The sequence below is a fragment of the Sorex fumeus genome, unplaced genomic scaffold (genome assembly GCF_029834395.1).
Source record: "Sorex fumeus unplaced genomic scaffold, SorFum_2.1 ptg000021l, whole genome shotgun sequence".
Classification (NCBI taxonomy): domain Eukaryota; kingdom Metazoa; phylum Chordata; class Mammalia; order Eulipotyphla; family Soricidae; genus Sorex; species Sorex fumeus.
In genome coordinates this window covers 457,453-580,486 of record NW_026606078.1, presented here as the reverse complement: position 1 = coordinate 580,486, position 123,034 = coordinate 457,453, and the positions used below count along the sequence as shown (strand labels likewise).

At 42.2% G+C, this 123,034-nt stretch overlaps 1 protein-coding gene across 2 annotated transcripts; it reads right to left on the bottom strand.

The window, feature by feature from the left end:
• Window positions 1-4,247: 4,247 nt before the first annotated feature.
• TRIM67 (tripartite motif containing 67) lies at window positions 4,248-70,475 on the bottom strand. 2 transcript variants are annotated; one of them, XM_056113606.1, is made up of 10 exons: window positions 69,264-70,475; window positions 19,188-19,283; window positions 17,361-17,483; window positions 16,278-16,388; window positions 14,999-15,158; window positions 12,369-12,514; window positions 11,352-11,490; window positions 9,238-9,541; window positions 5,720-5,882; window positions 4,248-4,387 (listed from the first exon to the last, which is right to left on the bottom strand). In XM_056113606.1, the coding sequence occupies exons 1-10, from the start codon at window positions 70,353-70,355 to the stop codon at window positions 4,322-4,324; spliced, it is 2,400 nt and encodes a 799-aa protein (XP_055969581.1). In that variant the 5' UTR covers window positions 70,356-70,475; the 3' UTR covers window positions 4,248-4,321. The 2 variants fall into 2 exon arrangements, with proteins under 2 accessions (XP_055969581.1, XP_055969582.1); XM_056113607.1 differs by having other exon boundaries at window positions 15,005-15,158.
• Between the last annotated feature and the right edge of the window lie 52,559 nt (window positions 70,476-123,034).

The following is a 123,034-nucleotide window of genomic DNA, read 5'->3' as shown; positions in this document are numbered from 1 at the left end:
CTGTAGCTCACTGGGAAAAGAGAAGTCCTGAGATGACCCAGGATCAGCATAGAGCCTGACTGTCTTCTAATGAATTCTGGTTCTCATTTCTGGCAACCTGTGGCTTGCAGTCAAAAGTAGCCAAGGAAAAAGGAAGTAAGAAATTTTGCTTCCTCGGAAAGGAGTAGATTGGGGCAGCAGGGACTCTGGTGCGCTTGCAAATGGACCCTGACAACTTGGCTTCTACTCCAGGCTCACCCCTTTCCTCTCCCTCCCACAGCTGCAGAATATAAAAGACTTGGAAAATTCTTATCTTGGCTATTGAGACAAAGGCCTATGTGAAGTGGATGCCTCACATGTCACTCTGCCTAATAACATCTAACAAATCACTTGTATAACCTAGTAGTCTCCATCAGGAGTGGCCCTTGGGGGACCTTTGGCAATATTTTTGCCACTTTTCCTTGTTATCACAAATTTAGGGGTTTCTGCTGGCATCTAGTGGGTGGAGGCAAGTTACTGCTGAATCTCCCTACAGGGCCCTGTACAATCCTTCCCTTTCTGCCTCCCAAATTAGAGCATTATCTCCAAATGTCAAAAGCTGAGAAACCCTGACACTATCCACAGGTGTTCAGCATTCCCATGTCTAATGACCCCAAGGATCTTATCCCCCTGTACCACCTCAACAACAACAAGTGTTTCTGGTTCCACTAGTACTTTCACCTATGAGCCATGTGCCCACTTGTGCTGCAAAATGCCTCCTCAGGGGACCAAGCCTTTCATGAACAATTAGAATTAAGGCTTAAATGCAAATAGCCCTGGGAGAAAATCACATTGATCCTGCATTCTGATCCTTTCCTGAGAGGACTGTGATAGATAGATAGTATGGGCACCACAAGGAGCAAACCTGGGCAACAAGAACAAGAAGAATTGGCCTGTCCTATTGCTCTGGGTGAGCCTCAATTTTTCCCAGGTTTTTTCTAGGCAAAATCTTTCCCTATGACCTTTTGATGGATCATAGGATACCTTAGGGCACTGTCTAAATGGCAGGTACACAGGACTGACAATGGAATCGAGAACTATGTACAGTTGTATAATGTCCAGGTTAGTTACTTTGTGGGCCAATATGACTGATGACCCAGTGATTCAAATTCCGCTTGGAATCATTTTCCAAACAGGATAGAGAGGAGGGAAAATAGGGCTCTGTGCAATGTTTTACCTTGCTTTGAATTAGGGGTTAAAATGTTACACAGTGGGATTTTATTGGATGACTTTTAAAGATATTAATTCTCAAAGGAAAGGCATAAATTTTGACAAAACTCACTAGCAAAGAAGAAATAGCAGAATTACATTTAGAGGCGTTATTTACAATGCAATGGAACTTGTCATTTCAAATTACTTTGAATTCCTCTTACCAAAACTGCTCAATCTACAAATTACACCTCAGCCACCCCAACATGTAACAGCACCGTGATACAATTTTTATGTACAAAAAGTGTTACCAAGTTTTGAAGTAAAGGGAATTTTTTGAGGTCACACCCAGCTATGCACAGGGGTTACTCCTGGCTCTGCACTCAGAATTACCCCTGGTGGTGCTCAGGGAACCATATGGGATGCTGGGACTCAAACCCAGGTTGGCTGTGTGCAAGGCAAACGCCCTACTCGCTGTGCTTTTGCTCCAGAGTCTAAAGTAAAAGTAATTTGATGGCCAGTGATACTCCCATGTTAACCCAAGGGCTTCTGGGATGGTGATAAAAGACCAAGAGAAGTTGAGTTCTTCGTTGTTGCTGATCCCTCAAAAATCTGTTTTGCTCAGACTTCCCTTCTCCCTTAGGTTGTCTTGTCCCTGAAGGCATTCTGTGCTAAAGATGGGAAGAAGTGGCAGTAGGGCATCCTGACAAGGTCCCTGGGATCAGTGGTATTACTTCTGGACTCCTCAGGAAGTTGAAAAACAAAACCTCACTTGCTCTCCATCCACAGTGATTCCCACAGATGGATAAGGCAGAGGACATGGTCTTGGTCATTTCTCTGAACTTCAGGTAATTCTCGTCTTAAGAGAATGGTCATTTCTCTAAACTTCAGGAAATTATCTTCTTAAAGAAACTGCCTAAAATTATGGGTTTTTCCCTTCTATTCTCACATCTCTCCTTACCAACGGTACTGGCTCTCCAGAGGGTGATTTCCAGCCCAGGATGACCTTGCCTGGTCCTCTTCAAACATGCAGAGCTGGGGCAGTGTGGGGTCTAGGTTTTGAGAATTTGGTAGCTGTCCAACCTTTCAAGACCCTGCTTGATCACCAGTAAACTTTAGGTGTCTGCCCTGCCGTCCCAGCTGAGCATACCCAGAGCTAAGGCAAAGGAGCCAGGCTTAACTCATGTGAAAGCAGAAAAGAGAGGAGACAGCTACCCACATACGACTGCGTGGGGGTGTGCACATCTAGGACAGGACAGGCCACCCCTCTGTAAGAAAGGTTCCCCTGGATACCATTTGGTGTGATTAAAAACAGAGGCCAAACCCTGACATGCTCTAAGCAGTTGCTGCCAAGATCTCAGCAACTTAAATAGAAACACCTAGCAGCTCCAGGAGCTGCCAGCAGCTGGTCTAGCTGGTCACATCTGTGCACACAGCTGGACAAGACCGCCTTGTGGGCCAAGAGCATGAGTTTGAGGTAGGATTGTCAGATCTGCTGAATGAGGGAAGGGCTGCACAGCCTTTACTGGTGACACAGCAAGTGCAGTATCTGCACTAACAGGTAAATCCGTGTAAACACAGTTGGTGTCAGTTTACAGACTAGGATTTTATTTAAAAAAAAAATCCAATCCAGCAAATAGACAAATTACTCCTCAACCTGAAAAATAGAAATGCTTGATAAAATATATTCTTAGAAAAAGGAGCAAGAAAGACTTACTACCAGGTGGAGATGGACGTGGCAGGCACTAAGGAAGAAGAGAGTGGAGGAAGAGTGGCAAACAACTCTGGGGACCAGGGCGGGTTCCAGGCTCAGAACTACCAGTGAAGAAATGGAAATGACTCAACACAGCTCTCAAGGGATAAGGTTAATGTTTCCAGCCAGGAGAGGAGAACCCTCTCCTCATCGCCATGCCCTGTCACTCAGGCACCCAGACACACACTGGAAAGCTGGAGAACAGAGAATGCCATATTGCTATCCATTTTGTGCCTTTCTCTAAGTTTGTGCCCTCCATACCTTGGCAGAACCACCTCTTCTTTGTGGGCATTTCTTGCTTTTATGCCACTAGGAAAGTATACCTACTCCAGGAAGTTTCCCTAGGGCTTCCAGTCTTCTGTGTATATGAGTCTGCAAGTAGACAGCTGCAGAATGATTTAAGTTTGCAGTTAACCTCTTGGGGACCAGTTGCAGAAAACTGTTTCCACCAAGTGAAAACTAGTCACATGGTCATTAAATTTCTAGTGCTTTTTGGGGCCTGAGAGAGCTCCAGGGGTTAAGTATGAATTTTGTATGTAAGAGCCCCCTGGCATCTCTGGCATCTCATGATATCTCAAGCATAGCTGGGAGTGGCCACCAAGCATAGAACTAACTAGGAATAATCCCAGAGTAGCCCCAAACAAATAAAAAGCCAAATTTCAGCATGTTGTGTTTAAGAACTGAATGAATTTTTATGTATGTATATAAGTGTGGAGAGAGAGAGAGAGAGAGAGAGAGAGAGAGAAGAGGTGAGAGAAATAATTCTAACCATGATTAAAGAAGGACCCCTGGAAAAAATTCTAAAAGGGGCAGCAGAGGCAAAGATCAAGAATCATGATTAATATCGTTTTCTATACTTCATGTCTTAGATCTGCATAAGACATAATACACTGAAGGCTCCAGGACCTCAAAACTAAATGTTGTCTTCCTGATAAAGATAGGAACACACAACCTGAGAAGGAGTGGCATCCCCAGCCACGGGGTGACACAGGGGACATGGGATTCCAAAGACTCTCTCTGCCTCCTATTCTCAGGATGCAAGTCTCTGGGTCTGTCTTCCTCTCCTCTCCTCCCAGAAACCAGACTTTGTAGATAGATGACAGGAAATGTAATTATAAATACTGATTGCTTTTTCACTCCAAGAAAAGTCCCTTTTTGTATTTGTAGCTTCCAGGTGGATCAAAGGGGAGACACGCACCCATGTTCACTCTTAAGAGTCATCTCCACAAACCCAAGCTGCAGACCCTGTCTCCACACCCTCCCCACCCCACCCTCCTCCACACACACAGACAAGAAACATGTCTCAGATACTCCGTGGATGCTGGGTTGCACCCTTGATTGGGTTCAGCCCTCTTGAGTTGTTTGACTGCAGCAAGGGATGGCAGGGCTGAAGCTGGGAGGCTAGTTACCAGAGAGTTTTGGCCTCCCCAGACTTGTTGGCACATCCAATCCTGTGTGCAGGGTTACCTAGAAAAGAAGCCAGGATCAGTGAGGGTAGGACAGTAGCCACACAGACCCCAAACACTGAGTCCTGGGGTTACAAGTGATGCACTGCTTGTTGGGGTGAAGGTGCTCTTGCATTGTGGAGTCTGCTTTTATCTTATTATGCAGGATCACTAATGAGTAGTCCATAAGTTTGTCCCTGATGTTTGCTCCTACTTCCTCCTAGTAAGTGCAACATAGTTGCCAGCCTTATCTACCTGGCCTGAACACCAGAATAAAAGCGGGCAAGGCTGACACAGTTGCAGTAACTAAACTTCTCAGGGCTATATAGTAGACCCTGGACCAAGACAGGTTTGAACTGCATGGACCCTCTCACATATACAGATATTTTTTCAATGACTATGTTGGAAAAATTTAGAACTTATGTCAACTTGAAAGAAACTTATTAAGGAAGCATGTAGTCTACAAATATTGAACAATTTAAGTAAAAGTTTTGTCACAAATGCAAAGAATATATGGAGATAAAAGTCTGTTGTATAATTCACTATCATAAAACATACAAATATTCTATTATAAAAAGTATCTATTATGTTGCATCAAAATGTAGTGGACAGATACAGATGGTACCATTTACAGTCAAGAATATGTAAACAAACATTATCTCTGAGGCTTCAAGCAACACTTGACTTAATTAGTAGTTATATTTGGGAGTTACATATTAGGAATTTTGCCTGCCCAAGGAGATCAATACACACCCTGAATTGCTCAAATCATGTATTTGTTTCTGCTTCCTTTTTTTTTATTAGTGAAACACCATGAGGTACAGTTATAGACTTATAAATTTTTGTGCTTGGGTTTCAGTTACACAATGATCAAGTACCCATCCCTCCACCAGTGCCCATCCTCCACCACCACGGGTCCCAGCATTCCCCCCACCCCCGATCCCCTCCCCGTCCCACCCTGCCTCTGTGGCAGGGCAATCCCCCTTGTTCTCTCTCTCTTCTTTTGGGTACTGTGTTTTGCAAGAGAGGCATTGAGTGGCAATCATGTTTGGTCTATAGACTACTTTTAGCATGCTTCTCCCACCAAAAAGATTAGAAGGGACAGTCTGCTTCCTTTTTGGAGCCCACTTTCCTTTCCTACCTCTGTTCTGTTTACTCTGGACTAACAAACAGCCCTTGCACCCACAGCCCTTTTGTGAGTAACTAGAAGCAGGAATCAGCGAGAGATTCAGTTACAGTAAGAATTCTCTTATTATTCTGTTACAGTGGGCTTGCAGTTGACCTCTTTAAGCTCAGTTTGACCAAGTGCCCTTTGGGGTTCCTGAGATCAGACTGCTAGAGGGGTGAGAGGTACCTGCACATTTCGGTTGAGGCTGAGAGCTGGCATGAAGACCCCGTCCACGTGGCTGAAGGCTGTTGGGCCCTGCTGCTGCCCATTGATGAAGAAGGTCAGTGTGTGCTTATTCAGGTCCAGTAGCACACCCACAGTTGCCCCCTTGCACACTCCACCTTCTGTCCTAGAAGAAAAGCACCAAGAAGCCCTCTCAGCACCTTGGCATGGGATGGCTCAGGAGACTCACTTCAAGGTGCAGAAACAAAGCCTTCTCCTAAAAACAAAGCCCCCTCCCCATCCCCTTACCTCTGGGGCAGTTCTGGGAGCTGCTTTTTGAGGTCATTTAGTCTTCTTGATATGTTAAGGAGTCACCCAGGGAGACCTCACACTTTGTATAAGATTCGCTATACTAGAGGAATTGGTTATTCAATACCTCCTTTCCTGATGGCACCTGAAATTTGGACACTCCTGAGAAAAGCATGGGAGCAAATGTCTGGGGGCCCTTCCTAGTCAATCGAAGCAGGTGGTTCAAAGCCCACATCCTACAATACAGAGCTGCTTGAACCTGGGATTTCTGCTGGCCACCAGGGCAACCCTGGTGATACTTGGGAGTCATGTAATGCCAGGGCAAATAGGTAAGTGTCCCTGACCACTGAGTGGTCTCCCCAGGACAGGGAACTCAGTGTTTGATGAGCAGATTACTCATTTGATGAGAAGTGTATGTAAGGGAAGATTCCTTGAGCTGCCAAGGACAGGAACCAACTTAGTATCTTTAATTTTAGCCTAGTGATGATCTTTCTACTGTCAAAGAGGCTAGTCTTTGCCCTTCAGGGAGTTTAAAAGGCCTAATCTCTACTCAGATTACACTATCTCAAGGTCTATTGAAAAGGAGTGCAGGCTGTGGGATGGAGACTGAATCTGAACTCTGAAATCAAGTCCCCTGTCTGAGTTCCTGAGTTCATGACTTCTAGCATTGAAGCTTTGAGCAAGTAAATTGGGAATACCTCAGTAAATACTGGGCAGAGACCCCAGCCATCAGTCATCAGTCCATCATACTCTTCCTCCCCTTAGCTGATAACTGGGGGTCATAGCTTGTCATCATCTCTGCTGGGCAGTGCTGGTTAAGACAACATTTTTTTTATTTTTATGAACTATTCCGCTGGCAGTTGGTTGTGAGACTGGGAGCACAGGTAAGTGATGAGGAAGATTTGATGCACCAATCAGAAGAGTGTTTCTTAGGAGGTGAGGATTTGGGGGCCTCAAGGCAGGATTCCACAAGTGGAAGATGGGAAGTAAACTGGGGTATTGGTCCATATTTTGACAGTGACCACTAGGTGACAGTAGTGTGATGAGTGAGCAGGAATGTGAGCTTTGAGTGAGGCTTCAAGTCTGACCTCTGTCAAGGTCAGAGCTGGGGGTCACACACAGAGCAGGAGAGATCCTTGCAGTGCAACTAATTAGTACTATGACTTTGACCACAGTACAACTCCTTCATCCTAATCTTTAGAGTGGCAATAACAGCAATACCAACTAAATGGCATCAAACAAATGAGGTGCTTCCTGCAGTCACTGAATACAGTCACAAAATAAACACTCAAGCCTTCTGTTTCACTCCTTCAGCAGACAGTGTATCTGGGTGCTGGTTTTCTGCAGGAGAAATGACGCTGGGGAGTGTAGACTCAGTTTACTTTTCTTTATGGTTTCGGGGTTATATCTGGTTGTGTTCAAAGCTTACTTCGTGTTCAAAGATCACTCGTGGCAGGGCTCAGGAGACCATATGGGGTGCTAAGGTTCCAACCCACCCATGTCAGCTTTATGCAAGGCAAGTGCCTTACCTGCTGTGTTATCTTTCTACCCATAGACTCCACTTCTTTGTTGTCTCTGAGCACAGGTTGGAGTATCCAGCACATAGAACCAGATTTGTCTAGCACCTGGTAACCCTGAGGCATCTGTCCAGCCTACTGGGCCAGGTAAATCTGCAGGACTTGGTGAGCACGTTGGGTCTGCCAACACCTAAAACATGGTGGGTCAGCCGATCTGGTCAGAGTGCAAGGCTTAGCTAGAATATAGGGCTAGGCGGAGAGTTCAAAGGGACAGAGATACCTTCCCCTCTCTCCTGCCCCTCTAACCTGTCTTTGGATATAGGGGACAATACCAGTAGGAAGGCAGTGGAGAGGGCACTGAGATTTACTTTATGCTCTCCTGGGAACTGTGGGCAAGTCCCTGCCCCAACCAAGACTTTGGTGCTATCTGGGGATGAACTTTGAGCACTGAGAGCCACCAGGGCCAACTTTGCTTGGAGCTGGGGCCCTGCATGGCCAGCACCTTAGGACTCCTGGCCTATTCTCCTGATAGACCTGGAAGGAGACCCCACCGAGAGACTTTGCCTCCTAGTGACAACAACTGCATTTCTGGGTTTCTTTAAAGGCCAGTACTGCCTCAAGGATTTTCCACACTCCCTTGGTCCTCTTCCTTCTGCCCAGGATGAACATAGAACCCTCATGAGGAGGAAGAAGAGGAGGGAAAAGAGGAGGTTGAGGAGGAGGAGGAAGAAGAACATGAAGAAAAAGACTCCTTCTCACAGTGATTCAATAAAATTTTTTTTAAAAAGCAGAAGTGTTGAAATCTCAAAAAAAAGAAGAAAAAGACCCTTAACTTATTTTAAGCGTCCCATCTTTATTGTGGCTAAGGAGAGATAACAAGGAACACCAAGTCCTTGGAGAAACCTAAATATGACGCACACCTTTCTCAGTGCAGCCTCAGAAGACCAGCCTCCCCAGGACCTGAATCCATCCTGGTCAGGGACCACCTTGGGACAAAACAGCTCTGGTGGCCTTTGACAGAGCCATCAGAAGTGACCGTTCCAACATTTCCTGTTCCCAGACTTGCTTGAAGTCAGAGAAGGTAGAGCAGTGGAAAGGGCCATGCCAGGTAAGTGACCAACTAAGGCAATTTCACCTGCTTCTTCTGTAGGTACCAACTATAGTGGAAAGGAAAAGCTGTTCCTTAAATGCCCCACATGATCCAATACAAAGCGTACAGAGAGCAGAGAAAAGCCAGAAGGAGGAGTGCAGCAGAGGATTCCACTGTGGCTTGTTAAGTAATCTGAAACCTATTTTCTCTAGTAAGTGGAAAATATCATTTGTTACTCTAGCCTCTATTGTATACTCTCATTTTTGCTGCAGTCAAAGGACAGACTTCTACCAGGTCACTTCTCTCTGAGGACTGGGGCTGTGGGATGTGACTCAACTGGTAGAGCACGTGGCTTTCACATGCAGAGTCTTGATCTATCCCCAGAACTTTCTTGCTTCTGAGAAATATTGGGTGGCACCCTGGTGGCCCCTGAGTACTCCTTGGAGTGATTCCCAAGTCTTTTTACATCCCACCCTCCAACCTCGCTCCTGTAAAATAAATGCCGGTATCTGAAAAATACCTTCCTCCACTTTCCTGAATTTTGGAATAGCAAAAGGAACTCTATTACCACATCTCCAGCTCCCCTCCCAGTGTTTGAAGTGACCAGGAAGGGGCCCACGGCGCACCTGTTGGTGTGGGAGTTGCAGTGCATGAACCAGCTGCGGTTGTTGTCCACATACATGGCCCAGGCCTTGTCATCCTTGCCCAGCATCATGTCCTTGACTACGCTGGCTCTGGCCACCCCAAAGGCAGGGTCTGGGTGGTTGTCATACCGGTCCACGTGCAACTCCCAGTAATGCACGCCCTTTGAGAACGCAGCTGTGCCAAGCACAACCCGGTCATCATAGCTGCTGCATGTGGCTGTCTGGTTGTCATTGGATAAAATGATGTCCCGGTGCCCAGAGTTGGGGTCAAATGTGAACCAGGCCACTATAAAGGAGTGATGAGGAGAAAGATCAGAGGATGGAACTTACCAACTGCCTCTAATCAGCATAGTGACACAGATTCACATATATCAGAAAGTGGGGCATGTTTTTACAAGCATACAGATGCACACACAACTCCCTATTGTCTTCATTCCGTTCTTTATCCAATTCCAACTTTGAAAAGGAAGACATACATGCAGGCCTCTAAGCCCCAAGCTGAAATGCCTTTTGTGTAGTCCTGGTTTGTCAAACCCTGCCAGAATTTGTTCACTAACGTGAGTAACGGATAAAGTTTGTATACACACCCAACACTGTGGGTGGAAAACTTGATACCCAGGGACGGGAGGCAGTATAACCAAACCACAAAGTTCAATTCTCCCTTTTCACATTCCATTGTTGGGGCACCCTTTTTTTCTGCTGAAGTCCTTTAAGAACTTTCCTCAGAGAAAATAATGGTGTGTAAGGCCCTGACTCTAAAATGATGGCCACCGTATGCAGAGAAAGAATTCTTGGCCAGAATTCTTTAGGGCAGAAAGCAAGGAAATGAAATGTAAAAGCCTATAAAACTAGGTTTATAAAATGACTCTGATAGACATTTCTTTCTTAGGGCAATGATAAACTGGGATAAATGTTGACAAAGAAGCACAGGATAGAGCTGGACATGAGCTAAACACATGGTTTGTATGCAGGAGCCTCAGGTTTGATCCCTAGTTTTACATGTTTTCTAAACATGCTAGGAATCATCCTTGAGCATTGAACAAGGAATAGAACTAATGAGTGTGGAGAGAACAAGAGTGAAAGAGAGAGGCCAAGAAAGAGAGGTGAGAGGATTGGGAAGTTGAATTTTTGGGCTACACCTAGTGGTTCTTGAGGTCTACTCCTAGCCCTTGTTCAGGAGAATTATGTGGTGCTAGGAATCAAAGCCCAGCCTCCAGCATGTAAAACATGCAGTCCATCTCATTGAGCAATCTCTCCAGTCTCATGCAATGAAAAAATTGTTCTTGGTCTATAGGGACAAAATAGAAGTTTGCCAATGAGTATATGGATAAGTGTGTTTCATCACTTATCTCCAGAGAAGTACAATTTAAAATGGCAGTGAGATATCATCTCACATCATAAAATTGGTAAAAATAAAGTAGAAATAACCAGTATTGGTGGGAGATATGGTGAAAAAGAAACTCTCATCCACTATTTGTGGGAAGAGAGCCTGGTTTAGCCTCTATGGAAAACAGTATCAAGACTACTTAAAAATGTTTTAAAAATTGAGTTTCCATATGACTCAGAAATTTCACTTCTTGACATCTACCACAAGTGCCTAAAAACTTTTTGAAAGATATTTTTCACTGTCATGTTGATTGAAATGCTGCTCATAATAGTAAAGATCTGCAAGTAATCCAAGTACCCAAGAACAAATGAGTGGATGGAATCCTGATCAGATATAAGAAAAGATGAAATTCTGTATATCCTTGCTATGTGAACTAAATTGGAGAATGTCTTGCTGAATGTAGTGATTGAAGAAGAGAAGAACCAATACTGAATGATCTTTCACATATATGAAGTAGAAAGAAACACAGGAAGGAAATAAACAATGATGTTAGAGTCAGCCTATAGAACTGTTTGCGAAAGGGTAGGGGACTCAGAGACAGTAGTGGAAGGCACTGATACTGGTGGTGGTTGTGGTGTAGCAACACAATATACCTGAAAATTACTATTAACCTATAGGGTGTTGAGCCCGGAGCCCCATTTTCCTCCCCCACAAAGCTCAATCACCATGTGGGAATGTGTTTTTTCCTCTGAGACACCCCAAGGCTCACCGTCAGATGTCTGCAGGACAACAGTTTTACTATAGGGTCCAACCCCAGATGAGTTGAAAGCCTTGACCCTGGCATTGTAGGTGCTATTGAAATGCAGCCCATCGATGGTGCAGAGAGTCTCCTTGCCGACATACACTTCCTACAAGAAAACCAAGACTGCTCATTGGGCGTCTCTGTTCTGTGAAAACACTCTTCCCAGCTGGTTTCACCCATGCAAGACTAATACTTTGTCACAGAGCTATATGCCCACAAAAATATGTTTTTAACAGAAGGTCTTTGAACATAATGAAAATGAACAGATAGAGGAAGACCATGACATTTGTGAAATGAGATAATTTATATACATGTATTTACCTAACTGGAAGGTGCTATATTCATTTTAGATATTATTTGGCTGGAGTGATAGCACAGCGGGTAGGCCATTTGCCTTGCACACTGCCAACTGGGTTTGATCCCCAGCATCCCATATGGTCCCCCTAGCACTGCCAGGAGTAATTCCTGAGTGCAGAGACAGGAATATCCCCTGTACATCGCCGGGTGTGACCAGAAAAGCAAAAATAAATAAATAAAATCAAACTCAATTATAAATAATTTTGTAAATCATCACAAAGCCTTAATAAAAATATATAAAAGAAATATAGGGCTTATTATTATTGTGATTTATGATGTAATTTATCAAGTGTCTTCTACATGCAGCTGTCCTGGCCAGGTAAAATAATGAACCAGGAAGGCAAGTTTCTGATAGAATGTTGAGGGTTGGGGAGCTGTGACACTCCTGAAGCCTACCTCAGCTTCAGATCTGTAAGTCTGTCCAAGACAATCGCCCTGAATTCCACTGGTGTCGCCACCTCTGCTTTTCCAGACTGCCTAGCCCCAGTCCTCTGCAGAAAAATCCCATCTCCCCTGAGCACAGACCCACCAGCAGTCTGTCCTTAAGCTCTATGACCTCTCTAGGAATGAAAGTCACCTCCATAAACTGCACTAGGATCATCCCCAAAATAAGCTGCAGGGTCTTACCCGGAACTGCCCCCCATCGCCGTCATCAAGCTCCAGGATGTAGCCGTCCACAGGGCTGTGAGTGAAAGGTGGCATCCTCCAGGCCAGCGTGACACTGTTATTCCGTGTACAGCACTTCTCCAGCTGCAGCAAGGGGCCTGGCGGCACTGTGACAGGGACCCAATGGTTTAGTCCACCCTGTGTAGGATGCCAGGATGTCTGCATAGTCCTCTGCCCCATCCCAGAAGCCTCTAGCCCCCTTAAGTAAAGGGGCTCTTTATCCCCATAATGGCCATCCATAGGTGACGCACAGCCTCAGTTTGGGAGTCTCATAGTCAAGGTGGCTGTGGGGAGGGCAAACATAGAGAACTAAGAATTACTCCGCCTGACAGGATGTGTGGAATCTGGAGGATGACCTGGCACATACTTTCTCCTCCTAGCCTATAGCCCTAATAAAGGGCTGTCTTCTTCCCACTGAAAACCACTGGTGTGAACTCTCAGATCTGGGCAGAGTTCCAGTGAAATTCTAAGAACAATGTTCCACCCTTTGACCTCCTAGCCACATGTTGTTTGGGCCCAGCATGCAACCTACGCCTGAGGTCGGAAAGGTGTGGATGGTGGGGTGGGCAAAATGCAGAGACACACACTTAAACCTATGATTGGAAACACTTAAAGGTCCAAGGAACCACGCCCAGGAAAGAAAGGTAATCTTACAGTACCAGACAGTCAGCCCATGTAATCAGGGATATAAGTAAAACGTATCATAAATTCTTCAAAGTGAGATGAGGTGAATATTTTCATTTTCTAGAAGTGTTCAGACTCAAGTGGTTTTAGAAGTACACACTGACAGTTTTTGAGGGGGAAGAGTTCTCAAGCATTCTCTGGGAAACTGGGGGTCATTCTTGGTGATATTCCACCAACCAGGTTTGGGAGGCTTTCAGGGCTACACCTGGCAATGATGGGTGGCAAGTGGAGTTAAGCATCCCTGACCCCTCTGTTACTTCTCTGGATCTACTGACATTGGCAGGGGGCTGGACTATACCAGGTAGTACTCAGAAGATACTATTGGCTCTGCCCTTTGAGCTTACTCCTGGTGGTGCTTAAGGATCATATTGCTCAGGGCACTGATGTCAGCCATACTGAAGACTTAATCTCGTGAACTATCTCTTTGGCCCCACATCCTAACATTTTTTAAAGGGAAAATTAAGACTCTGGTCTGATAGCACTGTTCACTGTCCTTAGCACTGTCCTCCAGTTGTTCACCTATTTGTTCACGCGGGCACCAGTAACGTCTCCATTATGAGACTTGTTGTTACTGTTTTTGGTATATCGAATACACCACAGGGAGCTTGCCAGGCTCTGCCGTGTGGGCAGGATACTCTTGGTAGCTTGCTGGGCTCTCCAAGAGGGACGGAGGAATTGAACCCGGGTCTGCCGCGTGCAAGACAAACACCCTACCCGCTGTGCTATTGCTCCAGTCTGGTAAAAACAATAAATACTATTTGGTTGACAGATGAGCTGGATGCAGCTCCTGCCTTGATCAGGATGGACTGCATCTTTAAAGAGGCTATAGATATCCCCTCTGCTGACTCTGCTGTTTGCTCTCCAACTTCCACTATAAATTTCACTGAGCATCCAGTTTAGAGCACCTGGAGCAGCACCTGGAGTGCTCCTGCCTCTCCCTCAGTAGTCTCACTTTCCTGAGCTGCCCCTGCCTTTCACAGTAGCAGCTTCCCCACCTTCACCTAATTTCCTGCTCGCCTACATCTCAAGTCACTCACACTTAGGACAGGTGGCACTGGCAAACCTCACAGGTGCAAGGTGAGTGTGAGAGTGAATCTGGAGATGTGCAAAAAACTTGTATTTTCTTGAGTCTAAAATTAGTCACAGTTTTTGCAGCTAAGTATTTTATTGAATTTTCTAGGTATGGTACTCAATCCTTTGATACTTAAAAAAAAAAGCAACCCAGATTTTTTGTCTCTACTGAATATGCCCTTTTGAGAGGCAGCCTTTGGAACCAAGCTCAGGGTCTGACCATCACTTGGCTCTTTTTGTAACCTGGGACAAGTCACGCAACCTTGTTCACCCAAGGTTCCATGAATTTAGCTCTTCCCACCCTTCAACTTTCACTGTTTTTACCTCTGACCCTCTATTGCCAACACTTTGCTCCCTGGAAGGTTGTTTTCTGTGATTGTACCTCTCTCCTCCCACCTCAAAATACCCACTGGAAAACTATGGTTCCCTCTTTCCTGAAAACCATAGCACCTTATCACTCTCAAACACAGCATTGCAGAGTTCTTAGTGTATTGTCTAGAATATCAGCTTGATCTGGTGAAGGAGTTTGTAACTTGCTCAACACTGTATCTTGAGCACTTATGAGGCAGACACTCAGTAAGGCTCTGAATGGAGAAAGGATCCTCTTTTACAAATGGGACAGTTCAAGCTCAGACTGGAGTTTTACCCACCCAGCTTATACAGCTAAAGGGTAGCTTTGTGAGCTGGGACTTGAATCCACAACTGTGGTGGCAGCATCTCCCCTCCATCCTCTGTCCACCAAGTCTGCCAAGACTTCCAAAGATCCTAAGCTGCCATCTCAGAATAATGACTCTTCAGAAAGAAGCATAGACTGAATTGGGCCAACCACGGCTCACCCCTACATTTCATCTGAATGAAGTCCAGCTGGTGGATTGCCTGAAGCAATGGCTCACTGTCCAAGGTCAGGTCAAACTCTGCAGATACTTTGGGCTCCAGGGCACCTTTGACCCACTGCTCCTGAGACACCTGGACACGCTTGATCAGAGCATCGGAGATCTTAAAGGGAAACACAGAGTTTAGGGATTCAACTTACCAAGAAAAAAATTCTGCAAGGAATGGTGAGGATGAGTAAAGGAGGTTGTGAATGGAAAAGGACCAGATGGGGAAGGACAATGCTAAGTGCCAGCTCTCAAGTCCTGTGAAATGATCACTGCTAGTATGACTACACACACAAAAAAAGTACAGTCTATTGTTTACATCGTATTTTTAAAAGTGTAATTATAGTGAAAGTAAAGAAGCACTTGATGTCTAAAGAAACAAGGTCAAGACTTTTTGTGAAGCTTTAAAAGTATACAACAGCATTCTTCGTTATACCTCTTTGGCACTTTGTAAATTGAAGCACATTAACAGTTTGTCCCAGGATTTGAATAAAGCATTTTCTATATCCCTGAAATGAATATATATTTTCTATAGAAAATATTCACATCCACACTCGTTTCCTTTGATTTGTTTTTCAGTTTCTGCTCCAAACCTTTATTGCATAACCCACAGCTCTGTTTCCTGTTGGGAAGTCCTGCTCGTTCAGACATTTGCACTTATATAAGAATGATGATTCTAGGTGCCCTTCTTGGGGACCAAGAGAATTCAGAGTTTCCCTACAGATGGAGAACTGAGCACCCATCTGTTCCTGAAGTATGCTTGTGACATTCAATCAGCCTGGCCTCATGGCAGGACTCTCACTGATCCTGCAGGCATAAGTCACCTTCCCAGGCCTACAGGACTCTGCGTACTGGGTAATGGGTCACATGGACTTGGCTAACTCCCTTTTCCCCTTTCCAACTTGTTGACAAACACTGTCCTTTCCTTTTGGTTGGGGAATGGTAGAATTTAGGTCCCTGGAAGTCAAAACATAAAGACACAGGATTTGTGTCTTAGAGATTATGCTACTTGACTTTCTTTGATTATGCTATTTGACACAGACCAAGGTCTCAACTCCTGAAAGGCAGAGGTGAGATGAAAACCTCTGTCTTCTGCAATAACTAAGCAAAGGAGAATATACTCAACTTTAAGTGACTGAAAAAGATGTTCCTAAAGACATTGACTGATTTGGGAGAGTGACTGTAGAACTGGAGTAAGGAAGACAAGCCTGCCTCATGTCCTTGAGGAGCCTCTCACCTGTAGAAATCCAGAGGGATCGTTTTCCTTGATCACCTCCAGACAATACTCCATCAGTCCTGTTGACTGGCGCAGCTTCAATGTGCAGTGATTGATCTGGTCCCAAACCATCTGTGGTTAAAAAAGAAAATCCTCAGTAATCATCTCATTAGAAAAAAAAAACAGCCAAACTGCATGGTCAGAAAAATAACATGGAGAAATTTCTGGAAGAGACAGCACTGGTGTTGACTGTCTTGTACTCTCTCCCCTGGATGCCCTGCTCCTGTGCTCCATGTGTGATCAACATTGTAAATCAAAAGGGTCATTATCCAACAGGGAGGGTCTCTGTACCCAACAGAGCAAACTTCCCTCACTCTGGAGAGAAAAATGGAGGAAGTGCATAACCAGGAATTCCTTTTGACTGGTACACAAGTTTCTTGTCTCCCTCCCACTTGGCAGATCATGGATAAACTGCTTTGCTTTTGTGAATTAGAGATTATTCCCAGCATTCATTCCTTCTTTTCTTGAGAGTAGTATTTTCTGATTCAGTAGGGAATATTTATGAAATAGATTTTGTCACCTGAACAATGAATCAGTCTTTGTCAGTGTGGTGTGTTCATAGAGGCCTTGGATGCACCTAATGTCAAATGAGGGAAAATGCCTCTTATCTGTGATGAGTGCTGATAATTTTATTATCCCTTAGAAATAAAATTGGGTGGATGAAATATCAGAGAGAGCCTGAAAAAGGCAGAACTGGGGACCTGAACAGAGCCAAGTTTATCACATTGGTGATAACATTGGTGACTCCAGGTCTGTAAAGTGAGAACAAACATCTTTTAGATGAAAAAATGGTAGTGTGTGCAGACTTTAAAACAGCAAGAATCAGGATGTCTTCTGCTTTGGAGAGAGAACATGGATTTTTATGGACTTCAGAGGTGGTCACCTGAGTGTAAGTAGGTCTAGAACAGCTTGGTCATTTCTTCCTTTGTCTCATTCATTCACTTCTTTGTCTAATATTGACCCCATGCCTACTGTGTGCTCCACCTCACTCTAAGAACAGAGACAGAGATGGCGGTTAAACCCATCAATCACCAGAGTAACTACCTTCAGCTTGTGTTCCCTCTCTTTAGTAACCTTGGTAAGCAGCTTGGCTTTCTGTCGAGTTAAAGCATCCACCAGTGCGTCACACTGAGCCACCAAGCAGGCTTCATAGTCTAGTCCATTTTCCTGGGGGAAGCAAAAAGCATTATGGAGAAGACATGCTAAAAGCTGATGAGTGTTTAAGACAAAGACAGTTCACAGAAGCTCAGCATAGATTTAGATATAAGTTTATTAAGCTGGAAACTGGTAAACATGAGCTAGGGGAGGGGCACCATGAACCTCAAGGCAACTATAGTCATTGAAACCTTGTTCAATTAAATATTTAAAGATCTTGGAAGTGCTCATGAGAAGCGGTTAGGAACATAGGCCCATTTCAAGTTGTGAACAGCAAAATTCCATCCATATTGTATGAATGTTTGTGTCTAAAGTAATGGAAAATATGTTAAGATGGTGATTTGATTCCTTAAGAAAGTAGCAGAGAAATATGAGTGAACTTTTTCTTAGTTTTTTCTGTTATTCTTTACTTACTAATATTTCTGTAACACAAACTTTTGCTTTTATCAGAAAATAGTCTTTTAAAAGACAACAGTACTCAGGGCTGTAGCAATAGCTCAACAGGTAGGGCATTTGCCTTGCACATGGCTGACCCGGGTTCAAATTCCAGCATCCCATATGGTCCCCTGAGCATTGCCAGGTGTGACCCGAAAAGAAAAAAAACAATAAAAGAACAGTGCTCTTGTGGCTCTTGTGGTAGTGTTTGTCTTTCTCAGCATTAAGAGAGATTGCTTCTAAGTTAAGGACTCAGAATAAGGATCAGCATGGATTCAAACTTCAACCAGAGGCTGAACTGTGTCTCCTCCAAATTTTTGCTTTCAAATCCTGATCCCCAGTACCTCAGCATGTGGTTGTATTTGGAGAAAAGACTGTTCAAGAGGTAATTCAGATTAAATAGAATGATTGAGATAGGTCCCAGTCCAATATCACTTGCAACTTTAAAGATAAGAACACAAACATACAATATGAAGACCATGTAAGCACGTAGATTGAAGACAGCATGAATGAGAGAGCAAGCTACGGAGAAGGGTCTCAAAAGAAAATAACACAGCTGGCCCCTTGATCGTGGACTTCCAACCTCCAGAACTGCAAGAAAATTAATTTCTGTAATTTAACCACCTCACCTGTGGTAATTGGTTATATCTGCTCCAGTGTCTGAGACATAAGAAATGTAAATTTAAAATGCTTCGTGGCTGAGTTATACACTTAAACTTTCTGGAAAGGACGTTTTTACTAGACAGATCAAGAATTCAGAGCCCTCTGAAACTTTCTTCATGCATAATTTGGAATCCTTTAAGTCATCAACTGTTTATTTGTTCAACAGTTCCTCTGCAGGTGCACATTCATAGAGAGCAATGCTCTTCCCTATACACAGAGCTCCTTAAGATTAGTGTGTACCTTACTGATCTGGGTCGAGCTCCATATGTGGCAGAATTGGGGCATGGTGAAAACTTTTTTAGTAAACGATGCACTTCTACACTGATGCATTGATGATGTGGGTACAAAAGCACCATATGCCAATACCACATAGGATGATAGGGCCATGCAGGTGCTACATTATTTGTCCCCAGATTTCTTTCCATAATTCTCTCTGAGTTTATCCTTTCCCCTATCAGGTTTCACTTATGTCCATGGGTTGAGTGTGGTCCTTCCCCAACATACGAAACTGGACATTCTATTATTGCTCAACCCTGACCACATGTTTTCCATTTCTTCAAGATTTCTCTAGTATACTTCCTACCCTAGCTACCTCTCCAATTCTGGAGCTATACTTACCTGGATCTGCTGCAGAATGTTCTTAAGCTGAACAAGAAACTCCTTTGCTTCTTTTGCCTTATCAGATACTCCATTCAAGGCCTGAGATAATTGGGCCTAAAAAGATATCAAAGGTTGGAAAGGAGAATTAGGTGTTAAAGGAATAATTGCATTTTTTGTCATAAGGGTTTGTGTTTCTAAGAAGGATCTCAACTATAAGTTATCTTTATTTATAAAAAGACCTCTATTGAGTCATACATAGCCCTACAGTTGTCAATAATGAATCAATGATTTATTGTTACTTAACCTACATGTTTTCATCTGGATTTCAACATTTTCATGGAAGTAAGGAGTGTTCGTGAATTGGTTAAGACAGGATACCCTTGATACTTGCAGAATCCAGGACAAGAAGATAAACAGAGTTCTTGTTGTCTGGGTCTGAAACCTCTTTTCTTTCATGGCAGTTTTATCTCTCATCAATAGTACTCTTGGATGTTTCTATGCATGCCCCAAGAGATCAGAAGCCAGGCTTATATCACCTACTTCTTCACAGTTACCTGTGGCCTTGGGCCATGAAAATGGACTAATTGAATTATATTGCAAATCAAAAATGCCTAAAATGAGAGAGAAAGAGAGAGAAGTAGAACGAGAGAGAAAAGAGATGTGTCTCTCATAGAGACAAGTGGGGGTAGGGGTGATTTGGAGGGGTTGGAGGGAAACTGGGGACACTGGTGCTATAAAGTACACTGATGGAGGGATGGGTATTAGAACATTGTATGACTGAAACCCAATCATGAACAGCTTTGTAATGCTCTATCTCATGGTAATTCAATAATAATAATAATTTTTTAAAAAGTGTCTCTCTTAGAACACAGGGAATTGCCCTGCCACAGAGACGGGGGGATGGGGGGATGGGGGTGGGAGGGATATTATCCATGGTGGTGGAAAATGGGCACTGGTGGAGGGATGGGTATCTGATCATTGTATAATTGAAACCAAAGCACAAAAAATTGTAAATCTACAACTTTAAAAAAAATTAAATAAAATAAAGGTGAAAAAAAAAAGAAAAAAAAAAGTGTCTCTCTTAGAGGCCAACTGGGAGGAAGGATGCAAATGGATTTGAGTTGGGGGGAACATTGGTGAAGGGAATTGGACACTAAGGGAGGCATTGGCATTGAACCACTGTATGCCTGAAGCCAAATTCTGAATAACTTTCCAATTTCACAGACTAAAATTTATAAAAATAAAAAAATAAAATGGAGCCATGTCTTCGGGTCTAATATAAAATAAAAAAAGAAAGTGGGTTAATGGGCTATAGTTCTGGGAATCTATCACATCTTCCAGAACAGCAATGGAGATTATCCATGACTTCTACTCAAATTTCTTCAATAGCCATGTCCACTTGCCAACATACAAAATTCCACAGGATGGATATGTCGTTCCCAATGTTCTCCCTTCCAAAATCCTACACGCCATTTCGTCAGTAAAGAAACGAACAGCACCCGGCCCAGATAAGGTCAGACATGAACACCTGAAGAACGTGCCGTCAGTACTCATCAATACGCTGGCTCGGCTCTTCACATGCTACCTGTCTGAATGCAAGGTTCCGTCCCAATGGAAAACCAGCAGGACTATACTTCTGTACAAGAAGAGAGATATCCATGACATTGGCAACTATCGCCCGATCTGCCTATTGTCTGTCATCTACAAGTTGTTCACTCGAGTCATCCTAAATAGAATTGGCAGAACACTAGATGAAGGACAACCATGCGAGCAAGCCGGGTTCCGCAAAGGATTCAGCACCATCGACCATATCCACACAATAACCAAGCTCATTGAGGTTTCTCGGGAGTTCAAGATGCCACTCTGTCTAACGTTCATTGATTTAAAGAAGGCCTTTGATTCTGTTGAGACAGAAGCGGTCATTGAAGCCCTAGCCAATCAGGGCATTCAAGCCCCCAATACATCAAGATCCTCCGTGAGCTGTATTACAGATTCACTACCAGGATCTCACCATTCTACAAAGAAGTAATCATTGATGTCAAGAGAGGGGTTCGGCAGGGTGATACCATTTCACCGAAACTCTTCAGTGCCACCCTCAAGAACATCATGCGACGACTGGAATGGGAAGGAATGGGAGTGAAAAAAGATGGTTGGCAACTACACCATCTCCGCTTTGCTGATGACATTGTTTTAATAACACCAAACATTAGCCAAGCGGCACAAATGCTGGCCGACTTTGACCGTGAGTGTAGAAAGGTTGGACTACAGCTGAATCTTACGAAGACAATGTTTATGAGAAACAGCCTCGTTCCTGACGCCCCATTCGCTCTTAATGGAACGACCATCTCCAAATGCAACAGCTATGTGTACCTAGGTTGAGAAGTCAACATGACAAATGACCTGGCACCCGAGCTGCGCAGGAGGAAGAGAGCGGCTTGGAACGCTTTCAAGAGCGTCAAAGAAATAGATAAGAGGACGAAGAACCTCCGGCTCCGGGCACATCTCTTTGATTCCACTGTTCTTTCTGCATTAACATACACCTCAGAGACCTGGACCCTACGCAAACAGGATGAGAACGCTCTTTGGGTCTCCCAAAGAGGAATTGAAAGAGCTATACTTGGAGTCACTTTTCACTCAAATGAGAGAAAGAATCCAGAATTCTGACCTCCGTCAACGATCAAGAATCAGGGATGCTGTCTTGTTTGCCAAGGTGTCAAAAATCAGATGGGCTGGTCACGTAATGAGGTTTAAAGACCACCACTGGACTAGAGCTGTTACTGACTGGATTCCATGGGATGTCAAAAGACCACATAGCCACCCACCTGCCAGATGGTCTGAATTCTTCATCAAGATCATGAACAATTGGTTTGAGGCTCTTTGTGTTCCTAGAGCGAACAGACGCCATTGGGCTACACTAGCACGCAACAGGGACAAATGGAGATGTTACTGGCGCCCGCTCGAGCAAATCTCCGATTAACGGGAAGTCAAGTGATCAAGTAATCAAGTTCTAGGAATTATGACATTAACCTTAAGGGCATAGACTTCTGATGATAGCCCCATTAGCCCAGCAGATTTCTTACCCTACAAAGAGGGCTTTAGATAAGATGCAAAGGGACCTCAGTAGGTAAGACCCAAGAGTGAAACAAGTTAAAACTAAGTCCATGGCTTTAGTGCCAAAATGTATATATATACATGACTTTTGAACTTAAGAATCTGTACTTTCTAGGAAGAGCTGCGGAACTAGAGCCTGAAACTAAAGTGAAATAAAGTTCAGAGAATGCAAGGCTTTATCTTACAAGTAGACTATAGACCAAACATGATTGCCACTCAATGCCTCTTTTGCAAACCACAACACCCAAAAGGAGAGAGAGAACAAAAAGGTATGCCCTGCCACAGAGGCAGGGTGGGATGGGGCAGGGTGGGGGGAGGGATACTGGGATACGTGGTGGTGGAAAATGGGCACTGGTGGAGGGATGGGTATTTGATCATTGTATAATTGAAACCCAAGCACAAAAATTTGTAAGTCTACAACTGTACCTCATGGTGTCTCACTAATAAGGTAAAGGTAAAGGCGCTCCCGTTGATCGTTGATTTGCTCGAGCGGGCCCAGTAACGTCTCCATTGGAGACTTTGTTGTTACTGTGTCTGGCATATCGAATACTCTCGGTAGCTTGCCGGGCTCTCCGAGAGGGGCGGAGGAATGAACTCGGGTCGGCCATGTTGGCCACGTGTAAGGCGAACGCCCTACCGATACCACGTATATCGCCTTGATCTCATTGAGAGGGACTCTCAACTGAGCAAGGTGTCTCACTAATAAAAATTAAAAAAATAAATAAATACAAAAGGCTTTTTCTTACAAGCCTCAGCCAACTATAATGAGTATTTGACCTAGAAAATCTTGTGAGTTGAAATAATGTGGTACATAAAAACAGGTTCAAAGAGTATGGTTTATTTTAAAACATGAGTTTCTAGAGTTATAAAGTCGGTGGCAAAACTTATCCTACCAGTGTTTTATTTGATCTCTGAGACTTTTGGTAGCTAAAATTTCTAGAGATACTTAGCAAAGAATTATAACTGATCTCAGATGTCAGCCTGATAGTCTGAAGCCATAGCATTGTGCCTTGGTAAAAGTTTGACATAAAAATGGAGAATTTCATGGAAAATGTGGGAACTTTTACTGACTATCAATCAGCCTGTCCGGTATGTGAAATGCATGCTATTATTATGATAACTTTATTTCATGCAAAGCCTTGTCACCAGGTATCACCCTAGCCCTGATCTTCAGAGAGCTTTGTATACAAGTGTGAAATCCTTAATGTTTCATGATAACCTATTAGTGTTTTAATCTTTATATCTGTGTTTTCCTAGAAATCAGAATTCTGTGATGTCTCTTGGTTAATTTCTAATGTGAAGTGAACTTTTGCCCAGTGAATATATGTTGTAAGAACTTTAGTTGGGAGCATCTCTAAAGCCTTTTAAAATATCTATAGAACTGATATAATACTTTTGAAATGGTACTGTATACTAGTTTTGTCATGTTAAACGAGATGATTGGTAACTAGTTAGATGATTGGTAACTGGGAGATCATGTTGTACTAGGTTCAGTAAAATAAGAGTTTAAACTTGTGGGATGACGGTAAGGAATATAGATGTATGTCCTAAAGTCAGAAAGATAATGGGTGGAGATATCAGTGAGAAAAAAGAAAGAAATCCTGTTAAAGTGAAGTTGGTTTGTAAGTGAATGAAAGTTACAGAATGAATGTAAAGGAATGTGTAGAAGGTTTGAGGTTGTGCTTTAAGAAAAGATCAAATTGTTTTGTTAAAGTAAGATCGAAATAGATTTATGACCTCAACATCAGACCGGAATCCATAATGTTTATTGAAGACAAAGTCGGCAAAACTCTCCATGATATTGAAGCTAATGGTATCTTCAAAGATGTCACGCCACTGGCCGAGCAAGTGAAAACAGAGATAGACATGTCTTAATTTAAGACATCTTAAACTAAGAAGCTTCTGCACCTCAAAAGAAACAGTGACCAAAATACAAAAACAGCCTACAGAATGGGAAAGGATATTCACCAAATACACATCCGACAAGGAGTTGATATCAAGGATATACAAGGTACTGGTTGAACTCCACAAGAAGAAATCACCCAACCCCATCAAAAAATGGGGCGAGGAAATGAACAGAAACTTTCGCAAAGAAGAAATCCGAATGGCTAAAAGGCACATGAGAAAATGCTCTACATCACTAATCATCAGGGAGATGCAGATCAAAACAACAATGAGATATCATTTCACACCACAGAGACTGGCCCACATCCACAAGAACAAAAGCAACCAATGCTGGCGCAGATGTGGCGAGAAAGGGACCCTCCTTCACTGCTGGTGGGAATGCTGGCTGGTTCAACCCTTTTGGAAAACATTATGGACAATTCTCAAAAAATTAGAATTTGATCTCCCATTTGACCCAGCTATAGCACTCCTGGGAATATAACCCAGAGAGGCAAAAAGGTATAGTCGAAGTGACATCTGCAATTGTTTGTTCATTGCAGCACTCTTTACAATAGCCAGAATCTCAAAAAAACCTGAGTGCCCAAGAACAGATGACTGGTTAAAGAAACTCTGGTACATATTCACAATGGAGTACTATGTAGTTTTTAGAAAAGATGAAGTTATGAAATTTACATACAAGTGGTACTACATGGAAAGTATCATGTTAAGCGAAATGAGTCCGAAAGAGCAGGATAGACACAGAAAGATTGCATTCATCTGGGGAACATAAAGCAACAAAAAGGGAGACTAACACCCAGGAATGGCTGAGATTAGTACCAGGAATTTTGCTCCATGACTTGAAGGCCAGCCACACGTGCTAGGTGAAAAGGAAGCTCAGATAGAGAAGAGAGCACCAAATAAAGGGTGTTGTGAGGACCCTCCCAGGGTGGGAGAAGCATGCTAAAAGTAGTCTATAGACCAAACATGATTGCCACTCAATGCCTCTCTTGCAAAACACAGTACCCAAAAGAAGAGAGAGAGAACAAGGGGGAATGCCCTGCCACAGAGGCAGGGTGGGACGGGGGGTTGGGGGGTGGGGGGGATGCTGGGACCCGTGGTGGTGGAGGATGGGCACTGGTGGAGGGATGGGTACTTGATCATTGTATAACTGAAACCCAAGCACAAAAATTTGTAAGTCTATAACTGTACCTCATGGTGTATCACTAATAAAAAAAATAAAAATAAAATAAATAAATAAATTTAAAAAAAAGATACTCCAAGTATTTTCTGCCACACAGGCAGGGGAGGTGTGTGTGTGTGGGGGGGGGGGACAGGGAGGATACTGGGATTTTGGTGGTGGAAAACATGCACTGGTGAAGGGATGGGTGTTTGCTACTGTACCTCACAGTGATTTAATAAAAAATAAATTTAAAAAAAGTTTGAAATGTTAAAAACAAAACAAATTGTTTTGTTATAACTCTTTAAATCACATGCAGAATTGTTCTAGTACCTTTTTGGTAAGATCTATGGAAAAGATACTGGACGGATTATCTGGATTCCTGTTACAGTGCTCTTAATAATGGAATTCTTAAAAAAGTTTTAGGAAATCAAGGGTTTTTCAACATGGGATTAAATGAATTAGACATGTTAAGCTGTACATTGGACTCCTGGTACAGTGTTCTTATTAATAGGAAATTAAGGTTTTCAACATGGGATTGAATGAGTTAAACGTGATGTTAAACTGTATGCTTTATCTCTACAGATTTTAGCTTCTTTTGACTAGGATGCAAATGGGTATATTGCATCCCATTGTGAGTAAAGTGAAAGGTTTGCTTTTCTCTTCTTTTGTACCTTCAGTATGTTTTTTTCTTCTTCTTATATTTATTTTTTTATTGAATCACTGTGGGAAAAGTTACTAAGCTTTCAGATTTAAGTCTTGGTCATACAATGATCAAACACCTCTCCCTTCACCAGTACTCATTTTTCACCACCAAGAACCCCAATAAACCCCCCCTCCCACTCCTCCCAATGCCTGTGAGGCAGATGATTTCCACTTAACTATTCTTGCGGCCATGTGAGATTGTATGATTCTCATAACCAGCTATAGAAAACAAAGTATTTCACAATGCCTTTTCAGCAATTCTGATTGTTGGGGGGTGGGAAATTCTAAACAATAATGGTGCATCTTTTGTCGAAATAATGAATGTAATCAATATTTTTGATGCTTCATGGCACCATGTTGGTTTACATAAATCCACATAAGTCTTTTCTCTCTGTAATAGGGTCTACCCCTCATGCATACAGGAAAAACCAGCTATGGGACCCCAAAGCCCTCTTCCAGGGAAACAATCAGGGGATCTGTCTAAATGACAGGAGCAGGGATTTAACAGGTACTGTTTCAAGTACCCTACAAACCTCAGGGAAACCCTAGAGGCAAGCCAGCTCAAGGAAAGACTGGAAATCATCACTGCTATGGAGAATGAGGAATCTGGGAATCTGAAATAACTAACTCAGCCTGTCCCTACTCTCAAAGTCAAAAAAAAAAAAAAACCCGGAAAACAGGATTTCTCCCAGCCCTGAAGAAGGGATGGGATGGACTCCTTTCTTTTAGGACATCTCTGTGGAAAATGAGGCCCAAAGCCACATCCAGTTCAACCTGAAGTCTTGAGGCCATCCAGTTCATCGTGGAACATCTTATGGCCAGGCCTGGGTAACTCTGACGTGCCAGAAAAGAGTAATGCCGTTATTGGTGTGTTTTCTGTCTTTAGCCAACCCTGAGGACTTCGCAGCAAATAATAAGGTATCCCAAATGGGTAGTTCTCTGATCTTGCTGTGTTTATGCAAAAGAACAAGCCAGGTTTGTTAAGCTATCTGGCAAAGTTTTAAAATGAAGGTGGAGAGAAAACCATGTTTCTGTAACTTGCTTTTTGTAAGAATCAGATTCTAATTCTACAGAGGTGATCGAATAAATGTATTCTAATCTTGATCTAAAAAGTATCCCTTTTGGGAAATTTAGAAACCCTATAAAGGCCACCTTGAACAAAGTAAGGGAGTCTAAGTGCTGCTTGCGCCCATGCGGCCAAGCAAATATGGTGGCTGAGCACCTGTGTCGCCCGTATCTCCCCTCTTGAGATGCATACTTTCATGCTTTTGTGTCTAATGCTGGTATGTGTGTAGAGGCTCTCTCCGCCCTTGGAGAAAGCCATGTTCTCTCTTGAGTACATTACTCTCTCTCACTCTCTCCCACTCCACACCTTAAAAATCCTCCAAATAAAATCTGCTTATTTCAAAATAAATAAATAAACACAAATTTTCAATTGAAGCGTATATATTACCAGAATAAAAGTAGCACTCCCTCCTGCCACATTTACCCACATCACCCAAAGCACAGGGCCAGTTGAGGATGAACCATGTTCCTCTGTAAGAAGGGGAAATTGACCACATCATATTCAATCGAAAGTTTTGTCTGAGCGATGTCGCCATTGTCCCAAAATTCCAAATGGGATCGGACCACCATCTCCTTCGTGCAAAATTCTACTTCACAGAGCAGGAAGAAAGGGCTGCAAAGTTTAAGAAGAGAACTCCCAGAACAACCACCAACTGGGAGCTCTTTGGCACTATTGCTGCAACATGGAAAGATGCCGTTATTGACAACATTGACAAGGAATACGATAGACTGGTTCAGCACTTCCATGATTGTGCAAGTAACGCCAAGAGAGAGAGATAGCCACAAAAAAATGCCTGTCTTCGAAAACTCTTGAGCTTATTCGTCAACGTGGTTTGGCACATGCCTCAGGCAACTGCAAGCAAACATCCAAGCTCGAAAAGCAGTGCAGAGATGCGATAAAGGAAGACTTCAAAGAGAGAAGAACAGAAGTGCTGGTAGATGCAGCAGAAGCCGGGAAAAGCATTCGTAACACCCTCCTGTCCTTCGCCAACCACAAGACCAAGATGACTGCCCTCTGACATCCTGATGGATCTATCATATCTTACAGAAGTGCAATGGAGAAGATTATCCATGACTTCTACTCAGATCTCTTCAATAGGCACATCCACCTGCCAACATACCAAATTCCGCAGGATGCATATGTTGTTCCCAAAGTTCTCCTTTCCGAAATCTGACACGCCATTTTGTTGGTAAAGAAACATACAGCACCCAGCCCAGACAAGGTCAGACCTGGACACCTGAAGAACCTGCCATCAGTACTCATCAATACGCTGACTCGGCTCTTCACACCTACCTGTCTGAATGCAAGGTTCCGTCCCAATGGAAAACCAGCAGGACTGTACTACTGTACAAGAAGAGAGACATCCATGACATTGGCAACTATCGCCCAAACTGCCTATTGTCTGTCATCTACAAGTTGTTCACTCAAGTCATCCTGAATAGAATTGGCAGAACACTAGATGAAGGACAACCACGCGAGCAAGCTGGTTTCTGAAAGGATTCAGCACCATCGACCATATCCACACGATAACCAAGCTCATTGAGGTTTCTCGGGAGTTCAAGATGCCACTCTGTTTAACGTTCATTGATTTAAAGAAGGCCTTTGATTCTGTTGAGATGGAAGTGGTTATTGAAGCCCTAGCCAATCAGGGCATTCAAACTCAATACACCAGGATCCTCCACGAGCTGTATTACGGATTCACTACCAGGATCTCACCATTCTACAAAGAAGTGATCATCGATGTCAAGAGAGGGGTTCGGCAGGGTGATACCATTTCACCAAAACTCTTCAGTGCCACCCTCAAGAACATCATGCGACGACTGGAATGGGAAGGAATGGGAGTGAAAAAAGATGGTTGGCAACTACACCACCTCCGCTTTGCTGATGGCATTGTTTTAATAACACCAAACATTAGCCAAGCGGCACAAATGCTGGCCGACTTTGACCGTGAGTGTGGAAAGGTAGGACTACAGCTGAATCTCACGAAGACAATGTTTATGAGAAACAGCCTCGTTCCTGACGCTCCATTCGCTCTCAACAGAAACGACCATCTCTGAATGCAACAGTTATGTCTACCTAGATCGAGAAGTCAACATGACAAATGACCTGGCACCTGAGTTGCGCAGGAGGAAGAGAGCGGCTTGGAACACCTTCAAGAGCGTCAAAGAAATAGATAAGAGGACTAAGAACCTCCAGCTCCGGGCACATCTCTTTGATTCCACTGTTCTTCCTGCATTAACATACACCTCAGAGACCTGGGCCCTATGCAAACAGGATGAGAACGCTATTCGGGTCTCCCAAAGAGGAATCAGAAGAGCTATGCTTGGAGTATCACTTTTCTCTCAAATGAGAGAAAGAATCCGTGAGTTCTGACCTCCATCGACGATCAAGAATCAGGGACACTGTCTCGTTTGCCAAGGAATCAAAAATTAGATGGGCTGGACATGTAATGAGATTTGGAGACGACTGCTGGTCTAGAGCCATTACCGACTGGATTCCACGGGACGTCAAAAGACCGCGTGGCCGCCCACCTACCAAATGGTCAGACTTTTTTGTCAAGACCCTGAACGACCAGTTTGAGGCTCTTTGTGTTCCTAGAACGAACAGACGCCATTGGGCTACACTAGCACGTGACAGGGACAAATGGAGACGTTACTGGCCCTCGCTCGAGCAAATCGATGATTAACGGGAAGTCAAGTGATCAAGTGATCAAGAAGGGGAGACCTCCCACTGATCTAAAAGTTTTAGATGGCAGAACTTTGTTTTTGCATTTTTGGACAATACCTCTGCAGCAAAGCAGGGACAGCAAAAATGTTCCCTAACTCACTAAAAAGCAAGATGATTGTGTGACCAGAAAAGTATGGGAAGACAGGACAAATCCTTGCATATTCTTGACACTCTCACCCTGTGCCTGCTCAAAGTCCTGAGAGACCCTTTAGTGAGGGTCTTTCAACTCTAGTCATATTAAAGCTACCATGGTTCAGTCCCAACCAGTTCTGGCACTCAGTCTCTGCTCCAGGACTGCTTCCTGGTTGGCAAGTAGACTAGCAGCATGGCAGGGAGCTCAAGAACAGAGAATTTGAGGATATAGTAACCTTAGGGAAATTTTCTGAAAGGACAATGATTTCATAATTCAGTAAGTACAGCCTCCAGGTCTACAATATTTGGCAGTTGATTTTTTCCTCTGTTTCCTCTCACATGAAGAGACCACCCAAGTACACACCATCCCAGTGCCTTGCTCAACAGTAAGGTTCCTGAGCCCTGTCTGCTGGCTTCTGAAATAGCTGGGACAATGTGGGTACTGGCTATCATTAAGAGATATACCCATAAGCACACACTAATACTTTTATTGACCTTTGTTCTTTCATGTGTGAAATGGTCATAAGTCACTTCTTGCCTAGGGACAGCTTTGGAGACAGCTTTCAGTTAGCTATTTTATTGAAAAAGAAACAGGGGTAAAGGTAGAAATCATTTCTCAAGGTAAAATTGCTTTACTTATCAGCAAATTTGTTACTAGAAATTTCCAGTATATTGCACTTAGCTTTAGTTTTTTGACAGACATTTACTTTCTGGAGTGCTGAATGAGAACACTTAAATTGTTTTTCTCTGATCTGCATCTGATCTGCAGTCTGAGAAGTGAGAATGGATTATTTTATTTCTGTGATTGTTGTTAGTATTGGACTCTTGGAAAGATTTTAAAAATATGGTTGAATGGATTTTTACATAAATCAAAAATTGTGTTTTATATTTGCCCACCACTCTGGCAAATGGTTAGTGTACAAGATATATAAAACACTAGTAGAACTTAACAACAACAACAAAAAATCAACCCCGTCAAAAAATGGGGGGAAAATGAATAGAAATTTCCTCAAAGAAGACATACAAATGTTCAACAGGAATATGAAAAATGGTTCACTTATCAGGGAAATGCAAATTAAAACAAAAAATCGCATTAGTAAAACTGGCACATATCATGAAGAATAAAAGCAACAAGTGTGGGCATGGTTGTGGGTAAAAATGAACCTTTATCTACTGCTGATAGGAATGTCAACAGGTCTATTCTTGGGAAACAATTTGGACCTGTTATAAAAAATAGAAATAAATTTCCATATGAACTACAAATTTACCTTCTTGGCATTTATACCAATGGTCAAAAAACCCTTGTATTTTTAGAAAAGATATTTACACTCCTATGTTCATTGCAGCACTATCCACAATAATCAAAACCTGGAAACAACCTGGGTGTCTGAAACAGAAAACTGGATAAAGAAATTATGGTATATACACACAATGGTCCCGATGTGAAGTTCTTCAGCTGATCTTCTCGGTCCTATCTTGGCATTAAAATCACCCACAATGATCTTGTAGAAGGTGTGGTCTTCTTTATAGAACTTCTCTAGCTCCATGTAGAACTCCTCGATTTCTCTTTCATCATAATGGAAAGGTAGGACTACAGCTGAATCTTACGAAGACAATGTTTATGAGAAACAGCCTTGTTCCTGACGCCCCATTCGCTCTCAATGGAACGACCATCTCCGAATGCAACAGCTATGTGTACCTAGGTCGAGAGGTCAACATGACAAATGACCTGGCACCCGAGCTGCGCAGGAGGAAGAGAGCGGCTTGGAACGCCTTCAAGAACGTCGAAGAAATAGCTAAGAGGACGAAGAACCTCCGGCTCCGGGCACATCTCTTTGATTCCACTGTTCTTCCTGCATTAACATATGCCTCAGAGACCTGGGCCCTACGCAAACAAGATGAGAACGCCATTCAGGTCTCCCAAAGAAGAATAGAAAGAGCTATGCTTGGAATATCACGTTTCACTCAAATGAGAGAACGAATCCGGAGTTCTGACATCCGTCGACGATCAAGGATCAGGGACGCTGTCTCATTTGCCAAGGTGTCGAAAATCAGATGGGCTGGTCACGTAATGAGATTTAAAGACGACCGTTGGACTAGAACTGTTACTGATTGGATTCCACGGGATGTCAAGAGACCGCGTGGCCGCCCACCTACCAGATGGTCAGACTTCTTTGTCAAGGTCATGAACGATCGGTTTGAGGCCCTCCATGTTCCCGGAGCGAAGAGATGCCATTGGGCTACACTAGCACGCGACAGGGACAAATGGAGACGTTACTGGCGCCCGCTCGAGCAAATCGACGACTAACGGGAAGTTAAGTGATTAAGTGACACACAATGGAATACTACTTAGTTATAAGAAAATACAAAATCAGGGGCTGGAGTGAGAGTAGAGTGGGTAGGACATTTGCCTTGCACATGAACAATCAAGGTTCACTCCTCAGCATCCCATATGGTCCAGGAGACTTCCTGAGAACCACCAGAAATAATTCCTGAGCACAAAGTCAGGAGTAAACTCTGAGCATTGCTGGGTGTGGCCCAAAATTTTTTTTAGAAAAAGCAAAGACAAAATCATGCAATTTGCTGCTACATGGATGGATCTGGAGAGTATCATGTTGAATGAAGTAATCATAAGAATAGGAACTAATACAGAATAGCACTGTAGCACTGTCCTCCCATTGTTCATCGATTTGCTCAAGCAGGTACCAGTAGTGTCTCACAACAAATTGTGAGACTTGTTACTGTTTTTGGCATATTGAATGCATCACGGGTAGCTTGCCAGGCTTTGCCGTGCGGGCAGGATACTCTCGGTAACTTGCTGGGCTCTGTGAGATAATCTCTCTTATGATATAAAGGATGTAAAGATGTAAAGAAATACACTAAGGAAATAACTAATGCCAGAAGGCAACAGAAAGTTATAACTAGTCTTTAGTTTACCATGGTGGGGGGAAGTGGAGAGATAGCAGTGGTGGGGCACTGGGACAATGATGGAGGTACATGGACACTTTGGTGGCGAGTGTGGTGCTGGTATGTTTCATGTATGAAACCTCACTATTAGCAGTATTATAAATAATGGTACCTAAAATAAATTTTATTTTTTTAAATTTGCATTTTATATCTTCCTACACCTTTAAGATTAAAGTAATGTTCCTGTGAGTCTCCGGGTTAGATGTTTTTTATTTTAGGTTAAAACATCTTTCTACTTGGTCTAATATCAGCCCTAAGGCTAGTCTCTTGGTGACATAGGGTGGTTTTCTGCCACATTCTGGGTAATCTTACATACGTTATTATACAGATTATAATATAAAATATTATAATAATTTTATACAAGAATGTCAAAGAAAAGTCAAGGCTCCAAGAAAAGTAATTATAATGATAATCATTAGGGTTCCAGATTAGTTGAGTTTATATTCTGGTTCTGTTGCTCATTATCTTGTGTTGTAGAATAATACTTCATCTCTATCTCCACAGTAAAATATGGTATGTGATATCTGTACTGTGACATGGAAATGGTAACCAAAACCCTTCTTTCAGAGTTCCCATATAACAAAAGCAGTACCTAAATCCTTTTTAATAATTCAATTGGTGACTATCTTAAGAATAGTTATAGGTCTGTCATGTACAAGTTGTTATAGATGGCATGTTTGTGCCTCCCCAAATATTTTGTTGAAGCCATAACCCCCACGTGACAGTTTGGAAATGAGGTCTTTGCGAGGTAATTAGGACATGAGGGTGAAAATCCCAAGAAAGCATCGATTCTCTCCTACGAAATATATGAGAGATATTACAAATATTTCCCCTTACACATACACTGATAAAAGGCCATGAGATGACAGAGCAAGACATCTCTTTCAGTTCTGCAAAGCAGGGATGAGCTTTCACTAAGAACTGAGTAGTTTTTTTAATCTTTTTAAAAAATTATTTATTTATTTATTTATTTTTAAATTTGTATTAGTGAAACACCATGAGGTACAGATGTAGACTTACAAATTTTTGTATTTGGGTTTCAGTTATACAATGATCAACCATCCCTCCACCAGTGCCCATTTTCAACCACAACTGATCCCAGTATCCCTCCCACCCTCCAACCCCGCCCCACCCCATCCCACCCTGCCTCTGTGGCAGGCCATTCCCTTTTGTTCTCTCTATCCTTTTGGGTGCTTTGGTTTGCAAAAGAGGCATTGAGTGGCAATCATGGTACTGAGTAGTTTTTACCTTTATTTGTATTTTCACTCTTCAGAACTATGGAAAATAAATCTCTGTTGTGCATTGCACTTAGTCTATGGTTTTTGGTTTTTTTTAGGTTGCAGGGGTCACAATAGCCTGAAGGGACTAAGACATGAACTAATCAAAATCATCTATTTTGGATCTATTTGTAGCTTCACTTCATTAACCTCTGAGATAAATCTCATATTTTTGTCACCCTCTTTGTGAAGAGTCACTAAATTGCCTTCTTGCTCCTTGTTCTCTACCATTGGGATTACTAGATATAAATGCATAAGATTAGATACCAAGGAATGTACATCCTCTCACTTTATACACAAAGAAACTGTAATGTAGCAGACAAGTGCATATTTGTATATTAATATAAATGGTATGGTGTGAAAAGTATGGGCATTAGACCTGTAAAACTTATTAAAAGTTTCTTTCTGTGAAATTATCTCAGGTGATGTAACTAAATGAAAGGCCATTCTTACTTAAATATAAAGGCCTAAAACCTAGATGCTCCTTTCAAAGAAACTATTATTCAAACCAGGTTTGAAGTGGGCGCCTAAAGACCCCATTATAAGAAGACCCTTGTAATGTCTACTTATGTGTTGTTAACACCATCTGCTAATGTTTGGAGAACATATCTCAGTTGAGTTAGTTAATCCTTCCCTTTGGCACTACAGATACTTCTGAGAAAGGAGAAAAGTCAAGATTCCTTGTAGAACTAGCAGTTTTAGTCAATTGGAATACAGGGTGGGTTTGGATTCAATGTAGCCAAGGAGCAATGTCTGATTGCTTTGAAGATCACTAATTCATTCCAGAAAACTGAATCAGCACTGTACACATGGTTTCTGGCCTTCTATCAACCTATATTTGGCCACACCTGATTTTTTCTCCTCTCCAGCTTGGCTCATGTGGTCCCCTCTGCCTAGTGTTTTCTCCTCCTCCTTCCTGATGTGGCCTGTTGACATCCATCATCTTTGAAAATATTTCCCAAATGCCACCACCTTCTAAATCTTTTGTTATGCTTCCCCAATGGGGCATGCCCTTGAACTCCTAAGATGTATTTACTGTTTTCAGATGGAACTACTAGCTTTCCATCTTATTCGCTGACCCCAGACTCCACCTGCATGTCCTGTATACTTATCTTGTGCATCTCTGTGTGGGCAGCATAGTTCCTCAGGTACAGAATTTGCCTCATAAATATCTATGTCAGTGAAAAGACTTTGTTCTAGATTTTGTCTTTTCTCCCCTGAGCTACTCAAGTATCAATTCTCCTGCATACCAATCTTAACTTGAATGTCATGTGACCACTGAAACATCCTTTTCCAGGTCACAGAGCACCATAAGGTCCTGGCACTGACAGTCTGAATCAACCCACAGACCAAGATACTTTGCATGCTTTCTGGGGGTTAACTATTTCTGGGCAACTGCGCCTCCAAATTTGGGCCATATAAAACTGCTGCACTCTTCCCATACCCTGCCTCTGCTTGAAGACCAGAGGTTTCTCCCACCCAACTCTGATTTTATATGAGCAGACCCCAACACTGAAAAAGCTCTGCCATGTACCATGTACCTTTGTTTTATAGTCTTCTCTCAGCTGCCAAACACAGGCTACAAAAGAACAGAAAACTAATGAATGGAATCATCCAAATGGTCAGTCTAAATTGAAGCTTGGAACAAAGAGGAGAGATTTCCCTTCCCCTCTGGTTTATTCCCAGTTATAGTCTTATCATTGCCTGTCTTTGTATTGTTATGTATCCACTTGCCTGTGTCCCTCACAGAACTGGAATTTTAAGAATCATAAATTGACTTATCTTTGCATCCTCAACACTATCCTTGTACAGAATAGGAATTGGGCAATGGTGTTTTTATAACTGACAATATTTAGTGCTGTGTTTTTCTGTGGTTTGCCATCCGGTAATTTTTTTATAAAAGCACCGCAATACTGCTTTGAAAAATTGCCCTTCTCCACATACTAAAATCAGGTGGTAGAAATCAAGATCCCAGAACCACTATTTCCTCCTCATAATGGGTAGATATTTCCTCTTGTAGACCATTCCTGCAGATTTTGCTGTAGTGCCTAAAACATAGGATATCTAGGTTTGAATTTTGACTCACATCCTCAGTGCCCTTAGGCAAATCAATTGTTTTTTCCTTGCCACCACTATATGATGGAGAATGATGGCAGTAGGCATAATCTTGTGTTGTGGGATTAAATAATAATAAATGGTAACGTTGAGCAGAAACTGGCACATACACAATGCTGGAGTATGTACATGATTTAGCTGTGCCACGACTCCTAGATCTGTATGTAGAAAACAGTGTAATTTTTCCAATAAATTCTCTCTGATAACAGAGTTAGTGTCTGAGGATAACATTGCTTTGTCCTTTCTCCTCCACCCTTTCTCCCTTGCCCTCTTGCTGCAAGGAGTTTAGGTTTATTGGGTTACAATCACCACAGTGCTCCCAAGGCACTCCCATTCCTTTGTTTTTATCTTTAACTTCTCCTCTGTGCTCTGCTTCCCCTATCTGTTAATCACCTGTATCTCCAAATCAGATCCTAGGACTTGTAAGATCGAATTCTTCTAAAGACTCTGATCTTGTATTTGTAAGTGACATATTGTTTTTCTCTTTCCCTTATGTCCTTTGTGTTGTTTACTTTACAGCAATGCCCTTTTTTGTATAGACACAGGAAGACAGCTAATGTTATGCTTTTGTAACTTGGCAGTTAATTGACTCTGAACGATATTTACTTCTGGACATCTGTCATATTTACTTGACTTAAGCCTCAGTTGCCTTAGTTCCTAGCACACCAAATGGAGGGTCCCAATGAAGGAACTGGGATGGGCCCAGGGCAAGCTGTAAACTACCCTGGCACTGAAACAGGACAGGCCAATCTCCATAAAACTTAACAACAAGTTAAGAGCAGATTCATGAACAAATTCTGTCATTATCCAAAGAGAAACGACTGGATAAGGACCCTGCTGGGGTTAGGTAGAACTAATCTTGCCTGAGGACTGTAGTCTGGGATCTATAGTGAGGTGTCCCCAGGAGAGCCACCCTTTAAACTTAATATATCTCTCACTGTGTCCATACAAAATGACTAATATTATAAAGAAATAAATTTAAGATGATCGTTTAAATGTATATGGACTAAGGAAAGGAAAACTATGCCCTTAGATGGTATTTCACCCTTAAGTGGATCTTCTAGCAGGATGAGATCTTTGTCTTCCCTGGAAGGAAGAGTTTTACATATGTTTTACATTGTGCTACCTGACCTATGTGAAGTTGCTACCCCCAAACTTGGGAGGTTGAGCTCTTGAGACTGTGAGACTGGCCAGAGTGAGACTAGCATGGGGAAAGTAGGAGACAGGAATGAGGGGCAGTGTGAGACTGGATTGGGGAATTCAATGAGATTTGAATCAGGCAGGCGAGGAGAATGGAATAAATGGTGGGACAGAGATTGGAATAAATGGCGACTGATCACCAACCAGACTGTCCCCTGTTTTCTCCTTCTTTTCTCCATCCCTGTTGGCCATCCAGGGTGGGAAAGCGGCCTAACCACTCAACTCACACAGTGAGCATTCCCACACATTTTGTGAACACACAGTCTCTTTTGCTCAAAACATAGATCTCTGATTTAGTGGTTAGGAAGCAAAACCAACCCAAAGCATCTGTGATATGATCAGTGATTCTTGCTTCACTTGATAAATTCAGTTCCTATGGGGATAAAGATGGCAAAATGGCTTTCTTTCAGTCATTACTTGACTTCAGATATGATTCCCCAAAGGCTGACAGCTTAGATTTCTCAGTGAGCATCTGCTTACAAGGCATGCATGGAAAAGTCCAGTTTATTAACACTAAACTTCTCCAGCTAGGTGTTAATTACAAACTAAAGCCTAAGCAATATGTCCAGGATACTGGCAAGTAAAGAAATATATCCTAGGGGATAATGGTAAAAATTTAAAAATTAAAAATGAATCTAAAAAAGAACTATAAATATGGATCTATAAGAGAACACTGCTCAATTTTAAATATTTTTTATTTTTATGCAACTAAAGTAAACGATAAACATTTTGACAAATATTATGGGCAAGCTCAGAAGAGGGAGGCACGACAGGAAATAGAAATTCCATATAATTGTATGGGACAGCTGAAGCAGTAGTTACAACAACCCCTCAAGAGAAGTTTTTAACAACAAAGCTCCTTGTTCACACAGAATATCCAAAGCAGGGCATAGGTAATTCTGTCAATTTGTTCCAGAGGACAATGAGATATCCCATATTCTAGACACCCTAGCCTTAGAGCAGAAGTAAAAGAGTTACAGTAGAAACATACAGTTGTTCTCTTTTTCGAGTTATAAATATGTTTATTTTAAAACTACCTCACATGCAGTTATGTGACCCCTTTTGGGGTTAAGACCCACAGACAAATAATCCAAAGGTCTCTTAAAGCATCCATTGGGAGATGGCGCTTTTATTTTCTATTCCCAATTCACTGGCCGAAGCAAGCAGAAGGTTGAGTCTCATATCCATGGATCAAGAAGTGAAACTTATCCCACAAGGATAGCGGAAAAGATATTTAACACATAAAAAAATCCTATAAAAGCAAAATGAATGTCTGGAGTTAGTCTAACTTTGTTTTTCCCAACCATGTGTAACCATGTATTCCTAACTATGTATAACTAGAATGATATGGATTTCATTCTTTGGGGGATGGGAAGCCCACACCCAGTGGTAGTCAGGACTCATTCCTGCCTCTGAACTCTGGAATTAGTCCTGGCAGGATTAGAAGACCATATGTGTTGCTGAAATTGAAACTAGATTGGTCATGTGCAAAGCAAGTGCCCTATGCACAGTACTATTGCTCTGCCTCCCTATCCCCCAGACTTCTTAGTGGTGAAAATTAAAGTTAACAAACATGTAAAATATATGCCTTAAATATATATGTCCTTTTGGATCATGTTTTGATCATATCTGGCAGTGCTTAGTGGTTATTTCCACATCTGTGCTCAAAGATCACTCCCTGTGGTGCTCAGGAGTCCATGTGGTGCCAGGGATGGAACTGGGCTCAGTAGCATGCAAGGAAAGTGACTTAATCCTTGTGCTATCTCTCCAGGTCCAAAATATGCTTCCCCCCCAGCACCCCCCCGCCCATCTCCCACAGGAGCATCCAACACCACATCCTACCATTGCCTTCTTTCTCCACCCACTATGTGATGACTTCCGTGTAATAGATTTGACAGGAGCCCCCTGTAGAAGAATAAGGAGGTAAGAAAGGAAGATGAATACACTAGGAGAAATGTAGAGGTGAGAATTTCTTATTAAAGATGAGATACAGGAGAGAGAAGACGGCGGTGGTGCAGCAGCAGGCATGAGAGCTGGGAGATCCCAGTGCTCGGAACACTGGGGCTGATGGGGTGTTGGATATTAACCCTAAGTGTTTTAGGCTTAAAACATAAGTGAATTGCCCCTTTTCCTCCTGCCAGAGAAGCTTACAGTGCTCTTGCGAGCATCCATAATCCCCCGAATTTATCTTTAACCTTTCCTTTGTGTTTTACACCTCATTGTCACTGTTCTCCAAGTCAATCTTGGTTATCTATAAACCAAAACTTTCTGGTAGTTCTGAATTTTGTATTTGTAGTGAATTACTTGCTTTTCTATTTCCCCCTATAGGCTTTTTATGTTTTACTATAGAGCAATGTTCTTCGCTGAAACCCAGAAAGACCTTAATGCCATGCTCCTAATATTTGAGAGTTGATTGACTCTGAAATGTGTCTACTCCTGGGCATCTGTCATAATTACTTGATTCAGGCTCCAATTGCTGTAGTTCCTAACACCCCAAAAAGGGAGGTCCCACCATGGGACTGGGATGGACCTGGGGTGAGTGGCAAAGCTGCCTGGCATCGAAATGGGACAGTCTAGAAAGCATAAATGCATGGTCTTGATGCAAGCTGTTATGACTTAAGAGACAGGATCCCCATGGGGAAGAACTGACCTGAGGACTTAGTCTGGGATTTACAGTAAAAGTTTCACTTGCTCTCAGAGCCTCAGAGCCCAGAGAACTAAGTTTTGAGATCTTTATCTCTTACTGTGTTTATCCAAACAACTCCAAGTATTGGTAAGAAGTAGAATTGTTTGACTAATTGTTTGACTTAATTGTTTTATATCTATATCTATATTTATGACTAGAGGGAAAGAGAAAAGGAATATAGATATCCTTTGGAGACAGAGCATCTCTGTGAGTTTATCTTTCCCTAGATAATTGCCTCTGCTGAAATGTTTTACCTCTGTAAATCACACGGACATGCAGTCCTATACCTCTGATCCCTTCAGATGTTCTATTAAGTATGCTAGCAGCTCTGCATTAAACAGGCCATTTTCATCATCAGGTTGTGGTCCCCGGTCTCTCTGCTGAGGAGGCCAGGGAATGATGGGAGGCGGCCCTCAACCTCTGAATGCACATGACATCGTGACTGACACATTATTTTGTGAATACACACACACACACACACACACACACACACACACACACACACATATATATATATCACTGTAGCACTGTCCTCCCGTTGTTCATCTATTTGCTTGCGTGGGCACCAGTTAACGTCTCACAACAAATTGTGAGACTTTTTGTTACTGCTTTTAGCATATCGAATACTCCAACAGGGAACTTGCCAGGCTCTGCTGTGCAGGTGACATACTCTTGGTAACTTGCGGGGTTCTCTGAGAGGGATGGAGGAATCGAACCCGGGTAGGCCATGTGAAAGGCAAATGCCCTACCTGCTGTGCTATCACTCCAGCCCTGCAGTCTCTCAGTGCACTACCTCAGGCCCCTCAGCGTCCCCTCTGCCCCCCTCTCCGGGCCTCAGTTCCCTCAGGAAAACCTTATTTTTTATATTATATATATAATTATATATAATTTTAATTTTTTAAAAATTGAATCACGGTGAGATAGAGCATCACAAAGCTGTTTATAGTTGGGTTTCAGCCATACAATGTTCCAACATCCATCCCTCCACCAGTGTACAATTACCACCACCAATGTTCCCAGTTTCCACCCACCACACCACAACACACCCCTCTCCACCTGCTTCTCTGACAAGCACCTTTCATCTTTCTCTCTCCCCCATTTTGTGGATTATGGTGTGCAATACAGATGTCAAGAGGTCATCATGTTGTTAGGGGAGTTCAGAATTCTTATTGGGAAGGTACATCTGGAGTAGATTTTTTCAACTGGATGACATCTTTGGGGTGTAAACATGACTGCTGGGGTTTCCGGAGGTACAGGGAGATGAAAGGGGGTACTCCATCCTGACCCTGAGAAAACCTAGAAATTTCAGTCACAAAACCCTCATACCCGAATTATCAGCAGATTAATATTTCAGTGAGGTGTGTCCCAAGACATTGGAGTCTGCAAGGGGCATGGCAGTGATTTGGATTGTGGTAACAAGCAGCTACTAGGGGCTCTGCAAAGCAGGCACCAAGCAAACCTGCCTCCCTGCTATATACCCAGTCTGTTCAGCCTTTTGTGTCCAAGATTACCTGTGGTTTTTGATATCTTTCAGGATTTATTTATGGGTCTCTGGCTCAAGGCTGATAATTTGTCTGAGCCAGAGAAGGTTTGTGGGTGTGACTCGCACATACCTAACTTTTGGTAACTTAATTTCTTGGAAATCTTGGTCCTGAATTTTTGGAGTATGATTTGGGGGTATCAGGTAGAACAAGGTTGCTGATGCCCTCACCTTGTGTCCAGGCTGACCCAGCAGTAGTAGAGAATCCTCTGAGCCTCAGTGTCAGAGGCAGCTACATCCCCAGCAGGGACCAGGACAGAAGCCAGGACTGCTACCATTTGCAGATCAGGCAAATGTTAGGCCTGGATGGGCCATAGAAACCAGGCCACCAGAACATGCCCAGGGTCACATGTCCCCATCGTTGATCTTCAGATTGTTGGTGTTCAGGGAGGACCTTCTCCATAATGTATTGTGAGCAGCACTGGGAGCATTGGCTGGTCCAAAAAAGAAATGGTGGATGAAATAAAAGAGGACATGAGGAAATGGAAACATATCCCCTGCTCATGGATAGGAAGAATTAACACTGTCAAAATGGCAGTACTCCCCATGGCAATGTGATCCCTATAAGGATACCCATGAAATTCTTTTAAAAAAGGGATAAAGCACTCCTAAAATTCATTTGGAACAACAAACGCCCACGAATAGCTAAAGCAATTCTTGGGAAAAAGACGATGGGAGGCATCACCCTCCCCAACCTCAAACTCTACTACAAAGCGGTAACAATTGAAACAGCATGGTACTGGAACAAAGGCAGAGCCACAGACCAATGGAACAGGGTGGAATATCCCTACACACAACCCCAAATGTATAAACATCTAATCTTTGATAAGGGAGCAAGAAATGTGAAGTGGAGCAAGGAGAGCCTCTTTAGCAAATGGTGCTGGCATAACTGGACAACCACATGCAAAAAATGGGCTTAGACCTCGACTTAACACCATGCACAAAAGTCAGATCAAAATGGTTTAAAGACCTCAACATCAGACCAGAATCCATAAGATACATTGAAGACAAGGTTGGCAAAATCCGTCAGGATATTGAGGCTAACAGTATCTTCAAAGATGACATGCCACTGACCAACCAAGTGGAAACAGAGATAAACAAATGGAACTATCTTAAACTAAGAAGCCTCTGCACCGCAAAAGATACAGTGACCAAAATACAAAGATAATCTACAGAATGGGAAAGGATATTCGCCGAATACACAGATGACAAGGGGTTGATATCAAGGATATACAAAATACTGGTTGAACTCCACAAGAAGAAAACATCCAACCCCATCAAAAAATGGAGTAATGAAATGAACAGAAACTTTCTCAAAGAAGAAATCTGAATGGCTAAAAGGCACATGAGAAAATGCTCTACATCATTAATCATCAGGGAGATGCAGATCAAAACCACAATGAGATATCATTTCACACCACAGAGACTGGCCCACATCCACAAGAACAAAAGCAACCGGTGCTGGCGTGGATGTGGCGAGAAAGGGATCCTCCTTCACTGCTGGTGGGAATGCCAGCTGGTTCAGCTCTTTTGGAAAATAGTATGGACGATTTTCAAAAAATTAGAAATGGAGCTCCCATTTGACCCAGCAATACCACTCCTGGGAATATATCCGAGAGAGGCAAAAAAGTATAGTCAAAGTGACATCTGCACTTGCTTGTTCATTGCAGCACTCTTTACAATAGCCAGAATCTAGAAAAAACCTGAGTGCCCGAGAACAGATGACTGGTTAAAGAAACTTTGGTACATCTACACAATGGAGTACTATGTAGCTGTTAGAAAAAATGAAGTCATGAAATTTACATACAAGTGGTACTACATGGAAAGTATCATGTTAAGCGAAATGAGTCAGAAAGAGAGGGGCAGACATAGAAAGACTGCATTCATCTGGGGAACATAAAGTAACAAAATGGGATACTAACAACCAAGAACGTCTGAGATTAGTACCAAGAATTTTGCTCTATGGCTTGGAGGCCAGCCACACATGCCAGGGGAAAAGGGAGCTCAGATAGAGAAGGGAGCAAATAAAGGGTGTTGGGAGGATCCTCCCAGGATGGGAGAAGCATGCTGAAAGTAGACTATAGACCAAACATGATTGCCACTCATTGCCTCTTTTGCAAACCACAACATCCAATAGGAGAGAGAGAACAAAAGGGAATGCCCTGCCACAGAGGTAAGGTGGGACGGGGGGATGTGAGGTGGGAGGGATACTGGGATCTGTGGTGGTGGAAAATGGGCACTGGTGGAGGGATGGGCATTTGATCATTGTATAATTGAAACCCAAGCACAAAAATGTGTAAGTCTACAACTGTACCTCATGGTATCTCACTAATAAAAATTTTTTTAAAAATGAGGTGATGAAATGAACAGAAACTTTGTCAAAGAAGAAATCAGAATGGCTAAAAGGCACATGAGAAAATGCTCTACATCACTAATTATCAGGGAGATGCAGATCAAAACAACAATGAGATTATCATCTCACACCACAGAGACTGTCCCACATCCAAAAGAACGATAGCAACCAGTCTTGGCGCAGACGTGGGGAGAAAGGGACTCTCCTTCATTGCTGGTGGGAATGCCGACTTGTTCAGTCCTTTTGGAAAACATTATGGACAACTCTCAAAAAATTAGGAATTGAGCTTCCATTTGACCCAGCAATACCACTCCCGGGAATATATCCCGGAGAGGCAAAAAAGTACAGTCGAAATGATATTTGTACATGTATGTTCACTGCTGCACTGTTCACAATAGCCAAAATCTGGAAAAAAACAGAGTGCCTGAGAACAGATGACTGGTTAAAGAAACTTTGGTACATCTACGCAATGGAATACTATGCAGCTTTTAGAAAAAATGAAGTCATGAAATTTGCATACAAATGGTTCTACATGGAAAGTATCATGCTAAGTGAAATGAGTCAGAAAGAGAGGGACAGACATAAAAAGTCTGCACTCATCTAGAGAATATGAGGTAACAGAATGGGAGACGAACACCCAAGAATAGTTGAGATAAGTACGAAGAGGTCTGCTCCAAGGCTTGGAAGCCAGCAGCACATGCTGGGGGAAAAGGCACCTCAGATAGAGAAGGGAACACCAAGTAAAGGATGTTTGGAGGACTTGCTCGGGATGCGAGATGCGTGCTGAAAATAGACTATAGATGGCCACACAATACCTCTATTGCAAACCACAACACCCTAAAGGAAAGAGAGAGCAAAAGGGAATGCCCTGCCACAGAGGTGGGGGGGTTTGGGTAGTGGTGGGAGGGCTACTGGGTTCTTTGGTGGTGGAGAATGAGCAATGGTAAAGGGAGGGGTACTTGATCATTGTATGACTGAAACCCAAGCACGGAAGTTTGTAAGTCTACAACTGTACCTCATGATGTTTCACTAATAAAAAAAATCAGTGGAGTTCATGCCCAATTCAATCAGCTAATCAGTGGCTGAATAAATAGCAGTACTCCTACATAAAACAAACAAAAAGTAAATGAAAGAAAGAAAGAAAGGAAGGAAGAAAGAAAGAAAGAAAGAAAGAAAGAAAGAAAGAAAGAAAGAAAGAAAGAGTGTGATGACTTGCCAGCAGCAAGCTTCCTGAGCCAGACTCCCATGGTAAAAACTGGGTGCCCCTCAACTCCAGGATTTGCACTCTGCGGAAGTGGAAAATTGGACCTAAAGAGCCCCACCCATTCACGCAAAACTTCTGCCACCATGGCCGCCAGCTGCCTATAGCACTCAGAACAGTGGTAGCACTGTCAGCTTCAGAGCCTGTGCAGGTACTGCCACCATCTTTATGAGTTCCACTCTGATTGGTGCTCTGCAATGGACACCAGTTTGGTTGCACGTAAAGCCACCTTTTTTGAGAGAAAATATTTAAAGGACACTTACAGTCATCATAAAATTTGAGTTCACAAAGCATGTGGGGGTGCTGCAAAGAGGACACGTGCATTCGGTGGCCAAGAGCCACCTCCCATCATCCCCTGGCCTCCTCCGCAGAGAGACAGAGAGACAGGACCACAACCTGATGATGAAAATGGCCTGTTTAATGCAGAGCTGCTAGCATACTTATAAAACATCTGAAGGGATCAGAGGTGTAGGACTGCATGTCTGTGTGATTTACAGAGGTAAAACATTCCAGCAGAGGCAATTCTCTGGAGAAGATAAACTCACAGAGATGCTCTGTCTCCAAGAGATATCTATATTGCTTTTCTCTCCCCCCGCCCCCTCTATATATAGCACTGCACTGTAGCACTATCCTCCCATTGTTCATTGATTTGCTCGAGCAGACACCAGTAATATCTCCACTGTGAGACTTCTTACTGTTTTTGGCATATGGAATATGTCACAGTTAGCTTGCCAGGTTTGATGTGTGGGCGAGATACTCTCGGCAGCTTGCCGGACTCTCCAAGAGGGGTGGAGGAATCAAATCCGGGTTGGCCTGGATTTGCTGCACACAAGGCAAGCACCCTACCCGCTGTGCTATCGTTCCAGCCCATATATATACATATGTGTGTGTATGTGTATCAAACAATTAAGTCATAAAATTAGTCAAACAGTTAATTCTACTTCTTAGCAATATTTGGAGTTGTTTGGATAAACACAGTAAGAGATAAAGATCTCAAAACTTAATTCTCTGGGCTCTGAGGCTCTGAGAGCAAGTGAAACTTTTACTGTAAATCCCAGACTAAGTCCTCAGGTCAGTTTAGCTTGTCCTTCCCCATGGGGATCCTGTCTCTTAAGTCATAACAGCTTGCATCAAGACCATGCATTTATGCTTTCTAGACTGTCCCATTTCGATGCCAGGCAGCTTTGCCACTCACCCCAGGTCCATCCCAGTCCCATGGTGGGACCTCCCTTTTTGGGGTGTTAGGAACTACAGCAATTGGAGCCTGAATCAAGTAATTATGACAGATGCCCAGGAGTAGACACATTTCAGAGTCAATCAACTCTCAAATATTAGGAGCATGGCATTAAGGTCTTTCTGGGTTTCAGCAAAGAACACTGCTCTATAGTAAAATATGAAAAGTCTGTCACTGTCACTGTCCTCCCATTGTTCATTGATTTGCTCGAGTGGGCCCAATAACATTGTGAGACTTGTTACTGTGTTCGGCATATCGGATCCGCCACGGGTAGCTTGCTAGGCTTTGGCATGCAGGCGAGATACTCTCAGTAGCTTGCTGGACTTTGCCATGAGGGCTAGATACTCTCAGTAGTTTGCCGGGCTCTCCCAGAGGGGCGGAGGAATCGAACTCGGATCAGCCATATTGGCTGCGTGCAAGGCAAACGCCCTACCCGCTGTGCTCTCACTCCAGCCCATGAAAAGGCTATAGGAGAAATAGAAAAGCAAGTAATTCACTACAAATACAAAATTCAGAACTACCAGAAAGTTTTGTCTTATAAATAAGCAAGATTGACTTGAGGAATTGTGACAATGAGGTATAAAACACAAAGGAAAGGTTAAAGATAAACTCAGGGAATTAAAGATAAACTCAGGGAATTAGGGATGCTCGAAAGAGCACTGTAAGCTTCTCTGGCAGGAGGAAAGGGGGCAATTCACTGATGAAGCCTAAAACATTTAGGGTTAATATCCAACATAATCATATATATATGTATATATATATAATTTTTGGGTTCAGGGAACCACACCCAACTGAGCTCAGGGCTACTCCTGGCTCTGCGCTCAGGGATCCCTCCTGGCAGCTTGGGAGGCCATATGGGGTTCTGGGGATCAAACTGGGGTAATGATCATTCCATCCCTCATAATAATTTTTCTTGTAACCTTGAATGGGTTACTGTTTCAATATAATGACTGTGACCATCAGGGGGTTCAGCAAAGTTTCCAGGATGAAATGCTTTCTTCCATACCTTCCTCTAATTTCCCTAATCTTCAGGGTCCTCCAGTTGCCCAATTTATCCCAAAATACAGTCTCTTCACCTCAAATTCTTCATGCTCCTTGTTCCACAACTGGAACCTATATACTGTAATGATCTTAGTGTCAGGAAAAATGCAATTCAACCTCACAGGGTATGAGAACACAATGGGTTTAACCTGCTTGGGTTAATAAATTTTATTTTTTAATTGTTATAAATTATTCTTGTTCTTTTTTATTTCCCCAAAAGGTTACTGATTAATGTTATTGTTTGTTATGATTAAATTATGTTCCACAACAATGTGCCACAGAATGTAAGGTCATTGCAGATATAATTAGTAAAGATAAGGTGAGAGTATCCCCTTTTCCAATATGAATGATATTTTTCTAAAAAGGGGAAGTTGGGCTCAGAAGCGCACACATAAGGGTAAAGACTGAAAAATGCAGTTATGTACTATAACAAACTACCTGAAGCAGACAGAGTCTGAAACTGACCTTTCCAGAATCTTTGGAGAGAGCAGGACCCTACTCACGCCTTGAACTCAGACTTCTGTTCTCTAGAACTGTGAGAGAATAAACTTTGAAATCACCTAATTGTTGATAATTTGTTAGTAAGTTAAGACCTAGCTAGTCCTTAATTTAGGAGAGGGAGAGTTACAGTGGTGTTGGGATATCAGGCAGTTCCAGGGACCAAACCAAGGTCTCTCACATGAAAAACATGCCCTCCTTCACCAATCAGGTTCCCTGCCCACGTCGGTGCAGAGACTCTTTTCAACATCAAAGCAAGTTTTCTAGTTTGGCTCTCTGCACAAGTAGAGCCACAGGAGGGCTCTTTGCCTGCCTGGTTATTCTGGCTAGATTTCCTGGTGATGTGGGACTGTGGGTAATGTTTAATAGGAAAGCCGGCCCCATCTTACAAAAAAATTAAGAAATTTTGTTCTTATTTTTTGTGCATACTTTAAAGAATATTGTCATTTATCTGTTTACTTTGGGAAACAAAATAAGAAAATAAAAACTTCTCCACCCAAGTATGGTCTTTTCTTCTTTCCCCTCCTAATTCTAATATCTGTTTCTCCCCGCAACATAGAATCCACATTATTTGCTAAATGGAGTCACTACACAGATTCTTTTTCAACTATATATATAGTGGGCTCGGTCACATGCAAGGAAATTGTATATAGATATATACATATAAGTATAAATGTATAGATATATATACTCATATATATATATATAAGTACTGCTTTTCCAAGTTTTCCTGCCTTCAGGAAAGAAAATAGAGGTTTCAACAGACTGATTCCCTCACCTCCTCTCCCCCCAATACAACAGTACCTTCACTTTGTCTCCTACCATTTTTCCTACCCAGCAGTATTCAGGGTTAACTCCTGACTTTGGCTCAGGAACCACTCTTGATGGGACTCGGGGGACCATAAGTGAGTTCTGGGAATCAAACTCAGGTCAACCATGTGTAAGGCAAGCACCATATCTGCTATATTATCTCTTAGCTCCCTATCTCCTTCCATTGTCACATAAATCTTTTATATGCAAAGAAACAGGCCTAGAGATAATAAGGAGAGGGACATATACAGAATTATCTCTTTCAGATGCAAGATATAAAGAAGCACATTAAGGGAATAATAAATGGCCAAAGGCAACAGAACATGAGAACTATTTTATGGATCTGAACTTATTGTGTTGGGGAGTGGAGGGAAAGTGGGTGGAAGAGGGGAAACTGAGATAATGGTGGAAGAAAGAGACATTCTAGTGGAGGGTATGGTGTTGGAACGTTGCATGCATGAAATTTCACTGTAACAGTTTAAGTCACAAAATAAAGATTAGAAAAATAATAAAAATAAATATAAAAAAGAACAAAATTTATTCAAAGACTGGCTGGAGCGATAGCTCAGCGGTAGGGCGTTTGCCTTGCACGCAGCCAACATGGCTGACCCGAGTTCGATTCCTCCGCCCCTCTCGGAGAGCCTGGCAAGCTCCCGAGAGTATCTCGCCCGCACGGCAGAGCCTGGCAAGCTCCCCGTGACGTATTCGATATGCCAAACACAGTAACAACAAAGTCTCCAATGGAGACGTTACTGGGCCCGCTCGAGCAAATTCAAAGACATAAGGCTAAATTAAACCTTGATATTTCTATTTCAATTCAAATAATTTTCATCATCAGTCAATGTTCCATTAAAAGTCCAGACTTCCAGCAATCCAGGGATGGCTCTAACAACCATTAAAAGTGACTTCACCAGTGACACAATGAGCAAATGCTTCTTGTCAGTCTGAACACAAGAGGGCTCTTATGCACAATCCCAGACCCTGAAACAGGTTCTTTGACCCAGACACAGTAACGTTCGTTGATGGTAATAATGGCTTTCCTTTGTTGAGCACTTACTGTGTGGTGCATACTGCATTAATATTAAAATGCATTGTTTCATTAATGACCATTCCGTAATGGCCATTTCACTAATGATACAAGTGGTAGAGCCCCATCTTAGAAGATTTTAGGATTGTCTCTACAGTGTATTGTCTTCTTAATACTCTGCTGCCTCTGTAACACAAAAGATTTCATAGTGTCAGTTTGGTAAACTAATACTCAACTTCTTTGGACAAGACAGAACAGTACTGATATCTAGGTAAGTCACACAAACACTTCTAACTATCTTATGCCCAAGAGACCAACTGATTGCTTCCGCTAGCACTCTCCCATATGATGGGGTAGGGAAGTACTATGCTAATGAGCACAGATTTGTAAAGGGTGTAGAATGCTGCATAATTCCTCTTCCCCTCATTTTCCATACTGTTCTCTGAAAAGTGTCTCCTTTCATGAATTACTTTGTTTCGTGGTTCATCATAAACTTCATAGGGATGGCTCTGGAATATTCATTTAATGACTTAATTATTAGAAAACATTTTAGTATTAAGTCTACACTTACTAAATAAGTATTTCTGGTCATCTAATGGATATGAGTTTTACCGCTCAGTTGTAAAGTGCAAACATAAATAAGAAACTCTTTTCTGTTAAGATGTTGAAAATATGGTGTTATTCTTGTGAGATGTATAAAGTTGACTAATAAAGAGATATCCTGTAATCCTCTGTCAGCTAAGATACCACCAGCATGTATAAATAAGAATATAGAGGCTGTAGAGATTTTATAGAGGCTAATGTGCTTGCCTAGCATGGTACCTACCCTGGTTCAATTTCTGGAACTCCATATGGTCTCCTGAACACCACCAGGCATGATCTCTGAACACAAAGCCAGGAATAACCTTTAATAACTGCCAGGTATAGCCCCCCAAACAATAGTCTAACAAGATGAGATAATAATAATTATTATTATAGACTATATGGGAGTAGTAATAATAACAAAAATAACAATAATTATTATTATTTCGTTGGGGCTGGAGCGATAGCACAGCGGGTAGGGCGTTTGTCTTGCACGTGGCTGAACCAGGCTCTATTCCTCCGCCCCTCTCAGAGAGCCCGGCAAGCTACCGAGAGTATCTCACCCGCATGGGAAAGCCAGGCAATCTCCCTGTGAGGTATTAGACATGTCAAAAACATTAACAACAAGTCTCACAATTTGTTGTAAGGCATTACTGGTGCCTGCTCAAGCAAATCGATGAACAACGGGAGGACAGTGCTACAGTACTACAGTGCTATTATTTCTTTGGTTAGGGGGATGCATCTGGCAGCATTCAGGGGATAAATCTGGCTTGGTGCTTGGGAATCACTCTTGGTAGTGGTTGGGACCGTTCACCATTCCAGATATTGACCCACAACTCCTGCATACAAAGCATGCACTCTAGCCCATTGAGTTATCTAAAATCCCATCTTGGATTTTATTTTTATGTTTTTACAATTTTTAAAATTTTAGTAAAGTTGTTAAGACAATGTCCATTTAAAACTCATATCCCAAGCCAGAAAGTAAGAAAAAAAAATTTAAAGCAATGTTCTGTTGTATACACCTCTGCATAAATAAATTTAACTGATAGTGAAAGGACTTTTCTGGGATCTTCTGATAAAATTTTCTATTAATCTTTAAATGCTTTTGAAGGAAGTTTTTGAATAAGTCATTACCCTCTTCAACATCTTCAGTTTGCTATTCTTTTGAGGATCTAAAATCTAGACCCTCAGATTTTAAAAATAACTTCAAGTTTAGGATAGGCCATTTTCCCACAGTTCAATTCTGAAAAACTTCCATCTCTTTTGGAAAGTCCAGGAGTGAGGCAGTCTTATGCTAGAATGCCAGGAAAGTCATCATGACACTTGTGTTGGTTGATCTATTTATCACAAACCTGAAAATGCAGAGTCCCTGAAAAAAAGCGTCTTCTCTGTGCACACATGTCCTTTTCTAACAGAAGAGGAGAATATGAAGGGGCTGAGAAATGATCAGCCAAAATCAGCACAGTGAAAACAAATGATAATGAATCATGGGCTGAAATTCAAATTACCAGATCTTTTAAAGAATCAGGGTGCTTGTTTTCAATTCTTTTTGAACACCACATTACAAAAGAACTATTTTCTTTTTTTTTTCTTCACTTTTTATAATTTTATTTATTGAATCACCGAGAGAGCAGTTACAAAGCTTTCGGATCTAAGTCTCGGTCATACAATGAAATACCCGTACCTTCACCAGTGCCCATTCTCCACCCCCAACAATCCCAATATACTCCCATCCCTCACCCTCACCCTACCTGTGGGGCAGATGATTTCCACATTGCTCTCTCTCTACTTTAATCACATTCAATATTTTGACACCAGACCCACCATTATTATTTGAGATTTTACCCCATCACGCAGATCTGCTGAAAAGGCAACAGTGGACAATTTGTTTTCTATTGCTGGTTATGAATAACATATGATGTCGCATGGCTGCAGTAGTGGCCGCATGATTTTGAAATTCCAAAATTTTAACACTTAAATCTAGAGGGATTTCTGCCAAAACCTGCTGGGTTCTGAGATTTGCCCCTGAGTCTCTGGGATCATGGCCATTAAGCAGCTTGATCAGGAGCCAGAAGGGCTGTTCATGGGCGATGACTTGGGTTCTCGTTGGGGTGAGGAGGACAGGACTGGCTCCATCCTCATCCCATGAGGCCCAAAATGTCTTGTCACTGCGGGCCCAAACCTGACTGACCAATGGCCTCTAGAGGATGATGGCCACCGAGCTGCCAGGGGGAAGCAGGCGGAGGGACAACACCCTTTCCCCCCTGGGGTGGCCCGGTGACAGTAACCTACTGCGTGGTCTGGATGCATTTCTGCCAAAAGCCGCTGGGTTTCAAGATTTGTCTCTGGGATCGTGGCTGTTAAGCAGCTTGATCAGGAGCCAGAGAGGCCATTCGTGGGTGATGACTTGGGGTCTCGTTGGGGTGGGGAGGACAGGACTGGCTCCACCCCCATCCCGTGAGGCCCTGTGCGTCTCATCACTACGGAACCAAATTGGACTGTCCAGTGGCCTCTGGAGGATGGCGGCCACCAGGCTGCCAGGGGGAACAGGCCAAGGCATGAAACCTATTCCCACCTGGAGTGGCCCAACACCGGTAACCTACTGCAGGGACTGGACGCATTTCTGCCAAAAGCCGCTAGGTTTCAAGATTTGTTTCTCAGTCTCTGGGATCATGGCCATTAAGCAGTTCAATCAGGAACCAGAGAGGCCATGCCTCCAATTATATAGCTGAGCCGGAGATGGTTTGTGGGTGTGTTTCCCACATACCTAACTTTTGGCCGTTTACTTTCTTGGTAAACTTTCCCCCTAGTTTTTGGGGTCTGGCCAAAGGCACAGCAGCAATTTGGAGGTATCTGGAAGTCTGAAGGCGCCATCAGGCTGCTGATGCACTCGCTTCACAGGTACAGATTGACCTGCTGGCGGCACCATACTCCCGAAGAACTATTTTCAAAAATGAAAAATGATTTAGGGAAAGGTGAAAAATAAAATGACTATCTGAACCCTTGAATGACCCCCTGATAAACTTCAATCACATTTTCCTCCATTCCCAGTTTTTTGGAGTGTGATTATCAGTAATTCTCTGATATTCAAAGAGGAAGCTCAGTGAATGAATATTGACAAAAAGGGTCTTTGAGTTTCTTTAGATGTATGGTCATTTTCACTCTAAAGTTAATCTCACTGCTATCTTATACAATAACTTTGTGTTTTATGTATTCTCCTTCCTTTCCATCCCCAAAATCCTCAGTTGAAGATGTTACCTCCTGATCTAATGTGGTAATGGTGGCTTCACCCATAATCTCCACCCAGCAGTGACTTGGGGTTGATAAGACCTTGCTTTGGGCTTTACACATTCACCTCCCTATTCCACAACACAACAATGTGGCTTAGTTTGATTGATTGATTGACTGATTGATTGAATGATTGATTGATTGGTGTTCAGTTCTGGTGGAGCTTTGAGGATTATATGAAGAGCCAGGGATCAAAATGAGATTGGCCATGTGTACGGAAAGCATTTTAACCCCTATTCTATCTCTGGCTGGACCTGGGATTTTACTAAATTAAGTAACTTCATTTATTTAAACAGGGTTTTGGGTCAAAACAATTGTTGCTCAGGGTCTTCTCTTGACTTTGTGCTCAGGAGTAACCCTGGAAGTGCTTGGAGGACCATAGGCAGGTGTGGAAGGAACATCTTCCGCTGTCAAGGCAAGAACCTTAAGCCCCCATACTATCTCTTCACTCTACTCGCCCATTTTATTTATTTTTTTGTTGATTTATTTAATTTTGGTTTGGAGGCTCAGGTGTCACTCATGGCTCTGCACTCAGGAGTCACTCCTGGAGGGCTCAGGGGACAATATGGTATGTACGAGATTGAATCCGGGTTGGCTGTGTGCAAGGCAAATGTCCTACCAACTGTACTGCTCCCCACCTCCTATTTTATTTTCAAGTCTCATATTTTATTTATTTATTTATTTTGGCTTTTGGGCCACCCAGGTGTGCTCAGGGCTTACTTCAGGAAGCCCTGGCGGGCTTGGCAGACCATATGGAATGGAATGTCCAAGATGGAATTTCAATTGGTCATGAGCAGGACAAAGGGCTGTACTATTGTTCGGGCCCCATAACCCACATTTTAAACAGTTGTCTAGAAATTATATAGAGACACTGATAATAACTTAAATTGGCAGTAAAATAAAAGTGGTCATAGTATGGAGAAAGGCCAGAGAAGAAAGTAATTCAGATCAAGCTCCAATGTTGCCATAGGAAGGTATGCAAGTCTTCAGATATCTCCAGACAAAGTCAGTGTGCCAAAATCACTCTCTGAATTAATCCAGGTGAGATTTTTCATTATTTGATAATTAAAACTGCTTCTTCATTATGATCAAGTTCTGTCACTGGTTAATGAAGTAGAATTGTTTTTGTGAAAATCATGTCTGATAAGAATTTGTCTTAATCTGAATATATAAGGTACATGGAAGAAAACATAGGCAGAATACTCCATGACATTGAAGCTGAAAGGCATCTTCAAAGATAAAACACCACTGACCAAGCAAGTGGAAACTAAGATAAACAAATAGGGCTACATTAAAAAGCTTCTGTCATGTCATGTCATGTTGACTTCTTGACCTAGGTACACATAGCTGTTGCATTCAGAGATGGTCGTTCCATTGAGAGCGAATGGGGCATCAGGAACGAGGCCGTTTCTCATAAACATTGTCTTCGTAAGATTCAACAGTAGTCCTACCTTTCCACACTCACGGTCAAAGTCGGCCAGCATTTGTGCCGCTTGGCTGATGTTTGGTGTCATTAAAACAATGTCATCAGCAAAGCAGAGGTGGTGTAGTTGCCTACGATCTATCTTCACTCCCATTCCTTCTCATTCCAGTTGTCACATGATGTTCTCGAGGGTGGCACTGAAGAGTTTTGGTGAAATGGTATCACCCTGCCGAACCCCTCTCTTGACATCAATGATTACTTCTTTGTAGAATGGTGAGATCCTGGTAGTGAATCCGCAATACAGCTCACGGAGGATCTTGAAGTATTGGGGGCTTGAATGCCCTGATTGGCTAGGGCTTCAATGACCGCTTCTGTCTCAACAGAATCAAAGGCCTTCTTTAAATCAATGAACGTTAAACAGAGCGGCATCTTGAACTCCTGAGAAACCTCAATGAGCTTGATTATCGTGTGGAGATGGTCGATGGTGCTGAATCCTTTGCGGAACCAGGCTTGCTCGCATGGTTGTCCTTCATCTAGTGTTCTGCCAATCCTATTTAGGATGACTGGATGACTCGAGTGAACAACTTGTAGATGACAGACAATAGGCAGATTGGGCGATAGTTGCCAATGTCATGGATGTCTCCCTTCTTGAACAGTAGAACGGTCTTGCTGGTTTTCCATTGGGACGGAACCTTGCATTCAGACAGGTAGCATGTGAAGAGCCAAGCCAGTGTATTGATGAGTACTGACGGCAGGTTCTTCAGGTGTTCAGGTCTGACCTTGTCTGGGCCGGGTGCTGTTCGTTTCTTTACTGACGAAATGGCGTGTCGGATTTTGGAAGGGAAAACATTGGGAACGACATATCCATCCTGTGGAAATTGGTATGTCGGCAAGTGGACATGGCTATAGAAGAGATTTGAGTAGAAATCATGGATAATCTTCTCCATTTCCATTCTGGAGGATGTGATGGATCCATCAGGACGTCGGAGGGCGGTCATCTTGGTCTCGTAGTTGGCGAAGGACAGGCGGGTGTTACAAATACTTTTCCCAGCTTCTGCCACATCTACCAGCACTTCTGCTCTTCTCTCTTTGAGGTCTTCCTTGATCGCATCTCTGCACTGCTTTGCGAGCTCGGACGTTAGCTTGAGGTTGCCTGAGGCATGCGCCAAACCACGCTGGCGAATAAGCTCAAGAGTTTTCTAAGACATGACAAATGACCTGGCACCCGAGCTGCGCAGGAGGAAGAGAGAGGCTTGGAACGCCTTCAAGAACGTCGAAGAAATAGCTAAGAGGACGAAGAACCTCCGGCTCCGGGCACATCTCTTTGATTCCACTGTTCTTCCTGCATTAACATATGCCTCAGAGACCTGGGCCCTACACAAACAGGATGAGAATGCTATTCGGGTCTCCCAAAGAGGAATTGAAAGAGCTATGCTTGGAATATCACGTTTCACTCAAATGAGAGAAAGAATCCGGAGTTCCGACATCCATCGACGATCAAGAATCAGGGACGCTGTTTCATTTGCCAAGGTGTCAAAAATCAGATGGGCTGGTAATGAGATTTAAAGATTTAAAGACGACCGCTGGATTAGAGCTGTTACCGACTGGATTCCACAGGATGTCAAAAGACCGTGTGGCCGCCCACCTACCAGATGGTCAGACTTCTTCATCAAGATCATGAACGATCGGTTTGAGGCTCTTCATGTTCCCAGAGAGAACAGATGCCATTGGGCTACACTAACATGCAACAGGAACAAATGGAGATGTTACTGGCGCCTGCTCGATCAAATCGACGACTAACGGGACGTTAAGTGATTAAGTGAAAAAGCTTCTGCACCTCAAAATAAATGGTGACCAAGATATAAAAACAGCCCATGGAATGGGAAAAATATTTATCCAATACCTATCTGAAAAGGGGTTAATATCAAAGATATATAAGGCACTGGTATAACTTTACAAGAAAAACATCTAACTCCATCAAAAAATGGGAAGAAGAAATGGACAAAAATTTCCTCAAAGAAGAAATAAAAATGGCCAAAAAGAAAAACTGCTCTATACTAGTAATCTTCAGGGAGATTAAAATCAAACAATGAGATATCATCTCACCACAGAGACTGACACACACCAAAAAGAACAAGGACAACCAGTGCCAGCGCAGATGCCCGGAGAGAGTGACTCCCCTTCATTGTTGGTAGGAATGCTGACTGGTTCAGGTTTTGGGGAAAACAATGTGGCCATTCCTCAAAAAATCTAGAAATTGAGCATCCATATGACCCAGCAATACCATTTCTGAAATATGCTGTGGGGGCCCCAAAATGCACAACAGAAACACCATCTGCTCTTGTATGTTCATTGCAGCAGTGTTCACCATAGCCAGAATCTGGAAACAACCTGAATGCCCAAGAACAGATGACTGGATAAAGAAACTATGATACATCTACACAATGGAAGAAAGAAAAGAGGAAACTAATATATATATATATATATATACATATATGTATATATATATATATCTCACCGTATCACTGTCATCCCATTGTTCATTGATTTACTTGTTGAGTGGGTGCCAGTAACGTCTCCACCCTCCAGCCCTGAGATTTTAGCAGCCTTTCCTTACTTGTCTTTCCCAATGCTGCTGTATTGGATGCTCTTTCAGGATCAGGAGAATGAGACCCGTTATTGTTACTGTTTCTGGCATATCGAATATGTCATGAGTAGCTTGCCAGGCTCTGCCCTGTGGGCAAGATACTCGTGGTAGCTTGCCAGGCTCTCATATATATATATATATATATATATATATATATATATATATATATTTCCCTCTACTATTTGTTGCCTACTGTCTGAACCCCATCGAATATGGTATAGTAATCATGGAAAATGGGTAGGGAGTGTCTTATGATGTGTCACAGCCATGTGGTGCGACATGACTCATGGCTGCTTTTCCCGGAAGGGAGCATAAAATGAGGCCCCCATAACCATGCCATTGGACTTCACGCCGGGCTGTTTTCACTCAGAGTGCCCCAGAGGGAGTGGATGAGAGCCCTTCCCGACCCAAGGAACCCAGCCCTGGCAGCTGACCTCCACTATCCAACCACCACCATGCTCCAGGCCGCTTTCCACACACTCAAGTTGAGCCTCACATATGAGTGTATATATATATAGGATTTAATGGTCTAAAAGAATATATCAGGGCTGGAACAATAGCACAGCAGGTAGGGTGTTTGCCTTGCACTCAGTTGACATGGGTTCGATTCTCAGCACCTCATATGGTTTCCCAAGCACCAGAAGTAATTCCTGAGTGCATGAGCCAGGAGTAACCCCTGTGCATCGCCGGGTATGACCCAAAAAGAAAAAAAAAGAAAAAAAAAGAATATATCAACTTTTAAGGTGTTCATAAGTGCTAAAGATTGATTTTCCTTATGTGGGTACATAGTCTAGCTGATAAATCAACTATAGGCAATTTATAATTTATTGAGAACAAGTCTCCATTTAAAGTTTTTGATTATTTATATTTCATTGCTTTTGTTCTATATATGTAACCTAGCATCAAAATATAAAGAAGATTGGGAGGACAGATAAACATAAACACTTAAACTTTCTAACATGGTTTTGATCTTTCTGGGGGTTGACAACGCCTGGCAAGCTCCTAGTGACGTATTCGATATGCCAAACACAGTAACAACAAAGTCTCACAATGGAGATGTTACTGGGGCTGCTCGAGCAAATCGATGAACAAGGGGAGGACAGTGCTACCATGCTACACCTGGCTATGCTCAGCAGCCATGTCTGACAGTGCTTGAGAAAATATTCAGGTACCAAGATTCAAACCAGGGTCGTGCCTCAGCCACATGCTATAAAAATGCCTTATCCCCTCTCCTCACCCTTTCCCTGACTGGTTGGATTATATTAAATTATGCACTGGTTGGATTATATTTTAGATGATATTTGGTCAAGATTCAGCTGATTTTTCTGGAGTGAATACTGCATGTTTGTTATATGTGCCTCCTCCACATTCTCACTAGCCTCATTTATCTGTACCTGTCACTTGCTGATTCTTTCCTGCTCTCTCTTTTCTCTTTTTGTGCAGACACACATATAATGATCTATTTGATCTTTTAAATTCTCTCCAGCCATTAAATTTTTCAATTTGTTCTACACAGGACACTTTTTCTCTTAACCATTTTCTTTTCATTTTCTGCTGAGAAAGGGGTCATATGACCTGCCCACCTCCTCTGTAGAAGAGGGGAGGGAGTGTTTGGCACACATCCAGTAATGCTTAGTACTCTTGGCTCTGTGCTCAGGGATCACTCTTGGTGGTGCTTGAGGGAAAATATGTGTTTCTGGGAATCAAAACAGGGTCAGCTGCATGCAAGACAAGAGCCTTAACCTGCTCTACTATATCTCTGGCCCTCATCCCCACTTTTTAGAATAGGTATCAGCCCCTTTTCCCACTCATAATTACTCTTTTGGTGATGCACCTGTTTTTGTTACACACATAGTATTCTGTTAAATTTTTATAGTGAATCAAAATGTACAATGAAAACATTAAAAAAACATTTTTATAGAGTCATTTCACAATTCACTCTGTAACTGGCAAGTCTCTTTCGCCTCCAGTTTCTCATCTGCAAAATAAGGAGGCTGGAATTTAACGCAGTCTGTTAGGAAGCCGCCTACCCTAAGAAGTGAAAATAACTAACTGCTTTCCAACAAAGATTTTGCTTTTCAAGAGAAAATTCAAGGAGAGGTGGATTCATAAGCTCCTCTTCCAAAGGCCTGTTTGGATCTTCTGCTCCTTCCAGCTCCACAGTTTTAGTAGGGACAACCTCTACCCTTTTCAGACAGCCCCCTTCAAAGCTGCCTAGAGTGGATAAAGCACTATTTTTGCTTCTTTATAAAATAACTAAGATGCAAACCAGAAGGAAATCAAGAGATGGACATACAGTAAATACAATTCTGTTCAGTCCCAGAAAAGCAATAAAGATTATTTGTTTGTAATTTCATTCTGTGTAGGATAACATTGTTTTGTCCTTCCTGCATAGCCTCAGGTAGCTTAGGTTTATTGGGTTACTCTCATCACAGTGCTCCCATTCCTCTGTGTTTATTTGTGACTTTTTTCTTTGTGTTCTGTTGACTTGTAAATATTGCTTTTCTCTTCTTAAATCCTTTGCATAGTTTATTCAGAGCAATGTCCTTTTTGTATGGACACAAGAAGACAGTATATCCTATGCTTTTGTAATGTGACTCTCAGTGTTATTTTCCTCCTGGGCATCTGTTCTCTTGACCTAAGCCTCAGCTGCCCTTACTTCCTAGCTTCCCCAAAGACAGGGTCCCGACAAGGGACTGGATGGAACCAGGACAAGCAGTAAGCTATGTGCTACCCTGGCATCGAGATGGGCCAGGTCAAAGTGCCTAATGCTTAACTATAAGTTAAGAGCTTGGTCATGGACAAATGCTGTCATGATCTAAAAAGTAATAACTAGATTCTAACCTTGCTAGGGTGAGAAATGATTAATTTGGCCTGGGTGCTGTAATCTGAGTCTGTGGCAAGATGTTCCCAGGAGAGCTGCCCTACAAACCTCAATGCTATCTCTTACTATGTCCATACAAAAATAACTAGTATTAAGATGCTGATTGAGTTTTTGGACTGAGGAAAGGAAATACTTTAGGAGATATTTTGCCCTTGGGCAGTCAGGGAGGTCTTTGGAATACCTTGGATGGTGTTTCTGCCTTTGAGCCTGATGGTAGTCAGTAAGGGCTTTCTTACTTTGATTTTGCTACCAGACTGGGTGCAGTGCCAACACAGACTGCTGGGGAGTTGGAGAGACAAGAGAATTGGACAGAGTTAGAAAGAGCAGGGCAGCAAGAGGGAGTGTGGAGAGATTAGCAAGGGGGACAGAGGGAGAAGAATGTAGAAGAAGAATACAGGAGCAGGCACATGGAGAGAGAGAGCCCAGGCTGTGAGATGGAGCTGAGAGATGCGCGGGAGAATCAGGAGGAGACGGGAATGAGGGAAAATGTGAGACTAGAATGGGAGGCTCAGAGAGACTGGGGCAGATGCGTGGGGAGAATGGAATAAACGGCATTTAATCAACCAACCGGCTTGGCCCTCGTTTCATCCACTGTTTGACCCATGACCCAGGCTGCCCCTGCTGAACAAGAGGCCTGGGGCCACCGGAATGCAGTTAGCTAGGGGAAGAGCCATCGGGGCCTCTCCCTGGCTGTCCCCCAGAAAATGATACAATTCTGAGACTCCAAGGCTCTTGGTCACAAGGATGTAGACAGCTTTGCACACTTTTCCACCCCTCAGAGAATCTTACATTTTTTTGGCCCAGTTGGTCTTTAAAGCATTATATTATCTCTCAATCTTTCTTGAACCTAAAGGTTATGTTAGGTGTCCAGAGTAATTAAGACTCCAATTCAATGCAGTACATCTCAGACCCACACATGGATGAACAATCCGGGGCAAACTGGAGAGGGAGGGTTAGCTTGGTGCTCACCCAAACAGAGCCCACAGCAGCCACTTGCTCCCACAATCCAAAATCACAGTCATGTCCCCAGCTGGACCCCACTATGTTGAGATGGACCTCTCTGAAAAATTAACCTGCTGAAAATTCGGGTATGTGGATTTTGTGACTGAAATTTCCAAGCTTTCTTGGAGTCAAGATGGGCTGCCTCCTTTCACTTCCCTATATTCCTGGAAGCCCTGGAAGTCACCCCCACAAATCAACTCCAGTACTGCCATGTAAGCTCTTCCACCAGGCTTGCTTCAGAGACCCATAAGTAAATCTTAAAAGAGATCAAAGTCACAGTAAATCTTGGCACTCACATGGCTGAATAATCTGGGGCACATCAGAGTGGGACAGGTTAGCCCACCCAAACATATCCCCTGGAAGCCATGTATTCCCACAATCCAAAATTGCTATCATATCCCTGGACAGAATCCACCATCTCTAGATGGACCTCACAGAGAAATTAATCCTTTTTTTTTTTGCCTTTTTTGGATCACACCTGGCATTGCACAGGGGTTACTCTTGGATCATGCACTCAGGAATTACTCCTGGCGGTGCTTGGGGAACCATATGGGATGTCGGGAATTGAACCCGGGTCAGCCTTGTGCAAGGCAAACATCCTACCTGCTGTGCTATTGCTCCAGTCCTTAACTTTTGAAAATTCGGGTATGCAGGTTTTGTGACTAAAATCTCCAGGCTTCTCTTGGAGTTGAGATGGACTTCTTCCCCCAACCTCTCTGTACTTCTGGAAGCCCCAGCAGTCACATACACATCCCAAAGCTGCCACACATTTTAAAAAGCCACTCAAACTATACCTTTCAGGTAAAAATGCAGAACTCCCTGAACAAACACGATGACCTCTTGTTACTTGTTTTACAAATCAAAATGCACAAAAGAAGTGAGAAAGGAAAAGAAGAAAAGTGCCTGCCATAGAGGCAGGTTGGTGGGATGGGATGGTAGGAGAGAAACTGGGCACATTGGTGGTGTGAAATATACACTGGTGGAGGGATGGATGTACAGTCACGAACATGGCTGAAACCCAAACATGAACAGCTTTGTAATGGTCTATCTCACTGTGATTCAATTGAAAAAAGGACTCCAGTTCAAACCTTTCAGACAATCCTAAATTCACTAACCGAGAATTATCTTCAGGCCTTAGACTCACATCACTTCTGAGTTGATTTGCCTGGTGCCCTGGACTAGCCTTCTACCCTCAAAAACATTTTCATCATGCTTTCTAAACTATTTTAGTAAATACAAATCAATTGGAGATACTGCTAAAATTAAAATCTGAGGTCAATTTCAAATCTTGTGTGACAAGTATATCAAGATATTGCATTTCAACAAATTTGGGTATCTGCTATTCTACAGACCACACTTAGAGTTGTAAGAACCTAGAGTAGCAGTCAGCACATTTTCTCCTCATAAAGGACAAGGTAGCAAATATGTTCAGCTTTGCAGGCCACAGATTCGTGTTGCAACTACTAAAATATTTTTGTGGGGGCACACTGTATGTATTCAGTGCTTATTCATTGTTCTGCATTCAAAGATCACTCTTGGTAGTGCTCACAGTACCATATTAGGTGCCAAAGATTGAACCTGGGTCAGTTGCGTGCAAAGCAAGTGCCGTAAACCACTGTACTATCTTTGGTCCGACTATTCAAATCTTCCAGAACAGCACCATGTCAATACATGAATATGGTTGTGTTCCAATAATACTTCGTTTACAAAAACAGGTGTGAGCCAGTTTTAGAAACTTTTCATGTTCTTTCTCTGAGATTAAGAGATTACTCCCCTCTAAAACTTTCCACTGTTGACACGGGGATGTTTTCTTTATCATGAATGTCTACTCAGATTAAGGACTTCCGACCATAGTCTAAAAATGCAATAATATCTTTGGTAGAAAATGAGCACCACGCATGTAATATGAAATGCCACGTAATATCAATACCAATAGGAAACTTTTTACAAACTTTAAGGTGTTTCCCAATTCTGAAGTTCTTTATCTCTAGACTTCAGATAGAAATTAAAAGCAATTAAAATGTATGTATTATTCTTTTCTTTGCTTAAACACACATTTTGTTTTCCTGATGACTGGTGTGATAAGGATACCATGTTATTTCAAAGGTTGTAACATAAGGGCTCTTTCTAATAGTTATTCCTTTTACTGGCTTCCTTGAAATTAAATCAATCCAGATTGCTTTGAAGACAGTGATGCTGTAATCTAAAGGGTGTTTTAAGAAGTTGAAGCAGTCTCTAGTTAACAGAGTTGGCTCATGCCCCAAGGTAATCAGATTTGCCATTGGGTCTTAGCCAGCATGAGGCAGAAGGAACAGAAGTCAGCCTACGCACTTCATCTTCCTGAACTTCAGAACTAGTAAAAGATTCATCTTCTCACAGATCCAGGCTTTCACTCAGATTGTGAAGTTTTCCATGCCACAAGTTGTGAGACCTTGACAGATTTCTTTTCAGTAACATTTGGCTTAGAATCTGGAGCTAGATAGAATCAGCTATGGAGTTGCAGATTTTAGACATCTCAGATTTTTTTTTTTTTTGCTAAGCATTTCTCTCACTTCTCTTTTCCCTAAACCAAAAAGTGTTCTGAAAAGTTGGTCATTTAATATAGTTTAAAACTCAAAGGGATTCTGGGAAAATAACCATACAAGTTTAGCCAATTCTTTGTGGGAAACAGATTCTTAATTAGCAATTAAGAGAGAGCAAAAGGGAATGCCCAGCCACAGATGTGGGGCAACTAGACACTGTGATCTCTTGGAAAACAGTTCTAACCTCAGGTCACAGGCCTGAAGTTATTAAGGTGGGCTGAAAAGTCTAGAGGACTGGGGCAGAGGTCAATGTTGGTCTTTGGGTCATTGATATGGTATAGTTTCATTGTAACTCCCAGATACAAATATTTACACACTTGTAAACAAAATAATTTAAAAATTTAATTAACTTTAAAGAAAAAGTAGTTCTGGCAATATTCAATCAAAATAACAATGATAATAACTAGAAACAAGATAGTTCACTTTTGCTTTTTCCTCCATACTCTACTTGACCAGTGTTCAATCCCAGCACCCCATATGTTTCCCTGAGCACCACCAAGAGTGATCCCTGAGTGCAGACCCAGGAGTAAGCCCTGAGTAGTCATGTGTACCTACCCCCCCCCCACACACATAAATTTGTGTTTGAAACAACTAGTTATGTTGTTAAATTTTCTTCCCAGGAATTTTTACTTATTTTAATCCCAACAGCAAAAGTGTGTAAATAGTTAAAAACTCAAGTAGACTATGGAGGAAAAATGATCAAGTACCCATCCCTACACCAGTGCCCATTCTCCACCACCAATGATCCCAGTAGCACTCCCACTACCTCCCCACCTCCCCGCCCCCACCTCTGTGGCAGGGCATTCCCTTTTGCTCTCTTTCCTTTAGGGTGTTGTGGTTTGCAATAGAGGTATTGAGTGGCCATAATGTTTGATCTTTAGTCTACTTTCAGCACACATCTCGCATCTTGAGTGAATCCTCCAAACACCCTTTACCTGGTGTTCCCTTCTCTATCTGGGCTGCCTTTTCCCCCAGCATGTGCTGCCGGCTTCCAAGCCTTGGAACAGACCTCCTGGTACTTATCTCAACTATTCTTGGGTGTTTATATCCTATTCTGTTACTTTATATTCATTCCCCAGATGAGTGCAGTCTTTCTATGTCTGTCCCTCTTCTCTCCTGGAATAATGATCTAAAAAATGTGTTTAGCTATAGCCTAAAATTTTTACACTGTTTTTAAAAAAGCGATAATGTATCCAATTTTAAAATAGATTTCAGTGCCACTTTTATGTCTCTTTACCTAAGAATCACAAGTTAGATGACAAACTCTAGTCACACTCAAGAGAAATTAAAATGAAGCATAGATGAAGGCTTCTCTAACGATAGGACTATTCAGGAAATGTTCTTGTCCCAATCCTATTTCTGGTGGTGCAATAAACCTTTGTCATAACTCTTGGGATTATTTAATGAATTAAACAGACAAAACACTTAGGAACCTTAAGCTTTACTAAAGAGTTTAAACTGCCACACCCAGAATGAGAGAATGTTCTCTATCTTTCACTTTACAGATTGTTCACCTCTAGCAGCACTTCCTCTGATTTTTTTCTTTTCTATTCCAGTCCCTAGATGAAATGCTCATAATAAGCACTCAGTATCTTTCCTTTTTGTGGAAAAACAACACTAGCTGAAAGAGATGCAGAACTTCTTTTCATTTTTAGACACAAGTTTTCACAAAATTACCTTCTGATCTTCATTCTGGAGTTAGGGGAATGTCTTTGTTCTCTGAAACAGTGGTTTTAGATATAAAATTGATTCAGTATAGTCATGTTTCTCACAGGCAACTGTCCCAATCTATTGAACTAATATCATAGTGCTCTCTATATTTCTTCATAACTTTTTGGTTGAAGTTAGAAATTCTATATATAGGCTGCTGATACCAATTCAAAGATGATCAAAGATTTTTCTAGTCTTGATTTTTGAAACCATAGTTTTTTATGTAGCTCACATTCTCTTTAATCTATTTTAGAACTTAAAATAGTTTAATAAGTTTAAAATAGTTCAATTTATTTTAGAATTTCAAACCTCAATTCATTTTTAATTTCACTCCACTAGATCTAAGTATTTAGAGGGCAATGCCCAGGATTAGGCTGTGAAAACTTAAAACCACTTGTGAAATATCAGTGTAATCCTATATTTCCTGGCCTGGAAAATTATCACAATCTCTTTACAAACTATATCTATATTTGAAAAATTACATGTATCCTCTTGAAAGATGAAATAAAAGTATTTCCAATTACTATGAAGCACTATACCCAAAAGCCTCCATCTTCCCCCTGGAGAGCCCTGCAAACTACCGAGGGTATCCAACCCCCACGGCAGAGCCTGGCAAACCACCCGTGATGTACCAAATATGCCAACAACAGTAACTAAAATGGGTTCCATTTCCCTAACCCTAACGGAGTCTCCACCTGAGTTGGGAAGAATGAGAGGGCTTGTACTAAGCAGGCAGCACGCAAGTCAATGGGCGGGAAAGCGACCTGTAAGAGGCTGGCCACCAAGGCGGCTTGCAAGAGCATGCCAGCCACGGGTGGTGTGAAGAAGCCACACCACTACTGGCCTGACAACGTGGAGTTATGCGAGATCCGCCAGCTGGTGGCTGGTGCTTGAAATCACATAGGACTTCAAGACCAACCTGTGCTCTCAGAGCTCAGCCATCATGGCGCTGCAGAAAGCATGCTAGGCCTACCTGGTGAGGCTCTTTGAGGACACCAACCTCTGCGCATTTCTCGCCAATCACATCACCATTATGCCCAAGGACATCCAGCTGGCATACTGCATCCGCGGAAAGAGAGTATAAAGTTTATGATGCTAAAATCTCAGGGCTGGGACACATGGAGATACTACTGGAGTAATCAATGATTAACGGGACGACAGTGACAGTGACAGTGGTGAAGCACTATGCCACAAAATGTGATACAGATGCTAACTAACTCATAGTAGACATTTTCATTGATCTCAAAGAAATTTTAGAACCCAAAATAAACCAAACCTAAATTTACCAATTCCAGGTAACTGACTCAGGCGAAATGGGTAATTTTTGCTGATACTTTCCTGTATCTTTCTGAAATCTACTGGCATTAAGTATTTGAACTAAAGAAATCATAAACAACATCTACTTGTTACTGTGGGCAGTTACCATGGTAGAAGCTAATCCAATAGTACTACACTTTATTCTTATCCTGGGATAGATACTTTTATTTAATGGGTTTCAACTTGTATTTGATTACTTATAGTGAGTGATTGAAAAAAAAAACCCTTAGCTATGTATCCAGGTTTCTATAAGTGTAAAACAGGATTTCCCAGAAGAGACAATATTGACTTTTGGGGCTGTATAATGTTTTGGAAAGTTTTCCTGAGCATTGTCAAATGTCTATCAGCCTCTCTAGCCTTGACTTACATTCCAACAGCACTCCCTAGGTAGAAGAACCAAAAAATGTCTCCAAACATTGTAAAATGACTGAGGGAGAGAAAAATTTCCACAAATAACAACCACTATTCTAGAGTTAGAATTAGAAATTTGACTCTAATTGTTTTTCCCCTGTTCTACTAAACAAAATTCTTTTCCAGGGTAAAAATTCTAAACTTATTTGTTTTCTAAATTTTTAGTTAAAATGTTAAAATAAAATATACATATGAAAATCTATGTGGCAACTAAATATATAATAAATTCTATGCCAAGAATGGTTAGTTCCTTCTCTCATTTTTGCTCTCTTATTGTCCATTTCCAGTTGGTTGATATAAAATAGTCATGGAAAATTGCAGTCCATTTTTTGGTGATGAGAGTGTATAGGAAAAAGGACAATGAAAAAGGACAAGGAAAAAGGGTGTTCAAATGTGCAGAAGCACTTTAAGGTCTTTGAATGAGAGACTCTCATTTTGTCAGGCCTGACTCTGACTTTAGACACATTTTGGCCTTGTTTGGGAAAATAAGGCAAATATTCATGAAAAGAACTGACCTCATTTTGCCCGAGGGCCTGACCTGATTTTGAAGAATTTTTGTTTTCTTTTCCTGTTAAATATTGGGACACATAGTGGCAGTTGCAAATTTTCTGAGTTGCCTTCATATGCTGTTTCCTTTCCACTTGGAAGATGGCATATCCAGGCAAGCTCCAGGGGGAGAAAGCTATCTGCAGATGAAAGTGTGCCTCATTGTCTTATTAACTTACTCTGTGACCTCAGCATGCATCCTCTGCTACATCTCTCTTACTGCTACAAGTAAGAGAAGGTTTCTGGGGGGAAATGATGCTCCCTTCTTAAAAGGCACATCTCCAACAAGGCCTTTAAGAAATGTCATCTCCCTCTAGGCTGAACAGCACTAGGGCTGGAAAGTGTTGAATACTAGTTGAGTTTGGGTAACTTTCTTCTCTGAAAGCTGATAGAATTTCTGTTCTAGATGAAACTGTATTCCCTCACTGAAGGCTGGTATAGAGTACTTCTGCTTGTACAGAAGACAGACCAAGTGCAGAAACCAATCTGATATTTTCCTCAGTGCAATTGGTAATACTTATTTAAAAGAAACAAAAATTAAGTGTTTATAGAGGGAAGGAGTGGGACTGATATAAATCTCTCATTCAATCTTAGCTTGGGACTGAAGAGCCCTGCTTCTGGGTTCTGAGTGTCCTAAAATCTCGGGCAGACACTGAGTATGTCATCTTTCCATATTCTCTCTACCACAAAAACCCAGAGTACTTGATGTTCATTTTCCTATTTGCCAAATGATAGAGGGAAGGAGGGAGGCAAGAAAAGAAAATTGAAAGGAATGGAGGATAGAAGAAATTCCTCCTAGACTCTTGGGCAAATCTCAGGAAAGAGGCTGAGAGCCTTCTCCTGGCACCTTCTTTGCACCCTTGCTCGCAGGCCTGCCCAGCTAGCTCTCACCTTGTGCTGTTTCCACATGGCCCCCAGCGGCTTCACCTCGTGCTTGCCGTGCCGACCCTCCTCCAGGCACACATAGCAGACTGGGGTTCTGCAGCTCACGCAATACATGCTGTAATTCTCCATCTCATGTTCGGGGCATGAAGGAAACTTGCGGGGTGAACTAGCCCCGGTCGCACTGGCCCCTGCACCCCCAGGGCTTTTGCAGCCGCTGCTTCCGCTTGGGGCGCCCTGGGCAGCACCAGGGGACCCAGAGGTGGCCTCAGCAGGCGCCGCCGCCGCCGGCGGCGGCGGCGGCGGCGGCTGCACCAGGCGATGCTTAGCGAAGGGACCCCGGGATGGATGGCACTTCAGCTGGCAAGCAGCGCAGTAGAGCACATCGCACTGCTCACACAGAGTGGCAGCCGGCTCGGGCGGGGTTCGGTCGCACAACTGACAGATGGCTACTGCGACCGCAGCCGACGCCCCCTGCACGGCCCCGCGGCCCTGCTGGTACCGTTGCACGATGGCCTCGAGAAGCCGGTTGCGCTGGAAGCCTCGCAGGCCGCGGTGGTCCAGCGAGGCGCTGCGGTGGCACTGCGGGCACGTGATGGAGCTTGAGGAGGACGACAGCAGTGAGGAGCAGGCGGCACCCCGAGCCGCGGCGGCCGAGGAGCCCGGTGGCGCGGGCACCATGGGCAACACGCGAACTCCGTTGGGGGACTTGAGACTCGGAGTGTAGGAGCCATAACCGCTGTCTGTCTCGCTGTAGAGACTCAGCTTGTCGACGTGATCCCCACCACCTCCCGCAGTACTGCCCAGGCCGCCCGCTGAGCTCGCGGCCCCTCCGCTGCAGGAAGGGGCAGCAACCGCGTCGTGGTCTAGAGGGGGTGGGGCGGCGGCGGCGGCGGCGGCGGCGGCGGCGGCAGCGACAGCGCCCGTTTGCAGCCCAGACACCCGGGAATGCAGGAGCGGCTGAGGCAAATGCGGCTCACTGTCCGGGGTCTGCACTGCGATGGTGCGAGCGCAAGGCAGGCAGACATTGTGGGAACAGGGCAAGATAATGGGTTCCCGAAACAGAGAGCCACACACCGGGCACTTCAACTCTTCCTCCATCTCGACGCGGGCTGTCCCAGCTGCTCAGGACAGAGGGTGGAACGGCACGAGCTCCGGAGACAAGCGGAGAATATGCTTGCAGGGGTGAAATGGAAGGTAGAGTCATCACATGGGCAGGACTATTTCGCAGCTCAGGGGCACGCCCCTCTCTGTCTGGAGGCTAACACCCGAAGAAGACCTGGGGCAAGAAAAGGGAGGAGTCCTCACCTTCTGCCCGTCAGCCTCCTGCACCAGCGGCTTCAACTTGCGGCTACGGTCCGGGGCTGGTCGGCTGCCCTCGCGATGGCCTGCAAGTCGCTTTAGGTGATGAATCAGCACCAGCGCCGCCGCTGGCTGCAGCGCGCGTCTCCTCTTCACATCAGAATCCGCGGACGGGCTGCTGTTCTCCAGCTCTCGGGTTTTAACCCGTGTCCTAGACTGAGCAATTGCCCATTTTAGGCCCTGCCCCTCCCTGATCGGGGAGATCGACGTTGCAAAGGCGGATGTGCAGGCCGCTCGGCTCCAAGGCGGGGGATCAGCACCGCGAGGCGGCGGACAGCGCCCGTGGGGCAAGAAGGGGGACGAGCTCCGGGCTCCCCTGGTTGGTGCTCGCCGTGGGGCCACCACCTACCTGGCCCGGGTGCTCGCGATCCTCGGGCCCGAAGGCGCCTGCTTGGAGACCCTCGCTCGCCCCTACCCCGGCAGCTGTTGTCTTAGGGCCGATGGCGCCCTGGGGCGCTCTTCACGAGGTCAGAATGGATCCGATTCTTCTGTTTAGCAGCTATTGCTCGGGCGGGCGCCTCTGACCTTGGCCGCGCGACGCTGCGGCCGGCTGGCGGAGGGCAGAGCGTCTGGCTGGCTCGGGAATCCCCCCCCCCCGGCCTCCCTCCTTCCTCTCGCCTCCGCCTCCCAGCTCCCAGCGCCGCGGAGTTGTAATTTCCAGAGCCGAGAGTAGTGGGGAGGGCGGGGAGGCGGCGACAGCTCAGCGAATAAGGGCTCGCCGCTTGCTGCTAGGGGAGTCAAGGGGCAATTTTAAGCGTTTCGCAGAGGATCATTGTTAATAACAATTGATTATTTCGAAGGCGACTGCGTCTTGAATTAGTGCAATCCCCCCCTGCTCCGCCCTTCCTGCCGCTGTTTCCCCTGCCCCCTTCCCGTGCCCCCACCCACCACTATAAAACCGGCAACCTAAAATACCGCTTGTTTATAAACGGGCCAGTAGTATGATTTGACAGCGTCTCCCTAATTCTATGATATTACACACACACACACACAAATGGGAGTCACAAAATGTCGGACAGGCTGAAGTCAAAGGGTGAGGTTTTATTTGTGGATTGAACCACAGGCCATTTTGAGTCTTCATTTCAAACAAGAGGGTTCCTGAGCGCCAATGTCAGGCTCTGTGTGAGAAGGGCTCCCTGCAGCGATGTGAACCCCTTGCCCGCCCTGGAACCGAGCACCCGGGTCCCATGCCGTTGGACTGTGTGGGGCTGGCGGGGAGTCCGCGGGCAGGGATGCTAATTTTATGAATGGGAAAATCTGCACGTTCTGCAACGCCAGCCACGAGCTGTGGAACAACCTCCTACCCTGGGCCCTGGCTGTTTTGTCTGCTCGGCTCTTCTGTCTGGGCTTGGAGGGAAGGATGGTGGGAGTCAGGCCCCGGGCACGACGGGATGGGTGGGAGACAGCAGAAAGAAGGGCTCAGCACCGAGGGCTCTGCTTACCGAAGTTTCACGCTGCACGAAACAGATACACATTAGGAAATCGTTTGTTTTAAAATCTTACTAATACAATCAGTTCCTCCTCCCTCATTCTCAGGCTCAGCAGTGTTCCAAACAAAGACGCGACAGGCGCCGCGGAGGCTCAACGGAAGACAGGGAGGCTGTCAGTCACCGCGGCCAGAGCCGGCAGGACCAGAGAGCAGAAAGCAGTAGCCGGGCAGAAGGGTCTGGGACTGAGGGACAGAGAGCGCCCGCAGGTCGACCTCGACAGGCTGGAGAGGTGGAGGGGCGGGCGTGGGGGGCCAGGAAGAACGTGGTGAGGCACTCCCACACCCCAAAAGTTTCCTAAGGGTGTCTCAGCTCTTTCGTTCATCAATTAGAAATTGTCCTTGTCCTTAGTAATTGCTTTGTTGTCCTAGTTCTCCATTTGTCAAATGACTAGGAAAATAATGGGAATGAGTGAGAACCAAATAAAGCAATGTAGATACACACATATGTACAAACACATATATGTACATACATGCACATACACATACAGGCAGGGGAAGGTGTTGGGTTCACACCCGCTGTGCCCAGGACTTACTTCTCACTGTGCTCAGGGATAACTCCTAGGAGTACTCTAGGGAACGTGGGAATTTCTGGGGATGAAACCAGAGTGGGCTCTATGCAAGCCAAGCACCCATATTTTAAACCTGTTCTCAAATGCTACATCTCTTTAGTTCAGCACAGCTTTTTTTTTTAAATTATTGAATCACCGTGAGATACAGTTACACAACTTTCATGTTTGAGTTTCAGTCATACAATGATTGAACACCCATTACTCCACCAGTGCACATTCTCCACCACCAATGTCCCCAGTATACCCCCTTTCCAACCCTCCCCCTGCTTCTTTGGCAGACAATTTCCCCCATTCTCTCTCTCTCTCTCTCTCTCTCTCTCTCTCTCTCTCTCTCTCTCTCTCTCTCTCTCTCTGCTTTTGGGTATTATTATGGTTTGCGGTATAGATACTGAGAGGCTATCATGTTTGGTCCTTTATCTACTTTCAGCACATATCTCCCATCCTGAATGATTCATCCAACCATCATTAACTTAGTGATCCCCTCTCTATTTCAGCTGCCTTCTCCCCCAGCTCATTAGACAGGCTTCCAACTATGGAGCAATATTTCTGTCCCTTGTGTCTACTGTCCTTGGGTGCCAATCTCATATTATGTTATTTTATCTTCTACAAATGAGTGCAGTCATTCTATGTCTGTCCCTCTCTTTCTGACTCATTTCATTTAGCATGATACTCTCCTCTCCATGACCATCCACTTATAAGCAAATTTCATGATTTCATCTTTCCTAACTGTTTAACACAGCTTTCCATTCACTAGTTTACTTTCTAGTTTGTCTTAAGATTGAACAACAAGCTAGCCTAATACCCGGTAGCATCATAAAGTTGAGACCTGATTCTATATCTCGTCAACTTCTGGGAGCTCATAGAATGCTTCAGAGCGTGGAGTGGGAAGTGATCAATTCTCCTGATGTGCCTCTATAGATAAAACCACAACAAATGATGCCCTGCCCATAACACTTTGGTAAGCTTTCAAGAAAGTTAATACAGTGTCATGTCATGTTAGAGATCCTGAAGCATGGGAAAGGAAAGGTCTATGAAAGGATATCTTTTCTTTATTATTATTTATTTTTATGATTTTAGTCCAGTCATCACCTTTCCTATCCCAACTCAGTCTCCAGGTGACTACAAAGAAAGTAACAACCAATTATGGTTCTACTTATGGTTCTACTATGAACAAGCTCACCCATGACTAGCAGTTATGTGCCTGAGACCCACATTGTTGTCTCATTTTCTCATTATAGATAAGAAAATGGCTTGGGTGAATATGAGAAAGGCATATGTATTCCCCATATGTGCAGAGATTCTAACAGTTCCTGCAGCAATTACAGCTATCAACTTTGAATCATGGAATTATTTTATTATTTCCAATTTATAAATAAGGAAATTGCAAGGAGGAAATTCAAGGTGTTGCATCATATAATGCTGACTGCTGGACCTGGAACTGATTTGCTTTCAAGTTCAAAACTTTTTGGTTGAGGAAAAGGAGAGAGAGCAAGAAGGAAAGTGCTTCCCATAGAAGGAGGCTGAGGGTAGAGATGGGGTGTGGGGGGATGGTGGTAGGGAAACAGGGGACATTGGAGGTGGGAAACGTACACTGGTGGAGGAACTGTATGACTGATCTTTGTATGACTGAAACCCAATTATGAACAGTTTTATAATGGTCTATCTCATGGATATTCGATTAAAACATTTTTAAAAAATATTTTTGTTTGTTTTTTGGGTCATACTTGGCGATACTCAGGAGTTTTTCCTGGCTCTGAACTCAGGATTTACTCCTGGCAGTGCTTGGGGGACCATATGAGATGCCATGGAGCAAATTCAGGTCAGCAGAGTCTAAGGCAAGCACCATACTAACTTACTATCCGCTCCCCAAAGCATTTTCTTTAAGCCACTGTTGGCAGTGGAGATTTTCTTCTAGCTTGAAAACACAGAGAGTTTGTGGAGAGGTTCTTAGGAATGCAAATATTCTGTGTTTTCAGTCTTTACCTATGACTGTTGAACATGTGGGTCTCTGCCTTCCAGGATTATACAATTCCCAAGCTTCTGTGCACTTTTAATATGTTGCTAGATCACCCTGTACTATTCTTTTATGGTTCTGCCATCTCCTATCAGTCCTGGTTGTTATTATGGAAATTTATGTGTGTATCTTTGATTTAAAATTTATTTATAACATGAGATAATTTTATTTGTGGGTAGAAAAATTTAAAGATGGTTGCCCTGGGGCTGGAGTGATAGCAAAGTGGGAAGTATGTTTGCCTTGCACACGGCCGACCCGGGTTCGATTCCCAGCATCCTATATGGTCCCCCGAGCACCTCCAGGAGTAACCCCTGAGCATCACTGGGTGTGACCCAAAAAGCAAAAATAAAAAAAGATAGTCAAACTGTCTGCACTTGGGATGAACTTCCCTATTTTAAGCTAAAAAAGATGCTGATTATAGGAAACTTCCTAGAACCACAATGATAAGGTACTATGATGTGCATATGCCCCTGCATTGCTTGAGCATGAAGCAAAGTAATGATGAGTTTGCAACATTAAAAAAAAACAGCCTCTTGGACCTCTGAGCTGTGTTTAAACTGTCAGCTGCTTTGTCTAGCCTAGACTCACTTGTCTGGTCAACCTGTGTAAAGACTTCTTTGTTCTCCTGCCATAGAATTTCTTAGTGTGCTTGATTAAGCAAACACAACAGCTTATATCCCTTCTCTAGACAAGAAGCTCAAGTAAAAATAATAATAATAATAATAAATTTTTGCTATTTATGGAAAAAAAGAAGCTCAAGTATATGGATGATGTGTCTTGTTACTCATGTTGTACTTCTTCTAAAAATGCCAATCTATAACCAATTGCCTATCTTTGGTAGACATCAATGAACTAGCTATCCTATAACCTTTTTTGAAAAATGATTTTTGGGAAAATACTTTATTTTCTGTAGAAGATAACAATTCTAAATAAAAATTCTATCTTTATTTAACCCTCAAGATCAAATGGGTTCTTTTTAAATTTTTTTCTTTAATTTTTTTTCAAATCACAGTGAGATACACAATTGCAAAGCTTTCATGATTGGGTTCAAATAAGTTCTTATATTTTTGTTCATGTGTGTTTGTCCCCCCACATGTGGTTCATCTTTCCTTTACATAGTATCTCAGAAACACCAATGATGGCTCTGCTTTGGAAAAAGGAACCAATAAATTATTTGCTTAAATTAACATAGCAAGTTGCAGGTAAGACCACCAATCTTGTTTGCCATTTTAATTTTAAGTATGAGGTAGAATGGAATTAAAGGTTTTTGTCACGGCAATTAGATACTATAACCTCACGTATAAAATAATCAAAGAGGGACCAGAGACATAACTCAATGGGCTGAATTCATGCTTTGTGTATGGGATGTCTGAGTTTAAGTTCTGGCACCATATGATTCCCAGAGCACTACTGGGAGTGACTACTGAACACAAAGCCAGGAAGTCTGCTATATGTTACAACTAAGGATATATGTGGCAACCAAATAAACAAACAGATATTTATTTATTTATTACCTCAATTATTTTATTTTATTTTTATTTTTATTAGTGAGACCTCATGAGGTACAGTTGTAGACTTACAGATTTTTGTGCTTGGGTTTCAATTATACAGTGATCAAATACCCATCCCTCCACCAGTGCCCATTTCCCACCACCACGGATCCCAGTATCCCTCCCACTCCCCCCCATCCCGCCCATCCCACCCTGCCTCTGTGGCAGGGCATTCCCTTTTGTTCTCTCTCTCTTATTGGGTGTTGTGGTTTGCAAAAAAGGCAATGGGTGACAATCATGTTTGGTCTATAGTCTACTTTCAGCATGCTTCTCCCATCCTGGGGGGGATCCTCCCAACACCTTTATTTGGTGTTCCCTTCTCTATCTGAGCTCCCTTTTCCCCTAGCATGTGTGGTTGGCCTCCAAGTCATGGGGTAAAATTCCTGGTACTAATCTCGGCCATTCTTGGGTGTTAGTCTCCTATTTTGTTACTTTATGTTCCCCAGATGAATGCAATCTTTCTATGTCTATCCCTTTCTTTCTGAGTCATTTCGCTTAACATGATACTTTCCATGTGGTACCACTTGTATGCAAATTTCATGACTTCATCTTTTCTAACAGCTACATAGTACTTCATTGTGTAGACGTACCAAAGTTTCTTTAACCAGTCATCTGTTCTAGGGATTTCAGGTTTTTTCCAGATTCTGGCTATTGTAAAGAGTGCTGCAATGAACAAACAATTGCAGGTGTCACTTCGACTATACTTTTTTGCCTCTCTGGGATATATTCCCAGGAGTGGTATTGCTGGGTCAAATAGGAGCTCAATTTCTAATTTTTTGAGAATCGTCCATACTGTTTTCCAAAAGGGCAGAACCAGTCGGCATTCCCACCAACAGTGAAGGAGTGTCCCTTTCTCACCACATCTGCTCCAGCACCGGTTGCTTTTGTTCTTGTGGATATGGGCCAATCTCTGTGGTGTGAAATGATATCTCATTGTGGTTTTGGTCTGCATCTCCCTGATGATTAATGATATGGAGCATTTTCTCATGTGCCTTTTAGCCATTCGGATTTCTTTGTGAAAGTTTCTATTCATTTCATCGCCCCATTTTTTGATGGGGTTGGATGTTTTCTTCTTGTGGAGTTCAACCAGTACTTTGTATATCCTTGATATCAACCCCTTATCGGATGTGTAGTTGGCGAATATCCTTTCCCATTCTGTAGACTGTCTTTGTATTTTGGTCACTGTTTCTTTTGAGGTGCAGAGGCTTCTTAGTTTAAGATAGTCCCATTTGTCTATCTCTGTTTTCACTTGCTTGGCCAGCGGTGTGACATCTTTGAAGACACCATTAGCTTCTATGTCATGGAGGGTTTTGCCAACTTTTTCCTCAACAAACAGATATTTAAAACAACATTTTAAGCAAATGTATCATATATTTTCCTGATACTCTTTTATTTATTATAGTGTAAAAGGATTCAGGGACTTTGATAAAAGTCTATAGTCTAGAAGTCATATAGTCTACAGCAGTTTTCTTTTTGCTGGAAGACAATTGCGTATCCACATATATGAACAGTTCATCAAAGTCTTTTTTGGGACAATGAAAACAATGATCACAGCAACACAAGTCACCTTCTCAAGGATGTAGCGTTTACTCTTCTCTCACCCCCCACAGAAGATAGATTCCATAGAAGAATCTTAAAATATAGCCAATATCTATTCAAAATATTTTTAGTGCTTACCAATCTAATTTCAACATTTTAAATTTCAAATCAGGACTAAATTTTATTTGACCAGCAATCTCCCTCCCCGCCCTTAATTTTGATACTTTTACTTACCAGTCAGGGGGCTCATCTTGGAAAGTCTACCTTTATTTCACTCCATCTATTGTAAGCATAAGAGTTTAGAACTAAACTAGTTGAAACAAATTAATTGCAATTTACAGGACTCTTTATATTTATGTCTAATTTATATATAGAGAGAGAGACAGAGGGGAAAAAAGGAAAAAAAGAACATTTCTTTTTTTCTCATTCTTCCATTACTTGAGACTATTTCTAATGGTAATGTGATGAGCATGAAAACAAATTGCCCTTTAATTAATCTCATAATTACAAATTTCAGCCTTGAGAATTATAGTGACAATTTATGATAATGTTCCATAGATCTAATTATATTATCAACTAAATCTTATAGCAATAGAAACTTTCCTAAGATATGGTGAAACTGAAATAACTCTGGTCCACATAGCAGTTTCTAACCAGTTTTTCATAGACACAATCGTTGAGTTCAAAGGTAAGAACATGACCAGGATGGGTCAATCAGAATGTTTTCTTTCTGAAATTATAATCCAGAGAAAGAATTTGGATGAATCTGCAACACTTCAGTGAAGGAACTATTGTATTCCTAGAAAAAGCAAAAGAAGCAGAAATTGAAGAACAAAGCAGAAAAGCAGAGACAGAGATAAGAACCTTATAAGGGTCCTGCAGGACCCTTATAAGTAGGACCCTTATAAGGGCTGGAGCGATAGCACAGCGTTAGGGCGTTTGCCTTGCATGCAGCCAACATGGCCTACCTGAGTTTGATTCCTCCGTCCCTCTCGGAGAGCCCTGCAAGCTACCAAGAGTATCTCGCCCGCAGGGCAGAGCCTGGCAAGCTACCTGTGATGTATTCGATATGCCAAACACAGTAACAACAAAGTCTCCAATGGAGATGTTACTGGGCCTGCTCGAGCAAATCGATGAACAATGGGAGGACAGTGACAAGGTTCCTGTAATCTTGCATGTTCCTGAGATCCAGTTTTACCATGCCCTTGCATTTTATAAAACATCTCTTTACCCTTATGATATCATGATACTCCTATTTTCCCTGAAGAAAAATGAGGATTTCTAAAGAATTCATGTTATGATGAGATTGCTCATCAATCTGAAATGACTAGGTGGTCTCCTCATTTAGTCAGATGCTTTGTTACTTACTCGTGGAGGTTGAATTTTTCTTCTTTCAATCTGCTTCTATCAGATACTGGTTTTGACTGTTAGTCTTATTATTCATTTCTTTGAATTTTTTCTTTCAGGCTTTAAAATAATCTCTGCCTCAGTATTTTCTTTCACCTTAACCACAAGTTTTAATAGGTTTATTAACTTCCTTTGTTGGACTCCTTGCTTCCACCTCCCTGACAACAGCAAAGCCATGGCTCCATGATGTCTTTATACCTTCCACTCTATATTATTTTAGACAGGAAATCAATGATATATTAAAATGCACTTGGTTATACCTACCAATGTTTAAAAACAGAAAATCCCCAAGGCTTGTAAAATGCTGTATATATGGAATAAATTTACAAGGTTTGTAAAACACTCTATGGTATACTAAATCTGTTACTTGGGGGAAATAAGAAAGATCAGAGAAAAAATTGTGAAATACTACATAGAAGAACTTTCAAATTGTGATAGTTTTATTTACTCATCTACCCTTAAAATATATACTGCCTATATATATACATATATATATACATATTTGTATTTATATGGGGTTGGAGCAGGTAGAGCGTTTGCCTAGCATGTGACCGACCTCGCCGACCCAGGTTCGATTCCTCCGCCCCTCTCGGAGAGGCTGGCAAGCTACCGAGAGTATCTCGCCCACATGGCATAGCCTGGCAAAATACCTGTGACGTACTCGATATGCCAAATAGAGTAACAAGTGTCACAATGGAGACGTTACTGGACCCACTCGAGCAAATCGATGAACAATGGGAGGACAGTGACAGGTGACAGTATATATATGACCCCAGTTTGGTCCCCAGCACATGAACAACATGCCCTCCAAACACAATTGGAGCAAACCACCAGCACAGAGTTGTGGAAGTAGCCCCAAGAACCAGGATGTGTCCCTTCCCAGAATGAATATGAAGATCAACTAGGGCATTTTATCTATTCAAAGTACTAAAAAGCCACTCAAAAGCATGTCACTTTACAAGTTGATAGCCCAAAATGTTACTTTAGGGGCCAGAGCAATAGTACAGCGACTGGGGCATTTGCCTTGCATGCATCAGACTGGGGTTCAATCCCTGGCACACCATACGGTCTCCCAAATCAGCCAGGAGTAATCCCTGAGTGCAGAGCCAGGATTAATCCCTGAGAACGTCTGGGTGTGGTCCAAAAAAACAAACAAAAATTCTATTTTCCCACACGGAAGTTACTACCCATTCAGATAAGATTCTGGTTTCTTTTAAATATGTCTGTATGTATCTATCTTTTAAATAAAATTTTATTGATTTATCAAAGGTTTGGGCTGGAGCGATAGCACAGCAGTAGGGTGTTCGCCTTACAAGCGGCCAACATGGCCGACCCGAGTTCGATTCCTCCGCCCCTCTCGGAGAGCCCGGCAAGCTACCGAGAGTATTCGATATGCCAGACACAGTAACAACAAAGTCTCCAATGGAGACGTTACAGGGCCCGCTCGAGCAAATCGACGATCAACGGGAGGGCCTTTACCTTTTTACCTTTACCTTATCAAAGGTTTATGGTACTATCAATTTATGGAGTATAACTTTACATCTTTCTTAGTGTATAAGCATCATTGCATTGATAACAAATCTTCCAGAGTTACCACACCATCAAAATGTATTTCTCTATTCATTCCCTCACTTTTTTCTTTATCACTAGTCATCACCATATTTTCTCAAATTCCAAGGTTTACACTATGACAATGATAATTTGAAATAATCACTCTGGACAAAAACTGAATGCTGAAAAACTACCCTTTCGGTAACAATATTGCAAACCACAGTGCCTGACAGGAAAATGAGAGAGAGAGAGAGAGAGAGAGAGAGAGAGACTGCGAAGATGGGGCAGAGGGAGGTGGGTGGCAGGGAAACTGGGACATTGGTGGTGGGAAAAGTGCACAGGTGAAGGAATGAGTGTTGGAACATTGTATGACTGAAACTTAATCATAAACAACTTTATAACTGTATTTCTCGTACTAATTCAATAAAAACAAATATGTCCAAGGTTTATTTTTGTTGAGTTTTGTCAGTTTGTTTACTTTAGTTATTCATAGCCCACATATGAATGAAAATACCTGGTTATTATCTTTATTTCTTGATTTATTTTATTTAACATAACCACCTATGCCCATTCGTGTTATTCATGTTATAATGAAAGGCTCAGTTTCTTTCTTTTTCTTTTTGTTGGGAGCCGTACCTGGTGATACTCATGGGCTAATCCTGGCTCTGCACTCAGGAATTACTCCTGGAGGTGCTTGGGAGATGATATATATTGCTGGGAATCAAATCTGGGTCAGTTGCATGCAAGACAGGTGCACTACCAGCTGTATTATCTAGCCACAACTTTTTTCTTTTTCAATCTGAGAAATATTTCACTGAATATATATATAATACAAATTCTTTATTATGCACTCATCTTCCAGTAGATATTCATTTTATATTTTTGCTATTGTGAACAATGCTGCTCTGAGCATCAAGGTGTGAACTAAGGATGTGAACTAGTGTCTTCATATCATTTTGATAAAAAATACCTAGGAATGATATTACTTTATCCTGTGGTATTTCCATTTTTTCTATTTGTTTGCTTTTTGGGTCATGTCTGGCAGTTCTCAGGGCTGACTCACGACTCTGTGCTCAGCGACTGCTCCTGGCAGTGTTCAAGGGACCATAAGCAGGGCCAAGGATAGAAACCTGTTCAGTCATGTGCAAGGCAAGTGTTGTACGCTTTTATTATCTCTCCAGTCCCCCAGGTGGAATTTTCATATCACTTTCATAGAGTCTGCACCAATTCATATTCCAATCAACAGTATATAAACATTTCTTCTTCTCATCCTTGTTAACACTTGCTGGAAAGGACTAGAGAGATAGTACATGGATTAAGGCACTTGCCTTGCATTTGGCCAGTTTCTGGCTCCAGCATCTGTTCCCCAAGCACCAGTTTCTCAAGGGTCACTCAGGAGAGCAGAGCCAGGAATCAGCACCTGAGCACCACCAGGAGTAGCTCCACAAACAAAGCAACAACTAAACTCTTACTGACAGACAGCACAGAGCAACAATAGTGGTTTCTGGTCTTTTTACATAGGCCATTCTCTGATGTGAGATGATATTCCACTGTTGTTTTAATTTTCATTTTTCTCTTTTTCTTTCCCATTTTTTTGCCATACCTGGAAGTACTCAAGACATACTTACTCCTGGATCTACACTTATTCCTGGTGAGGCTCAGAGGATCACTCGTAATGCCAGGTATTGAACACAGGTTGGTCACATGCAAGGCAACTGCCTTACCCTCTATACTATTGCTCCAGTATGATTTCCATTTATTCTAATGAGTGATATTGAACATATTTTCATGTTGTGATGGCCAACTGTGTCTCCTTTATATAACTCTATTCAAGTCTTTCACTCATTTAAAAATTATTTATTTTTTATTAAATCATCGTGAGATACAGTTACAAAGCATTTGTGATTGGGTTTCAGTGATGCAATGTTACAACACCTATTCCTTCACTGTAGGATAACGTTGGTTTGCCCTTCCTCCCTGGCTGCTGGGAGCTTGTGTTTGTTGATTGCCCCCCAATCTGTCAATTATCTTTGTCTCCTGATCATACTCTGGCTTGTAAATATTGTCTTTCTCTTCTCCTTTATGTCCTTTGCATGGTTAGTTATTTCAGAGCAGTTGCTTTTTGTATGAATACAGGAAGACAGTTAAAAAGACAAGCCTGTGGCTTGGGAGCTGATTGACTCCAGATAATATTACCTCCTGGACATCTGCTCTCTCGACTTAAGCCTCAGTTGCCCTTACTTCCGAGATCCCCAAAAGCAGAGTCCCGGCGAGGGACTGGATGGAACCAGGGCAAGCGGTGAGCTAGCTACCTTGGCATGGAAATGGGTCTGGCCAAAGTGCCACAATGCTTAACTATAAGTTAAGTGCTTGATCATGGACAAATTCTATTATGATCCAAAAGTAATAACTAGATTTGGACCCTGTTGGGGTTAGGAATGATTGATGCAGCCTGAGCACTGTAATTTGAGTCTGTAACGAGATGTCCCCAGGAGAGTCACCCTATAAGCCTAAAAAAAGCCTAAAAGCCTATTACTGTGTCCACACAGAATAGTAAATATTAGGAAGTAGAATTAAAGATGTTAATTAAGTTGCTGGTCTAAGGAGAGTAGAAACACACCCTAAGGGCTGTTTTGCCCTTGTGGGCTGCAGATGGTTGGGAGGACTGGGAAAAATATTTTTGATCACGCTTCCTGTGGGGAGGCATGGTGGGGATGAGTGGTGAGAGGATAAAAAAGAGCAGCTTTGGGAAGAAAGGGAGGATTGAAGGAGGAGAGAAGACGAGAAACAGCAGAGAGAGATAGAAGAGATGGATACAACCGTAAGAAGGAATTGCGCAGCTAGAGAGAGATACACACACACACACAGTGTTGGAGAGAGCTTGAAGAGATGAGAGGTTGAATAAATGGCAACTAATCAGCAACCAGCTTGGCCCTCGTTCTTCCATCATCCGCCCAAGGCAACAGCCATCCCAGGTAGAGAAGCGGCTCGAGAGCACCAAATGCGGGCGGGGACAGAGAAAGAGAGAGAGAGCCTCTTGAAGAGCCCACGAACATCCTTTCACGTGTAATCCTCGAGCGAGAGGTGTTTTCAGATCTTCTCTCCAGAGGGGCTTACACACTTCACCAGTGTATACTTCCCACCACCAATTTCCCCTGTGTTCCCTCCTGCCTCCCCACATCCAGTCTGCTTCTATGGCAGGCACTTTTCTTCTCTCTCCCTCTCTCCCTCTCTCCCTCTTTTCCTCTTTTTTTCTCCCTATCTCCCTCTCTCTTCTCTCTCTCTCTCTCCTCTTTAAACCTTTTGGGCATTATGGTTGCAATATAGGTACTTAGAGGTTATTGTATTTGTTCCTTTACCTGTTTATAAATGGAGTGATCATTTCCAACTATCGTTGTCATGGTGGTCCCTTCTCTAGCCCTTCTCTAGACCAACTGCCCTCTGCCCCAACCATCCCCTTGAGGTAAGTTTCCAACTGTGGACCATTTGTGCTGGCCCTTGTTTCTTTGTCCTTGGGTATTAGTCTCATACTATTTCCCCCCCCTCTTATATCCTACAAATGAGTGCAGTCATTCTGTGTCTGTCCTCCTTCTGACTTATTTAACTCAGCATGGTACTCTCCACTTATAAGTGAGTTCCATGACGTCATATTTTCTAACAACTGTATAGTATCTCATCATGCAGTTGTTCCATAGTTTCTTTAACCTGTCATCTCTTCTTGGGCACTCGGGTTGTTTCCATATTCTGGCTATTGTGAACACTGCTGCAATGGAATACGAGTGAAAATGTCATTTCTGCTGTGTGTTTTTGCAGCTTGGGAGCATATTCCCAGAAGTGCTATTACTGGGTTATATGGAAGTGGTATTACTGGTTTTTTGAGGAATGTCCATATTGTTCTCCAAAAAGGTTGGACCAGTTGGAATTCCCACCAACAATGAATGAAAGTTCCTTTCTCTCTGTATCTGTGCCAGCACTGGTTGTTCTTATTCTTTTGATTTGTGCCAGCCTCTGTGGTGTAAGGTGAGATCTCATTATTTTGATTTGCATCTCCCTAGTGGTTAGCGATGCAGAACAGTTTTTCATGCGTCTTTTGGTCATTTGTGTCTGTTCTTTGAAAATGTTTCTGTTTATTTATTCTCCCCATTTTTTGAATGGAGTTGGAGGATTTTTTTCTTATAAAGTTCTACCACTAACTTATATATCTTGGATATTAACCCCTTATCAGATGTGTATTGGGTAAATAATTTTTCTCATTCCATGGACTATCTCTGTATCTTGGTCACCATTTCTTTTGAGATGCAGAAGCTTCTTAGCTTAATGTAATCCCATTTGTTTACCCTTGCTTTGAAGATGCCTTTAGCTTCAATGTCATGGAGGGTTCTGAGGGTTCTGCCCTTATTTTCCTCCATGAATTCAGGTCTGATATGGAGGTCTGTAATCCATGTTGATCTGACTTTTGTGCCTGGCATTAGAAAGAGGTCTGAATTTATACTTTTGCATATTGCTGCCCAGTTTTCCCAGCACCACTTGTTGAAGAGGTTTCCTTGCTCCACTTCAAATTTCTTGCTCCTTTATCAAGGATCATGTAATCATACAGTTGAGGGTTTGTTTCAGATTGTTCAACTCTGTTCCACTGATCTATAAGTCTGTCTTTACTACTACTGCTTTGTAGTACAATTTGAAATTGGCGAAGATAATGCCTTTCATATTTTTTGAAATTGCTTTAGCTATTCCTGGGGGTTTGTTGTTCCATATAAATTTCAGGAATGTTTGATTAATTTTTTTTTCATTTTTATTAGTGAGACACCATGAGGTACAGTTGTAGACTTACAAATTGTTGTGCTTGGGTTTCAGCTATACAATAATTAAGTACCCATCCTTCCACCAGCGCCCATCCTGCACCACCACGGCCCCAGCATCCCTCTCATTCCCTGTCCTCCCATCCTACCCTGACTCTGTGGCAGGGCATTCCCTTTTGTTCTTTCTCTCTCCTTTTGGGTCCTGTGGTTTGCAAGAGAGGCGTTGAGTCACAATCATGTTTACTTTAAAATCTTATCTCGCCGAAGGTTGTGTGTTCACAGGCTCATTGGATGGCTCTTTCTCACTGCCTGCGTTTGATGCTCTTGAGCCCTGTGTGTGGCCTGGATCAGGATGTCTGTTCTTTCTCTCAAGCTTGAGCCCCTCTCGCTCTGACTCTCTCCTCCCCGAACTTACAGTCTTAGTTTATATAGCAATCACATAAGGCGGTGACATAAAGGTGGGTTGAATATTGACAAATCAACAAAGAGAAGTAAGACCACTCCTCCAGGAGATTAACTCAAGGATAAAATCTCATCTACAGAGATTACTCCAGATTACTAGGAGATCCGGCTCAAGGGTGGGATCCCAACAAGGGTGTGTTCTTCCCTCAGTTAGTAATCTTCTTAAATAGTTGTAATAAATCTACTTCTAATATTTCTAGCAATGTCATTCTGTATGGGCACAGTAAGAGATATAAACTTAGTTTGGTTCTTCCTGAGAACATCTCACTATACATTCCACAGTCCTCAGGCCAGGTTAATCTTCCTAGCTCCAGCAGGGTCCTAGTCTCGTCGTTACTTACTTTTGGATTATGACAGCATTTGTCCATGATCATACCCTCAACTTATAGTTGAGTATCATGGCGCTTTGGCCTGGCCCATTTCGATGCCAGGGTAGTTCACAGCTTGACCTGGGTCCATTCAGTCCCTCGTAGGGACCCTACTTTTGGAGTGCTAGGAACTAAGGGCAACTGAGTCAAGAAAGCAGATGCCCAGGAGTAAATATTATTCGGAGTCAATCAACACCTGAGTTACAGAGCATAATATTAACTGTCTTCCTGTGTCCACACAGAAAGGACATTGTTTACAATACAAGTTCAGTGTCCTTTGATGGGTGTGACCCAATAAACCTAAGCTACCTGAGGAAGGACAAAACAGTGTTATCCTACAGCCTTTAGTCTACTTTCAGCATGCTTCTCCCATCCTGGGAGGATCCTCCCAACACCCTTTATTTGGTGCTCCCTTCTCTATCTTAGCTTCCTTTTCTCCTAGCACGCATGGCTGGCCTCCAAGTTATGGAGCAAAATTTCTGGTACTAATCTTGGCCACTCCTGGGTGTTAGTCTCCTATTTTGTTACTTTATGTTCCCCAGATGAATGCAATCTTTCTATGTCTATCCCATTCTTTCTGACTCATTTCGGTTAACATGATACTTTCCATGTAGTACCACTTGTATGTAAATTTCATGACTTCATCTTTTCTTTTTTTAAAAAATTTTTCTTTTTTTATTAGTGAAACACCATGAGGTACAGTTGTAGATTTACAATTTTTTGTGCTTGGGTTTGATTATACAATGATCAGATACCCACCCCTCCACCAGTGCCCATTTTCAACCACCGTGGATAATATCCCCCCACCCCCATCCCCCATCCCCCATCCCCCCCTGCCTCTGTGGCAGGCAATCCCCTGTGTTCTCTCTCTCCTTTTGGGTGTTGTGGTCTGCAAAAGAGGCATTGAGTGGCAAATATGTTCATGACTTCATCTTTTCTAACAGCTACATAGTACTCCATTGTGTAAATGTACCAGAGTTTCTTTAACCAGTCATCTGTTCTTGGGCACTCAGGTTTTTTCCAGATTCTGGCTATTGTAAAGAGTGCTGCAATGAACAAACAAATGCAGATGTCACTTTGACTATACTTTTTTGCCTCTCTGAGATATATTCCCAGGAGTGGTATTGCTGGGTCAAATAGGAGATCAAATTCTAATTTTTTGAGAATCGTCCATACTGTTTTCCAAAAGGGTTGGACTAGTCGGCATTCCCACCAGCAGTGAAGGAGGGTCCCTTTCTCGCCACATCCATGCCAGCACCGGTTGCTTTGGTTCTTGTGGATGTGGGCCAGTCTCTGTGGTGTGAAATGATATCTCATTGTTGTTTTGATCTGCATCTCCCTGATGATTATTGATGTAGAGCATTTTCTCATGTGCCTCTTAGCCATTTGGAATTCTTCTTTGTGAAAGTTTCTGTTCATTTCCTCGCCCCATTTTTTGATGGAGTTGGGTGTTTTCTTCTTGTGCAGTTCAACTAGCACCTTGTATATCCTTGTTATCAACCGCTTGTCGGATGTGTAAAAGGCTCTCAGTTTTTCTCCATTGAGGATGATGCTTTCTGTAGGCTTGTGGTAGATGGCTTTAACTATATTGAGGAAAGTCTCCTCTATCCCCATTTTGGCTAGGGTTTTCATCATGAACAGGTGCTGGATCTTGTCAAATGCTTTCTCTGCATCTATTGATATGATCATATGATTTTCATCTTTTCTTTTGTTGATATGATGGATTACGTTGATTGATTTTCAAGCGTTAAACCAGCCTTGCATCCCCGGGATGAATCCTACTTGGTCATGGTGTATGATCTTTTGGATGAGTGGTTGATTTCTATTTGCTAGTATTTTGTTGAGAATCTTCGCATCCATGTTCATCAGGGATTTCGGCCTGTACTTTTCTTTTCTTGTGGTGTCTTTATTTCCTTTTGGTATTAGAGAGATATGGGCTTTATAGAAACTGTTTGGGAGAGTTTCTGTTTTTTCCATTTCCTGGAAAAGCTTGAGAAGGGCTGGCAGTAGGTCCTCTTTAAATGTTAGGAAAAATTCACTAGTGAATTCATCTGGACCTGGGCTTTTGTTTTTGAGAAGACTTTTGATTACAGTTTCAATTTCCTTGATGTTAGTAGGTCTATTCAGATACTCTAGATCTTCTTGATTCAGTTTTGGGAGATTATAGGGGTCCAGGAATTTATCCATTTCTTCTAGATTCTCTTGTTTTGTGGCCTACAGACTTTCAAAGTAAGTAGTCTCTGATGATCTTTTGGATTTCTTTAGTTTCTGTTGTGATATCCCCCTTTTCATTTCTGATTCGGTTTATTAGGGTTCTCTCTCTCTGTTTCTTTGTGACTGTTGCTAGTGGTTTATCTATCTTGTTTATTTTCTCAAAGAACCAGCTCTTGGTTTCATTGATCTTTCAGATTGTTTCTTTGATTTCCATGTCATTGATTTCTGCTCTACGTTTTATGATCTCTTTCCTTCTGCCTGATTTAGGCTCTTTCTGTTGATCCTTTTCTAAGGTCTTGAGCTGTGAGGTCAAGTTGTTTATGTGCATCCTTTCTACAGTCCTAAGATATGCTTGCAGAGCTATAAATTTTCCCCTTAACATGGCTTTCGCTGCAACCCATAGGTTCTGGTAGCTCGTGTCTTCATTCTCATTTGTTTCCAGGTATCTTTTGATTTCGTCCTTGACTTCCTTCCAGACCCACTCGTTTTTTTAGCATTGAGTTGTTTAATATCCAGGTGTTTGATTTGGTTCTCCGTGTCTGTGTGTGATTCACTTCTATTCTCAGTGCATCATGGTCTAAAAAGATTGCTGATACTATTTCTATCTTCCTGATTCTGTTGAGGCATGTTTTGTGGCCTATCACATGGTCTATTTTGGAAAATGTTCCGTGCGCACTGGAGAAGAATGTGTATTCTTTCTTTTTGGGGTATAAAGCCCTGTATAGGTCTATAAACCCTTTCTCTTCTATTTATTCTTTCAAAGCCAATGATTCCTTGCTGAGTTTTGTTCTTGTTGATCTATCCAGAGGTGATAAGGCGATGTTGAAGTCTCCAAGTACTATTGTGTTGCTAGCAATGTCCTCCTTAAATCTGTTAGCAGTTGTTTTAAATATTTAACTGTTCCCTCATTAGGTGCGTATACATTTAAGAGTGTGATTTCTTCCTGTTGTACGTATCCCTTGATGAAGAGAAAATAGCCTTCACTGTCCCTTCTAATCTTTTTCAACGTGAAATTAATGTTGTCGGATACTAGTATGGCCACCCCAGCTTTTTTGAGGGAGCTGTTTGCTTGCAGGATTGTTTTCCATCCTTTGACTTTGAGTCTGTGTTTGCTCTGACTGTTAAGATGAGTTTCTTGTAGGTAGCAGAATGTTGGGTTCTGTCTCTGTATCCATTTAGCCACTCTGTGTCTCTTAAATGGTAAATTTAGACTGTTGACATTGAGAGAAATTATTGTTATTGGGTTTTGTGTCATCTTTCTGTGAGGATGTGTTGTGGCTGTAGGGTTTGTCTTGTCTTATAGTGGCCCCTTTAGCCCTTCTTTTAGGTTTGGTTTTGAGTTTATGAAGTTCCTGAGCTGCTGTTTGTCTAGAAAATAGTGTACCGTTTCTTCAAGTTTGAGTGAGAGTTTAGCCAGATAGAGTATTCTAGGTGAAGCATTCATTTCAGCGAGTTTTTTCACTATATATCACCACTGCCTTCGGGCTTGGAGGGTTTCCTCTGATAGGTCTGCTGTGAACCTAAGGGGCGCTCCTTTGTTTGTGATTTCCTTCTTTGACCTTGCTGCTTGCAGTATTGTGTCTCTATCGGCAGCATCAATCATTCTAACTATGATATGTCTTGGAGTATTTTTGTTAGGGTCTCTTTTAGCTGGCACCCTCGGGCTCCTTGAATCTGAATGGGTGCATTGTGGAGCTCTGGGAATTTTTCCGTGATGATTTGTTTAACCATGGCTTTTTCATTGGGATTGTTTCCCTGAGCTTCTGGTAGTCCAATGATTCTAATATTGTTTCTTTTGGAATCGTCTCCTAGGACTCTGATTCTCTGTAGAGCTATTTTGAGGTCCTTTGCCACTGTTTGTTGTTGCCTGTTGGCTTGGTGCAGCTAATCTTCCAGCTCACTGATTCTTTCCTCAGCTGTGGTCATTCTATTTTTGAGCGCACAGACTGAGTTTTTCATTTCATCTATGGAATCTTTGATTCGTGCCATTTCTGTGAGTAGCTTTCCACTTTCTGTTCTCATTTCTTCCTGTATTTTCTCGATTGTGCAATCCATTGTTTCTTTCATATCCTCTTTCAATTTAGTGGATATCTATCTGTTTCATTGAGTTGATTGAACATCTTCATGACTTCATATCTGAATTCTTTGTCAGAGAGGTCCCTTAGGTGGATAGCACCTACCGAGGCTTCTGAATGCGTTTCATTGTCCTCTCCCTTTCTTCTTGTTGGTGTGTAGGTGTAGGGAGTAGATTTCTTGGTATGAGTAAACTACCTGCGGGGGCGTGTAAGCGCTGGCCCACCGAAAAGTAGGCCACTCCCACTTCTAAGAAGCCAGGCCCACTTCTAAAGCGGCCACACCCCCACGGGTACCTGGTGTGTGGCGGGGGAGTAAAGACTGGGTGGGAGAGAAACCCAGCTCACCTTGGGGGACGAAAAGGAGTGTTTGACTAATTTTTTTAAAATGTCATGTTTATTCTTATAGGGACTGCATTGAATCTGTATAAAGCTTTGGGGGAATATTGCCATTTTGACAATGTTAATGCTCCCAATTCAAAAGCAGGAGATATGCTTCCATTTTCTCGTGTCCTCTTTTATTTCTTGAAGTGTGTTTTGTAGTTTTCTTTGTATAGGTCTTAGTTAAATTGATTCTGAGGTATTTGATTTTCTGTGACATGATTGTGAATAGTATTGTTTTTTAAAAAAATCTCTCTTTTCTCTTTCATTTTTTGCTCATAGGACAAATATTTCATTGTTTATAGTCATGGACTTCTGGGTATTGACTTTGTAACCTGCCACTCTACCAGACAAATATATTGTTACTATTTTTTTTAATGTAGAAGTACTGTTATTTATCCAGCCATTGATTACGCTGATTGAATTGGACATGAATTCCACATACATTTTTTTTAATTGAATCACCATGAGATTCCACGTTCGAGATTCAGTTGTACAATGATCAAACACCCATCCCTCCACCATTGCATACTTTTCATCACCAGCGTCCCCAGTATGCCCCCCCCATTCCAGTCCTCACCCTGCCTACATGGCAGGCAATTTCCCCAATAGTCTCTCTCTACTTTGGGGCATTATGGGGTTTTTTTTGCTTTTAATTATTTATTGTTTTTGGGTCACACCCAGCGATGCTCAGAGGTTACTCCTGGCTCTGCACTCAGGAATTACCCCTGGTGGTGCTCAGGGAACCATATGGGATGCTGGGAATCGAACCTGGTTTCGTTGCATGCAAGGCGAATGCCTTACCCACTGTGCTATTGCTCTAGTCCTGGGCATTATGTTTTGCTCAGATTTTCCCACCACCATTAAATCCTGCCTGCCAGGTGAGATGCTAGATAATTTATTGTCCATTGCTCATTTTGAATATCATGGGTGCTGCAGCCGCATGCTTCTGGAATCCTAGAATGTAAATGGTTGGGTTCCAGAGACATTTCTGTAGGGCACTAATCCATTTTGGGATTCAATTGGGTGTCTCTGGACCAGGGCTGTTTGTGTGCTAAGATGGCACACAGAGGCACATTGATGGGGTGACAGTCAGGCTGACGACCAGGCAGGGAGCAGGGGAGGGACAGCCTGGCACCTCTGTTGCCATGTGGCATGCAGATTTAGTCCTGAAACCCTCTACCTTGCCCTTGCTTGTGGAAGCTCTTGGTCACAGGGATTCCATCTGAAGTAGGTGGGGAGACTGTACCTGCTCCATCTGGGATACACCAGTGAAATTGGCTAGGTATGGGGCCCAGAGAGATCTCCAGTTCTGTGGCATCTTCCTGGACTCAATGCTGTGTTTCTGGCTTTTGATATCTTTTGAGATTTATTTATGAGTGTCTGAAGCAAGGCCAATAATAGAGTTTACAGGGTGGCTCTGGAGTTGGTTTGTGGGGGTAACTACCAGTGCTTCCATGTGTATTGGGAAGTGTGGGGAGGTAGACCACCCCAATTCCGTGAAAGCCTGGAGATTTCAGTCACAAAATCCAACTGCCTGAATTTTCAGCAGATTTTATCTTGGTGAGATCCATCCTGAGTCGGTGGAGTCAGGCCGGAAGTATGGTGGCGATTTTGGATTGTGGAAACATGCGGCTGCTGGGGCCTCTTCTTCTGCAGGCACAGGCCAATCTGTCACCCTCTGATCTACCCCAGTCTGTTCAGCCATGAGCAGGTCTGAAATTAATCAGATTTTGTTCTCTTTCAAGATTTATCTATGGGTCTCTGAAATAAGGCCAATAAATGAGCTTGTATAGCTGAGCCAGAAGCGGTTTGTGGGCATGACTCCCACATACCTAACTTTTGGCCATTTAATTTCTTGGTAAACTTGGTCCCAAGTTGGGGTCCAACCAAAGGCACAGCAGCAATTTTGGGGTGTCAGGAAGCCTGAAAGCATCATCAGGCTGCTGACACACTCAACTTGCAGGTACAGGTTGACCTGTTGGAGGCACCCCCGATAAAGTAGGGTTGTTGTTGTTGTTGTTGTTGTTTGTGTCCCACCCATCGATGCTCAGGTGTTACTCCTGGCTCTGCACTCAGAAATTACTCCTGGCAGTGCTTGGGGGACCATATGAGATGCCGGGGATTGAAACCAGGTCGGCTGTGTGCAAGGCAAATGCCCTCCCTGCTGTGCTATTACTCTGGCCTCGAATTAGTTTTTAAGATATCAATGGCACCCAAAGTTATTCAAGATTCAGTGCCGTCCCTATCAAGATTACAAGGGTTATTTTTGCAAAATAGAAATATTTATCTGAAAAAATATTATGGAATGTCAATGGACCATCAATAACTGACACAATTTTGAAAAAGAATAAGACTGAAGGGCTAATACTTTCTGATCTTAAAATTTACTACAAAATTACAGTTATCAAAACAGTGTGCTACTCTCATAAATAATAGAAATAGTGAAATAAATTAGAAAACTCAGAAATAAGCTCTCACTTGTATGGTCATTAAAAAGAAGATTCACATCTGTTTCCCCTGGTGGCTCGGGGTCTGCCATCTTCCAGAGGCCAAAGGACAGCCGGGGGGGGGCCCACAGTGATGAGACACGTGGGACCTCATGAGATGGCGGTGAGGCTGGCCAATTCCTACCCTGCCCCAACAAGACCCCGAGTCACCACCCACAAATGGGCTCAGGCTATTCAACAAGTGGCTTAAGCCATGATCCCAGAGACTCAGAAACAAATCTCAGAACCCAGCAGCTTTTAGCAGAAATCCCTCCATATTTAATTATTAAGATTTCAGAATTCCAAATTCCAAATCATATGCTATTCATAGTCAGCAATAGAAAATAAATTGTCTGATATTGCCTTTTCAGCAGATGTGTTGGGGTAAAATCCCAACTAATATTGGTGGATCTGATGTAGAAATATTGAATGTAATCAAAGTAGAGAGAGAGTAATGTGGAAATCATCTGCCATACAGGTAGGGGAGGGTGTGGGATAGGGGGCATACTGGGGTTTTGGGGGGTGGAAATGTGCACTGGTGAAGGGACTGGTGTTTCATCATTGAATGACCAAGACTTAAAACTGAAAGCTTTGTAAATGCTTTCATGATGATTCAAGAAATAAATTTATTTAAAAAAAAGATGATTCAATGGAGAAAGAGGAAGAGAAGCTGGCTATTCAACTGCAAAAATAATAAGGATTGCTCCTTACCTTAAATATATCACATATAAGAACTAACTCAGAATGAGTTACAAAAAACTAAAATTTGATTGCTAAAACTATAAAACTCTAAGAAAAAATAAAAAGTTTTATGACACTGGATTTGTCAATAATGTTCTTGGGTATGATATAAAAAATAGATAAGTTGGAGACTTCTCTGCAGCAAAGGATTAAAAAATCAACCAATAGAGAGTTAATACTTGAAAATCAAATACCGATAAGATATTAATATCCATAATGTATAAAGAACTCTTATAATTTGGGAGAAAATTCCAAACAATGTAATTAAAAAATGGACAGGTCCTGCCAGGCGCCTGGAGAAAAGCAGTTCTGAGAGTCTGCCTTCCCCTCTTCACTCCTCATGCTGCGCTGATCTCGTCCCAAACCCAGGTCAGTTCATCCGCCGGTTCTTGAACCTGGGACTTGGATCTCTCCCTGCAAGATCACAGGCGTCCTCCCAGATGCCTGGAGAAAAGCAGTTCTGAGCATCTGCCTTCCCCTCTTCACTCCTCACGCTGCGCTGATCTCGTCCCAAACTCAGGTCAGTTCATCCTCTGGTTCTTGAACCCGGCACTTGGATCTCTCCCTGCAAGACCACAGGTAGTTTAGCCATACTAAGGAACCTAGTCCCCAAGGAACCAAGTCCCTAAGCTACATAGTGATATGAAGAAACAATGCAAATACCCACCACAAGGGGAGGACAACGAAAAGAATCTAGAAGACTCTGTCGATACTGCTCACCTAAGGGATCTCTCTGAAATAGAATTCAGATACAAAGTCATGAAGAAATTCAATCAACTCAATAAAACAGTCAGACATCCAGTAACGTGACAGAAAAAATCGACAAATTACGCGAAGAAATGAGAGCAGAAATGTCACGATTAAAAGATTCCGTAGATGAACTGAAAAACTCAGTCTCTTCTCTCAATAATAGAATGACCACAGCTGAAGAGAGAATCAGTGAGCTGGAAGATCAGCTGCACCAAGCCAACAGGCAACAACAAACAGTGGCAAGGGACCTCAAAATAGCTCTACAGAGAATCAGAGTCCTAGCAGATGATTCCAAAAGGAACAACATTAGAATTATTGGATTACCAGAAGTTCAGGGCAACAATTTCAACGGAAAAAAAAACACAGTGAAACAAATCATTGCTGAAAAATTCCCAGAGCTCCACAATGCAGCCATTCAGGTTCAAGTAGCCCGAAGGGTGCCAGCTAAAAGAGACCCTAAAAAAAAATTCCAAGACATATCATAGTTAGAATGATTGATGCTGCCGATAGAGACACAATACTGCAAGCAGCAAGGTCAAAGAAGGAAATCACAAACAAAGGAGCGCCCCTTAGGTTCACAGCAGACCTATCAGAGGAAACCCTCCAAGCCTGAAGGCAGTGGCAAGATATAGTGAAAAAACTCACTGAAATGAATGTTTCACCAAGAATACTCTATCCAGTTAACCTCTCACTCAAACTCAAAGGAACGGTACATTATTTTCTAGACAAACAGCAGCTCAGGAACTTCATAGCCTCAAAACCAACCCTAAAACAAGGAATCAGGAAGAAAGTCAAGGACGAAATCAAAAGATACTTGAAAACAAATGAGAATGAAGACTCGAGGTACTAGAACTTACGGGATGCAGCGAAAGCCGTTTTAAGAGGAAAATTTATAGCTCTGCAAGCATATCTCAGGACAGAAGAAAGGATGCACATAAACAACTTGACTTCAAGCTCAAGATCTTAGAAAAGGATCAATAGAAAGAGCCCAAATTGGGCAGAAGGAAAGAGATCATAAAAGAGCAGAAATCAACAACATGGAAATCAAAGGAACAATTCGAAAGATCAATGAAGACAAGAGCTGGTTCTTAGAGAAAATAAAAAAGATAAACCACTAGCAACACTCACAAAGAAACAGAGAGAACCCTAATAAATCAAATCAGAAATAAGAATGGGGATATCACACCAGAAACCAAAGAAATTCAAAAGATCATCAGAGACTACTTTGAAAGTCTGTATGCCACGAAACAAGAGAACCTAGAAGAAATGGATAAATTCCTGGATTCCTATCATCTCCCAAAGTGGAATCAAGAAGATATAGAGTACCTGAATAGACCTATACACATCAAGGAAATTAAAACTGTATTCAAAAGTCTTTCCAAAAACAAATGCCAGGTCCTGATGGATTCACGAGCGAATTTAAGTCTTCCCAAAAACAAAAGCCCAGGTCTAGATGGATTCACTAGCAAATTTTTCCTAACATTTAAAGAGGACCTATTGCCAGTTCTTCTCAAGCTTTTCCAGGAAATTGAAAAAACAGGAACTCTCCCAAATAGTTTCTATGAAGCCCATATCTCTCTAATACCAAAAGGAAACAAAGACACCACAAGAAAAGAAAAGTACAGGCCGATATCCCTGATGAACACAGATGCGAAGATTCTCAAAAAAATACTAGCAAATAGAATTCAACAATTCATCAAAAAGATCATACATCATGACCAAGTGGGATTCATCCTGGAGATGCAAGGATGGTTCAACATTCGGAAATCAATCAACATAATCCATCATATCAACAAAAGAAAATATAAAAATAATATGATCATATCAATAGATGCAGAGATAGCATTTGACAATATCCCATTTATGATGAAAACCCTCGCAAAAATGGGGATAGAGGAGACTTTCCTCAATATAGTAAAAGCCATCTACCACAAGCCTACAGCAAACATCATCCTCAATGGGGAAAAACTGAGAGCCTTCCCCCTAAGATCAGGGACGAGAAAAGGATGCTCACTCTCTCCACTACTGTTAAATATAGTACTGGAAGTACTTGCAATAGCTATTAGGCAAGAAAAAGATATTAAGGGCATTTAGGTAGGAAAGGAAGAAATCAAGCTCTCACTATTCGCAGGTGATGTGAGACTATACTTAGAGAACTCTAAAACCTCTACCAAGAAACTCCTAGAAACAATAGACTTGTATAGTAAAGGTGCAGGCTATAAAATCAATACCCAAAAATCCATGGCTTTCCTATACGCAAATAGTGAAAGAGAAGAAAGTGACATGAAGAAAACAATCCCATTCAAAATTGTGCCCCAGAAAATCAAGTACCTGGGAATCAGCTTAACTAAGGAGGTAAAGGACCTGTACAAAGAAAACTACAAAACGCTACTTCAGGAAATAAAAGAGGACACGAGGAAATGGAAAAATATCCCCTGCTCATGGATGGGGAGAATTAACATTGTCAAAATGGCAATACTTCCCAAAGCACTGTACAAAATTCAATGTGATTCCTATAAGGATACCCATGACATTCTTCAAAGAAATTGAGCAAACACTCCTGAAATTTATATGGAACAATAAGCCCCCACGAATAGCTAAAGCAATTCTTGGGAAAAAGAAAATGGGAGGAATCAACCTCCCTAACTTCAAGCTCTACTACAAAGCAGTAATAATTAAAACAGCATGGTACTGGAATAAAGGCAGAGTTGCAGACCAATGGAACAGAGTTGAATATACTGACCTCTCATCCCAAGCATATGGTCATCTAATCTTCGATAAGGGGGCAAGAAAAGTGAAGTGGATCAAGGAAAAACCTCTTTAACAAATTGTGCTGGCAAAACTGGGCGTCTACATGCAAAAAAAGTGGGCTGGAAAAAACCTGAGTGCCCAAGAACAGATGACTAGTTAAAGAAACTCTGTACATTTACACAATGGAGTACTATGTAGCTGTTAGAAAAGATGAAGTCATGAAATTTACATACAAGTGGTACTACATGGAAAATATCATGCTAAGCGAAATGAGTCAGAAAGAGAGGTACAGACATAGAAAGATTGCATTCATCTGGGTAACATAAAGTAACAAAATAAGAGACTAACACCCAAGGACAGCTGTGACATAAAGTAACAAAATAAGAGACTAACACCCAAGGACAGCTGTGATAAATGCCAGGTGGTTCACTCCATAGCTTAGAGGCCAGCCGCACACTCTAGGGGCAAAGGCAGCTCAGAGAGAGAAGGGAGCACCAAATAAAGGGTGCTGGGAAGATCCGCCAAGGATGGAGATGCATGCTGAAAGTAGTCTATAGACAGAACATGATTGCCACCCAATGTCTCTTCTGCAGACCACAGTATCCAAAAGGAGCGATAGAACAAAAGGGAGTGCCCTGCCACAGAGGTAGGGTGGGATGGGGGATGGAGAGGTGGGAGGAATATTGGGATTGGTGGGGGTGGAGAATGGGCACTGGTGGTGGAATGGGTACTCGACCATTGTATAATTGAAACCCAAGCACAACAACTTGTAAGTCTACAACTGTACCTCATGGTGTTTCACTAATAAAACAAAAACAAAAAAGATATATGTAGCAAATATGTACATAAGAAGTACATTATGAGATATTAGAAAACCCAAACCCTAATGAGATATCACCTCACATATACTGGTGTGACAATTGGTGTGTATGTGTCTCATAAATGGGTGTCACACACAAAAAGTAACTAATGTTAGCAAATATGAAGAAAATCTAAACCCTTTTGTATTGTGGTGGGAGCTGTTGTAACCACCACCAAAAAGTCATGGTTATACCTCAAAAAATTAAGAGTTGCATCAGGGGATCTGGGTCTGAAGTAAATGCCCTGAATTATATACCCTGAGAGTTACCCCCCACATTATAAAAAATTAATAATATAATTATCATATGATCCAGAATTATATATTTAGGCATGTACTTAGATTACTGAAAACAGAAAATCAGATATATGTATATCAATGGTCATAAAAGCGTCATTTATAAAAATAAAAAATAGAAAAATCTCAAGTATTCATCAATGGATGAATGAATGAATAAGCAAAACATGATATTCAGTCATTAATTCCTACCGTGTGTCATATAATGGATCACATGCAATGGTATTCCTACAGACTATGCCATATAATCTAGGCACGGGGTAAGCTATGCTAGCTACATTTGTCTAAATAGCATACTATAAAATTTGTATAATAATGGCAAAAATCCTCTAAAAGATGCATTTATCACAATACATACCATTAACAACACATGACTACATATATAAAAATAAATATTATTCAACCTTAAAAAGAAGAAAATTCTAACATATTTCAGTATGAGTGAATTAAGTACAACTTGATAAAAGAAATAAACAATCACAAAAGGACAAAAACTATTTTATTTCACTCATATGAGGTATCTAGAGAAATCAAAATTACAGAAAAAAGAAAGTAGGATAATACTTGTAAAGGGTATTCAAGAGGAATGAATAGAATGTTTGATGAATATGGAGTTAAGGTTTGGGGTGGTGAGAGAATATCTGAGAGGGCTGGTAGTGATGGCTGCACATGAGTGTACATAAGACCACAGAGCTTAAAATGGTTAAAAATAGCTAAAATGGTAAATTTTTGCTTTTTATGTTTTTGAGTAACCCCTCAGGGGTTACTCCTGCTTCTGTGCTCAGAAATCAGTGCTGGTGAGCTCAGGGGACCATATAGGATGCCGGGGATCAAACCAGGTTCAAAGAAGAGGACCCTGCTGTACTACCACTCTCCCCTAAAATGGTAAATTTTTATGTGTGTTTTATCATGATTAAACTAAAAAATTAAAATTTATTAAATAATTACTTAAATTAATCAATTGATATTTAATTAAATAGTTGATGAAATAATAACAATATTATGCTAATAATTAAAACATACCTTACAGTATTGTTATAAGAATTAAATAACTTATGGGAAAATACCTAACTCACTGCACATGAATAAGCATGCAAGACATGCTAAATTTCATTTCTTTCTTTTAGTAGTGAACTCACTTGAAGTCCATGTTTCACAACAAGAAAATTCAAGAAAAACAGATGTTTTCATCTTTGTTTTCTTTGGGAGTTTCCCCATGTAGCCCACATTGTCTCAATACAGTTTCCACATTTGAGGACCACTAGAAAGTGCAGATGACAGTCTAAGCGTTTACACTGCATTCTCCATGCATGGAAATTGAATGACACTACCAGGCAGGAAAATCTGTCTCTGGATTGAGAGATAAGTTGGTAGGATCCTAGCCACAGGTTTCTCAGCCAAAGATGAACTGAGAGACTGAAAGTCCCCAGAGAGAAAATCGAAGTGAACAAGTTATGTTACGGGAGAAAGAATTTCCTACCCACTATAAAATCTCTCCAACCCTTGTTTTTTTGTTTTTTTGTTTTTGTTTTGCGTCACACCCGGCAATGCTCAAGGGTTACTCCTGGCTTTGCACTCAGGAGTCACTCCTGTCGGTGCTCAGGGGACCATATGGGATGCTGGGAATCGAACCTAGGTCGGCCGCTTGCAAGGCAAACGCCCTACCCACTGTGCTATTGCTCCAGCCCTCCAACCCTTGTTTTTCAGTTCCTTTTCATTCACTTCTTTTTACTTTCTATTTGATGGTTTTCTTTTTTGATTTTCATTTTTTATTCTAGTTTAGCTGACCCTCGAATAGAAGCTTCTGTTGGGTATGGTGAATGTTGGAGGCTGAGGCTTCAGGAAAGCTACCTCTCATCTAAAGGAATAGTTATTATCTTGGCACAATGACAGGGTCTGCATAAAACCAGCAGAGGTAATGTGATACCCATGGAAAAGGCTGTGACTGTGCATTATAGCGATTGCAGTCCCCAAGACCCTATCGTAGAGGCAACCCTGTGCTCAGACACCTGAGTTCAGCAGACACTGAAGGATCATTTAGAGTGGTGTTTCTGATGGATGACGGAGTAGATTCACCCTCCTCACAAACTTTCTTCAAGAAATAGAAGACTCTTATGAGCATGCCTAAAAAATTTTCATATACCAGGGGATAGTTATGCCCTCATTAAAATGGCATTTCTTGACAGTTATGTAAGTGGCTTTATGATGCTGATGTAGAAATGGCCCTGACTTCTTGTTAGTAGGTAATTAAGGGAAGCACATTAGTCATTATTACAGCCTGAGTCTCTGGGCTACAGCCAGAAGGGGAAATGTGGGTTTTAGAAATGAAAAATTACTTTTTTCTGCAGGAAGTATTCCAGTACCTTCTGTTTCCTCACATTCACACATTTCCTCCATATTGTTGTTACCTTGTCATAATATTTGAATCAGAATGGTTCAAAATGATATGAAAGTACACAAAATGGAAACTTCTCTGGAGCTGGAAGATCGATGCTGAGGTTGGTAAATGACATCCCAATTCCCACTTTTATTTCTGAGAACCAGGCCTCTGAGGACACATTCATCCTGATCCTAGCATATATGTGCTTCCCATTCCTCAGCATCAACCCCTAACCCCCTGCAGCTCTAATTCCAGCTCAGCTTCTGATGGGAATGAAAGGTTGAGTTTCTTTCTTTTACTGTAAAAGCCCTCCTTGGGGAAATACACTTTATGGACCTAAGGTCTCTGACAATGAAAGGAAGCAGCAACATTGGCAGCTGATGTCTAAGGTAGACTCAGAGGAAATAGAGCCATTTATGTTGGGGTAGACAGGAGCTATGTAGCCACAGACAAAATTTTTTAGTTGTATACAAAACCCAGGTTGCTTTTTTCTTCTGGTGTTTTCTCCTCAGGGGTCTCTTCCTCAGTCAATGTTCATTGCTTGGAGTAATCATCTAATGAAAGAGACCCTCCAATCCATGATCCATCTTAGAGAAATTATGCTTGCCCAGTCCTTATATTCAAGTTATAATATTTGAAATGTTTAGAATGATCTTTCTAAAATGCAAATCAGATCTTTCCCCACAGGGTTTGACACCTGATTTGTGTACATGTGCCTTCCTGAACAATTTCACTATACCTTACTAAAATCTTTGCTCATATGAATTTAGTAAGGAAAGGGACTGACCTACTTTACATCTTACAATCCTGACATGTGAAGAACACATGAAATATAGTTAGTTCTTCACAAAGAGTTTTTAAATGAAGAAATGACTAAATAAATGAATAGATGAATGTTTCATGATTGTTTTATTCTGAAGGAAGTTCAGTGTGATTTCACTTGCTTATTTCCCAAGTGTTACTACATAAAGATTCAACAAAACTTAGTAAATATTTCTAGAACACTTTGTTTCTATTTTCCCGTTTTTATTTCCCGTTCCTTTCCTTCATTGATATTTTTATCATAATGGTCAGTAGATAAACACGTTTGACTGTGATGTTTAGTGATGGTGTCCTCAAACATTCTGTGTTGTAGTGTTCACAAAGAACTGATGTAGTGCTCATGTATGTGCTCACGAATGGTTATATTTCTCAGACATAGTGCTTACACATCTCTTTTAGTTGTAGTACTTTCTGGGGATAACATACTCACATACACTTGGCTGTGATATGAGAGATTCCTTGCAGCATCAGGGATTGCAGTTAGCAGAACTTCCAGGAACATGTTTTTTGCATACAGCAGCACCAGGGATTAAACCTGTGGCCTTGTACTTGCCCATACATGACCTTAAAACCTTGAGCTACCCCCTGTTTCTTATAAGTTATCCTTCTAGTGTACAAGTCTAGATTAAAAACACAGTGCTAGGGATCCTCAAGTAGCTACTTACCTTAAATATGGGCCTGCAGACAATCCTGTCAATATTAATATCTACTAAATTAGCCTTACAACAAACCAGATCAGTTTTTCTACTAAGGGGTTCAGCTCAGGTCAATTTCTTCTGCTAAATGTGTTACGGAATATAATCTGCCCACATGGCAGAGTCTCGCAAACTCCCCGTGGCGTACCCAATATGTCAAATACCAGTAACAATGAACGGTCTCATTCTCCTAACTCTGAAAGAGCCTTGAATATGGCACTTTCTAAAAAAAATCTCAGGGCTAGGGCGAAGAGACTTTACTGGGGCCTGCTCGAGGCAATCGACGAATAACAGGATGGTTGTGATTTGTGATTGTGAAATGTGTTACAGAGACAACAGCTAACCTTTACTAGGCCATTTTCCAGGACTAAAAAGCATATCTGATAATGCATTTGTGTTGTCCCACCCACAGAAAAATCAGAGCAAAATGACCCTGGGACCAAATTAGAAGGTGACATAGCCAGAAGGAACTGAGGATGGCTGGTGGAGAGAGGAAACTTGTGAAATTACATTTCCCATTGCTATAACTTAGAGTAAATATTAGAAAATACACTTGAAAATCTCTCAAAAGAACTGATAAAATTAAAGGGACTGTCAATGCCTCCAGATCCACCAAGAGTGCCACAAGGAAGATAATCTGTAATATGAATCAGTCAATGTCCAAAGTAAACGCTAGCAACATGGGCAGCACGGTGGGGATTGAGAGGCCTGGAATATTCCCCAGTATCTCAAAAATTATGTAAAATGAAGAGACATTGCCTAAAAAGGGTTTGTTCTGTTCTCATTTTCACAACTCCTTTGGAACTAGCAGAAGTTTTTGTAGAGTTGGGTTTAATAGGAAGATAGGAAATAGACTAGTCAGTTGTTTTCAATATATTAGTGTTATATTCATCTCGGTTGTTTTTAAAAATTATTTTAAAATTTTATTTAGGCATCATGATCTACAAAGCTTTTAATGACAGGGTTTCAGAAATTCAATGTTCCAAATTCAAGCTCACCACAAGTGTCAGCATATTTTCATGAAGGTGTGCTCATTTTTGTCACCTGCCATCATTTCTTTCAGTCACAAAGATCAGGAAAGAAGATAAATCTTCTTAGGAGAGCCAGACATAAAATAAGCTCCTGTTGGAACATTTAGTCCCAATTGTGAAAGAGAGCAAAGGCAAGACCCAATATGTGGTCTAAGCATGTGATGGAAACCTCTTGCTTGTTCTCCATCTCAAGATGTTCTGACAGAGATCAAAGTGGATTAAAGACCTCAATATCAGACATGAATCCGTAAAGTACATAGAGGAAAATGTAAGCAGAACTCTCCACGACATTGAAGCTAAAAGCATCTTTAAGAATGAAATAGCACTGACCATGCAAGTGGAAGCAAACATAAACAAAAGGGACTACATCAAACTAAGAAGCTTCTGCACTTCAAAAGAAACAGTGACCAAAATACAGAAAAAGCCCACAAAATGGGAAGAATATTTACCCAATACTCATCTGATAAGGGATTAATATCCAGGATATACAAGATACTAGTAGAATTGTACAAAGAAAAAACCTCCAACCCCATCAAAAAATGGAGAGAAGAAATGAACAGAAGTTTCCTCAAAAAAGAAAAACAAATGGCCAAAAGGCACATGAAAAAATGCTCCACATCACTAGCCATCAGGAAGATGCAAATCAAAACAACAATGAGATATCATCTCACACCACAGAGACTGGCATACATTCAAAAGAACAAAAGCAACCAGTGTTGGCGAGGATGTGGGGAAAAAGGGAAACTCTGACACTGTTGGTGGGAATTCCCGCTAGTCCAGCCTTTCTGGAAAACAATATGGACAGTCCTTCAAAAACTAGAAATTGAGCTTCCATATGATCCCGCAATACCACTTCTGGGAATATATCCCAAGGATGCAAAAAAGCACAGTAGAAATGACATCTGTACCTATATGTTCATTGCAGCACTGTTCACAATAGCCAAAATTTGGAAACAATCCAAGTACCCTAGAACAGATGACTGGTTAAAGAAACTTTGGTACATCTACACAGTTGAATATCATGCAGCTGTCAGGAGAGATGAAGTCATGAACTTTGCTTATAAGTGGATAGACATGGAGAATATCATGCTAAGTGAAATGAGTCAGAAAGAGAGGGACAGAAATAGAAGTACTGCACTCATTTGTGGAGTATAAGCAAACTAAGTAAAGGCCCTCCCGTTGATCATCGATTTGCTTGAGCGGGCCCAGCAACGTGTCCATTGGAGACTTTGTTGTTACTGTGTCTGGCATATCGAATACGTCACGGGGAGCTTGCCAGGCTCTGCCGTGCGGGCGAGATACTCTCGGTAGCTTGCCGGGCTCTCCGAGAGGGGGCGGAGGAATCAACTCGGGTCGGCCATGTTGGCTGCGTGCAAGGCAAACGCCCTACCGCTGTGCTATCGCTCCAAACCCCATTTCAATCCTGGGCACCATATATGGTCCTCTGAGCACCGCCAGGAGTGATCCCTGAGTGCAGAACCAGGAGTAAGCCCTGAGCACTGCTGGTGTGGCCTCACAACAAAACAAACAGTAAGAATAAAAATGTGTAGAGTGTCCTGGTAAGAAAAGAGGTGGTGAGTACAAGCAGTGGAGAATATGAGAACTGAGTCCTTAAAAAATTTTCCTGCTACAAAGATTAAGTTCCTGGCTGATGCCTACCCACGAGAGTGAGAGGCAGAGCCAGGATTCACATACTCTTCCAGCAAGCACCCCACGGAAATAGAACACACACACGGAAACAACATAACATGAGGCTGACACCTAAGGACAGTAGATACACGGGACAGTTCAATTGCTCCATAGCTGGAAGCCTGCCTCATGAGCTAAGGGGAGAAGGCAAGTGGAATATAGAAAGGATCACTAAGAAAATGATGGCTGGAGGAATCCATCGGGATGGAAGATATGTGCAGAAAGTAGATAAAGGACCAAACATGCTAACTTCTCGTGTCTGTATTGCAATCCATAATGCCCAAAAATAGAGAGAAATTATGGGGAATAATGTCTGCCATGGAGGCAGGGGGAGGGTGGAAAAGGGGGGGGGTATATCGGGGAGATTGGTGGTGGGGAATGTGCACTGGTGGAGAGATGGGTGTTTGATCATTGTGTGATTGTAGCCCAAACATGGAAGCTTGTAACTATCTCACAATAAAATAAAAAAAATTTAAAAAGATGTTCTGACAGAACAAGTACACATAAGATGAATGACAGAAAGAGAGACAGGGAAATTCAGTGAGGGGGTGAGAGAAGAAGGAGGGGGGAGGAGAAAGGAAGAAGGAGGACAAAAAAGACTAGAAAGCAGAAAAGGGAATGGGTGGGGAGTAAGAAGGAAGAAAGGATGGAGGAAGGGAGAGACGAAGGGCTAGGGAAGGGAATCTGGCAAAGTAAAGGAGAAATGAAGGAGAAAAATGATAGGAAATCTAACAGAATTGAGGGACAGACAAACCAGCAGAGGCAGAGAAAGAGAACAGCAAGAAACCCTTTTAAGCCTGCTCTGTGACTGTGATATTGCATCACCATCATCCCAAAGAGACCAAATCTGAAACAAACAAACAAACAAACAAAAAATGGCAAAGTCTCAAAGAGAAAAAGTTTTACAGACTCTGGAATGACTTAATTAAGAAACTGGTCTATCCCTGTACAAAGAAAACTACAAAACGCTACTTCAGGAAATAAAAGAGGACATGAGGAAATGGAAAGATATCCCCTGCTCATGAGTCGGGAGACTTAACATTGTCAAAATGGCAATACTACCGAAAGCATTGTATAAATTCAATGCAATCCCTATAAGGATACCCATGACATTCTTCAAAGAAATGGAGCAAACACTCTTGAAATTTGTATGGAACAATAAGCCCCCACGAATAGCTAAAGCAATTCTTGGGAAAAAGAAAATGGGAGGAATCAACCTCCCGAACTTCAAACTGTACTACAAAGCAGTAATAATTAAAACAGCATGGTACTGGAACAAAGGCAGAACTGCAGACCAATGGAACAGGGTTGAATACACTGACATCTCTCCTCAATCATATGCTCATCTAATCTTTGATAAAGGTGCAAGTAATGTGAAGTGGAGTAAGGAAAGCCTCTTTAATAAATTGTGTTGGCATCACTGGACGGCTACATGCAAAAAAATAGGCTCAGAACTCTGCCTAACACCATGTACAAAAGTAAGATCAAAATGGATTAAAGACCTCAACATCAGACCAGAAACCATAAGGTACATTGAAGATAAAGTTGGCAAAACCCTCCATGACATTGAAGCTAATGGTATCTTCAAAGATGCCACGCCACTGGCCGAGCAAGTGAAAACAGAGATAGATAAATGGGACTATCTTAAACTAAGAAGCTTCTGCACCTCCAAAGAAACAGTGACCAAAATACAAAGACAGTCTACAGAATGGGAAAGGATATTCACCGAATACACATCTGACAAGGGGTTGATATCCAGGATATACAGAATACTGGTTAAACTCCACAAGAAGAAAACATCCAACCCCATCCAAAAATGGGGCAATGAAATGAACAGAAACTTTCTCAAAGAAGAAATCCGAATGGCAAAAAAGCACATGAGAAAATGCTCTACATCATTAATCATCAGGGAGATGCAGATCAAAACCACAATGAGATACCATCTCACACCTCAGAGACTGGCCCACATTCAAAAGAACAAAAGCAACCGATGCTGGCGTGGATGTGGCGAGAAAGGGACACTCCTTCACTGTTGGTGGGAATGTCCACTGGTTCAGCCCTTCTGGAAAACAGTATGGACGATTCTCAAAAAATTAGAAATTGAGATCCCATTTGACCCAGCAATACCACTCCTGGGAATATATCCCAGAGAGGCAAAAATGTATAGTCGAAGTGACATCTGCACTTGTTTGTTCATTGCAGCACTCTTTACAATAGCCAGAAACTGGAAGAAACCTGAATGCCCAAGAACAGATGACTGGTTAAAGAAGCTTTGGTACATCTACACAATGGAGTACTATGTAGCTCTTAGAAAAGATGAAGTCATGAACTTTGCATACAAGTGGTACAATATGGAAAGTATCATGCTAATTGAAATGAGTCAGAGGGAGAGGGATAGACATAGAAAGATTGCATTCATCTGGGGGATATAAAGTAACAAAGTATGAGATTAATACCCAAGAATAGCTGAGATCAGCACCAGGAGGATTACTCCATAACTTAGAGGCTAGCCGGGTATCCTAGAGGAAAGGGCAGTTCAGATAGAGAAGGGAGCACCAAATGAAGGATGTTTGGAGGATCCTCCCAGGAGGGGAGATGCATGTCGAAAGTAGACTATGGACTGAACATGTTTGCCACTCAATGCCTCTTTTGCAGACCACGACACCCAAAAGGAGAGAGAGAACACAGGGGATTGCCCTGCCACAGAGACAGGGGGGATGGGGGGATGGGGGTGGGAGGGATATTATCCATGGTGGTGGAAGGTGGGCACTGGTGGAGGGATGGGTATCTGATCATTGTATAATTGAAACCAAAGCACAAAAAATTGTAAATCTACAACTTTAAAAAAAATAAAATAAAATAAAGGGGGAAAAAAAAAAGGAAACTGGTCTATCTACTGCCATGTTCTATTAATAGCTGAAATATGAGCACTGCTATCAGGAAATATAAATAATGACTAAGATTTTAAGGCAATAAACAGGTTTTCTTAATAAACCATGTCTATGATCTTGCATTTGGATATTTTTATTCATATAAATTTTCTATTTTGGTGAAATTATTTGTTTTTTTTTTTGCATGAGATTATATTCCTTGAACCTATTCAGGATTGGAGGTGAGAGAAGGAAATGAATTATTTTGGGTAAATCTCTTTTCTACATGCATATGAACTTCATATATGCAAGAGTGCCCTAAATATACCCTAATGCTTGTTTACAATGTTATTTTTCCACATTAACAAGAGGAATTAAAAGCCTTATACTAAATGCAAAAACAGCAGAATACTTATTGAGTAAGTAATCAAACCCATATTTTCTAAACCTGCATCTTTAAGAACAGAATAGAAGTGCCAGAAAGTTCTTCCACTGTTTAGAAGCAGCAAAATTAATCCTTTATGGAACTTTACTGTTTAGTTTTTCTTTTTGAAATTTTAATTATTATGGTTCAGGTTGGGCTGGAGCCCAGCAGGTAGAGCATTTGCCTTGCATGCAGCCAATGCAGGCTCAATTACTCCGCCCTGCTCGGAGAACCCGGCAAGCTACCGAGAGTATCTCGCTTGCCTGGCAAGGTCCCCATGGCATATTCAATATGCCAAAAACAGTAACAAGTCTCACAATGGAGACGTTTCTGTTGCTGCTCGAGAAAATCGATGAACAATGGGAGAACAGTGCTAGAGTGCAGTGCTATAGTTTAGGTCACATATTTACAATGGTGTTAACATTTGTGGTTTTGATATATGTGTTTCACGAAATGTGGGTGCACGCTGTGTGCATTCAGTGGTCATGAGCTACTATCCCATCCTGACCAGCTGCGCTGACAGACACATGAAGGAGGGAACAGGGCCACCAAGAATTTCATCTAAAAGGGCATATTTCTCCTTTCCATAGTATGCATCCATTAAAACAACCATCTTAAGTTTACTTCTAAATAATCTTTCTCCATTACCTCCACTACCTAGCTGCCGCCATGCTCCAGGACGCTTTCCAGACGCTTAGGCCGAGACTCACGCACGAGTGAAGCCCCACAGAACCAGGTAAGTGGAACTCTGTGACCTTGGACTCCAGGCTCAACGGGACCCAGAAACAGAGATCCTCTGCCTGCTCCCACGAATCTTCGGTAACCAAGGGATTAAACCCAGAAGCTCCACCCTATCCTTTCCTGTCTGCTTCCACCAACCTCACGACCCAGGGATTACACACAGAAGACCCACCTAACCGGTACCAGATAAATACCTCATCAGCAAACCTCCACTACCTCCACTACACCCCTGCCGCCAAGCTCCAGGACGCTTTCCAGACATATCATAAGACATTTAATACCCATCTTCCAAGATTACTGCACCATATTTGATAGGGTTCAAATATGGTTTGAACCATGGGAACATCTGCAAGGGCGATTAGAGGCCACTCTAAAAGCCTCTATCCCTCTTGGAGAGCCTGGCAAGCTACCGAGAATATCCACCCACATGGCAGAGCCTGGCAAGCTATCTGTGGTATATTCGATATGCCCAAACCAGTAAATACAACGGGTCTCATTACCCTGATCCTGAAAGAGCCACCAATATGGCAGCATTAAGAAGGATGAGGAAGGAGAGGCTGATAAAATCTCAAGGCCAAACTAGGCTGCCATAACCAAGAAGGACAAAAATGACTGTCTGTACTTTCAATGCATGTATACTGGCATCGGATGCATCCATTGAGGACCTGATGGTAAAAGCAAGAAAGATCAAGTAGGACATCATTGGTATGACTGAGATGAGAAGGCATCAATCACATAATGCTATTTTCAACACTCGAGAAGAACTGTTCCTCGGAACATGCGACAAAAGAGGCATCCGTAGTGTCAGTGTTCTTGTCAACACGAAATTGGCCATGAGCATTGATTCATTCAAATGCCTAACAACCTGAATCGAATGATTACACTTGAATATATGTGGCTCATTGCCAGAAGTTTCGAGCTTCATTGTCTATGCACCAACATCCAATTATGATGAAGAAGAAATTGAGAAGTTCTATATGGATGTGGAGAAGTTTTATAAAAAAAAGACTGCACCTTCTACAAGATTTGTGCCGGTGATTTTAATGCCAAGATAGGACCAAGAAGATAAGTTGAAGAACTCCACATCGGGACCCATGGTCTAGAATGGAACGAACAGGGTGACAGACTGTCTGAGTTCATCATGTTGACCAAGACCATTCATGGTAATTCACAGTTCCAGAAGGCCAAATCTAAATGTTGAACATGGGAGTCTCCCTGTGGACGGTTCCACAACAAAATTGACCACATCATATTCAATTGATGGTTTTGCCTGAGCAATGTCGTTGTTGTCCCAAAATTCCCAAAATGGGATCGGACCACCGTCTACTTCGTGCAAAATTCTACTTCACAGACCAGGGAGAAAGGGCTGCAAAGTTTAAGAATAGAACTCCCAGAACGACCACCAACTGGGAGCTCTTTGGCACCATTGTGGCAACATGGAAAGATGCCATTGTTGACAGCATTGACAAGGAATACGGTCGACTGGTTCAGCACCTCCATGATTGTGCGAGGAACGCAGGGAGAGAGATAGCCACAAAAAGATGCCTGTCTTTGAAAACCCTTGAGCTCATTCACCAACATGGCTTGGCACAAGCCTCAGGCAACCGCACGCGAACATCCGAGCTCACAAAGCAGTGCAGAGAAGCGATCAAGGAAGACCCAAAGAGAGAAGAGCAGCAGTGCTGGCAGATGCAGCAGAAGCCGGACAAAGTATTCACAATGCCCGCCTGTCCTTCACCAACTACAAGACCAAGTTGACTTGCCCTCCGATGTCCTGATGGATCTATTACATCTTCCAGAAGGGCAATGGAGATTATCCATGAATTCTACTCGGATCTCTTTGATAGGCATGTCCACCTGCCCACATACCAAATTCCACAGGATGGATATGTCATTCCCAACGTTCTCCCTTCTGAAATCCGACACGCCATTTTGTCAGTAAAGAAGTGAACAGTACTCGACCCAGACAAGGTAAAACCTCAACACCTGAAGAACCTGCCGTCAGTACTCATCAATACACTACTTCAGCTCTTCACACGCTACCCTTCTGAATGCAAGGCTCCATCCCAATGGAAAACCAGCAGGACTGTACTACTATACAAGAAGGGAGACATCCATGACATTTGCAACTATTGCCCAATCTGCATGTTTTTTATCATCTACAAGCTGTTCACTCGAGTCATCCTGAATAGAATTGGCAGAATACTAAATGAAGGACAACCATGCAAGCAAGTCAGGTTCTGCAAAGGATTCATCACGATCGACCATATCCACATGATAACCAAGCTCATTGAGGTTTCTCGTGAGTTCAAGATGACACTGTTTAATGTTCATTGATTTAAAGAAGGCCTTTGATTCTGTTGAGACAGAAGCAGTCATTGAAGCCCTAGCCAAACACAGTGTTCAAACTCAACACACCAGGATCCTCTGTGAGCTGTATTACGGATTCACTACCAGGATCTCACCATTGTACAAGGAAGTGATCATCGACATCAAGAGAGGGGTTTGTCAGGGTGATACCATTCCACCAAAACTCTTCAGTGCCATCCTCGAGAATGTCATGCAATGACTGGAATGGGAAGGAATGGGAGTGAAGATAGGCAGTCGGCAACTACACCACTTCCACTTTGCTGATGACATTGTTCTAATAACACCAAATATTAGCCAAGTGGCACAAATGCTGGCCAACTTCAACCGTGAGTGTGGAAAGGTCAGACTACAGCTGAATCTCACAAAGACAATGTTCATGAGAAAAGGTCTCCTTCCTGACGTTCCATTCACTCTCACTGGAATGAACATCTCCGAATGCAACAGTTATGTGTACCTAGGTCGAGAAGTCAACATGACAAATGACTTGGCACCTGAGTTGTGCAGGAGGAAGAGAGTGGCTTGGAATGCCTTCAAGAGCATCGAAGAAATAGCTAAGAGGATGAAGAACCTCCGGCTTTGGGCACATCTCTTCGGTTCCACTGTTCTTCCTGCATTAACATATGCCTCAGAGATCTGGGCCCTATGAAAACAGGATGAGAGCGCTATTTGGGTCTCCCAAAGAGTAATTGAAATAGCTATGCTTGGAATATCACGCTTCACTCAAATGAGAGAAAGAATCTGGAGTTCCGACCTCTATCTATGATCGATGATCAGGGATGCTGTCTCATTTGTCAAGGCGTCAAAAAGCAGATGGGCTGGATACGTAATGAAATTTGGAGATGACCGCTGGATTAGAGCCATTACTGACTGGATTCCACAGGACACAAAAGATCGTGTGGCTTCCCACCTACGATATGGTCAGACTTCTTCGTCAAGACCCTTAACAATCGGTTTGAGACTCTTCATGTTCCTACAATGAGAAGACACCATTAGGCTACACTAGCTCGCAACAGAGACGAATGGAGATGTTACTTGCGCCCGCTCGAGAAAATCGATAAGTAACAGGATGTCAAGTGATCAAGAGATCAATCTTTCTAGTCATTTTGTATGGACACAATAAGGGATTAAGTTTAAAGATGGCTCTTCTGGGGACATATCACTATATATCCTAGACTATAGTCCTCAGGTCAGATTAGCCTTTTCTTATCCCAGCAAAGTCCTTATCCAGTACTTCTTTTTGGGTCATGACAGAATGTGCTCTTAACTTATCATAAGTTTTATGGCACTTGGCATGTCCCATTTCAACTCCAGGGTAACTTATAGCTTGCCCTGGGTCCATCATCAGGACCCTCCTTTAGGAGTACTAGGAACTAAGGGCAACTTAGACTTAAATCAAGTAAATATGACATGCCCAGGAGTAAATAACTCCCAAGTTACAAAAGCATAGCATTAACTGTCTTTCTGTGTCTCTACAAAAGGGACATTGCTCTAAAGTAAACTATGCAAAGGAACATAAAGGAAAGAGAAAAGCAATATTTCACTTACAAATCCAAAATCCAGAGTCCTTGGAAGAATCTGACTGTACAAGTCACAAGGTCTGAGATTGCACAACCTTCTCTCCTGGAAGGGAGCATAACATGACGATCACCATAACCATGCCACCAGACCCCACACCAAGCTGTTACACCCGGGGTGCCCCTGAGGGGGGTGGGTGAGACCCCCTCCCCGCCACAAGGGACCCAGCCCTGGCAGCCAAAATCCTCCAGAATCCAGCCACTGCTATACTCACGGCCTCTCTCTACACTCTCAGCCCGAGCCTCACCCATGAGTGAATCTCCAGAAAAAAACATGTATGCATAACTTTGTGACTGAGAACTCAGGGCTCAAGGGGACAGGAAATGGAGATCCCAGGCCCATACCTCCCTGTCTCTGGGGATTCAGCAGTCATGTCCATAAACCACCCTTGTCTCATACCAGATAATCTCGACATCAGCCACCATCCAGATCACACATCCTTCTCTCCCAGACATGACGCTCACCATAACCATGCCACTTTTCACTCAGGGCGACCCAGAGTGGGGCGGATGAGACCCTTCCCAGGGGACCCAGCCCCGGAAGTCAAAAACCTCCAGAACCCAGCTGCCGCCATGCCCACGACTGCTCTCCACACGCTTGGGCAGAGCATCACCCACGAGTGAATCTATTCCTGCAATACTTCAAACCACACACCTTATTCATTATTCTAAGATTACTGTGCCATGTTTGATAGGGTTCAAAGCAGGAGGCAATCAATCTTAAAGGGAAATGTACATTTTTTACAGATACACATACACACATAAAAAGCACACAAGGCTGAATCTTTTACAACATATAAGTGATCACTTATAGAAGGGCTTAACAGCCCTTGGGTGAAGTACAACAATCTCCACACTCTTTTATTTAAAGATACTTTTTTGTGTAGCATCTTCAGCGGTTTTTCATAACAAACAATACAATATATATTATTTCGGTTCTGTTTTGTGGTAGGGATTGGGGTTTGGAATTGAAACATCTGAAATATGGTGGTGGGAAGGTGTAATGGTGCTGGGATTGGTGTTTGAACATAACCCAAAAATCCAACTCCAGATGAATGGATCTCATACGTGGGAATTAAAAATACACCGCAAAGTAGCAACAAAGGTCAGAAGGAGAATTGATTCACCCAATTGCTGTGTCTGCTTTTGTCCTTTCCTTTGGACTGACTTCATATAGCTTGATATCCTCTTGTTCTGTCCATGTTGTGGCAAATTTTATGATTGTGTTTTTTCTTAGAGCTGTGTATTATTCCATTGTGTATATATACCACAACTTCTTGGTCTATTTATCTGTGCTTGGGGATCACCTCCAGTGGTTCTCTAGAAACTATGCGCTAAGTTTTCTGGGGCTGAGTATTGATCCCTGAACTCTCAAATATAAACAAAGACTCTTCCCTTTGGAAGTGTTCTGGTTAATGAACAAAAATGTTTCAGAATTTGTATACCCTCCATCTTCACAGATAAGAAACATCATGTTCTAACACTTTGCCTCCTCCTTTTCTTGGGGTTTATATACAGATTATACTTCTGTGTATACATATAGCTTATATTACATTAGAAGGCTATCAAAATTAGTTGTGGTACATATTTGACAAGATAAGGTATGTTCAAGGTGGTATTTCTATAGACTACTTGTGGGACATGTTTGAAGTTACACTCAAGTCCTAAAGATGTGATCTGTTGTCCTACTGAAATTGGTATTCAACTTTTCTCTTAGGTGATAAAGAAACTCTGTGAGTATGGTGGCTCCTACCACCACTGGTGAGTTAGTTTTTCACATATTTCCATCTCTAAAGGTGCTCTTCTCATCGGGGTTACTGGGAAAAAAAGTTGGTAATGGTAATGGATGTGAAGAAACCATTATTAACTGCATTATAAACCACAGAAACTCAACCAGTAAAAACAAATAAATAAAAATTATTTCTGTCTTTTAAAAAAGGTATTCTTCTAAATTTCAATTTTCTCCTCATTAGTCAAAATAAATGCTTTTTTTAGTCCAGCACTGATTATAAAATTTGTCAACTGATGACAGTATAAGAAATACTCCAATATGGGGAAAATGTAAAACCATGAAATGTATATCTTAAACTCATGGTAAAATGCCTAACTTCATAAACTGCAGTTCACAACCCTCACATATGGTACCATAAGTGAATGGGGAAAGTCTCTCTCTCTCTCTCTCTCTCTCTCTCTCTCTCTCTCTCTCTCTCACACACACACACATACACACACAAATAACAGCAGTAAAAGGTTTCTGAACGGGCAGTGACAAAAAATTAATCCAAAAATCAATCATAATGAATCTAAGGTGTTTCTAACAGTGTTCATCAATACTGAATTCTTTTTTAAAAAAATTTTAATCACTGTGAGATAGAGCATTACAAAGCTATTCATGATTGGGTTTCTTCTTACAATGTTCCAACACCAGTGTGCAATGTTCCCAGTTTCCTTCCCACTACCCCCCAACTCCCCATCCCAGCCTGCATGTATGAGAGACATCTCTCTTCTCTCCCCCACATCTCATTTTGGGCATTATAATGTTGAATTCTTGACCAACAAAAAGAGGTCAAGAGTAGAAAAAGTTTAAGAAACTGGTCTGATAGCATCATGGACTTGGAGAAGTTTGCTTTGTGTCCATATTTTTCTACTCTAAAGAAATGCCAGAGGTCAAGGAGATAGCTCAAAGGAATGAAGCACATACCTGCAGTTGGAAGTCCCACTATTGATTGCCTCCAAAGTACCAGATATCTCCTCCCTCTCAATCCTTCAGTGCCAGCAAGACAGGTAAAACTCTGGGGCATGACTGGGACCAGCACTAAGCAGTCTCAAATGTTGGCAAAATAGTGCAGACAGTGGCTCTTGGTCCAGGAAAAAAGGAAATAATAAATGTAGCACAAAACTCCCACCCAAAGAAAAGAAGAAAGAAAAAGTTCGGTTAGATGAAATAAGAAGAAATTATTAGGCAACTTGCTTTTAAAACAGCTCCTTAGGACAAATACCTAAACAGGTTAACCCATTGCCTGTGGATGTGTCTGATGGTAAATTAATTTATCAACTATATAACACAGATGCTAATTATAGAGAGTTTTTAATGCTGTTTTTGTCTACAGGTCTTATTCCTGATATAATTCAGAGCAAAGACAGGATTAGATTCTATGATATTCTATCATGTGAAATGGTCCTTTTTGTACTTGCCTGGAAAGCGCCAGCATAGCAATGAGTTTCTCAAATTTGAAGCACTGGGAACATCATGAAAATTGCTACCCTGCTTCCTTTGAATGAGTATTTGATCTGCAGTAATATTATGGTGCCTGAAGGGTGTTTTAGACATGAAAAGGCCTGGATCAGCTTTCAATTATAAGCCGAAGGATGTGGAATTTTTATTTTCTACATTTGGAGATTCCCAAATTAACCTCAAATTAGTTTTATTCCATTAATTCCTGCAGACATTTTATTGAGGATAAACAAACACACACACACACACACACACACACACACACACACACACAGAGCCATAATAATTTTCCTAAACTGCATTTCCAAAGAAACCAGACTTTTAAAGTTCTCATCCAGACTCACATCAATAAAAATGTCACAGAGCAGTTGGGCCAATTCAACCTTACATAATACCATCTAGAATGTTCTGTCTTCTGTGAGAGGCATTGAATGGAAATTTGTGCCTGAAAAGGGGTCCAAGCCTATGGAAAGTATGAGGTAAGAAACCTGCTGAGCAGCATGGAAACAGGTGGATCAGTTCCATCTGCAGGAAGCTGAGAGAGCCTAGCTGAGGGAAACAGGGAAGGAAGGAAAGAAGAGTCAGGGTTTATAAGGCTACAAGGGTATTTTTTATTGAACTGTTTTCCCATTCATGTTTTCACCTTTATGGTGGAGACACACATGTCAACATTGGCTACTCCAGTGTAAGTTGTTCTCAACATAACCCACCTGGCTGCCCTTTACTGCAGATCTGGAGGTCAGATACCCACTTCACTGTATCACTGTCATCCTGTTGTTCATTGATTTACTTGAGTGGATGCCAGTAATATTTCCATTTGTCCCAGCCCTGAGATTTTAGCAACCTCTCCTTACTCATCTTTCCCAACGCTGCCATATTGGAGGCTCTTTCAGGGTCAGGGGGATGAGACCCATTATTGTTACTATTTTTGGCATATCAAATACATCACGAGTAGCTTCAGGCTCTGCCGTGCGGGCAGGATACTCTCTGTAGCTTGCCTGACTACCTGACTCTCTGAGAGGTATATATATATATTTCCCTCTGTGATTTGTGCTTATTATCATACCCCATGGTGTGGTAATTATGGAAAATGGGTAGGAAATGTCTTATGATGTGTCCAGGAATATGTTCACTTGTATGTGAGGCTCCACCCAAGCATGTGGAAAAGTGGCCTGGAGCGTGGCGGTGGTTGGGTAGTGGAGGTGAGCTGCTGAGCTGGGTCACTTGAGGCAGGGAGTGCTCTCACCCTCTCCCCTCTGGGGCACCCCAAGTGAAAACAGCCTGGGGTGGAGTCCGGTGGCATTATTATGGGGGCCTCATTTTATGCTCCCTTCCATGAGAAGCAGCCGTGAATTCTGGAGGGTGGCTGATGAGGAGATTGTCTGGTGCCAGCAAGAAGTAGTATAGGAGATCTTAATGAGAGGTGAAGGAAATCATGTAATAGTGAGTGCTTTCATTTATGTAGCACTTCCCTTTCAGCACCAAGGAGGAAGTAAAGAGTGCCCTGCAGTTCCTCTGGGCAAAACCCACAGTCCTTATATTAGCAAATGTCCAGAAGTTCTTCTGTGGGATAATGTATTTACCTGTTTTTATTTATTTATTTATTTATTTATTTATTTATTTATTTTTATTTTGGTTTGGGAGGGTCATACCGGCTGATGCTCTGGATGTACTTCTGGCTTTGCCCTCAGGAATTACTCTTGGTGGTGCTTGGGGGATCATATGGGATGCTGGGATCAAACTTGGGTCTGTCACATGCAAAGCAAGAGTCCTTCCCACTGCATTATCTCTCCAGTAACGTTTTCATTATAAATGTGACAAGATAACCAGGAAATTTAATTTCCGACCTTTTAGAAACACTCAATTTTCAATCTATACATTGTAGCCTAAATTAGATCTTTGTAAATCAAAGATCTGTTAATAGAGGAAACGTGCTGAAGAAATAAAGAAATTTCCCTCAGTCATTTAGTGTTCTTTATTTTGACAGCTCAACTTAGAATGCTTATGCAGTCTATACTTACTACATAAGTGTTTCTGTCTAAACCACTGAGTGACTGCTGAACAATATTGGCTACATCTTCTGTAATCTCCACAACTACAAATTAAGAAGTATCAATTCCCGGGGCTGGAGCGATAGCACAGCGGGTAGGGCATTTGCCTTGCACGCAGCCAACATGGCCAACACAGGTTCGATTCCCAGCATCCCGTATGGTCCCCCAAGCACCGCTAGGAGCAATTCCTGAGTGCATGAGCCAGGAGTAACCCCTGAGCATCGCTGGGTGTGACCCAAAAAGCAAAAAAAAAAGAAAAAAAGCAAAAAAAAAAGTTAAAAGAAGTATTGATTCCTCTCCGAGCACAGTTGACCCAAAACTCTGTCCCCAGAAAAATTCCTAGTTTCATTTCATAGGTGGGGATAGCAAGGCACTTAATGAAAGGGAGAAAACAGGAAGCAATTAAATAAGAGTAAGTTATAAAGTAGTGACAGAGAAAGACAGCATATCTTCTCTACCTGCCATCTGCAAGATCTATTTTCCATGTAACTGGGCTTCACTCGTACCTACATACCTCATTTGAAATAAGATGGCTTGTGATCTCAGATAAATGGAAAAATAAGTCTCCACTCTCCCACAATAACAAACAGAACAGTATTTGTTGCAGAGGGAAGGCATTGGCTTGGAATTTTGTACTTTGACCACAAAGACCACTGGGACACACCCATCTTCTCTTTGTAGCCTGAAATCTGAGCAGGTTGTGCTGACAACAATCTTTTCCTGGGGTTGGGAGCACAGATCTCATTGATATAAACACAAAGACTCTCATTGCACCAGAAAGGTAAGTAGCAATTTTCCCCATCCCAGTCTATGACAACCAGACGTTCAGCCAGGCCCAGACTACACTCTGACCCTACAAGGCCCTCATTAGTGAAAGTCTCGGGGACAAGACTCCTCTCATGCTATTGTTCATGCAGGACAAGGGCTCAGAGTCAGATCCCAGAATCCTCACTTTGTTCTATGGAATCTGTGCACAGTTAATCGATCTTTCTCAACTGCCATTGTCCTGCCTCATTGTGTGGGTATGAGGACTGCGTGAAATAATGAGTTAAAGAATAGCACTTGAAAGCCAATCAGAACTCTGTAACTAAGGAAGATTCTTAGCAAAAGCAGAAATTTAGGTGCCAGGGAGATAGCTCAAAGGTTTAGCGTATCATGCCTGGAGTTCACCCTTACCCCCCAAAATCAGAACTGCTATGTGTGGCCCAAACAAAACAAAGGCCAAAAAATCAATTCAAAATACGTTTGACTTTTCTCCTGGAGGAAAAGAGAAATGACTGTAACCAAGCCCTCATTGTCGGTGTGGTTATCTGGAGAAAAACGTGGATTGGAAAACAAACTATTTTCACCTGCCCCATTTCCTAAACTCTGCCTCTGTCTCAGTGATCTCAGGAAAAGTTACAGTTATTTTTGTGTGAAACTCATAATCAATCCACTGTCCACTGTCCTCCCATTGTTCATCGATTTGTTTGAGCGGGCCCAGTAATGTCTCCATTGTGAGACTTCTTGTCACGTGTTTGGCATATTGAACACGTCACGGGTAGCTTGCCAGCAAACCATGCGGGTGAGATACTCTCAGTAGCTTCCCGGGCTCTCCGAGAGGGGCAGAGGAATTGAACCTGGGTTGGTCGGGCCGGCTGTGTGCAAGGCAAACACCCTACCTCTGTGCGATTGCTCCAGCCCTCATAATCAATATACAGGTAGATTATAGAGTCCCTCTATTTCTCAAGTTCCCATGAAAAATCATCCTTTAAAGTAATAAAAGTTTCTAGCTAAGATGACAATTTCCTAGAAACCATCTTCAAACCTGGCATTTTCTCTACATTAATATTATAAAATAATTCATTCCTAATGGGGTGATATAGCAAAGAGAGGCATTAGTTATGTTTCCAGTTTATCTAAGAGAAATATAACTATTTTGGTTGGAATGAATTTTTATATAATATCTGGAGATCTAAATGCATATAATTTTAAAACTTGCTGCTGAATTTCTTTGCTAATATTCAATTTTTTGCAGCTTGATTTTATGAATGAAAAATCTCTATTGAAGTCTTTGCCTGTACTATATTTAATTACTTATTACTGATTACTAATTACTGATTACTAATCTCATAATATGGATTGAGAAATGTTCCCTGAAGAAATTTCTATGTAAAATTGAAATGTCTATCCTTATGTGTTCAGTGGCATTTGCTTTCTGTTCCTTTTTTGAATCTTGCTTGATAATTTTTATTTTTCTTTACATTTTGCCATTTCATCTAAGTTTTCAAACTTAGTATGAAACTATTCAAATTATTATTTAAATCTCTGATGCATTTAAGAAGTCATAGCCCTTTTTACTATTAATATTTCTCTGTACTTTTCCCCTTATTTTCTTGAAAACTAGTGCCATTTTGGTCTATTATACTCATATTTGAAAAAACAAATGCTGTGGGCTATTGACAGTGGTGCTCTGGGACTATTCCTGTCTCTGTGTGCAAGAGAAACCACTGGCAGTGCTTAGGGGACTGACCATTTCTGGTGCTGAAGATTTGAATCAGAATCTTGGTAGGATGCAAGACAAGAGCCTTAAAATCTGAACAATCTCTCTGGCCCCTTAAAGTATAAATTATTAATTTTTGGATCCTTTCATTATGTGATTGCTATATATTTTGAAAACTGCTATCTTTATTGTTTTTTCTTTTTCTTGGGCTTTCCTGATTAAAAAAATAATTTGGAGAGAGTAGCAGAAGGGAAACTGGGGTCACTGGTGGTGGGAAATGGACAATGGTGGAGGGATGGGTGTTGGATCATTGTGTGACTGAAACTTGATCATGAACAGCTTTGTAATTATGTATCTCATGGTTACTCAAATTTAAAAAATTAAATTTAAAAAAGTAATTATTTCTCAGCGCCTAGGGCCAGGGACTCTAGCATGCGCAGCTAGCTTGATCCCCTAGAACAGCCGGTTTTCCCCCTTGATCTGAGCGGGATGGGAACTGAGGCACATCTCGTGGAAATAAAGCTGAACGTCTCCGGGCATTCTCTCCTCATTCAAACAGATACTGCCTGGCACCCAGGTCCAGGGACTCTTTCTGGGCATGCGCAGCTAGCTTGATCCCCTAGAATAGACAGTTTTCCCCCTTGATCTGTGTGGGACGGGAACTGAGGCACATCTCATGGAAACAAAGCTGAACGACTCTGGGCATTCTCTCCTCATTCAAACAGGTACTGCCCAGCGCCTAGCTCCAGGGACCCTTTCAGAGCCGCGGCCACTAACGCAGCTGCGAATTACTCTCCCACTGCATATCCCATAGGAACCCTAAGTCACTCTCTTAGATGGAACCGTTTCTAGGTTAGCTCAACCACTAGAAACACATTAGCCAATAACTCGTTAAGCCTATCTCAATTCATTCTGCATATCAAGCAGAATAGTAACAGTGAATGTGAAGGTCTAAACCACACTGGTCACAATGGTAAAGCAACGCGAAAGCCCACCAAACTTTCTTATTGAAGAGGCTAGCCCACTAACAGTACTGTAGTGTTAGACAACCTCTTTGTCAAAGAATTCAGAAGGGAGCTACTTAGGATGCTTAGGGAACTAAAAGAAACAATGGAAAGCAAAGCCAATAAAATGTCAGACCTGAAAAACCTGGTAGGCGAATTGAAAAACTCAGTGGAAGGCCTCAGCAGCAGAGTAACAGCTGCTGAGAACAGAATCAGTGAGCTCGAAGATGAAGTTCAGAGACTCTCCAGAAAAGAGCAGAAAATGGAAAAGAGACTCACAATTCGGGAACAGATGGCAAGAGATGATCGTGATGAAGCCAAGAGGGGTAACATAAGAACTATTGGAGTCCCAGAGGGACAGGAAGAAAACCTTGATGAAGAAGAAACTGTCAAAGACATCATTGCTACAATGTTTCCAGAGCTGAAGAAAGCTTGTGACCACATTCAGGAGGCCCGAAGGGTACCAGCTAGAAGAAATCCGAATAAAAATACCCCAAGACACATTCTGATCAAAATGACCAAAACCTTAGACAGAGACAAAATTCTGAAAGCAGCAAGATTGAAGAAAGAAATCTCTTACAAAGGAGCATCCTTAAAATTCACAGCTGATTTTTCTGATGAAGCCCTCATGGCCCGAAAACAGTGGTGGGACATAGTGAAAAAACTCAATGAAATAAATGCCTCTCCAAAAATTCAAAGGATCCTCAGGGAGTACTTTGAGAAGCTTCATGCTACGGAACATGAAAAC

Coding starts and splice junctions, on each gene's coding strand:
- TRIM67 (XM_056113606.1), bottom strand. CDS start 70,355: ATGGAGGAAGAGTTGAAGTGCCCGGTGTGTGGCTCTCTGTTTCGGGAA. Junction 19,284..69,263: donor CCATGTGGAAACAGCACAAG/GTGAGAGCTAGC, acceptor ATATCTTTTTAG/GCCCAATTATCTCAGGCCTT. Junction 12,515..14,998: donor CATTCAGATGAAATGTAGGG/GTGAGCCGTGGT, acceptor TCCCTGTCACAG/TGCCGCCAGGCCCCTTGCTG.